The 144,179-nt window shown below is 38.1% G+C and overlaps 1 protein-coding gene and 1 non-coding gene across 3 annotated transcripts; both read left to right on the plus strand.

The window, feature by feature from the left end:
• Positions 1-14,201: 14,201 nt before the first annotated feature.
• On the plus strand, positions 14,202-99,826 carry DPY19L3 (dpy-19 like C-mannosyltransferase 3). 2 transcript variants are annotated; one of them, XM_043988076.1, is made up of 19 exons: positions 14,202-14,617; positions 25,654-25,794; positions 27,547-27,680; positions 39,144-39,234; positions 43,873-43,994; positions 44,647-44,792; positions 47,977-48,100; positions 48,851-48,985; positions 61,193-61,324; positions 65,224-65,325; positions 66,092-66,165; positions 66,329-66,487; positions 69,826-69,948; positions 70,320-70,431; positions 70,863-70,919; positions 74,146-74,228; positions 92,411-92,543; positions 95,602-95,760; positions 96,817-99,826. In XM_043988076.1, the coding sequence occupies exons 2-19, from the start codon at positions 25,692-25,694 to the stop codon at positions 96,976-96,978; spliced, it is 2,151 nt and encodes a 716-aa protein (XP_043844011.1). In that variant the 5' UTR covers positions 14,202-14,617; positions 25,654-25,691; the 3' UTR covers positions 96,979-99,826. The 2 variants fall into 2 exon arrangements, with proteins under 2 accessions (XP_043844011.1, XP_043844012.1); XM_043988077.1 differs by lacking the exon at positions 65,224-65,325.
• On the plus strand, positions 72,665-72,766 carry LOC122745020. Its single transcript, XR_006355327.1, has one exon. It is a non-coding gene; the product is annotated as a U6 spliceosomal RNA (small nuclear RNA).
• Positions 99,827-144,179: the final 44,353 nt, after the last annotated feature.

Genomic DNA, 144,179 nt, shown 5'->3' on the forward strand with positions numbered 1-144,179 from the left:
CACTACTAAAAGAGCTGTTCTAAATATTTTGTACATATAGGTCCTTTTCCTTTAAAAAAATTTTCTTTGTGATTCAGAGGTAGTAGTGGTATTACTGGGTCAAAGCATATGCATAGTTTTATAGGCTTTAGGACATAGTTCTAAATTGCTGTCCAGAATGGTTGGATCAGTTCATAACTCCACCAACATTGCTTGAGTGTTGAATTTTCCCACATATCCTCCAACATTTGTCATTTTCTTTTTTGGTCTACATCTATTTTATTTTATTTTTTGGTGGGGCAATGAAGATTAAGTGACTTGCCCAGGGTCATATGGCTAGTAAATGTCAAATGTCTGAGGTCATATTTGAACTCAGGTCCTCCTGAATCCAGGGCCAGTGCTTTGTTCACTGTGCCACCTAGCTTCCCCCCTTTTCTGCATCTATTGAGATAATCATATGATTTTTGTTGTTTTTATTATTGACATAGTCAATAATGCTAATAGTTTTCCTAATATTGAACCAGCCCTGCATTCCTGGTATAAATCTCCACCTGATCATAGTGTACGATCTTTGTCATATACTGCTGTCATCTCTTTGCTAGTATTTTTATTTTAAGTTTTGCATCAATATTCATTAGGGAATTGGTTTTTAGTTTTCTTTTTTGTTTTTGCTCTTCCTGGTTTAGGTATCAGCACCATATTGTTATAAAAGGAATTTGGTAAGACTCCTTCTCTGACTATTCTTACATTTCTTAATCAGAACTTAGTCTGATGCTTTTTCTAGATATTTGTGTAGGAACTGTATTGGGGTAGCTGGGCTCTGGCTTCTTCCTGCTGTTCCTCCATCTTGATTCCACTCCCTCTTTTCCATCAAATAGAAATGGAGACTAAACCTCGTAAGCCTCAATTTCTTCCTTTGTGGATAATTAGGATGAACTAGATGACCTCTAAGGTCCTTCCTATCTATAAATATGATTTTATGTTCCTATGACTAGTCTCTTTTCTGATTCTATGATCATTTCTTCCACCCTAGACTATTTGTAAACTCTACATTTGTAAATAGAAAAATTGATACATGTCAAAGGAAAGAGTTTTGATACCTAATTACTGTGACCCTTACATTTAATTTTCCATGTGTGTATACCCCAGAGCACTAAATATGATCATAGAATCACATAATTTCAGAGTCAGGAGGGATATTAGGTCACACACAAGAATCTCTTCTCCAAAACATCTGACAAATGGCCAGCCATTTGAATTCAGTAAGTAGGGATCCACTATTTCTTAAAGCAACTCTTTCCACTTAGGGTTATCTCTAATTGTTTTCTTTACATTAATCCTCTTTACAATTCTTCCCTCTGGAACCAAGTAGAACAAGTATAATCTCTCTTCTTCCTGACAGCCATTCAAATATTTGTAAACAGTTATTTTCCCCCAAAGTCTTTTCTTCTTGAGGCAAAACATCTGCAATTCCTTCAACTGATCTTCATATGGCTTGATTTCTAGGCCCTTCATCATTCTAGTTTCCTCCTCCAAATACTCTCCAGCTTATCAATTTCCTTTTTTAAAAAGGGGTCTTCAGAAACAAATACAATACTCTAGATTTGATCTGACCAGGGCAGAGTACAGCAGAACTTTCACTTTCTGTTCCTAGATATTACATCTGTCTGAATATTAATTTTAATTGCATTAAACTTTTTCAATCACACTTTTTATTCAAATTAAGTTTGTAGTTCACTAAAACTCCCAGATCTTTTTCAGATGAATCACTGCTTAGACATACCTCTCCTATTTTATACTTGTGAAGGTGATTGTTTTAACCCACTCATACACTGATATATTGTTATTGTTTAGTAATTTTTTAGTCTTATCTGCCTCTTTGTGACTTGTTGCGACCCTTTTTTTGTGTTTTCCTGACATTTCCTTCCCCAGCTCATTTTACAGATGAGGAACTGAGGCAAACAGGGTTAAGTGACTTGCTCAAGGTCACAAAACTAGCATCTGAGGTCAACTTTGAACTCAGATCTTCCTCACTCCAGGCCCAGAACTCCATCCACTTTGCCATTTGCCAATTATTAACACTTTCTTTTAAAGGTTTTTTGCTAGTTGCTGCAGGGGATGATGCACATATGGTAATCAGTGTACATAAGATCATGGATATAGAGCTGGAAGGAAATTGAGAAATCATCAATTCCCAATCTCCTCATTTAACACGTGAGGAAAGTGAGGCACAAGAGAGGTAAAGTGACTTGTCTAGTAATTTTTTTGGAGAGACATGATAAATATAAATAAAAAGATCATCAATACTAAGCAGGATATGACAGACAGCTGAATAACAGACATTTTTAATTGCCATCAGTCACTTAGCTCTGCTCCTTCTGCTCCTGAGTCTCTGGATTTTTCCATCTTACCTCTCTGTGTGTATCCTTACTTTCCTCCAGCTCCTTCTTATGTGTTGCTTTCCCTCCTTAAAATATAAAATATAAGCTCTGGGGGCAGCTAGGTGGTGCTGTGGATAAAGCACCAGCCCTGGATTCAGGAGGACCTGAGTTCAAATCCAGCCTCAGACATCTGACACTTACTAGCTGTGTGACCCTGGGCAAGTCACTTAACCCTCATTGCTCCACAAAAACAAAATCAAACAAAAACCAAACAAAAAAATAAAAATAAAATAAAATATAAGCTCCTTGAGGGGCAGGGGTCATTTTTTCTTCTTGTATTTGCATTCTTAGTGCTCAGCACAGTGCCTGACACAAAAGTAAGTGCTTAATAAATGTTCTATTATTTATTTATCTATACTCCTATACCCCACATTCTAGTCAGATTGACCTATTTGTTCTCCTGTAAACACTGCATACTCTTCACCTCATTAAAACTTTTCTCAACTGCAAAATTAAGGTACCGAACTATATGAACTCTAAAGTCCCTTCCACTCTGTCCACACTAGTATTTTCTCCTGCTTCTATCCCATTTCAGTGCTGTCCACCATACCTGGAATTCTCTCCTTACTTTCCCCATCTAGGACCCCCTATCTCCTCTCTTCAAGATCAGTTTAAGTGCCCCCTCTTACCCAAGGCTGGTCCATTTAGTTCAATACCCTCATTTTACAGATGAAGAAATGGAGGCCTAAGAGAAGTGATTGTTTGGGTTTTGATGACTCAGAACAAGTGTGAATAACAATCGTTTCTATTCTGGCCAGAAACCCTGAGGGTCTTCCCCTGCCAAATTGGTTTTTTTTTGTTTTTTTTTAATAAGAAAACTAGACCATCTTTTGCCTCATTTCTTACCTAACATTAAATCAGTGAATGGGTGTTACCTCAGACAAACTGAGACCTGGGAAAGACCTTAACTTAAAAAGGCCAAGGTTTCTCATTGCATTTGAGGTCATCTTCAGTCATTCTGACCTATGTCTTGCCACTGAACTCAAATGACCCGGGAGGAGAGATGACATTGCACAGCCCTGCTTCACTTAAATCCAATTTACTTGCAAGTCAAGAGATCACCTTCCTGATGTCATTGATCCTCTTCAGGAAGGAAGGATGAACATCAATCCCAAGAGCCCTGGGGAAGATTACCTTTGGTTTACATCCTTTCTAAAAGTTTCCTCAAAAGCAGAGAACAAATGCACTCAAAATACATTGTAAATCAGGTATTTATTTCCTCCACACATAAAAGAAATTCTAAGCACAAAAGACTTATACTACACATTGAAAGAAAAACATATAAGAAGCAGCAACATAACTATTATACTCTGCTGGAAGGCAAGGACTTAAATATCAGTCCATAGGACTGAATTAGCATTTCACATTTCACCTTGGCTCTAGGTGGCAAGGTAGATAGAGCACTGGCCCTGGAGCCAGGAGAACCTAAATTAAAATTTCACTTCAGACACTTACTAGCTGAGTGACCCTGGGCAAGTCACCTAACTCCAATTGCCTTAAAAAAAACAAACATCCAGGACCATCTCTGGTTCTACTGATATATATCTTGCCACTAGACCCAGATGGCTCTAGAGGAGAGAGTGAAGTTGGTGACCTTGCACAGCCCTTCCTAATTTTTTTTTTGTGGGGCAATGGGGGTTAAGTGGCTTGCCCAGGGTCACACAGCTAGTAAGTGTCAAGTGTCTGAGGCCAGATTTGAACTCAGGATCTCCTGAATCCAGGGCTGGTACTTTATCCACTGTGCCACCTAGCCCTTCCTCATTTAAACCCAATTCAGTGCAAGTCATGACATCACCCTGATGTCATGGTCCTCTACAGGATGAAGTACAAACAACAACGTTGGCTCTACCCAGTCCAAACAATTCCCTCTATGCTCATGTTCTTCCTTCAATCAAATTCTCCAAGAAGCACTGGCTTTGTAGAACATTCCTAATGTTGCCCATCAGCTCCAGTTGGGGGATCTAGGATATCTGGCACACAAGTTACCTTCACAGACAGAAATGTCCTTCTTAGGGTCACTGTTCAGTTCCCTATACTCAAGAAAGAAAAAACAAAACAGAAAAGGCAGCCTCAAATCAACTTAAACTTGCCTACACTATACATGTGTTTTAGATTTTTTTTAAAAAGTGCCCCTAGTTCCAGTGCCATTCGCCATCTGATTAGGACACCAGAACCAGTAAACAATTGGCGATATGTGTTCTATTGTCTCTTGAAGGCTCTTCCATTACACAAGTTCATGACTATCCTAGAAATAGACTAATAGCCTCTTCCACAGAGGGGAGAAAAGCACAGAGGCATTCTGCATGTGGTAGTTTGTGTAATAGTTTGTTGAATGAAGATGCCAGCCATTGTTTCAACCCTTACGTAAATGAGTAAGTTCCCCCCACCCCAATAAGTAGAAAAAGGTATATCCACCTATATTCCTGATCTCTTTTGTGAATTCAGAAAGGTCACCAAGGAATACTGATAACCTCTGAAAGTTGGATTGCTTATCCCTTCTCCTGTGCCAGGATTACTAATTCAATTTACAGAAGTCACCCAACAGCTATCTAGGTAGTTCCAGTGATAATAGCTTTCAGACGTGAACCTTATTCAAAACCATGAAACCATTGTAAAGAGCTCCCTGTGTCATAATTAATCCTTTTTGCTATCTCATCACTACTTATTAGTAGAAACAGGAATATTTTAGCAAAATCATTTTATAAGTATTAATAAATGCTAATACTGTTCAGCACTAGATTAGTAATAATAGCCACAATAAATGTCTGGATTCAATGTAGTTAGTAATGCTGACATTTCTGGCTGAAATTCCTACATCTCTTCCCACAGATAAATCTAAAAATCCTGAGCCAGGCAATACCCATTAACATCTGTTAACTGGGCAAATCTGCTCCTTCCAGATTTGCCTAACACCTGTTGCATATGGATCAATTCTGCAGGGAATAAAAACAAATTAGTTAAGAAGAACCAGATTAAGAGGGCTAACCAGAGGCAGTTAGGTGGTAGAGTGGATAGAGCACTGGCCCTGGATTCAGGAGGACCTGAGTTCAAATCTGGCCTCAGATACTTGACACTAGCTGTGTGACCCTGGGCAAGTCACTTAACCCCAATTTCCCTCTCCAAAAAAAAAAAAAAAAAGAGGCTAACCAGAGACTTGCTAGACAAATGGCTAGCAGACATAGGGTCTTGGACTATGTGAAGGTTCCAAGATTCATGAATCAGCACAGTTGGCTCTTGATATCATGTTATGATAAGACCCATTTTGATTCACTGTCTTATCAGTCATTCAAACATACATTCAAAAATATATTGAAGAGATCTTATTGGAAATAGAACAGAAAGGTACAGGTAAAAAGAGGCAAAGAGATGAGAATGGCTAATAAGTGAAGGGGTGGGAAAGAATTAGAAACAAAGATGACATTTAAATATTTTACTGTTGAATTTGGAAGGAGAATAAGAAACAACTGGAAAACTGAAGAAATCTGTCAAATTTTCTATAACTATTTTCTCCATCCAAGAAAGTGGAGCCACCATATTTAGACTGTACTATCACACAGTTCTTGATGTACTGAATAAAACAGGGTATTTGCCAATGTTATAGAGGGTGGCCAACACAGAGTTCGAAGGAAAAAAAGGATTCTCTATAGATGGCCAGGTCTTCCAGGTATTTCTGTTGCAAATAATATTGTGCTGATGCTACCAAGCCCAGGAACATTGTAAAGTCTATAAATGAAACCTACAATTAGTCAAAAGAGCTCAGTCTAACTGTATAAATGGTTTAAAAAGGCAAGTGGATAAAGACTATTGTTTAGTCTATGGTATGCAGTTGATTGGATAATAAACTAGGTGAAGAATTTAGTAAGAGGAGATCAAGCATTTGGTATATTGTGCCATGCTTTTATTGATACCCAAACTTCTCTCTGAAACAAGGGCCCATCCTCTTGACATCAGTATTTTTCTGGTGTTGCTTTATGGTCATAAGTCATGAAATAATACATTATATATACAATATACATTACATGAAATAATACATTATATATACAATATTCTGAAGAATTAACGTTACCTTCACCAAACAGGCAATGGAGAAGTGTTATGGTGCATGAGAATAGGTTGCAACATATTGCTTAAAAAAAGAATTCTGGAAAAATGTATAAAGGATATCATCAGAGAGATATATGATTAGAAAAGGAGGTATAGTAAATAAAGAAGACCAGTGAACAACCCCTTATGAGCCAAACAACATTATGAGATCTAGAGAAATTTAGAGATCTACTCAGTTTGCTGGGTAAACCCTCTATGGAAGACTTATGGGAAAGGCCAAATCAGTCAATGAATATTTATTAAGCCCTTAATAACTTACCCCTAGTTGACATATTTGCTGCTAGACTACTGGCAGTATTGGCATAGCCTTCCTCTTGCCCTTCACCATGGGTAGATCCTAGATCTAATAGCAATCCATGTTATACTTATGCCAATTGTATTTATATTAGCCACATTCCAACATGTAGCATAATGACTAGCACATAGTAAGGGTTTAATAAATGTTTGTTGTCTGAGTTGGGATATGATTCTAAGGGGTTCCAAATAAAAGTCACTTTCGCTAATCACTCAAGAGTTAGGTGACACTTAATACTAGCTCCTTCCCACCAAATGCTAGTTACACAAAAGAGCTAGTAAATTTCTTTATCAAAGCACAGTAATCATTAAACAGAAATCAGGGAAGTTATTCAGATTAGAAAAGATAAATGAGCTCTTTGACAGGATTAAGATAAAAAAATCTCAGTTTTTCTAAGAAGAGATAAAAGAATCTCAGCTAGAGAAGCCCATTTTTAAAAATGTTCAAATGTTTTATTAGACATTAATCAGTTTTTAATATTCTTTTTATTTTCAGAAATTTAATATTTTCCTCTATTACATGAAAAACAATTTTAATATTCTATTTTTAAAAATTGAGTTTCAAATTCTCTCCCTCTTTCCCTTTTCCACCTTATCAAGAAGGCAAGCAATTTGACATGGTTATATATATGTACTCATGAAAAATACACTTCCATGTAAGTCATTTTGTGGAAAAAAAAAACCCTAAAAATAAAGAAAGTAAAGAAAAAATATCTTCGATCTGCATTCAGGATCCACCAATTCTTTCTCCAGAAATAAACAGTACCTTTCATTGTCATTGTCCTGGATCATTGTATGGCTGAGAATAGCTAAGTTATTCACAATACATCATCATACAATATTGCTGTTAATGTGTACAATTTTCTCTTGGTTCCTCTCATTTTACTTTACATCAGTTTATGGCTTTCCAGGTTTTCCTGAATGATCCTGTTCATCACTTCTTATAGCACAATAGTATTTCATCACAATCATATACAACTTGTTAGCCATTCCCCAATTGATGGACATTCCCTCAATTTCCCATTCTTTGCCACTAAAAGAGCTGCTATAAGTATTTTTGGCCATAAAAGGTCCTTTTCCTTTTTGTTTTCTGTCTCTTTGAGATTCTGACCTAGTAGGGGTATTGCTTGGTCAAAGGATGTGTATGGTTTTATAGTCCTTTGGGCATAGTTCCAAGTTATTTTCCAGAATGCTTGGATCAGTTCACAACTCCATCAACAATGCTTCAGTGTCTCAATTTTCCCATATCCTTGCCAATATTTGTCATTTTCCTTTTTTGTCAGATTGGCCAATCTGACAGGTGTGTCAAGGTGTAGCTCTGAGTTGTTTTAATTTGCATTTCTCTAATCAATAGTGATTTATAGCATTTTTTTCATGACTATGAAAAGCATATTCTTAGTAGGCTCAGGGGTTGCAGGTACAAAAAATCAGGTACATAGTAGGGACTGGATTCCCCAGGTCTTTGGCTCTAGGGAGATTTCTAGTCTGCCATTCAAATGTTCATGTTTGCTTCTCTTTACCCACCTTTCTCTCAAATTCCTCCTTTGGTGTCCAACCCTCATAGAAGCACACAATATCTTCAATACCAAGCACTCTCAGGGAAGCAGAAGTCACATCTCCTTCTGAATATTCAGCACACAGATTCACAGGACTGTTAGAAAAATCTCCCCAAGCCTAGGTAGAAGTGGAGTGTCTCACACACACACACACACACACACACACACACACACACACACACACACATACACACACACACACAAAGTATGGTCCCTGTCCTAAAGGAGTTTACATTCTAACAGGTGAGACAATACACAGACAACTATGTATAATCAAGATATAGGTGATGGAAATGGAAGATAATCTCAGACTAAAAGCTCTAGGGTTGGAGAAGCCTTGAGAAGAAATTTGAGTTAAAGAAGTCAGGGAAGCCAAGAGACAAAAATGAAGAGGCAGAGTATTCTAGGTATGGGAGATAATCACTGAACTCATCGAGGAATCAAGAAAAATGTCCTGGGGGCTAATAGATAACAAGCACCAAGATTTGGATTTGGTGATAAAATTTAATAGATGGACCTCAGAGGAGGAGAGATTGATGAGTGATGGTGGTAGAGGGAGAATCTAGAAGTGGCGATAGGGAGCAAAGTGTACTCCATTTCCCCCATCATAAAGTGAGTTGGGGGGTATGAGTGAAAGTGCAACTGGTAGGGAAAAGGTGGCAGGGATGCAATGTTATTAGGATGGAGCCAGGTCTCATTAAGTGCCAGAAGATTGAAGAAAAAATGTTCAAGAGTATTAATAATAGCAATAATGATAATAATATTTTATGGATGTTATCTCATTATATCCTCATAAGAACCCTTGGTCGTAAGTGCCATTATTATCCTCACCTCCATTTTACAGATGAGGAAACTGAGGCAGACAAAGATTAGATGCCTTGTCCAGAGTCACATAGCTAATAAATGCCTGACACCAGATTATAATTCTGGTCTTCCGAATTCCAGGTTTCATTCTCTATCCATGGGGTCATATTTGAAAACCAGTTTGTTAATTATGGAGCAGGCATCCAAAGAGTTCAGTGCAAGGGGCAGGCAGATCAGTAGTAGAACTTCTTTGAGGTGGGTTCAGGGAGATGGGCAAATAGGCAACCAGGATTTCAGAATCACTGGGATGGGGAAGAGTTTGAGGTGACGGGAATATGGAAACTGTGGAGGAATGTGGGCCAGACAGATTATCAGTGGCTGTAGAAAGGTTTGATTTGACTAACAGTTTCTCTCTTGAGACCAACCTCATGGCAGGAGGTGATATTGTATCCTTTGATGCATTGAGAGACCTGACTCACAGCAGGCAGGAGTAGTTATGGTCTGGAAGTGTCTGGTCAGGAAGAAGGAGGTGGCACTGAGAGGTTGGTCTGGTAGGGGATGGCTCCCAGAGCATTGGAGGGGGCCCTGGGTCAAATATAGAGGCTGAAGAGGGTGGGTGGGTGGATCCCTGGCTGATGCAGGGGAAAAGACAGAGACAGAAGGGCATGGCTAAATCCGGGACTGATTCTGGACTCATAAGATATGGGTTTGTGTCGCAGGATAAGAGGCAGGGTTGGGTTGAAATCTCTATTACTGGAGGCAGTACCTACATCAACAAGATAATATTAACTGCTGCTCATGTAGTGATTTAAAACTTGTAAAGCACTTTAAACACTTTACTTTGAGCTTCATTAACAACCCTGGGGAATAGGGACTATAAATATCACCCCTATTTTATAGATTAGGAAACTGAAACTCAAGAGAAGTTAAGGAATTTAGCCATGGTCTCACAGCTATAAAGTATCAGAGGTAGGATTTGTATCCAGATCTTACTGACTCTAAATCCTCCATTCTTATTTTTTGTGTGTGTGAGGCAGTTGGGGTTAAGTGACTTGCCCAGGGTCACACAGCTAGCAAGTGTCAAGTGTCTGAGGCCAGATTTGAACTCAGGTCCTCTTGAACCAGGGCTGGTGCTCTGTCCACTGTGCCACCTAGCTGCCCCCCAAATACTGCATTCTATTCATTGTAGCATGCTAGGGGCAAAGGAAGATAACAGTGGATAAAAGATGGCATCATATTTGCTGGTAAAAATATAGATGAGACAGAAATCAGATTGCATAGCATTGAGAACATGTTGGGGGATGAAAAACTAGAGGCACTGGGTATCAGCAGCCTTTTCTTGAAGTTTGGTAATGAAGGGGAGAAGAAAGATGGGATGGCAGCTGGATGGGTCAAAGGTCTGAGATCAGTCATCCTAGTAAACAAAGTATTTAGTCATACTGGGGTAATTGTGCTCCTATACTAAAATACCACAAAATTTTCATATCACAATTGGATTATGAAAATGAAATGCACCAATGAGGTTCATTAAAGTGTTGGGGAAAGGATGGAATAAGAATTAGACTAAACACTAGTAATGCCTTTCTTTAAGATCCTCACCTCTTCTCTTAGCCATACTTTCCCAACTTTTCAATCTAATGTCATATGATTCACCTCTGTTCATTCCTTCATTCCACAAATAGTTATTGTCACTGTGTGTCCTGGAGAAACTGATAAAAATAAAAGTCCCTGCCCTCAATAAATTTATATTCCACTAGGATAAAAAACATATATCGATAGAATGTTAAGTACAAAATGTATACAAAGTGGGGAATGGGAGCTAAAATTGAGGAGTGGTGAAGATAGGCTCCCACTAGAAAGTTGTGTTTTGGTTGACCTTTAAAGGAAATCATGGCTTCTAAAAGGTGCTCTTTGGGCAGGGGGACCCTTGGAGAAAAGGCAGGAAGATGGAATATGTCCTTGAAGCAGCAAGTAGCCTAGTTTGGTTGAGACATAGAATTTATTTAAGAGAATAATGTGCAATAAGTCTGGAAAGATAAAATGGAGCCTAATTGTAAAGTCAGTCAACACGTAGTCACTCAACCAGCATTTATTAAATGGTTATACTGAACTAAGCTATTTTAGATGAAAATATCTTTCCTTTTTTTTGTGGGGCAGTGAGGGCTAAGTGACTTGCCCAAGGTCACACAGCTAGTGTCAAGTGTCAGAGGTCGAATTTGAACTCAGGTCCTCCTGAATCCAGGATCTCTGCTTTATCCACTGTGCCACCTAGCTGCCCCCATGAAAATATTTCTGATATATTATGCACTTCCTTTCCTCTTTACTCTGATTTTAACCTTTTCCTGAAAACTTGTCATAATGAACATCATTATTTAAAGTACTAGAAAAAATGCTGTCTTCAGTGGTTTATTCTGGATTCTTTGTACTCAGAACGTACTTAAAATTGCTGTATTTTTTGGAGTTATGCCTGATTTTTAGTTTTTCTACCTTTACCTTTGCTATCAGAAAGATGGAAACTATCCCTACTCCACAAATGACATGTGAATTGAGATTTATTGAATGAGAAATCTGAGATTTAAGTAGCGGATTATTTATGAACTTTAAATATTCACAGCAATCTAAATATACTCCATTCAGTTTTCTCAAGGCATGAAGGTCCTTCAGAAATTTACTTGTATTTTTTTCATATTTAGCATTGTTTCTACCTTTAGTTTGAGACACTTTGATCCTTTATTAAGTATTTATTTTTTCTTAATATATCCCTTAAAAAATTTTGGGGGGGGGGCAAGGCAATGGGGTTTAAGTGACTTGCCCAGGGTCACACAGCTAGTGTCAAGTGTCTGAGGTCGGATTTGAACTCAGGTCCTCCTGAATCCAGGGCTGGTGCTTTATCCACTGTGCCACCTAGCTGCCCCCCAATTTTTTTTATTTAAATAAGCATTTAAAATTCATATTACTGAAAATAATGAAAATTATATCAGTTTGTATGGTTTCAATTTGAGAAATAAAAAGTTAAGAAACAAGTACTCATGAGTTTCCAGTTATGATTTATTGCACTTTATTTTTTCCAATTCACATCAGAGGCCTATTTTTATTTCACATTTGCTGGAACAAATTATAAGTATGCTCTGACTTCCACAGAATGCTCATTCATTCATACAAAAAACATTTATTGAGCCCCTATTATGTAAAAGGCATTGTGCTTGGGGGAGAGGAGCTACAGAGATAAATTAGACAATTTCGATTTACAGAGACAATGCCAACAAATCCATGGGATTCAATAGGTGCTATGCTAGGCATAAGATGGAAAGAGTGCTCAATAGTTTGTACACTTAAAGACAGAAAATTTTATCTTCACATAAATGATATAGGAGAAGGCATTTGAACTAGGCCTCAAATATGAGGATTTCCCAGGATCATAGGATTTTAGAGCTGGAAAGGGCCTTGTATCATTTTAGAAGCAATTCCTTTATTTTACAGCCTAGGAAACTGAAGCCTTAGAAAGAGAAATGACCTTTCCCAAGGTCACATAGGTAACAAGTGACAGAGAAAGAATTTTAACTCATCCTCTAATCCTGAATCTAGTGTTTCTCATACTCTACCACCTAGGTGATATGAAATTGTGTATTCCAGTTATAGGAGAGATCCTGAGCCAAGACAGGTGAAGAGAACCATTAATAGGATTATATGTCTAGAACTGAAAGGAACCTCAGTGGCCATCTAGTTCAACCTCTTCTTTTTACAGATGAGGAAACTGAGGCCTAAGGTGTGAGCCTAAGATCATGACTTGTATAAGGTCACAGGAGTAGACCTTATACAGGTAGAGATTGGATATGGACCCAGATCCTGAATCCACGTTGAGGAATAGTACTGAGTAGAGTATGACTGGAAGGCCTGTAAGTGAAAAGAATAATCTGAAATAAGGCTAGAAAGGTAGTTTGGGATCAAGTCATGGAGCCTGGAATACCAGACTAATGAATTTGTATTTTATCTGGTAGGCCATAGTGAACAGGACCTGCCTGTTTTTGAGTAGGAGAGTGACACTGTCAGAACTGTTCGTGTTAGATACTTTGGCAATTGTGTTTTAAGGATGGACTAGAGGAGGTAGAGGCCCTGGTACCCCTACTTTCCCTTACCTTCCCATGGACATTAGAGAATACGAGATATAAAAGCCCACAGGAAAACTGGACAAAGAAAGCCTTCACTTGAAATCCAGTGCATGTCCTCGGGTCTGTTAGAGTTTGATAAATGTTGATTGAATGAAATTTTAGATTTTCTGACCCAAGACATGCCACTCAGCACAACTTCACAGACCGGCTTTCATTAAGCAAAACAAAGAAGCAGACACCCCCCCCCCCCCCCCCAGCAAGGAATTCACATACAATTTGTAGTGTACAGGTAACCAGGTAGGTCTACCCAAAGTAAATACAAAGTACTTTGGGGGTGGGGGTGAAGTGCCGCCCCAGGCAGGGATCAGGAAAGGCCAGGGATAAGAGGTGGCTCCAGAGGATAGCCTGGAAGCACCTAGGAAAACTTGGGCCGATTTTCTTCCGCCCCAGAAAGGAGTAGAGGGTGGGGGTGGGTGTGGAGGGGCTCCCGCTCCCGGGGGGCCGCCACCCGGTCAAGTCCGCAGTGGCGTCAAACCCGCTTCCCACCCGCGGCCTCTCGTGACACCGCCGCTCCCGCTCCAGGGCCCTGGCTTGCAGGAGGAGGCAGCGGCGACTGCCGAGACCCCAGGAAAGCAGAAGGACAGTCCAGGACTGGGGAGGAAAAGGGACAGCAGCTTCCTCCCAGGCCCCAGCGCCGCGGCTCGCGACTGGGGCTGCGCGAGTAGGAGGCGGAGTCCGGGTGACGAGTGACAGCTCTGCAGCCCTATCACCGCTGCCAGAGCTGCTACAGAAGCACCGCCCCCTCCTGCTTTCCCGGTAATTGGTCGCTTCTCCAGTCGTTGCCGCCCTCCTTTTCTCTCGCTCTCCTCGCGCCCTCCCTCCCATGCTTACCTCCCCCCCCCAGCCCCCTGTTCTCCACCGTGTTGCACATAGCTTCGCCGCTGCCTTATTCTCTCCCCTTCCCCCTCCCCTTCCTCCTCCGGTTCCTCCTCCCGGCTCCTCCGCCCCTTCCCTTCTTGGTGACTCTGAGCCATCTGCCGTGGCGGAGGGAATCGGAGGCGTAGTGGGGTGCGGGGTGTGAGGGGCGTGAGGAGGGTGTGCGAGGGTGAGTGTGGAAGTGTGAGTAGCCGCCTCTCTCCCCCGGCGCCGCTTCTTTGCAGGCGTCTTGCCGGGTCTGTGCAGTCTTGTGTGTGTGTTTCCCTCGCCTGCCCCTTCGCTCCCCGCCCCCTGGCACCGCCAAGCCCGGAGAGAGGACCCGCCAAGTCCGAGAAGACCTGTCGCCAACTCCCGCCGCTGCCCAGGATTGTCGCTTCCCACCGACGGCCGAAAGGTGACATGCGTGTCCGGGATGGGTGTGTTGTGTTGTGGTGTGTGCTGTCGGGGGGGGGGGGAAGGGCGGAGAGGGTCAGGAAGCCACGCACATCTCGTGTCTGTGTGTTTTGTTTGTTCCTGCAGCCCGGCCGCGCGCCGTTGACCCTCCTCCCCTCCATTGGCCCGAGGGGCTCCCCTCCTTGTGCAAACAGCCCGGGGTGGTGGGAGTGGGCCTTGGGATGACCATTTGACTGCTAATGATACAAAACTAGCTTTTAGTGGTAGCGTTTTGCTGGAGATGGGGTGGGAGGGGTGTTGTTGTCAGGGTTTGGGCTTGAGCTTGTGCCCCAGAGTATAGTAAGCATCTTATAGTATGTGTGTGTGTGTGTGTGTGTGTGTGTGTTAAGATTTGGCCTTGGGATTGTTGCCCCAGAGTAGCAGGTGTCATATAGTGTGTTGGAATGGTAGTGGTTGTGCTGGGGGCGGGGTAGTGTTGTCAGGATTTGGGTTTGGGATCCGTTGCCCCAGAGTATAGCTGGCATCTTATTTTGTGTGTGTGTGTGTGTGTGTGTGTGTGTGTGTGTGTTGGGGGCGGGGTGTTGTCAGGATTTGGGCTTCAGCTTGTTGCCTCAGAGTAGCAGGTGTCTTATATAGTGTATATGTATATATATGTGGGGCGGGCCGGGGGGGGGGCGGAGAATTTGGGCTTGAGATTGTTGCCTCAGAGTAGCGAGTGTCTTCGGACACAACTCTCACATGCCAGCATCGTAGATATTTATGATATAGAGGAAATAAACATGTAAAGTATATAAAGTATTGTTTTTGTATAGTGATATTTAGTGGTACCCAGTTTAAAAAAAAAAAGCTAGTACCCTAGAGCACTCATTTATTTTGCAGAAGAAAAATTATTATTCTACAACCAGGGCTGGTTGGAAGGAAGCGCGGAGGGGGAGCCTTAGGATAGCATGGATTTGATGTTTGTGATTTTAAATGCTATGCTATTGAAGAATTTGTACACACTTGTGTATAATCTGAAGTCTAAGGGAATTGTACAAATATAAATAATACATGGGTTCCAAAAGTCTTAGCGCAGTCGTGTTCAGCAGTTATTAAAGCTAAGAACTGCACCAAGACTTTTGGGACACCCCACATGTAGGTGCACTGGGTGCTTAATCAAATAAAGTAAATAGAGGGAATAAAACCAAACTTGCTAATATGATGTTACATTCAAATGGATAGCTTTTTTAAATCCTCAAGAATGACTGCTGTTATTTTGCCTCCCCTTAATTTTATTCCTTTTTATTTGACAGAGTTCTGTCTTATATGGAGTTTATCTGATGATTGTATTATTCTGTTCTTTAATATTTTATGTATTGTTAATGTTTGTTTATTTAAAGTTCAATTCTTTTCCTAGAATAAATATTTTATTGGATGGTAATTTTCATGTAAGACTAGTTACTTACTTGCAAAATTAACATGTGTAATATTTGACCCTAGTCATAAGTACATTTATACAAAGTACTTAACTTTGTAGGATGTTCACTAATGTTGTGGGCTAAGTTCACCTTTTCACCCTATTACTAGGATATTCTTATTAAATTATGGATAAAAATTCAACTCATTATTCCATTATTTTAAAGTGTTTGTCGTTTTTTTTTGTTGTTGTTTTATTGAGGGGCAATGAGGGTTAAGTGACTTGCCCAGGGTCACACAGTTAGTGTCAAGTGTCTGAGGTAGGATTTGAACTCAGGTCCTCCCAAATCCAGGGCCACTGCACCCCCTAGCTGTTTCCTATTCTAAAGTATTAAGTAGCTATTTAGTGCAGTGGAACAGGGTATTTCAAGGTAACTGTCATAGAGAATTTAGGATCTATTCTGCTTTTCCAATCAGTACACCTGATGACTTGAACTCACAAGCAGGGAGCAGGACTTCTATGATAGTGCTACCTTTGACCATCACTCTTTAATTCAAATGAATGTATTTTACATATGTACATGCTAATAATAGTAATTTTTGTTATTATTAAGTGCCTCCCATGAACAGTACTAGGCACTGCTTGTACAAAATTGAAACATGGCATCTAGCCCCTGATCCCAGGGAGAGCATAATCTAACAGTGCACGTAACTCGAATACAAGTCCTGTGAGACATAGCTATCTAGGAGAATGAGAACTGAAGAAATGGCCTTTGGATTTAGCAATAGGAGATCATTAGTGACTTTTAAAAAGAGCAGTTTCTACATAGTTGTGTAGATAGAACTTAGATGGTAAAGAGGTGTTGTTTTTTCATCTTAAAAGTATTGTAGGATTTTGCAGTTACATGTAAAGAAAGTTTTCAGTATTTGTTCTTTTTTTGTTTGTTTTGTGGGGCAGTGAGAATTAAGTGACTTGCCCAGGGTCACACAGCTAGTAAGTGTCAAGTGTCTGAGGCTGGATTTGAACTCAGGTCTTCCTGAATCCAGGGCCAGTGCTTCTTCCACTATGCCACATAGCTGCCCCCTCAACATTTGTTCTTTTTTTTCCCCATATAAATATTTTATTATTTTCCAGTTATATTTAGAGATACTTTTCAACATTTGTTTTTATAAGATTTCTAGTTTCAAGTTTTTCTCCATCCCTCCCTTCCTTCCCCCCTCCCCAAGACAGCAAGTAATCTGGTATAGGTTATATATATACAATCACAGTAAACATATTTCTGCATTAGTCATGTAATGAGAGAAGAATCAGAGCAAAAAAGGAAAAACCTCAGAAAAGAAAAACAACAACAAAAACAAAAGAAGTAGTATGGTTCGATCTGCATCCAGATTCAACAGTTCTTTTTTTTTTTTTTTCTGGATTTGGAGAGCATTTTCCATCATGAGTCCTTTGGAACTATCTTGGACCATTGTATTGCTGAGAAGAATCAAGTCTATCACAGTTGATCAACACACAATGTTGTTGATACTGTGTACAATGTTCTCCTAGTTTCTGCTCATCTCACTCATCATCAGTTCATGCAAGTCCTCCCAGGTTTCTCTGAAATCCACCTGCTCATCGTTTCTTACAGCACAATAATATTCCATTACATTCATATACCACAACTTGTTCAACCATTCCCCAGTTGATGGGCAGCCCCTCAATTTCCAATTCCTTGCCACCACAAAAAGAGCAACTATAAATATTTTTGTACATGTGGGTCCTTTTCCCTTTTTTTATGATCTCTTTGGGAAAAAGGCCTAATAATGGTATTGCTGGGACAAAGGGTATGCAAAGTTTTGTTGCCCTTTGGGCATAGTTCCAAACTGCTCTCCAGAATGGTTGGATCAGTTCACAGATCCACCAACAATGCATTAGTGTTCCAATTTTCCACAGCTTCTCCAACATTTATTATTTCCCTTTTTTGTCATATTACCCAATCTGATAGGTGTCAGGTGGTACCTCAGAGTTGTTTTAATTTGCATTTCTCTAATCAATAGTGATTTAGAGCATTTTTTCATATGACAATAGATAGTTTTCATTTCTTCATCAGAAAACTGCCTGTTCTTATCCTTTGACCATTTCTCAATTGGGGGATGACTTGGATTCTTATCAATTTGATTTAGTTCCCAATATATTTTAGAAATGAGGCCTTTATCAGAAGTACTGGCTATAAAAATTGTTTCCCAGTTTTCTGTCTCCCTTCTAACTTTGGATGCATTGCTTCTGTTTGTACAAAACCTTTTAAATTTAATGTAATCAAAATCATCCATTTTGCATTTTATAATATACTCTATCTCTTGTTTGGTCATAAACTATTCTCCTTTCCAAAGATCTTAGAGGTAAACTATTCCTTCCTCTCCTAATTTACCTACGGTATCACCTTTTATGTCTAAATCATGTACCCATTTTGACCTTACTTTAGTATAAGGTGTAAAATGTTGGTCTATGACTAGTTTCTGCCATACTGTCTTCCAGTTTTCCCAGCAGTTTTTGTCAAATACTGAATTCCTATCCCAGAAGCCGGAGTCTTTGGGTTTATCAAACGGTACATTACTAAAGTCATTTACTACCGTGTCTCCTGTGCCTAACCTATTCCACTGATCCTCACTCTATTTCTTAGCCAGTACCAGATAGTTTTGATGACTGTTGCTTTATAGTAAAACTTCGGATTTGGTACAGCTAGCCCACCTTCCTGTGCATTTTTTTCATTATTTCCCTTGATATTTTTGACCTTTTGTTTTTCCAGATGAATTTTGTTATTATTTTTTCTAGCTCTATAAAATAATTTTTAGGTAGTCTGATTGGTATGGCACTGAATAGGTAAATTAATTTAGGTAGAATTGTCATTTTTATTATATTAGCTCAGCCTATCCATGAGCAATTGACATTTTTCCAATTATTTAGATCTGATTTGATTTGTGTAAAAAGAGTTTTGTAATTGTGTTCATAGAGTTCTGGGTTTGTCTTGGCAAGTAGACTCCCAAGTATTTTATATTGTCTACTGTTACTTTAAATGGAATTTCTCTTTCTATCTCTTGCTGCTGGACTTTTCAACATTTGTTCTTAAAAGATTTCCAGTTCCAAATTTTTCTCCCTCCTTCCCTTCCCTCACCCCTCTCCAAGACAGAAAGCAATCTGATATAGGTCATATATGTACAATCACATTAAACATATTTCTGCATTAGTGATGTTGTGAAAGAAGAATCAGAAAAAAAAGGGAAAAACCCCCAAAAGAAAAAAAAAGTAGAAACAGTATGGTTCAATCTGCATTCAAATTCCACAGTTCTCTTTTTCTGGATGTGGAGAGCATTTTCCATCTCATGAGTCCTTTGGAATTGTCTTCTATCATTGTATTGCTGAGAAGAGCTAAGTCTCTCACAGTTGATCATCACACAATGTTGCTGTTACTGTGTACAATGTTTTCCTGATTCTGCTCACTTCACTCAGCATCAGTCCACTTAAGTCTTTCCAGGTTTTTCTGAAATCTGCCTGCTCATCATTTCTTATAGCACAATAGTATTCCATCACATTCATATACCACAACCTGTTCAGCCATTCCCCAGTTAATGGGCATGCCCTCGATTTCCAATTCTTTGCCACCATGAAGAGGGCTGCTATAAATATTTTGTACATGTGGGTCCTTTCCCCTTTTTTATGATCTTTGGGATACAGACCTAGTAGTGGTATTGCTGGGTCCTAGGGTATGCACAGTTTTATAGACTTTTGGGAATAGTTCCAAATTGCTCTCCAAAACGGTTAGATCAGTTCACAACTCCACCAACAATGCATTAGTGTTCCGACTTTTTCCACAGCTTCTTCAACATCTATTATTTTAGTAAAGGTTTGAAGAGTAGATGTATATGATGCCTTTCAAGGCCTGTAATCTTTTAGTACAGTTTTCTAATAGAATGCAATTATATTTAATGGTTAAATTTAGTAGAGATAAATGTAGTCTTGTTCTTGGATTCTAAACATATTCATAAGTACAGGATAAGAAAGGCATGGCAAGAAAACAATGTGGAAAAGATCTTAGATTTTTTGTGGATTGAAAATTCATTGTGAGTCAACAGTATGATATGACACCTAAGAAAGCATAGGTTGCATTTTGAGAAGCTGAGTGCCCAGAATTAAGGAAGTGATAGTACTGCTGTACTGTATTATTATGACTTAGTCTGACCACATAGAGAATAGTGTGTTCCATTCTGGATGTCACATTTTAGGATGACCGTTGATAAGCCTGAGAGTATCTAGAAGAAGGCAACCAGGTTGGTGGTGAAGGACCAGGTCATATGACCATTAGGTGAAAAAGTTTAGAATATTTAACTTGGAGAAGAGAATACTTACTGGGGACCCGCAATAGCTGTTTTCAAATCTTTGAAGGCCTCTCACATGGAAGAGGGAAGATTGTTGTATTTGGCCCAGAAGGCAGATCTAGGTGTATTGGGTGAAAGTTGCAGAGGCAAATTTAGGCTTAATGAAGTTAAAAAAAAAAAAACTTCTAATAAAGTTATTCAAAAGTAGAATGGGCCATATTGTGAGGTGTAATAGATATCTTCAGGAAAAGAAAGGCTGGATGATAATTCCCTAAGTATGTTGTAGAAAGAATTTATTTAACCTCAGATGACCTTTGAAGTCCCTTCCAAATCTGAAGTTCTGTTAAATACCAATATCAGATAAAATGTTATAGTTCTTCAATATTATTCAAAATATATTTTGTCAAATGTTTTCTTTGTGCTCAACGTTATGCTTGGTGCTACAGGAAACACAAATATAATAAAAACAATTTGTCCTCAATAAATGTATAGTCTAGTTGAGAAGACATTTTTTAAGCAGTTCTTATCTGTCTTAGATATGTGTCATTCTGGGGATACTGATATTCAAATTACTATGGATTTAACTTTTAGAAAAACTAGCACTTTAGAAGGCTCACTTAAAGCCATTTTCTTGCAAATTGCTACATTTAGTAAAGGGTCAAAGAAAGTAGTGGCAAAAGTACGATTGCATATTAAGATATGCTGATGTGAGAAAATTAAGAAATAGAATGGGGAGAAACATGGTGGACAACATTTGGATGGAATCAGAAAAAGAAATAATGTTATTAGAGTGCTCCACAGACAAACTAAGCAGAAAGAGAAAATATATTCTGAGCTTAGGAGATAGACTGAAGTCTTACATAGTAATGATGGGGGGTTTCAATGATCTGGATTTCTGCTGAAACTCTCTGCCAAAAGAGAGTAATTAATTTTTTCTTTATTTGCCTTAATGGTAATTTCATCCCCCCAAAAGTGAAAGAGATAATAAGGGGTAATTGTGTTCTGAAAGTTAGCAGTAATGAAGAACTGTTTGCTAGTGTGAGAATGATGGGAACTTTGAGAGGAAGTGACCATTCATTCCATTGTGGGATTTGTGAAATAGTAGAAGATGAAAGATGTGAATAGTCTGACAAGTATCTTATATTTTGCAAGAAGAAATTTCAAAGGGTTCAAAGGAAGGATAGGTAGGATCCCATGTACTAAAATTCTACAAGAGAAGTCAGCCCTGGAGGCATGAGAAACTTTCAAGAATGAAATTCCGAAGGCACAAAGAAAAACAATTCCATTGAAGAGGAAAAGAGAAGTTGTTCAAAGAAAAAAATGTAAATGAACAGGGAATTCATCTACTAGCTTAGAATTTTAAAATAAATCTATAGAAAATGAAAGCAAGGGCAAGCAATAAAAACTAAATACAAAACTGGAGCACAATCCTATAAGATTATTGTTAGGAGTCCTAAATCTCAGAATGAACTGAGAGGAATGAGTAGAGCTAAGGCTTAAAAAAGGTGTTTTGGACTTTTTGTAAGCTATCTTGGGGAAAAGAGAAGAATAAAAGCTAGTTCTGCTCCCCAGGGTAGGTAGGATGTTGAGAACTAACAATGAAGAATAAAAATAGGAGTTAAACTCTTACTTTACTTCTGTTTTCTCTGCCAAGAAGAATAATTTCTTCACCAAAAAGGTCCAGAACAAATATGACCAATAGGGAATTGATGGTCAAGATAAGTAGGGAAATAGTAAAGAAGCACCTAGCTTTTAATGAATTCAGGTCACTAGTTTCAGATGAACTGCATCCTCAGGTTATTGAAAGAACTAAAAAATGTGATTGATGAGTCACTGCTTTTGATTTTTTGAAAAATCATGTAGAATAAGAGAAAAACTACAGAATTGGAGAAGGGATATTGTTTTTCAAAGAAGACTAGAGAATACATTTAGAAAACTATGAGTCAATAAGCTTGACTGACTCTTGGAAAAATTCCAACATATTATTAAAGGAGTAAAAAGGATAGTTAGTGAACACTTAGAAAGAGAAGCACAAGCTCTCAAGAACTTGCTTGACTTCAAGAACAGATCCTGTTAGACTATTTTTTTTTTTTTGACGTGGTTACTAGACTGGTAGACTGGGGGGCATATGCTATAGATGTGGTTTACCTAAGAGTTTAGTAAAGCATTTGACAATGTTTCATGTTTTTCTGGACAAGATAGAAAATAGGCAGGGCAGATAGCTGAATGGAGTACTGGACTTGGAGTCAGGAAGACTCATCTTCGTGAGTTCAAATCTGGCATCAGACACTAGCTGTCTGACCCTTAACGCTGTTTCCCTCAGTTTGCTCATCTGTAAAATGAGCTGGAGAAGGAAATGGCAAACTGCTTCAGTATCTTTGCCAAGAAAACCCCAAATGGGTTCAGGAAGAATAGGACTCAACTGAAAAACTATCTAAGTATACTCAGGTGAAACGAGCTGGTCAAGTGACTAGACTCAAAAAGTCACTAATGGGTTTAAGTTGTCTTAAAAGAGGGCATCCAGTGGAGTGCTTGGCCCAGTGAAGGTAACTTTAAAAAAAAAATTAATGACTTGGATAAAGGCATAGATATAATGCCTATTAAATGTTTAGCATACACAGAGCTGGGAGGGATAGCTAAATCATCGAATGACATAGGATTCAGAAAGATCATGAAAGGTTAGAATAGTGGATTGAATCTAGGGAGAAGTGTAGCACCTTAAATTGGGTCTATAAATCAACTTTACAAGTTTAAAATGAGCAAGGTGTGGCTAGATAGCGATTCTCACAAAGATCTGGGCAGTTTAGTGAACTATAAAACTCAATTTGAGTCAGCAGTATAAAATAACAGTCAATAAAGCTAATGCATAATGAGAGGCTTTGTGACTGGTCTAGGGAAATGAAAGTCAACCGGCATTTATTAAGTGCTTACCTGACAAGGTTCTGCTAAGTACTGGGAATACAAAGAAAAGCCCTTCTGCCTGTAAGGACCTTACATTCTAATGAGGCAGACAGCTTGTAAATAACTAGGTCCGTGGAAGATATATACAGTATAAATGTAAGCTAAGCTGAGAAAGGAAGGCATCAGGGCAAATCTTTTTTTTTTTTTTTTTGTGGGGCAATGGGGGTTAAGTGACTTGCCCGGGGTCACACAGCTAGTATCAAGTGTCTGAGGCCGGATTTGAACTCAGGTACTCCTGAATCCAGGGCCGGTGCTTTATCCACTGTGCTATCTAGCCGCCCCCCAGGGCAAATCTTGAGTTTGTGTTCAGTTCTGGTTTCCATATTTTAGGAAGGAAACTGCTGACCTAAAATGTTCAGAAGAAGGCAACTAGGACTTTGAGAGGTCATACAATTTGAGAATGAATTGAAGGAACTAGAAATGTTTAGTTGGGGAAAGGGGAGAACATTTGGAGAAAGGCTATCACTGGGTAGAAGTTGCTAACACAAATTTTAGCTTGCAGTAATGGAAAACTTCCTAACTATGAGAGCTGTCCCAAAGTGGAAAGGGGTACCTCCAAGCAATGGGTTCTCCTTCATCTGTGGTATTGGGCAAGGGCTAAATGACAGTTTGCCTGGTATGTTTAGAAGGAGTTGGTTTTTTAAAAATAATAAACATTTTTATTTATAGTTTTGGGTTTCGATTTTTATCCCTCCTTTCCCTGCCCTCCCCCCTCCCCGAGTCAGCAAACAATCATATATGGGTTACATGTGTATGATTATGTAAAACATGACCATATTTGTCATTTTGTATAAGAAAACTCGATTAAAAGAAAAAAATGAAAGAAAGTGAAAAATAGCATGCTTCAGTCTGTTCTATCAATATCATTTCTTTCTTTGGAGGTGGATAGATAGTATGTTTCATCAATAGTCCTTTGGGATTGTCTTGGATCATTGTATTGTTGAGAATAGTTAAGCCATTCAAAGTTCTTCATCAAACAATGTTAGTGTCTCTGTGTAACAATGTTCTCTTGATTCTGCTCCAAGCCTTTCTGAAGTCATCCTGCTTGTCATTTCTTATAGCACTATAATATTCTATCATCATCATATACCACAGTTTGTTTAGCCATTCCCTAATTGATGGACATTCCTTTGATTTCCAATTCTTAGCCACCACAAAATGAGCTGCTATAAATATTTTTGTACAAATGGGTCTTTTTCTCTTTTTGGAGCTGTCTTTAGGATATAAACCTAGCAGTGGTATTGCTGGATCAAAGGGTATGCACAGTTCTATAGCCTTTTGGGCATAGTTCCAGTAGCTTTCTCACATCCCCTCCAACATCCAATATTTTCCATTTTTGTTATATTTGCCACTCGGATAGGTGTGAGGTGCTACCTCAGAGTTGTTTTAATTTGCATTTCTCTGATCAATAATGATCCAGAGCATTTTTTATATGAGTATAGATAGCTTTGATTTCTGTGTCTGAAAACTGCCTGTTCATATCCTCAAATTTATCAATTGAATTGGGGAATGACTTGTATTTTTATAAATTTGACTCAGTTCTCTATACATTTGAGAAATGAAGCCTTTATCAGAGATATTTGTTTCAAAAATTCTTTCCCAGTTTTTAGAAGGAATTCTTACCAAAATATGGATTGGACTAGATGACTTGTGGGGTCCTTCTCAGTTCTTGACATTTTGTGAGTTTTGCCTAGGATTGGTGTTGGGAAAAATTGTGAAGGAAGTAAATTTCTTCTCTAGTGCACTGCCAACTTCTTTCCTTCCCATCTCCTCCCCTCACAACTTTAGTGGTAGACATTTGAGGACAATTGGAAGGAAAATGTCATTATGATATAGGCTGTTGAAAGAGATAGCTTTGACATGCTGTAATTCAAGGCACACTCAACTTACATCAGTGTTAAGTGGCTACCTACTTTGACTTAATTTAGGGCCAAATTTGTTTCTGAAACATTTTTATATTTTTTCATTTAACAAGCATTTTTTTTCTCCCTTCTGCCCATCTCTCCACTTGAAAATAAAGCAAAACAAAACCTTTATACAAACAAACATCGTGAAACAAAATACATTCCTACATTGGCCACGTCCAAAAATATATGTATTTTTCTGAATCTTGAGTCCATTGCCTCTCTGACAGTATATGAACAGCATATATCATCATTGGTCCCCTGGAATTACAATTGGTAATTGCATTGATCAGAGTTCTTAAGTCTTTCAAAGTTGTTTATCAGATACAGTTTTTAAAATTATTTAAGGTTATAGGTATATTGTTCAACAGTGACTTTGCTTATGTGGATTGGATCATTTGTTACTGTATTATTTGTGTAGGGATTGGTTTGAAGAAAAATGCATGAAAGTCTTACATCATGACAACTATCAGGCAAAGGAAAGAAATAAAAGTTGCAGAAGTTTATGAGGATAATCCTTCACAGGAGGAAGAGGATGAACTGGAAAGACAATTGTTAACTGGTAGGTAATTTCAACAAATGCAGCATTTGGTGTTACTGAATATTAAAATGTAAGTCTTTAATTGTACCCTGAGCATACAATTGTTAAGAGTATTGTCTGGAGTCTTTCTTAAAAAAGACTCAAAAGACAGAAACATTCATCAGTAGACAACTTATACAATGTGATATTCCACTTATCCATGCACATGGTTGGGTAAACAAACCACTTCATTCATTGAATTGTGACATTAAAATCTAAATGAGATTTAAATTGTGTTTGAAGACATGTTTTGTTCATTTAAAACCCTTTAAGATAATGCTTTTATTGACTTCTCTAATGTTTTGTAGTTAAAAATCTTTGTGTTGAACATTAAATCTAACATACTCAGAAGGTCAGTAATATTTACAGTTCCTATAACTGAGGTAACAGAAGTACAAAGAAGTTCCTCAAAATCAGGCATTAAATGTGCAGTGAATAGAACTTCAGGGTTCTTGATTCCTTTAACCTTAACCACTGTGTCCCATACTGAACAAATAAAGTCATTCTCTTTTATTTTTTGTCAATCATTTTTAACCCGTGACTCCTGCTATCTCCATCACAAGGGAGTAATCTACAGTTTGAAACATGAAATCATTATCTGTGTGGATTTGATCAGTGTTCACTCTCAGTGTAGAAATTTACCCAAACTTAGTGAATTGTCATTTTGTTTGGAGGAAAAGATATAGTTGGGTATTTAAAAGATAAAGACTTTGTGATCTAAAATTCAGTCACCTAGGTGGATAGTGTGCGAGGCCTAGAGTCAGGAAGACTCATCTGAGTTCTAATCTGGCCTCACACACTTAATAGCTGTTTGCCATTTACCCATGTTTTCCTCAGTTTTCTTATCTGTAAAATGAGGTGAAGGAAATGGCCAACTACTCTATTATCTTTGCCAAGAAGAACACAGATGGGGTCATGGAGAGTTGGACTTGACTGAAAAACAGCAAAAAATCTAAAATTCATTCTGTATTCAGTATAATAAATATTATGAAAAAAAATTTAAAGCAGTACTTTAAAATTAGATTTTAATTTAGCTCTCATGTTTTTACCAAGATTGGCAGGCAATCTAACACCCCCATGATTGTGTTGGTTACATATCTGCCAGTCTTATATTCTGAAGAAAGAGACTGTATACAACATTTTTGCCAAATAATGCAATTGCCTTTTCTTTCATCACTTACCAGAATGAAATCTGCCCAATTTTTTTAATGGACATTGTGGAGGAGGTGTCTTGTTGAACTAGGAATAATGGATACAAGTTGCAAATTCGCTTAAGTAGGCTTGCTCTTGGGGAAAACTTCCTTATCAATTAGAGTTTCCAAAAGTGGAATGGAGTGTCTCCCAAAGTGGTGGGGTCCCATTCCTTGAAAATCTCCATACAGAAGCTGAACAACCACTTGTTGGACATATAGTGGGGATTACTTTCATGTATAGATTGCGCTGGATGCCTAGCTACTAATCTCTTCCAACTCTAAAGTTCTGTGATTTGGATTCTAATGCATTCACATAAATAATGAATATATACCTCTTTTTTAATGTAACCCTAATGTTCTTCATTGGGTAATAAGATTGATTATTCTGTGTAGCCATAACATTATTTATAAGTTTTTAAAATGTAATATAAACCTCAATCACGTTGTTATGAAAAGACTTCAAAAGCCTGACATATACCACTGTGCTCAGTAGTAAAATCACTGAATTTTTAACTGATTTTTTTTTTCTTTGTAAAAAAAGTGTACAGTGGGAGAGGATTATGGAAAATTCTGTCATTAACCGTTGGTGGAACTATTGGCCTTTGCATTGGATTTCTTACTTCTGTCTACCTTGCTACTTTACATGAAAATGATTTATGGTTTTCTAACATTAAGGTAAGAGGTTCCAATTAATTATCGAACAATTGTTTTCTCAAAAAAGGATAAGAAAAATTGAAAAATTCTGAATGTCTACAGCATGGTTCTTGTAAGGCATTTATTCTTAATAAATCCATGAAACTGAGACGTCACCAAGAGATTAGTTTCTGCTTCTGATTTGTCTTTTCGGTGCTAGAGTTTGAATTTGCCAGAACAGCCTTCAGCTCCATAGATTATACATATAGTTTGGCTCTATAGGGTTCCTGATTGATGTGTTACCTATCAAGTGTGGCTTAGTTGGTTTCTTTAGGTGGGTACCTGAAAATCTTGGTATTCGTCTTGTATGCCTTTCATTAAAATTACCCGTCTACCATGATTCCAGCTAGGAAGTAAAGCCATTAGATCATTTGGGTTCTGGTAAAGGTGGTGGATAAGGAAGGCACTGAGATCTAGGTGCTTGCTTCCCTCCATTAAGGAGGTACAAATGAAGGAAACAATTAAAGGAAGTTAGAATCTGTTTAGCAGGTTTTTGTTCCACCCTGCCTGTAATTTAGCAGCCTGTAGAGCATACAAAACCTGAGGCTCTGCTCTTCTCTCAATCAAGAAGCCATAGGACACCTAGGAGAAAGACCTTGTATATACTATATCTTGTTTAGTAGCTCTTTGTCCCACCCACATTCTGGAGGTCTAGAGTATAGAGAATTGAAGTCTTATTTACTCCATTGAGGTGTTACAGCAAACCTGGAAGGCAACCACATTATCCCCTAAGGACGCATGCTCCAAAAATATAAAAGTTGTAAATTTTGTTTCTAAGTCTGGGGAAGAATTTACTGCAAATCCCCTGTTAGTATAGTACTTATGCGTCATTGTTTTTAGATTTGGAGCAAAAAGGGACTTCAGAGACCATCTAGTCCAATCCTATCATATTATAGATGAGAAAACTGAGACTAAGAGAGCTTAAGTGAATTGCCCAAGGCAGCTAGATAGCACAGTGGATAGAGTGCCAGATCTGGAGTCAGGAACACTTATCTCCCTGAATTCAAATTTGGCCTTGGATATTAGCTGTGTGACCCTGGGCAAGTCACTTAGCCTTGTTTACCTCAGTTCCTCATCTATAAAATGAGCTTGGGAAGGAAATGGTAAACCACTCTACTATTTTTGCCAAGAAAACCCCCCAAATGGGGTGACAAAATGTTGGACACAACTGAAAATGACTATATAACAGTTTGTAAGTGACAGCTGGAATTTAAACCCACTTCTTCTGATTTTGCTACAACAAATTATCTCTTATTGTACTGGCTTTCAGATTCAAGTCTCACCACTTTAAGTGCAAATAGCATGCCCATACTATCTTATCCAAAACCCTCATCTTTATTCTAATCACCCTTATTCCACTCAAATCCAGTTCACCCCTTGCCTTGCCATTCCACCATGTCCTTCAGAACATCAGAGTTTATGTTAATAAATTCCCCATAATACTTGATCAATCAACTCTGTTTTCATTTTTACCAGAAACATTGTTTTCCCCATAGGAGATATCATATCCATTGAGACCTTTTCCAGCACTCCTACTTCCTGTTCATATTATATTCCTCAATGGCTTTTACTTTTTTGAGGTCTTTGATCATACCACCCTCTCCCCATCATGGTTGGTGCACCTTTATATCATTGTCTTAATTTTTTCAATGACTTCAGTTTTTGGCATTATAGTCTTCTGTACTACCTTATTCCCTGTCATTGTTCTTGAGGAACTGACCACAAAATTCCTATACTACCTCACTTCCAACATTCACTTTTTCTGCCTCACTTCTACTGTACTTCAGCATGACCCCACCATACCCCTCATAACTCTCTTAAAATTTTACTACAACCTCCAAGGTAAAATCCATTGAAATTTCACTTTCCTTCTACAATCTCCTGTCGTCCGCTCCCTCTCTCCCTTGACCCATCCCTATTTTAATCTGTCTCCTCAACTCCAACTTTGCTTTCCTCCATAGTTTACAACTTTAATGATTTCACTAGCTACAACCCTAAAATCCCTTGCCCCCTACTTCTTGCCATTTCTTTTTTGAAATACATTTTATTGATATCCTTTGTTTTTACATTGCTTAAATTTCCTTCTATATTTCTTCCTTTATCCTTTCAGAGGTCCATCTTACATAATAGTTTTTTTTTAAATCAGCAAAGCCAGTCAATGCATTGAAAAAAACTGACAATATATAATATTTTATACTTGGTGACCCTCTTTTGCAAAGGAGTCAGAGGAGTCATTTTCTTACATTTTTTTTCTTTGAAAGCCATGCTTGTTTTTTGTAATTTTGCAGCTTTCATTTTTTATTGTTGTGCAGTGGTTCTTTACAATTACATTGTTGTAATCAGTGTGTATGTTGTTTTCTGAGCTCTGCTTACTTCATTTTGCATCAATTCATTAAATCTTTTGATTCTTTTTTGTATTTATCATATTTGTCATTCAGTTACATTCATATACCACAGTTTGTTTAACCATTCCCCAGTTGACCGTCATCTGCTTTGTTTCTAGTTCTTTACTACCACAGAAAAGTGCTGCTTTGCACATTTTGAGATGTACAAGGCCTTTCTCTTTATCAGTTACCTCCTTGAGGTATATTCCTAGCTGTGGAATCACTGAGTCAGAGGTGGATATTTTAGTTACTTTAGTTGCATAATTCCAAATTGTTTTCCAGGATAGTTTGTCCAATTCCCAGTTCTACCATGAGTGCATTAGTTTGTACCTTCCTTTCTACAACAGCTCCAACATTGACTGTTCTTGTCTTTTTTCTCGTTTGCCAATTTGCTGGGGACATAAAATATCAAGGTTGTTTTGATATGCATTATTCTTATTATTGATGTGAAGCATTCTTTCATATGATTGTGAATAGTTTGCAATTCTTTTGAGAACTGATTTTTCATTTTGTTTTGACTTCCTGCCATTTCTGACCTTTAAATGCTCACCATTGGGTAACTTCAACAATCCAATTTCTTTTTCTCTTCTAGGCTTGCTTAGTGTTAATTATAGAGGTCATGAAATCAAAGTGATTTACATATAAGTTATGACCATTTTTGCTTTATATCCATTTTTATTAATTTATTATCTTCTACATAGTGACCACTCAAAACTTTTCTACTTTCCCCTCCCCATACTTACAATGTATGACCTAGTCTCCTATGGTCTTGACAATATTGAAGTTATATGAAGCTCCTCTCTTTCTTTCCTGAAGGCCTTTCAGCATCAATGCCCTTTCTGTCCTCTTCCTCATCAATTAATGAAGATATATCCTCTCTACTTACTTAAGCCAGCCCTTCATATTGTAGCTTTGATCCTTAATCTTATATTCAACCTCTCCTTTACCAGTGACTCTTTCTTATCTACCTATAAATATACTTGGACATCTTCAGTCCTAAAACACCCTTCGCTTTGACACCTTTAGCCCTTCCAGCTACTGTCTAATTTTTTCCTCTTCTTCCATTGCTAAAGTTGAAAAAAAAATCTATACCTGATTCCTATACCTTTACACTTTCTACTGTCTTCTTAGCTGCTATTATTTTTGCTTCTATCTCCTCGATAATTCTTCTTCTTTTTTTGGAGCGGGGGCAGTGAGGGTTAAGTGACTTGCCCAGGGTCACACAGCTAGTAAGTGTCAAGTGTCTGAGGCTGGATTTGAACTCAGGTCCTCCTGAATCCCGGGCTGGTGCTTTATCCACTGCGCCACCTAGCTGCCCTCTATAATTCTTCTTAATGTAATGTCCCACTTGCTTAGATGCATGGGTTTTTTTGACCATTTGCATAGATGTAGCCTTGACACACTTCTCAGATATTAAGACGTTACCTATTGCCTACTGAATGAACTTCAAACTCGTTTTGACGTCCAAGACCCTCTACTTTCTGTTCCTTTCCCACCTTTCCAGGCTTATCTCAGTTTCTTCCCTCTATATATATTTCATAGTCCTTTCAAATTGGATAGCTCTCTGTCCACTGAACATGCTCAGGAATTCCATTCTCCATGCATTTGTTTAGGCTTTTACCTGTGCGCCGAAAAGTTAAATTCCTACCTATTCATCAAAACTAACTTAAATGCTATCTGTGTACTCCATTGAACACTTCTCTCACTCCCTCAATTGTAATGACATACCCCCTTGGATCTTAAATAGCACTTAGTTTTGTAACTCTGATGCTTTTTTGGGGGGGGGGAGGGAGCAGGGCAATGAGGGTTAACTGACTTGCCCAGGGTCACACAGCTAGTAAGTGTTAAGTGTCTGAGGTCAGATTTAAACTCAGGTCCTCCTGAATTCAGGGCCGGTGCTTTATCCACTGCACCACCTAGCTGCCCCCTCTGATGCATTTTTAAATTCAGTGTTGTATATTGAAATTATTTGTGCTTGGTTGTCTTATCTACCAGTGGTTTATAAGCTTTTTTAGTTGAGAGGAACCATAACTTAAACTTTCTATCTGTTTATATCTTATATAACTTTTGTAATATCTTTAGCAATTAGCACAGAATTGTATACACATTAGGTACTTAAATATTTGTTGTATTATATTTATTGTGTTACAATATTTAAACCCAATATTTAAGCAGAGCAGTTTTCCAGCTCTTTCAAAATTGTCCAAAGACAATCATAAAGGGGGGAAATGCTTGCTTTCAAACAGCAATTACTATATTTGAGTAGATGTCCTTTTTTCAACTTTGGGTTATTCAGTTTTTAGGTATATTGGCCTTGTAACTCATTTATCTGCTTCTTGATTTATATCAAAAGAAAAACTACTTTCATGGACAAAGGCATTCTGTTTTGCCATTTAGATCCCAGTGCTTTATGCAAGAATACTATGAATCAATGAAACTGGGATGTTAATAATCATGCCAGAGTTGATGCATCCCAAATGACTGTTCCTTGCAAAGTAGACACTTTGGGGGTACTACATTGTTAGCAAAAGATATGGGTCACATAACTCAGTCTGATTATCTTAAAGAAAGGCACATCTAATTTTAAACTCTAGAATGGTGTTAATCAACTTCATTGTCTTTCTTCTGTACTAGACTTGCCTCGGAATGACTTTTGGCTGTTTCCAAAATTCAAATACACCTTCAAAGAACAAAAATATATTATTATTAAAGATATTTTAAAAAGAATAATCTAGACTAAAAAGGAATTCATGTTCAGTAATTCCTCAAAATGCAAAATCACTGGAATAATTGCATAGCCCTCTTTAGGTAATTCCTGATCTTCCTTAATTTTAGTTGCTTCTCTTGGAGATTATCAATTAATCAATCAACATTTATTTAAGTGATTATTATATGCCAGACATTGTGCTAAGCACAGAGGATACAAAAAAGGGCAAAAAAAAGTTCCTGCCCTCTAGCAACTGAGAATCTCATGGAGGAAACAATATGCAAAAAATAATTTATTTTTACAAACAAGTTATATATAGGATAAGTGGGAAATAATTAACAGAGGGAAAGCACTAGAATTAAGAGAGGGTTTTGTTCACTTGAACCTGTTGTATTCTTTTTGGTTTTGGTACCAGAATATGTAGATTACCATGGCTTAGATTCAACAAGATCAACCATATGCAGGCTTTCTGTCTCCTATCTCTTTACTTATCTTAGACATCAAATCCTCATTAGTTGATCATTCATGTTCTTTCCTTTGTAGTCCAAAGGTCCTTCTTGACCAAGAAAACAGAAACAAAATAAGAAATGAACAACTCTACCTTGATCTCTGTTACTTGATTATTATTGTCTCCTTCAGTGGCCTCTCCATCCCTTTCATCTTTTTGCTCCCCACAAAAAAAGCTCTAGACAATATGTTTTTTGGGGCAGGGCAATGAGGGTTAAGTGACTTGCCCAGGGTCACACAGCTAGTAAGTGTCAAGTGTCTGAGGCTGGATTTGAACTCAGGTTCTCCTGAATCCAGGGCCAGTGCTCTATCCACTGTGCCACCTAGCTACCCCTAGACAATACTTTTACTTTTAAATGAGAAAAATCTTTGCCTCTTGTGTAATGTGAGGAGAAATGTAGAGTTTCAGGACATTTCTCATGGATTTTTCCCCCCACTTATGGATGTGAGTATTTGTCATTTAAAAAACAAAAAAAAAATTTGTCAACTTTATGTTGGCCTCTAACAGTATATTCTCTGCCTTTAACAAGGCTCCATTGACAATTCCTTAAAAATTGCTTATTTCTTTCCTGTGCAAAAAACTGTAACATCCTAAAATGCTTTTGGTCTTCTTTGTTGGGTTTCAGAAAAGCTGGTTTCCTCAATCTGGAACAGCCTCAAGTAATTCTCTTCTTGAAGCAAAGCTTACTTACCTTCTGTGAACCTTCTTTTGGAAGCAGCTTCTCCCTATTTGAGTTTCCCTGATGAAAGGGGCTCTTCTCCAGTTTTCTGCTTGTTGCTGGTCTTCCAGTGGGGTTCTTTTATTGTTGTGAAAGTTGAATTCATTTCTTTTAAAATTATATTGCTGGGGCAGCTAGGTGGCGCAGTGAATAGAGCACCGGCCCTGGATTCAGGAGGACCTGAGTTCAAAATAGGCCTCAGACATTTGACACTTACTAGCTGTGTGACCCTGGGCAAGTCACTTAACCCCAGTTGCCTCACCCCCCCCCCCCCAAATTGTTGCTATCTTTTGTTTTCATTTCACCTATATTTCCCAAAATATCTATTCTCCCTCTCCCCAAAAGCCATCTCTAATAACAGATAATAAAAAAGAAGGGCAAAAACAATTCAGCAAAACTAAACAACACATCAACCAAGTCTGATATATATATTTAGTTCTATGCCCAACATTCTCTGACCCTGCAAAGAGGGATGGACTATGTTAATCGCATTATTTTTAAATTTTCTTTTTAAAATATAAACTTAAACATAGACAAACACAAACATTTCCATAATACAATGAACAGAAAAAAGAGAATTTTATATGAAATTAGGAATTTCTACTATGAATGGCTTGTTTTTTAAGTAGGTATTAAATTTAACTTGGTACTACTGATACTGCCCTGCTTGTCTGTGTCCTTTCTGAACTTGTCTTCTCTCTTCTGTGTATTTTTAAATGTTTTACTGATATGCTTTTCTTTGTTTTCTTATTTTTTGTATCACTATCACAACTTACCCACGACCCCCAAAATTGCTTCTTTCCTTCTGTCTGCCAAATTAATGCCTTCTCTTGTAATAGATAGATATCATCCAAACAGAGGCACTCATTGCCTGTGTTATCCTGCTGCTTTTTCATTCATGACCTCTCTGCTGAGAGGGAAGAGTATGCTTCCATCATTAAGGCTTCTGGTGTTGTTGATTAGTCATTTCATCGATAGACTTAAGTTTTTCAGAGTTTTCTTTTACATTACTATTATCCTAGTATAAATTGTGCTTCTTGTACTGAACACTTTATTCTAAATCAGTTTATGTAAAACATCTTAGGCTTCTTGTAGCACAAATTTTCCATACATTCATATACCACATTTTGTTTAGCCATTCTCCAGTTAATAGCTCCACTTTTTTGTTACTATAAAAGTGCTGTTATCAAAATTTTGTCTTTTTTTAAGTGAGAACTACATTAGAAATAGAACACAATTAATATAATAACCATAAATACGTAAATTACCCAGACTTTTTTACTCATTTGTATATTTCTCAGAATTTTTGCAGTATTATAAGAAGTGCAAATTCTGTGCTTTTCTTTTTTACAATTTTTGATTCTGATAGGTAGTTTATTTTTCCCAAAATTACTTGAATCAGTTTCTCGCCTGAAATATTTTTTGTTCATTTTGGTTAAGCTGTAATTATCCAGATGGTGAAAAATTTGTGCATAAAACAGACAGCAAGCTAGTAGGTTGTTCAGTGTATCTGGAATATTTAAAAATGTTCATTTCTAGGTACTGGTAGTTGAAAAATTGTGATTGAAGCAGAGGAACATGAAAGAAGGAGAAAATGTTGATTTTAAATTGTCAAGGAAAAACTGTCATGTATAGCTGGATTATCACATTAATAAAGTACATTTTGGAGGTAGAGAAATTATCTAATTAAAATGTGATACTATATAATATATATGCATATATTTTAAGCTTCTAAAAATATCAGAAAGAAACATAAAAGGAAACAATTGTTGGTATATGTTATGTAGACAGTTTAAGTAATGTAGTTATGTCATTTATAACTCTGAGAGCCAATATTTCTCTCCAACTGAAAAAATGTAGGAAGAGTGAAAAAAATACAGAGTAGTTGAGTTACATACCATATTTCGCTGATCTATTTAAGCTATTTCTTAGAAGGGATGCATAGTCCTTTTAGTTCTAATTTATCAACTAGGAAATTGAGAGAGAACTAAATTTTCTAGGGTGATTTATTGTTTCCCATTTCAATATATATCATGATCATTTACATAACAAAGCTATTTGGCTATCAAGTTATAACCATACATTGTGACTAAGTTCAATCTTTTCCACGTTTTTCTGGCAATTATCACTTTTCCCATGCTACCTTGTAAACATTCTTCCTTCACAATTAGATTGGCTAGACCCCAAGGAAGGGACTGTTTCATGACCCTTTGTAAAATCAATACCTAATACAATGCCTTGTACATAGTAGGTGCTCAAGAAATATATGAGGTTGATGATTTAGAGTAAATGCATTCTCAGCTAGATACAGGCTCTTATGGGTAGTGATATAGCTATGTATCAGGCTTAGTTAAAATATCATTTATTTCCTATGTGTAGCTCTTCCATGCTACCATTTTTATCTCTGATTCCCTTATCTATTCAGACTTACAGATTATGCATTTTTTCCCCATTGAGCAAGCCTGAAAATGAAAAAGCAAACAGATAGTTTGTTAATAAATGTGATTTGAATAAGAATAATTTATGACAGAAACTACAGGAATAGGACTGCTGGTTACTTCAGTCCTTCCTGTTGAAAAAGAATTATTCAAAAGTATTGTCACATTTCTTATAAAATTTCATTAGTTTATGTTCTATGCCAAAGGTCTAGTCAACTTTAGAATGGAAATTATTCCATTCTAACAGATGGCCATTCATTTAACCAGCCAAGAAACAACGGATGTGCATTGAATGTTTGCTGGTGACATTCCCTTCTAGGAGCTTTTCTCAACAGTTGTGTGAATGAAATTGCTACATGTATGACTGGGGTTATTTGCTAATCTAATTCTAAAGTGGATTTTAAGAAATGGAGGAAAAAGAAGAAAGGAGAGGAGCAAAGAGAGAATTGGAAAAGGGATCATAATGCTAGTGCTGGAAGAGACCTCAGAATCCATCAAGTCCAGCTATCCCATTTTACAGATGAAGAAAGTAAGGCCCATCCGGGGCTGTTAATGACTTGCCATTGACACATGGAGTGTCAGAAGTGAGATCCAAATACAGGTCCACTGACTCCTGAGCCATTGCTCTTTGTACCTTCCTTAGGCTTTCAGGGAACAAATTTCTTCCATGAAATTCTCTGTTGAAGCAGAAAGCTCTGATATGAAGTTTGTAATTTTAAGAACAACAAACAGAAGTAGCCATTCTAAAAAGGCTTGCATTTCTGCTAATTGACTTCTCTGATGTCAGTAGGGAAAATAGATCATTAATAGTAAAGTCTTATTTAATCCTATTTTCCCTTTTAGTTTTGTTGTTGCATTGCTGTACAAACCTTGTTAAATTGTCTTTTTTCTCTCTAATTTCTTCCTTCTACTTTTTGATTTTCCCATTCCTTTCTGCTATTGTCTTCAGAAGAAGAATTTTCATTTTTTCAAAAACATTACATTCCCTGTGGAAAAATGCAAATTAAAATGTGTAGTAACTGTTCACTTTGTAGTCTTTCGATGGTAACCTCTACTGGTACAGGTTTTTGTTGGCGTGGTGTACCAGGCAAAGTATAAATTGCTGTAAAACTGGAAAGGCATTTGAATGAATAAAGCAGATGTTCTCTTAGCATGAAGCAGATGTAAAACTTGCAAGTGTCTGTCTAATAAAGTATAGCATTTGGTTCTATACAGCTGGTGCCAAGATTACAAATTAATCATGTTTGAATGCATTTTTGCTAATTAGGTCCCCCTCTGTTTTTATGCTTTGAGGGGGTATTAAAAAGGGTCGTGTCACAATGAGTCACATCTTTTCTTTCTTTCTTTTCTTTCCCTGCCTTGAGAGGTGGTATGGTGTGATGGAGAGTTCTAGACTCTGATTTAAGTCCTTGTGTCATTCTATTCCATTTGTTTAACCATGAGCAAGTTATCTAAGCTTCTAAACCTTACCATCCTCATCTGTAAATTAAGAATATTAATACATAAGCTGTTTACCTCACCAGTTTGTGGTGGGGAAAGCATTTTTTTAAAGCTTTACATTATATAGATATGTACATTATAATTATCATGAAGTGGGTTTTTCAATTGTTTATGGATTGTGTTTTGTTTTTGTTTTACAAAATATGTTTGAAATTAAGTTCAAATGAAAGATTCAGTATTGATATGAATCATAATCTATTTTTAATTATCTGTCTATATATCTATATCTCCCAGAAAATTTATAAAATCAAAGATTTTCTGAGTTACAAAGGATGCTTCATTTAATCTAAACCAATCCCCTTCTTCACCCAGTGAGGAAATTGAGACCCAGAGAGAATGTGATTTTCCCAAGGTCACAAAGTTTGGCCCAGCTGAGATTTAAACTTGGGTTCTTTGATTCCAAATCCAATATTCTTTTGGGTATACCACTCTTTTGCAAACCATCACCAGCCCTGACATTTTTATATTGTTTTTATCAGTTAAATTCAGTATTGTACAGTGTTACATAACCAAATGTGACTATAACGAGATTATTTAAAATTTTCAATTCTTCTGGGATAGAATATATTATTTAAGTGTAGTTTAACATTCTTTTTATTCATTTTCTTCTATTAATATTTTCCACTAAGGTGACACTTGTCAAAGTAAGATTCATATGTAGGGGCAGCTAGGTGGCGCAGTGGATAGAGCACCAGCCCTGGAGTCAGGAGGACCTGAGTTCAAATCTGGATTCAGACATTTGACACTTACTAGCTGTGTGACCCTGGGCAAGTCACTTAACCCCAATTGCCTCACCCCCCCCCCAAAAAAAAAAGAAAAAAAAAGATTCATATGTAAAAGTGCTTCCTTCACTAACAATACCTTATGTTTCTAGTGGAAAGAAAATTGCTCATTTGTGTTGTTAGCATGAAATATTACTTTTAAAAAGTTTCTTTTTAGGCTATCTGTTGTTTTCATGATTCTAATATCATGTGAGAATAGGTAAGTTTTTTAAAATTTAAATTTGATTTCTATTTCTGTAATTAGGTCAAACTTTTTTTTTTAATCCTTTGGAAACTCAAATGTAAAGTAGTTGACTGATATTCTGGGATTCAGTTTTCACCAGTTTCCCCCGCTTCATTGCTCCTTTGACAGTAGTCACTGAAAAGTAATAAAGTCACAGAAAATAACAGATCTAACCTTTTTTTCAGGAAGTTGAACGAGAAATATCATTCAGAACAGAATGTGGATTATATTACTCTTATTATAAACAAATGCTACAGGCTCCAACCATCTCAAAAGGTAATTAAATTAGTAGAAATTGTTACCTATTGGTCTGTGGGGTTACTTTAAGTACAACTCATTTGAAGATAATATTTAATCAAAATTGTACTCTTAAAAATGTAATTATGGTTATTATTTGAGATGGAAGTCATTTTAAAGACTGTCCCAGATTCACAGACAGAATGATGTAGGGGTTGGAGAGCCAGGTATGGGTCAGGACCACAGAAGGAGTGTCTTCAAGTCCATCCTCTGAGATGTACTGGTTGTGTGATGTTGAAAAGGTCCATTAATTTTCAGTGACCTGGTCAATTATCTAAGACAATAAATTGCAAAGCAGTGGCTGATCAGTAATAATAGAAGAAATTTTCTCATTTGACATTTTCCTACACTGATGAAATCACAGGTCTAGATACCCCCCCACCCCCAAAACCCTCAGAAACAAAACAAAACACTATTTATATAGCTTTTCCATGCTCATCTTTCAATAACTCAGTAGAGTAATTGTACATGTATACCCTCTATGTCATTGCTTACTGCCTATATCTCATTGCCTTATTGCCATTCAGTACGAATGCCTTGGCCATGGAAGAAGTTTTTATGTTACCATTTAAACACTGCTTTTAAAATTTCATTGTATTAGGCATTTGGCTGGCCTCACCCACACACATACATGCACAACTATTCTATTTGAATTTTCTGGACTTTGAATGAATGGTTGAATTAAAAAGCATTAAATGCCTTTTATGTACATAGCAATAAATATATAAATTGAAAAGTAGAGACAGCACCTACTGTTAAGGAACATACATTTTAATGGGGGAGATGACACTTATAGGAGGTTTAAGTCCAATGGAAAAATGTCCCATGGTCCTTAGGGAACATCTTTTTAAACGTTGCTTCCATTGATAAAATCATGCTTCTGATTTTGAACCATTTAACAGTACTAAGGTCTTTATTGTTAATAACTTTCTTTTCTTGGTCTTCAGTAGCTGTGATTGCTGGAGGGGATGGGGGGGATAGTGGAAATGCAAGGCCAAGGATAGGACTTTAATACCTGCAGAAGCAATGCCAGGTTTCATCTTTGTCAGGCTTTCTTCTTGGGATGATAGGTTGGGAGTGGGGGAAGGGAGTGTATTCTCATTCCTAGGTGTCTTGGATTTATCTGCTTATCAGTGACTAGTGTTGGTAGTGAGAAAAATGGGCCCCTTCTCTACAGAGATTGCCAAGTTAAAAGTAGGGCTGATTGGCTGGGGAAAACACTGCTATTCTCAGCAGTTTGGGTTTCAGGAGCCTTTGCTATATTCATTGGAGTCTGAGGGATATTGATAGTTGGGCAGATATCAGCAGCTTGTCTTGCCTGGCACATACCACCTCTTGTCTCTCTTTAAGAGATGGCCCCTTTCACCTTTATGTAGGCTAGCTTGCCTGTCCTGCTACTTAGTTCTACTACAAGTCTGCTTAAAGAGCATTATGGTCAAGGGAAATGAAGAAATATTCAGTTTAAAAGCAAGTAGTATTGGAAAAGTAGAGAAAAAATAGAAGTCACAATATAAAATAGAAGTTATAATAGTATATTTCATTATTTTGCTGTACTTAGAAAATACTAAGATAAATACTGAAAGTCTCTATGGACCATAGAATAGTTGGTCATATGTAGTCAGTTTAGTAAACTTATCTGTGCCTAGAAATGTATATTCTTTAATTATATATCTTCCTTCCTTCCTCCCTCCCTCCCTCTCTCCTTCCCTTCCTTCCTTCCGTCCATCCTCCTGCCTGCCTGCCTTCCTCTTACCTCCTTTAATCACCCTTCTACTATCTCCTTTATTCCCTCTGTTGCCCATGCACAAATCATACTTTTATATCTATCAGAAGTCAACCAAAAGGTTTTCCCCCACTGTGTACTTACATATTTGTTCAGAGTAATATAGATGCTCTATGAGGCTTTAGGTATGAATATAGCAGTAGATAGCACTTGCTGTCCAAGTACCAGAAATTCATAGAAGCTCCTAGTTAAGAAGAGAGAAGCTAGCCTACATAAAGGTGAAAGGGGCCATCTCTTAAAGAGAGACAAGAGGTGGTATGTGCCAGGCAAGACAAGCTGCTGATATCTGCCCAACTATCAATATCCCTCAGACTCCAATGAATATAGCAAAGGCTCCTGAAACCCAAACTGCTGAGAATAGCAGTGTTTTCCCCAGCCAATCAGCCCTACTTTTAGCTTGGCAATCTCTGTAGAGAAGGGGCCCATTTTCCTCACTACCAACACTAGTCACTGATAAGCAGATAAATCCAAGACACCTAGGAATGAGAATACACTCCCTTCCCCCATTAGTTTTAAAGTCATGGACATGGCAAGCGATGAAACATCATTTTTTAAACTAGCCCTTGGGTGGGGTCTGTGTGTGTGTGTGTGTGGGGGGGGGTCATCTTTTGCAGTGACAGCAGAAAAAGGGGCAGAGGGTACTAAGACTTTTTTTTCTTAGCTCATATATAAACTTAATTGTTGACATGATTAAATATGAGATCTTTTTCTTGCCACCAACAGTTTAAAAATATCTAATAAATGTTTATTGAATTTGAATTTGACTTAAATTATATATACTACCAGAGTCCTGAACTATATTACTATTTCCTCGACATAAATGAGAATGTAAGCTCCTTAGGAGTAAAGAGTGTTACATTTTTTGTCTATGTTAAGGAGGGAGGGAGGGACGGAAGAAGGAAAGAAGAAAGAAAAGAAATTAACTCTCTTAAGTAGATAAGAAGCAACAAGTTACTGATATAAGAGAGATTGCAGAATAAGTTTGTCTTATTGGAAAATTTAGAAATTTGGTTAAATCAACAAATTAGAGCAAAGAATAAAAATAATTACTCACATTTATCTAATGCTTCAAGGTCTGCAGAAGCACTTTGCTCACCACAGTCTTGGGAGCTAGACAGTGGAAATGCTTTCTTATTTTATAGATTAGGAAAATAAGGCCCTGGGATATTAAGTAGTTTTTTTTATGAGAATAAGTCTACTATGTCTGAGAACTGTGACTTCTTGAATCCACATCTGCCATTCTAGTTATTACTGACTCTGGTAAATGGGAAATATATAAAGACATTGATCCTGATTACTCGGCTTTCTTAGAGAAATTTAATAGAGGGGCAGTGAGGTGGCACAGTGGATAGAGCACCATCCCTGGATTCAGGAGGTCCTGAGTTTAAATCCAGCCTCAGACACTTGACACTTAGTAGCTGTGTGACCCTGGGCAAGTCACTTAACCCCAATTGCCTCACCAAACCCCCCCAAAACACACACACACACACACACGCACGCACGCACGCACGCACACAGAAATTTAATGGAAATCTAAGAGCTGCTATTAGGAAGAGACCAGAGAAAAGAGCCCAGAAACTCTCAGCCAGCAAGCACTTGCCAAATAGAAAGACATGGTGGTTAAAGATGAAATCCCTCTAACTAGTTGGTGCCACATCACAGAGTGTGTGATGGCATGGTCTGTGAGCAATGCCATTTCACAAAACAGTGAAAAACAATGTAGGGTAAAATGTGCTTATGGAGCTGTAGATATGGAGCTCAAAGAGACCAGGTCCTATCAAGCAGTCAGCAGGCTCTTGTTAAGTGCTTCCTGTGTACCTGGCATTGTGCTGGATGCAGGGGGTACAGTGATAAAAAGGAAATAGTTGCTCCTGTTAAGGAACTTAAATTCTACCAGAGCGGGTAATGTTATGGGTGTATGTATGTCTATGGGAATTTGGGAGGGCACTAACCTGACGTGGAGAAGGGGCTATGATCAGGAAAACCCTCATTCATGAAACCAAGGATTCTAAGAGCCAAGAGATCAGGAAGGAGTTTTATAAACAAAGAGGGCCTTTTGGGGAGAAATTGTGTGGATAAGAATTACAAAAGATGAGGTGGCAGGGGTGGATTGGCATCTGCATGGACGGAAGTACTGCACCCATATTAATGAGATTCTAGCTCCATTGAAGCATAAGCCACTGTGTATGGCAAAGGAAAGCCTTGTAGTCATTCCTATCTACCTATTCTTTTTCACATTAATTATACTATACTTGTGTGGAAAAGAAACAATCTTCATTGTGTAACCTCCTGGCCCTATTTACCACACCGTTGTATAAATCTCCCCAAATATAGTTGCATGAACTTGTTCTATTTTTTCAGAGGCTTCAGTGACAAATATCATACTAATAAGTACTTTTTATTTGCATAGAACTTGACAATTTTAAAACACTTTCACAGAGATCATCTCATTTAATCTTTGTAGCAACCTTATGAGGTAGACTGGCCTTGTATGATTTTTTTAAATAGATGAGAAAACTAAAGACTTAGAAAAATTAAGTAACATTAATCTACATTGCCAGCTCACACATCCAGTAAACAGAAGAACGGTTACTAGAACCCAGATCTTATTCGTAATCCAGTGTTCTTTCTATTATACCACTCTGTTTCTACTTTGTAATTTTGAGAAGTGTGTTTTGTGTTGGAGAAAGTAAATAAATGACTTAATAACAGAGAGTTTTGAAGTCTTGATAGAATTCTGGAAAATCATGTCATTTAAATCTATCGTATTTTTAAGAATGATTACAATTGAAAATTTTATTTATTTTTTTCCAATTTTTAAATATTAACTGTAGGTTTCCATGGATTGATATATGATAATAAAACTGAGTCAATGAGGACAATTAACATCCTTGAACGAATGAATATTTACCAGGAGGTTTTTCTCAGCATTTTATATAGAGTTCTACCTATACAGGTACACTTTGGGTTGCTTTTGTGTCATTTAATTAATATCACATAAAGTGACAATTTATGGTTTTGAATTGCAGCTCCTATTTTAGTTCTTCAAATCTGCATCAGAGATCTACAAGTTAGCTTTTAAAACACAATTTTTTTTCACTTGCATCATGGTCTTTGTTTTTTATTAATATGTTAATGCATTTTCACATTCACACAAATATATAAAACATGTAATAATATAAATGTGTAGTATAAAGGATATTAACTTTAAAAGTTAGCATAATCTCTTATTTACTTCTAAGGGAAGACAACTCCCATTTTTGTCAGTGTCAGGACTCAGGAGCCTCAACTCATAAAGAGTAGGGACAATGTTTTTTTTTAAACAATAGTGACCTGCTATTCTCAGGAAAATGAGGAAAAATTGGGCTAAGTTACATTACAGAATAATGCAGAGGGCTTTGTTGGTCTGTTCTTTGTCCCGTGCCAGTAGGAGGAAGCATTGCTAGTACTTTTTTGGATGCAAAGGAGACAAGTAGGCTCAGTACTCTTTGGAGTTAGTGTTGGGCTCCTGACCTAAAAATCTCCTATTTACTATTTTTTAAATAAATTTATGACAAGAGTAATTGAGAGTTTCCAAAAACTTATTATGCTATTCTTCCGTCTTACAGACATATTTAGAGCCTGTTTATTTTTATATCTACACTTTATTTGGACTTCAAGCAATGTATGTCACAGCGCTTTATGTAACCAGCTGGCTTCTTAGTGGAACATGGTTGTCAGGGCTGTTAGCAGCTTTCTGGTATGTTATAAATAGGTGAGTTGGATTGATATTTCTATATATACATATATGTGGATATATATAGATATTTCCTTTCTTGACTGGAAGGAATAAAGATACTGAACAGAACAATATGGTGGACAAAATGTTAGACTTGAAGTAATGAAGACTTGGATTCAAATCCTATCTCTAATATTTACTAACTCTGTGATCCTATAGGCAAGTTTTGAATCTCAATTTCTTGATTTCTAAAATGAAGATACTAATACCTGTAGTTTCTACCTGAGAATTGTGAGTTTTAAACTTGAAAACCATTTTATAAATCTTAAGTCCTATATAATTGTCATCTGTTATTTATAGAGAAAAGTTTGTTATTTTGTGTCCAACAAATAATGGCTTATTCTATATTTTTCTGATGAGAGTTTTATTCTCCCTTCAGAATATTTATTTTCTGATTTACTAAAAGAAAAATAAATCCAATTTGAATACAAGTTGGCTGCCACCTTATTTTATGTCTTCATCACTTCCTGCCTGGATTACTATAGTAGCTTCCTAATTGGTCTCCCTGCTTTGTCTCTCTCTTCTGTAAGTCCTCCATACAGCTAGAAAAGTGATTCTAGTAAATCTGCTATTTTGTTAAATCTAGTAAATGATTCTAGGAAATCTCCTAGCTAGGAAAGCCTGACCATCTCACTTCCATACTCAGTAAACTTCAGTAGTTCCCTGTTTCTAGGATCAAATAGAAAACTGTTTGGCCTGTCACAGCCTTACCCCCAACAACCTCTTTCTGTTCTGATTATACATTATTCCCCCTCCCATATTCTGTGGCCTAGCCAGAATGTCATTCAAGCAAGAATTATTCCTCACCTACAGTGTCCTTCTCCCATATCTGTGATTTTGATCAGGCTGTGCTCCATTCCTGAAATTCAATCCCTTCTCACCCCTGCCTCTTAGAATCCTTTCTTTTCTTCAAAACTCAGCTCAAATACTACCTTCAGCACGAAGCCTGAGGCACCAGCTGCAAGTACCCTCTCCCCAAATTACATTTATTTTGTATATGCTTATATGTACTTGTTTCTCCCAGTAGTTGTAAACTCCTTGAGGGTGGGAGTTATTTAATTTTTATCTTTACATCCCCAGCAGGATGTATGGCACATAGGAAGTACTCAAAAATGATTGTCGATTGATTAGGATTGAGAAGAGGCAAATTTTAATCTCAGATTTGCCATTAACTTCCCATGTGATCTTAGGCTTCTCTGTGCTTTAGTTTGTTCATCTGTGAAGTGAGTGTAATAGTACCAGCCTTTCCTACCTTATGGGGTTCTTTTGAGGCTTAAATGAGATAGCATACAGTATACACTTAATAAGCATTTTTGTTCAATTGAATTGAAATAATTTTTAAAGTATAATTCACCATGTAGAGGCAACATAATTATAGGGAGATTAAACTTTGAAAACTAGTCTTACAAAATAGTATCTGTTTGCAAATTTCTATATATTTAACTGTTTTTCAAGTGAATTGAAATATATTGCTAGATGTAAAACAACATAATTTAATATGAATGGAGTAGTGCTCTTATAATAGCTCGAGCTATAGAAGGAATAATGTTTTTTAACTGAACAAAATTATTTAATGGCTGATATAGTTTCTATGAAGAGTAGCTATTTAAATTTTACTCATGATAACTTATGGGAGATTTCTTGATAGATGCAACTACAGAGACAACCTGTTCAGGGATCTTCTGATTTTCATTGTCAAACAGGGGATAAAAGAGAATGATGAATGCTTACCAAAGGGAAGCACTGTTGTAGAGGAGTCCAAATGGAACAGGGATTCCATATAGATGATTAGATGCTCCAGATGCTCCTGATTGCTATTGACATTGTGTTGATAATTGTCTCAGAATGCTACATGGTCTCCTAAGTCAGACGACTCAAAAGAGATTGGCCTGGGGGCGGCTAGGTGGTGCAGTGGATAAGGCACTGGCCCTGGATTCAGGAGTACCTGAGTTCAAATCCGGCCTCAGACACTTGACACTTACTAGCTGTGTGACTCTGGGCAAGTCACTTAACCCTCATTGCCCCGCAAAAAACCCAAAAACCAAAAACCAAAAAAATTACAAAAAAAAAAACCCAAAAAAGAGATTGGCCTAAGAATGTGCACAGGGAAAGCTAAGTGGGGAAAGAATTCTTATTGTATGGATTGAAGTATGAGTTTGATGGACAGTCTATGGAGTAAAACTCTCCATATACATATCTTACATAAGCACTAAAGATAAACAATGAGCTAAATTTACAAATAATTATCTATTTATGAGGAATTATGTGGTCCTTTCAGTAATCCCAAATTGCTATATGATGCACAAGCCCATCTTTTCAATAATAGTTTTATTCTGGTGATGCTATGTGGCTAAAAGTTAGGGAGTACCATGATTTCCAAAGAATGAAAATGGTGAATGACCCAAAATAGAGAAATGCATACATGGTGAGCACAAATAGACTGGAGTATATTATCATTGATGACTTATGTGTAAGAGATGTTATAAAAGATACTAACTATATGGGAAACCTGATCAGAAAAAAAAAAAAACAGTTGCATAATGAATGCAAGGAATAACAGATAAGTAAGTCACATGCCTCACTTCTCCCCACAAAATGTTAAAAGACCTTGAGAAGGGATTTTTAATCTATTACGTGTTCTGGACCTTTAATTAGTCTGGTAAGCCTGCAGACCCCTTCTTAGAATAATGTTTTTACAAAATACATAGGATTACATAGAAAACCGAGGGTTAGTGAAAATAAAGAAGTAAATTTTTTTTTACCATCTAAGTTCACTGGTCACCTGAAATCTATCCAGGGATTGTGGACCCCAAATTAAGAACCCCTCGACTAGAGAAGGCCTCCAAATCATTGGTAGACCCTTATTGGGGGATTTATTGGACCAAAGTCAGTCAAGATGAGGGACATGACTGGGTTACAATCTACATCAGTGGAAAACATATCCAAAGCAATTAAGTCATAATCCATTTAAGTAGAAGTACTTTAATGTTTGGTACATTAAAGAAAGACAAAATGAAATAAATGTAGAGGCAACTCTGGCTAATCTATTTGTAGCCATTTGAATCAGAGGGTACCTGCTGGTAATTTCTTAACTTTAGCAAAAGCTTTAAGAAAATGCGCCTTTTTTACTGATGTTTTTTGAAATTTCTGTTTGGTGCAGAATAGATACCACAAGAGTAGAGTTCACCATTCCTTTGAGAGAGAACTGGGCGCTGCCATTCTTCGCAGTTCAGATAGCAGCGATTACATATTTGCTTAGACCACATTTACAGCCTCTTTGTGAAGTAAGTTCTTTGTATCCTTTTTGTTAAAGGTTATCCAGTTCTGTTTAAGCAATATTATCAGAATAGCTGACAAATGAACAGAGGCCCCTAATGCAAACAAATTATTCTCATTCCAGTCTTTCTGTTTAATTTGAATTAGTTTAGGTCTTCCTCATTCGAGCTCTTTTTATTCCCTCTAGTGGGAATAAAATGATTTTATATTCAATTTTTAGAACCATAGTGTGCATAATCTATTCTTGAGCAGTGATGATAAACCCACAAATTTTGTGTAAAAACCTCAAAAGAGGGGCAGCTAGGTGGGGCAGTGGATAGAGCACCGGCCCTGGAGTCAGGAGTAACTGAGTTCAAATCTGGCCTCAGACACTTAACACTTACTAGCTGTGTGACCCTAGGCAAGTCACTTAATCCCAATTGCCTCACTAAAAACCAAAACAAAACAAAACAAAATCTCAAAAGGTCAATCCATTCATTGTTCTTCGGATTTTGCTCAGTAGACATACTGTGTGAAAGTTTTTCAATGTGGAGTGCCATATTAGGAAATTGAGTGGAAGTTTTCATAGTAATAGTTTATAGCTAATAAATTTTGAATGATATTCAAATTTCTTCATTTATATATTTATAATAAAATTTGAATAAATTTCTTTGAATTAGCTTAGAGAGACATTGACTGTTTCCTTAAGAAACCTATATAAAAAAAAAGCTTTTGTCACAGGAGACATGTAAATAATATTAAAAATTTTCTTTTTCTAGAGGCTGACTCTTCTTGCAGTGTTCATATCTACTTTTCTCTTTAGTCTAACATGGCAATTTAATCAATTTATGATGCTGATGCAAGCATTAGTTTTATTCATACTGGACTGTCTGAACATGCTTCCTACAACAAAGGTAAACCTTGCATTTTTCTTACTAAATGTTCATTGAAGGTTTTATTTATTTATTCAATATTCAGTATCTAAGAATGAGACTAGCTACTTCAGTGTTTACTGATTACAATTTAAATCAGTCAAAACCTTTAACTATTCATAGGATGCAAATAATATTTCACAGAATCTATTTTGACCCTCGTTTTATCTTCATTCTGAATATTTTGAGTTAGGAAGTGTAATTATTCTTGTTGTAAATATATTTAGGTCAATTTTTAGTCCTTTTTGAAGACAATATCAAATTTTAAAGTAGGAGGGAACCATCTTAACAATACTTTGTACTTTGTTTTGGGGATCTTAGTGTGTTTAAAAAAAATACAGTTGCCCAAGATGAGACATTGAAGGTCCTAAAAGCCTTTAATCTGTCTTTGAGCCAATATTGTTACCATAGGATCTCACTTCTAGACTTTGAGATGATAGAGTGAAAAGAATACTTGAGTCCCAGCTCTACCACTTACTATGTGACCTTGGGCAAGTTACAAACTTTCCACATTTATTTCCTTATCTATTAAAAGATGATAATATTTCATGCTATCTACCCCACAAAGTTATGGGGAAAGCTCTTTGTAAACCTCAAAGTGCTTTATAAATGTGAGTTATAATACAGTGAATAATTACCCAGGATATAAGCTTATTAATTTTTTTTTTTTTTTAGTGAGGCAATTGGGGTTAAGTGACTTGCCCAGGGTCACACAGCAAGTAAGTGTTAAGTGTCTAAGGCCGGATTTGAACTCAGGTACTTCTGACTCCAGGGCTGGTGCTCTATCCATTGCACCATCTAGCTGCCCCCTAAGCTCATTAATTTTAACTTCAATTTAGCTAGTGTTTACTGAAGTCTCACTTTGTATAGTACTCTGCTAGGTACTTGTTAAGGATACAAAGATGAATAAAAGTCTTGTTATAGCTGGAATTCTAAGAAGGGAAATCAATGAATAAAAATAATTTTTAATTCATAGTTTTACCATAGAAGAAATTTTTTATTTAAGCATTACTTTTGGCATCAACAGGTGAATAAATGTTTAAAAAATTTAAGTTTAGGAGCAGCTAGGTGGTGCAGTGGATAGAGCATCGGCCCTGGAGTCAGGAGTACCTGGGTTCAAATCTGGCCTCAAACACTTAACACTTACTAGCTGTGTGACCCTGGGCAAGTCACTTAACCCCAATTGCCTCACTAAAAAAAAAAAATTTAAGTTTAATAAACAGGCATTCAACACATTTATTGATTAAAAGTTAAACGTGGCCATCAAATTAGAGTACTATTTCAGAAAAAATAAGATTACCAAAATATGTTTAAGACATACCATGTACAAAGCACTGTGTCCTTAGTGTGAGATATAGAGTAGTATAAATGTTTGTTTGTTAGTTTGTTTATTTTTGTGGGGCAATGGGGGTTAAGTGACTTGCCCAGGGTCACACAGCTAGTAAGTGTCAAGTGTCTGAGGCGAGATTTGAACTCAGATCCTCCTGAATCCAGGGCCAATGTTTTATCCATTGCACCACCTAGCTGCCCTGAGTAGTATAAATATAAGATGTAATATCTGCCTTCAAGGCCCTTGAGCAGTGTTTGAGGGGACAAAATGAATATATTAAAAGATGATTAACAACCAAGGCAAAATACACTAGGTACTGTCAAGTATTCAGAAGAAAGGTTTCATGGGAGATAGAGTCAAGATGGCAGAGTAGAGGCAGGGACTCACTTGAATTCTCTCCAATTCCTCTCCAAACAACTTTAAAATTATGCCTCAAATAGAATTCTGAAGGTCAACATGAAATACTTTTTCAGCCCAGGACAACTTAGAAGGTTGGCTAGAAAGGTCTGTTTTAGTAGGGTTGTAGCATTTGGAGTCCGGCACATACTGCATGCACTAGGGCACCAGCAACAGTACTCAAAGGCAATTCAGCAGGAGCAGCAGTTTTGGGAGCTTTCAACTCATAGATAGTAAGGGGGTGAGACAGCTGGTCAGAAGAAGATTACAGGGAACTCTTTGTTGGCACTGAGTGCATAACCGTTGTATTGCTGACTCACAGGTCAGGGTTGCAGTTCCAGAGCTAAGAAGAATACTAGCTACTAGTGCTGGTGGCTGCAGGGGTTCTGATCAAAGTTTCAGGGCAGGGAAGAGTGATTTTGGTCACTCACAGACCAGGAGAGCAGTGGCCACACCCTCTCCTTAGATCATACCTTGGAAGAACCAAAAACCTACAGAAGGCAACCTCCAAAGCTAGCTCTGAAAATAGCCTGAAGCTTGACACAGTGTCTCCTCCACCCTAGGAGCAGTGCCCAACTTTAACATAAAATTGTAAGTAAAAAAATAGGCTGGAAAAAATGAACAAACAACAAAAGAAGAACCTGATCATAGAAAGTTATGCTCACAGGAAGATCAGGATAAAAACCCAGAAGACAGTAGAGTAAAACAGCTATTTGCAAAGTTTCAAAGAAAAATGTGAATTTGTCAAAGGCCCCAAAAGAATTCCTGTAATGGCTCAAAGGGATTTGAAACATCAAATAAGAGAAGTAGAGGAAAAACTGGGAAAAGAAATGAAAGTGATGCAAGAAAATCATGAAAAGAGAGTCAACAGCTTGGTAAAGGACACACAAAAAATACTGAAGAAAAATAACAGTTTAAAAAACAAAATTGGCCTAATGGAAAATGAGGTACAAAAGCTCACTGAAGAAAATAATTCATTAAAAATTAGAATTGGGCAAGTGGAAGCTAATGACTCCATGAGACATCACAAAACAATAAAACAAATTTAAAAGAATGAAAAAAAATAGAGGAAAATGTGAAATATCACATTGGAAAAATTAGATTGAGGATCTAATGTGAAATATCTCATTTAAAAATTATCTTGAGGGGCAGCTAGGTGGCATAGTGGATTGAGCACCAGCCCTGGATTCAGGAGGACCTGAGTTCAAATCCGGCCTCAGACACTTAACACTTACTAGCTGTGTGACCCTGGGCAAGTCACTTAACCCCAATTGCCTCACAAAAAATTAATTAATTAATTAATTGAAATTATCTTGAAATTAGAATGAGGAGAGAGTTTAAGAATTATTGGACTACCTATAAACCATGATAAAAACAAAAGAGCAAGCCCAGATACCATATTTCAAGAAATTTTCCTGATAGCCTAGAACCAAAGGACAAAATAGAAACTCAGACAATTCACCAATCATGTCCTTAAAGAAATCCCAAAATGAAAACTCCCAGAAATTTTATAGCCAAATTTGAGAGCTCCCAGGTTAAAGAGAAAATATTCTAAACATCCAGAAAGAAACAATTCAAATATCATGGATTCATAGTCAGGATAACACAAGATTTAGTAGCTTCTGCTTTACAGGATCAGAAGGCTTGGAATATGATATTTTAGAGAGCAAAGGAGCTAGGATTACAATCAAGAATCACCTACCTAGCAAACTGTGTATAATCCTTTAGGGGGAAATGGACATTCAATGAAATAGAGGACTTTCAAGCATTCTTGACAAGAGCCAAATAAAAAATTTAACTTTCAGATATAAGACTCAAGAGAAGGATAAAAAGGTAAACAGGAAAGATAAATCATAAGGGAATCAATAAACTTAAAATGTTTATATTACTACATGGGAAGATGATACTAGTAACATATAAGAACTTTATCATTATTAGGGCAAATAGGAATCTATAAATATAACAATCTCAGTAAAGTGGATAAATATTTATAAAAATATAAATTGCCCAGATTAAAAGAAGAGATAAGAGAATATTTAACCCATTATGAGAAAAAAAATTGGACAATCCATAAATGAGCTCCATAAGAAAAAAAAATCTCTAGGACCAAATGGATTCAGAACTGAATTAAAACAAAACGTTTTTTTAAGGAAGAAATTGGGGTTAAGTGACTTGTCTAGGGTCACGCAGCTAGTATGTGAGGCTAGATTTGAACTCAGGTACTCCTGAATCCAGGACTGGTGCTTTATCCATTGTGCCACCTTACTGCCTCTCAATGAACATTTAAAGATCCACTAATGAGGGCGGCTAGGTGGCACAGTGGATGGAGCACTGGCCCTGGATTCAGGAGTACCTGAGTTCAAATCTGGCCTCAGACACTTGACACTTACTAGCTGTGTGACCCTGGGCAAGTCACTTAACCCCCATTGCCCCACAAAAAAACCAAAACAAAACCAAAAAAAACCCAAGATCCACTAATTCCCATATTATATAAACTGTTTAGAAAAATGGGCAAAGAAGAAATCTTACCAAATTCCTTTTATGACACAAATACGGTACTGATACAGGAAGAGCCAAAACAGAGAAAGAAAACTATTGACCAATTTCCCTAATGAATATTAGTGTAAATAATTTTAAATAAGATATTAGCAAGGATTATAGCAATATATCACAAAGATCTTACACTATGACAAGGTGGGATTTATACCAGGAATACAGGGCTGGTTCAATATTAGGAAAACTATCAGCATAATTGATCATATCAATACCAAAATGCAAGAAAAATCACACAATTATCTCAGTAGATGTAGAAAAATTGCTTTTTACAAAATACAACATTCATTTCATTGCTGTTGAAAAACTGGAAAGCATAGGAACAAATGGAGTTTTCCTTAAAATGATAATTAGTACCTATCCAAAGTCATCAGCAAGCATTATCCATAATGGGGATATGCCAGAAACCTTCCCAAAAGATCAGGAGTAAAAGCAAAGATGTCCATTATTACCACTATACAAATGCTAGCTACAGCAGGTAGAGAAGAAAAAGAAATTAAAGGAATTAGAACAGGCAATGAAGGAACAAAACTGTCATTCTTTACAGATGATTGACTTAGAGAATCAACTAAAAAACTAGTTGAAATAATTAACAACTTCAGCAGAGTTGCAGGTTATAAAATAAACCCACATAAATAATCAGCATTTCCATATATGACCAACAAAATCCACCAGGAAGAAATAGAGAAATTTAATTTAATACAACTGTATACAATATAAAACACTTAGGAGTATATTTGCCAAGGCAAGCCCTGGAACTATATTAACACAATTACAAATCATTTCTCACAAATAAACCAGATTTGGAGAAATAATTCCTCATGAGTAGGCTGAGCCAATACATACGTACATACATATACACATATATACACATCTATATATATGAAAGTTCTACCTACATTAATCTACTTATTCAGTACCAAACCAAACTACCAAAAATGTATTTTATAAAGCTAGCAAAAATAGTAACAATTCATCAGCACAAACAAAAGGTCAAGAATAGTAAGGGAAATCAATGAAACAAATGTGAAATAAGGTTGTCTAACAGTATCGGATCTCAAACTGTATTAAAAAGTGGTAATCAGACTTTTAAGACTGTAGGACAGGGACTTCCGGGGCGGAGCCAAGATGGTGGAGGAAAGTCAGTGAGCTCCTGAACTCATGACACAATCCCTCCAAAAAACATCCAAATAACACCATAGGAAAATGCCCGGAGCAGCAAAACTCACAGAAAAATGTGCTGAAATCATCTTCTAACCAAGAATGGCTTGGAAGGTCAGAAGGAGGGAGCTGCTGTGCTAATACAGGAGTCGGAGCCCAACCCCACAGTCACCCTGACACAAATCCAGTCTCAGGAAGGCCTCACCAGAGAAGGAGACCCCCAGAGCCTCTGAATCAGCTGAAGCATCAGTGTTGTCTGGAACTAAGCTCACAGTCTGGTGAGTGGGCTGAGCCCTGGGCAGGGGGGAGACTACAGGGGTCTGTGCTGGTGCTAAGGCAGAACTTGGATTTTACACCCCTGCTGAGAACCAGGAGGTAGGCTCGAGTAGCAGTGGCCCAGGTAGGGGAGGGGCACAGGCTCGTTGGAGCTAACAACCACAACACACAAAGCTGGTTGATTAGCAAGTTGATCTGGGGTCATCTAAGGACCAGGGAACAGGCTGGGCTAGTGAAGAACCTGATTCTCCTTAAATCATACCACCTGGAACTTCTTAAGCTTGGGAAACTGCAGCCTGGAAACAGTGCCCCACTTTAAGGAGCTAAAAGTCAAGTAAAAGAAAGGCAAGATAAGCAGACAGAGAAAGGTGAGGATCATAGAAAGTTTCTTCAGTAACAAGGAAGGACCAAGGGGCACCCTCAGAGGAAGATGTCAACATCAGGGCCCCTATATCTAAAGCTTCCAAGAAAAATATGAATTGGTCTCAGGCCATAGAGGTGCTCAAAAAGGACTTTGAAGATAAAGTTAGAGAGGTAGAGGAAAAAATGGAAAGAGAAATGAGGGTGATGCAGGAAAGACATAAGAAAAAAGTCAATAGCTTGAAAAGTCAAATTGGCCAAATGGAAAAGGAGGTACAAAAGCTCTCTGATGAAAATAATTGCCTAAGAATTAGGATTGAACAAATGGAAGCCAATGACTTTATGAGAAACCAAGACACAATAAAACAAATCTAAATGAATTAAAAAATAGAGGGCAATGTGAAATATCTTCTGGGAAAAACTGCCAACCTGGAAAATAGGTCCAGGAGAGATAATTTGAAAATTATTGGTCTAACTGTAAACCATGATCAAGGAAAGAGCTTAGACACCATCTTCCAAGATATTCTATGGGGAAATTGCCCTGAAATTCTAAAAGAAGAAGCTAAAATAGAAATTGAAAGAATCCACGGATCACCTCCTGAAAGAGATCCCAAAAGGAAAACTCCTAGGAATATTATAGCCAAATTCCAGAGCTCTCAGGTCAAGGAGAAAATATTGCAAGCTGCCAAAAAGAAAGAATTCAAGTACTGTAGAACCCCAGTCAGGATAGCATAAGATCCAGCAGCTTCTACATTAAAGGACTGGAGGGCATGGAATATGATATTCCAAAGGGCAAAGGAAATGGGATTACAACCAAGAATCACCTACCCAGCCAAACTCAGCATTATCTTTCAGTGGAAAAAATGGGACTTTAATGAAAAAGAAGACTTTCAGATATTTGTGATGAAAAGACCTGAACTGAATGGCAAATTTGACTTTCAAATACAAGACCCTAGAGAACCATAAAAAAAATTGGAGCTGGGGGACATACCTGGGGTCATCCAGTGGGCAACTATCTTGTGTCTGAGGCCGGGTTTTGGCTGGGATTCCCCTGGGTCCAGGGGTGATGCTTTGTCCACTGTGTCTAGGGTTAAATTAAGGGGTGAAGGGAATTCACTGGGGGAGGGGAAGGGCAGAGGTGAAATCCTACATGAAAGAAACAGGAAAAGGCTTATGGAGTATGGGAAGAGATGGGAGAGGAACAGGGCAGTAAATGAATTTTACACTCATCAGAAAAGGCTCAAAGACCTTAAACTCATCAGAGCTGCCTCAAGGAGGGACTAACAGACACACCAACTGGGTGGAGTAATCTATTTAATCTGGGCAGTAAATGAGCCTAACATTCCTCAGAATTGGCTCAATTAGAGATAATATACACACTCAATTGGGTGGAGTAATCTCTCTAACCCTGCAGGAAAACAGGAGGGGAAGGGGATAAAGAGAGAGGGGCAAAAGAAGGAAGGGCAGAGTGGGGGAGGGGACAGACAGAAGCAAATCCCTTTTGAAGAATGATAGGATGAAAGAAGATGGATAATAGAATAAATATCATGGGGAAGGGAATAGGATGGAAGGGAAACAGTTAACAATAGTAATCATGAAAAAGAGAAAAGGGGTAAAAATTGTACAAAAGATATTTATAGCAACTCTTGGTAGAGGCTAAGAATTGAGAATCAAGGGAATGTCCATCAATTGAGGAATGATGGAAAAAGCTGTGCTATATGATTTTAGTGGAATGGTCTTGTGCTACAGGAAATGACAAACAGGATGATCCCCAAAAAGCCTTGAAAGACTAATGAACATCGATGTATAGAGTGAAGTGAGCAGAGCTGAGAGGACATTGTGCGTAGTGACAGCAGTATTGTTCAATGAGCAATTGTGAATGACTTAACTACTCTCAGCAGTTCAATGATCCAAGACAATCCCAAGGAACTAATGAGGAAGCTTACTGTGCACCCCTATAGAAAGAACTGATAAAAAGAACACTTGTAGATTGTACATATATAACCTGGTTGTGATCTTGTGGAGGGGGGAGGAGAGGGAGGGAGGGAGAAAAATTTGGAACTCTAAATCTTATGAAAATGAATGTTGAAACTACCCTTACATGTAACTGGAAAATAAAATGAATGTTTGTTGCCAAAAAAAAAAGTGGTAATCATCAAAACAATCTACTACAGGTTAAGAAATAGAGTGGTGGATCAGTGGAATAGGGTAGATATGTAATACACAGTAGTAAGTGACCATAATAATTTAGAGTTTGACAAACCCAAAAATCCAAGCTTTTGGAATAAGAACTCACTATTTAACAAAAATTTCTGGGAAAACTAGAAAACACTTTAGCGGAAACAAGGTATAGATCAACATCTTGACTGTAAGGGGCTAAAATTTTAGCTAAACTATCTAAAATCTGAGTGGTCGCCAATAAATTATAAACTTTAGCAAGAGTATTTAAGTGTTTAAGTATTTATTAAAGAGCATTAGGATCAAAGAGAAAGGTAAAAATCTAACTATTTCTAAGAGACCCTATCATCCGACCCACCATGGCGAGGTCAGGAACTAAAAAGAGGCAGAACCCCTCCACCAGTGTCCACTTCTTACTTCGTGTCCTCCTCCCAGAAAATGGGAGGCTCCTCAAGTTGATTGGCTGGTAGCCTTGATAGACAGTACCCACGAGCAAACATCACTTCCTGACGCTAAGGACCTTGACCACATGGCTTGCCCTCAGAGGCCTTCACCTCATGGCGCCGCTTTGCTATAGTAAGTCTTCAGCAGGTGGCATCATTCCAATCATTACATGACCATATACCAAGATGAGGTCAAAATGGATATATGATTTAGACATAAGGATTATATCATAAGCAAATTAGGGGAGTATGGAATATTTTACCTGTCAGATCTATGGATGAGGGAAAAATTTATGACAAAATGACAGAGAGCATTACAGGACATAAAATGGATAATTTTGATTACATTAAATTAAAAGGTTTTTTCATAAGCAAATGCAATGCAGTGAAGATTAGAAGGAAAACAGAAAATTTGAAAAAAAATTTTATAGCAAGTTTCTCTGCTAAAGACCTCATTTCTCAAATATGTGGAGAATGGAGGCAAATCCATAAGAGTACAAGTCATTCCCCAATTGACAGAAGGTCAAAGAATATGAACAGTTTTCTGAAGAAGAAATCAATGCTATCTATGGTCATATGAAAAAATACTCTAAATAATTGTTGATTAGAGAAATGCAAATTAAAACAACTCTGAGGCATACACATCTATCAGATTGGCTAATATGACAGAAAATGCAAATGACAAATGTTGGAGGTGATATGGTAAAATTGGGGTATTAATGCAGTATTGGAGTTGTGAACTGATGCAACCATTCTGGAGAGCAATTTGGAAATATGCCAAAGAGTTTATAAAACTGTGCAAACCTTTGACCCAGCAATGCCAATACTAGGTTTGTATTCCACTTGTTTAGTGGTGGCAAAGAATTAGAAATTGAAGGGATGTCCATCAAATGGAGTATGACAACAAGTTTTGGTAGATAATTTTGGTGGAATACTATTGTGCTATAAGAAATGACAAGACAGTTTCAGAAAAATCTGTAAAGACTTGTATGAACTTATCCAAAGTGAAGTGAGCAGTAGAACATTGTATACAGTAATAGCAATATTGTTTGATAATGAATTGTGAATGACTTAGCTAGTCTCAGAAATACAATGATCCTAGACGATTCTGGAGGACTTATGATGAAAAATGCCATCCCCCTCCAGAGAAAGAATTGATGGAGTCTGAATGCAAATAGAAGCATACTTTTTTTAAAATTTTATTTTTCTTGTATTTTTTGTCTGTGTTTTCTTTTGCAACATGGCTAATGTGAAATATGTTTTGCATGGCTACACATGTAGACATGCTTGCTTGTCTCAGAGAAGAATGGCGGTGTGGAGGAAGGGAGAAGATTTGGCACTCAAACTTTTTAAAAATGTATGCTACAGGGGCAGCTAGGTGGCGAAGTGGATAGAGCAGCGCCCTTGGAGTCAGGAGTACCTGAGTTCAAATCCAGCCTCAGAACATTGACACTTACTGGCTGTGTGACCCTGGGCAAGTCACTTAACCCTCATTGCCCCCAAAAAAACAAACAAACAAAACAAAACTATATGTGGTTGCCTTATTTTTGTCCCAAATTTGGGGAAAATTAGCTGGGGTTTCTAATATATTGCTATTTATAAATTAGAAGCTTTAGCACCAGTTTGGGGGCATTAAGCATTTATTAAAGCATATTAGGTTTTAGTAAAGATAGAGCACATTTCTGTGAAAGTTAGGAAAGCCTCACTAGGATCTGGGGAAGAAGAGAGGAAAAAGCCTTCACCTATGAGTCTTAGGCCACAAAAAAAAGAAGTCTCTCTCCCTGTGTGACCAGAAGCTTCCTACAGGTCCCAACAAGAGGTGGTCCTTACACACTGCTTCAAGCTAATTGGCTGGCATCACCCAAATACATTGGTTCACTGGATTTGACGGTGGTCCATGAGCAAAATGTGCCTAAGGTCAGAGTTCAGAGAACACACCCCCTGAGGGCCAGGCTCTCAGGTAGGTGTGGTTTCAATCAAGTCAGCTTTAAGTGAGTTAATCAGCAAAGTCAGTTCAATCAATCTCAATACTGTCACCTCCAGCAGGACCCTCTGTGTGTCCCCAAACCCATTATTTTCTCACACTCTTCTCCCTTTCTGCTCCTGAAGCCAGTAAGCAATTTGATATAGGTTATACATTAGAATCATGTTAAACATTTCCACATTAATCAGAACAAAAGAAAAGAAAAAATGCAAGAAAGAACAAGAACAATAACAAAAAAGCAACAATGAAAGTGAAAATAGTATGCTTTGGTTTGCATTCACACTCCACAGTTCTTCTGAATGTGGAGAGCATTTTCCACCATAAGTCCTCTGGCACTGTCTTAGATCATTGCATTGCTGGAAAGAGCCAAAAAGACCAGAGTTGATCATCACAAAATGTTGATACTGTGTACAATGTTCTCTTGGTTCTGCTCATTTCACTCAACATCAATTCGTGTAAGTCTTTCCAGGTTTTTCTGAAATCCATCTACTTATCATTTCCTATATCACAATAGTATTCCATTACATTCATATACCACAACTTGTTCAGCAATTTCCCAATTTATGGGCATTCCCTCAATTTCCAGTTCTTTGCTACCAATGGTCTATTTTGGCAGGTAACACTCATTTGTATTAATAAGGATTGGTATGCATTTAAAAAAAAAATCCTAGTCTCATAGTTAAAAGTAATATTCAGTCCTTTGCAATCCTTTAAAAGAAAAGGCAGTACTGTGTTGAGAATGTGTACAATTCATTATTATAAAGACAAATCGTATTCACCTGAATTGGGTTTGGGATAAAATTCAATGCTATGTACCTTTCAGTACTATTGCAAACCTCACTAAAATTTCTTATGTAGGCATGTTTCCATTCTGATGAAATGCAGGTGAATATGGTGTTTTAGATCAAGTCAGACATAGCCCATAATAGATGGAACTTAAGCAAATAGCTATTTTAAATGATATTAAAGTCTCCTGGCCCAGATGAAGTGAAAGAAATGGGAATATTTATCTTGGAAAATAGAAGACTTAGGGAGTAAATATCATATAACTTCATACATCTGAAGAGCATTCATGAGTAAGAGGTATTAGATTTGTAATTCCAGAGGGTAGAAAAAGAACTAATTAGGTAGAAGTTATATAAAAGCATATTTCAGGTTAAATGTAAGGAAGAATTTCCAGTCAAATATAACCATACAAAAATGGAATGGTTTATCTTAAGAGCTAGTGAATTCCTCATTAGCAAAAGTCTTTAATCAAAGAAAGACTTAATTGACCAAGGATTTTATACTGGGGATTTCTCATTCAAATAAAGCATTGGGATAGATAACTTTTGAGATTACTTTTAACCCTTGAGATTCTGTAATAGGTTGTTTGTTGTTAAAAAATTAAATGCCTATCTTTTGTTTAGATTATTTTTAAATGCCTTCTACATGATTTTATAATCCCTTCACAAGGTGAGCTCTTATCTAGCTGATTATTACCTTTTTTTTTTTTTTTGACTTGGCAGGTTACATGGCTTTATCTTATACAGTTGACAAGTTTACTCTTGGTCTGTGTCCTTCAGTTCTTTAATTCCATGATCCTTGGATCTTTGCTTATAAGTTTTAATCTCTCTGTGTTAATAGCAAGAAAATTCCAGGTATGCATCTTTTTGTTTTTATTGTAAATATATCTTTTGAATTAATTAAAAAAACATTTATTAAGTGCTTACTGTGTGCAAAGCATTGTACCAAATACCGGGAATATAGATAGAAAAAAGTAAGTCCCTGCTCTCAAGGAGTTCTCATTCTAATGGGGAATAAAACCCTTGGGGAAAGTTTCAGCTGCAAGTCAGACAGACAGATGCATAGTGGCTGAGCAGATGTTAATGCCTCTTTGTTAATGTCATGTTCATTGATAAAAATCATATCCTAATTTTCTGTTTCTGATGTTGCCAAGGATCTTCATCCAGGACATAACCATTAATTATGGGTGTCCCACAGGGCTTTTTCCTGAGCATGCCTCTCCTCTCTCTATAGACTGTTTCATCAGATGATTTCATCAGCATCTATTCAGTTATCTCTGTGCTGCTCATTCTCAGCTATACTTATTCAATTCTAACCCCATGTGACCTCCAGTCTTGTTTCTCCAACCACCTATTGGATATTTCAAACTGTCTATCCTATAGACATCTTAAACCCAGCATATTAAAAAATGAACTCAACTTTCCCCCCTCCCTTGCCAAACGTTCCTGTTACTGTTAAGGCTACTGCACAATACTCCAGGTCACTCAGGCTCACAACCTAGGTGCCTTTTTCAACGCCTCACTTTCTCTTACTTCTTGTATCTAATAAGTTGTCAGGACATGCCGGTTTTTACCTTCCTCACATCTGTTACATGCATGCTTTTCCTTCTCTCCTCTGGCACTGCAAACACTCTGGTCCCCATCATGTCAAATCTGGATCATGATAATAACCCAGTGGTGAGTGTGCCTGCGTCAAGTCTCCTCTCACTCCTGCCTATCCTCCACTCAGCTGCCAAACTGACCTTCCTAAAGTGTGCATTTGAACATCTTACTCCTCTCAATTCCAGTGACTCCCTACAGCCTCCACAATCAAATATAAAGTCTTCATTTTGCTTGTCAAGCCCTCCATGACTAGCCCCTTCTTACATTTCCTGTGCTCGTATTCCTTACACTCGCCCACATATTCTGTGATCCAGTGGCATTGGCCTTCTTACTGTTCCTTGTGCTAGATACTCCATCTCCCTTCTCCAAGCATTTTTTTCTGGCTTTCCCCCATGCTTAGAACTCTCTGCCTCCTGACTTCCCTGATTTCCTTCAAGTCTCAGTTAAAATTCCACTTTGTTCAGGAAAACCTTCTTAACCCCCTTAATCCTAGTGCCTTCCCTTTGTTGATTATCTCCAATTTATCTTGTGTATCTCTGGTTTATATGTGGTTGGTGGCATGTTATCTTTCCCATTAGACTGTTAGCTTCTTTAGAGCAGACTGTCTTTTTACATGTCTTTTTATCCATAGTGCCTGGCACATAGGAATTATTTAATAAATGTGTGACTGACTGACTGGTGAGGGAGTTTCATCCCTTCTCCACAATCATTTCTTCCTCAGGATGACTTCAAGAGATGGGTAGGAAAAAGGTCTGGTGGTTTAGGGGTGTCAACAGGCAATCACCCTGCTATTCCCTAGGCTCTTGTGTTTAGGGTCCTCAGCTGTCTATTCATCAGGATCTGAGGGGATATGGTGGTAAAGAGGGTGAAGGGTGGAAGTGGTCTTACTTCCCTGGCACTTGCTGCCTCCTGTCTTTCTCTCAGGTGAAATCAAACTACCTAAAAATTATTTTATAGAGCTAGAAAAAATAATAACAAAATTCATCTGGAAAAACAAACGGTCAAGAATATCCAGGGAAATAATGAAAAAAAATATACAGGAAGATGGGTTAGCTGTACCAAATCTGAAGCTCTACTATAAAGTAGCAGTCATCAAAACTATTTGGTACTGGCTAAGAAATAGAGTGGAGGATCGGTGGAATAGGCTAGGCACAGGAGACACAGTAGTAAATGACTTTAGTAATGTACTGTTTGATAAACCCAAAGACTCCAGCTTCTGGGATAGGAACTCAGTATTTGACAAAAACTGCTGGGAAAACTGGAAGATAGTATGGCAGAAATTAGGCAGACCAACATCTTATACCTTATACTAAAATAAGGTCAAAATAGGTACATGATTTAGACATAAAAGGTGATACCATAGGTAAATTAGGAGAGGAAGGAATAGTTTACCTCTCAGATCTTTGGAAAGGAGAATAGTTTATGACCAAACAAGAGATAGAGAATATTATGAAATGCAAAATGGATGATTTTGATTACATTAAATTTAAAAGGTTTTGTACAACAGAAGCAATGCATCCAAAGTTAGAAGGGAGACAGAAAACTGGGAAACAATTTTTATAGCCAGTACTTCTGATAAAAGGCCTCATTTCTATCACCTACCTCTCAGATCTCCTTTGGAAAGGAGAATAGTTTATGACCAAATAAGAGATAGAGAATATTATGAAATGCAAAATGGATGATTTTGATTATGTTACATTAGAGAGTTTTTGTAAAAAGTATTGATTTAAAGGTGAGGAAATTAAAAAAATATATTTACATTGTCTCCACAATATAAATATATTATTGATTGACTTTTAGGGCAACTCTATTCTTTTATGAAAAATAGGAATTTAGAGCCTTTTTGGAATTGTATAACCCTATCATTTGATGTTATGATACTCATCTTTCTCCATTACTCTACCTCCAAAATGGAGCTGTATGGGACATATGCTTATTCTTTAAAGTAATTTTTGTTTTACATATTTTTTAGTGAATTTAAATTAATTTGGGCAGTTGGAGATTTTTTTTTAAGTGAGGCAATTTGGGTTAAGTGACTTGCCCAGGGTGACACAGATAAGTTGGAGATTTTTTAAAAAGAATTTCAGACTTCTCAAGATGAGCAAATAATCCTTTTGTCTCAAAAATTAATAGGAATTATTGACTAATTATGTTAAGTTTTGACTTAATTGGATAGATCCTTGTTTTTCTGTATGCTAAAGTAAAGTCTTTTGCCTTTGTTACACACTACCTAAATAAAGATTAATTTTGTATTTTGGGAAGGAAAAAAAATTCTGTTTTTTTTTAACCATGCTTTCTGGGTTATGGCATCTACTACAGATAAAATATTCAGATTCCCAGAAAATGACCTTATGTTACATTGGCTAATTATTAAAAAACAATAATCAGCTTTAATCATATTTGCTATTCCTTATACTTTATCAATTGTGACATGTATGATAATGTGTAGTATTAATCACTTTATAATCTTATTTGAGGATACAAAAGCAGCTCTCCTCAGTACTAAAGGGCATTATTTCCACAGCATATTATAGGTAGATTTTTATACTCAATGTTATAGCACTTGGCCAGTGCTGTTGAAGATTAAAAACTGGAGAAAAGGTGTAAAAATGAGGCATTTTCTAAGTAGACAGTTAAAGACATTCTAATAGCGTAGCTTGATTGAAATTTTTTTTTGGTTCATTTTACCTCTGCATCAAATAATCCAATCCAGTAAACATTTATTAAGGCCATACGACTTGACTAAGCACTGGAGGTACAAGAAATAGAAGGAAAGGCAGTCACTGCTTTCAAAGAGCTTATGATATAAAGGGGAGATAATACACAAAACAAGGCAGAAAAACAGTGAGGATGGGGATGGGGAATCAGGAAGGGATATAAGGGTTCCTGGTACAGGGGCATCTTGTTCCATGAAGATGAAACCAGGCAGGGCAGTAGATGCAAAGTGAAGTGAGCTGAGAGTCCAGCTTCTGCTCCATAAAGAAAAGCTCTGAGAGGAGTTTGGTGGGTACCAAACTCTAATCACCCTCTAATCAGAGGGGAGAGGAGGTAAGGGAGGTCAAGTGAATCCACCAACAAATCTTTCTGGAAGTCAAGTAATATCATTTTAAGTATCTATAAAATAATTAAAGTTCAATCCTTTTAATTTCTAGAAAAATCTGAAAACTGGAAGCTTCCTTAATAGGCTCTGGAAACTTTTGTTCCACTTAGCCCTGGTGCTATGTTTGACCATTTTTCTCAATAGCTTTATTAAGGTAGGTTGGCACAATCACTTTTACTTTCACAAGTACTTGAAGAAAGATTCTTTTAAAAATACCTCAAAAGTAACATAAAGTGATTTGTTAAATAAGATCAACATTAGATATTGTTGGTATACTTTAAACACAAGTCTATAATATTGCAGTTCCATTTCTAGAATTCCTAAAGTTAATCACGCCTTCTATCCTGCTGTATTTCATTCCTTTTCTTTGATCTCACATTGTCAACTTCTGAGTGATTAAGCTTTCTAGACACAGGTTGAAGACTCCCAATAAGTAGTTAAGTACAATCAAATTTAAAATTTGGGCTTATAGAAGTCTTTTTCATCTACAAAGACAGAGTCCCCTGTCTTTCAGATGGAGTTGTTCCCAATTCCAGGTACAGTTTGTTCATGCCATTCTGTAATGATGTACGAATTACTCATTTCCTTAGAATTTAGATGGCATGGCTTGAATTATCTTTCCTTGTATGACTTGACAGTTATAGCTACTAACAAGTGAGTCCTAGACCAAGAATTTGTATGATATTGATAGTGTTTATTGAAAGTTTTCAAATTTTCAGATCACATTATTGACTTTTGGACATTTTTGTATGTAAAAACTCATCAACATTCAGATGCCTCATTCAACTAAAGCATAAAGTCTCAGATTATTTTTAAATTCTAATTAATATGTTAAGAATCTTTATTATTCATGCTTCTTATAGGTAAATATCAAGAAATGATGCCCAAAGTACTAATAGCAATTTTTGTTTTTCCAATAGCAATTTCTTAATCTAAAGTCAGATGAACACATATTTAAATTTCTGAAGGCAAAATTTGGGTTTGGAGCAACAAGGTAGGATTAAAATTATATTCTCTCTTTTAAAAATTATATCAGCAAAGTTTAAAATTTGGTGAAAATAAATGCCTGTTATTATTGGATGCCACCTCATGGCCTGAAGAATAAAAATATTTATCTTGCATTGAATTTAATAGTCTACTTTCCATTTGTTCTTTAGGGATTTTGATGCAAATCTGTACCTATGTGAAGAAGCTTTTGGTCTCCTACCCTTTAATACACTTGAAAGACTGTCACATACTTTACTCTTTTATGCATACATGTTTGTTCTTTCCATTATGGTGATAGTGGCTGTTGTTGTTGCTCTTCGGAACCTCAGGTACTATCTGGTTTAGAAATATCACATTTTTCTTCTTACATTATGTTTGCATCTTTATTTTTGAGACTTAGCTGACATGAAAACAAACAAAAATCAGATGTAGAATGTATATGTAGACTTAGTGTTTATTTAGCTCCTGGGGCGCGGGGTGAATTTTCTGTCTTAGCTATAAATTATTGTAAATTTGGGATTTCTTATTTTGCGTATTATCAGTGTCCATTGCCTTGCCACCTTCTTCTTAAAATTAACTGCAACTTTTCCATAGAAAATCAAGAGTTGGTTGTCATTCATTTTTTTTAGTGCCTTATTTTGGGACTCGAACCTGAAAAAGACAACAATTTTTAATAATCTAGCAAAAGATTAAGTAGTAATTGCCAGACTTTTTTTCTTAGAATGTTCATCAAGCTATCAAAGGGAAAAAGTAGAGTTCTAAGTTTTTTTGACATATTCCTCCCCAAATTTCTCATAACATTTTACCTGGACCTCTCATTTGCATTTACCACATTCACCCTCATTCTGTAATTGTTTTGATTATGCCTTTCTTCCCTTTTAGATTTTAAGCTTCATTGATAGCAGTCTTGTATTTATTTTTGTATCCTCTGTGCCTAGCACAATTTCTGGTACTTAGTAAGTACTTAATAAGTACTTATCGATTTGAATAGGATGGAATGGATCATTTAATAAAATTTGTTTTGCTTTTATAGTCCATCATGAGATGAAAGAGAATTAATTGTTAGAAAATGGAACTATTATAATTGGTGAAAACATAATTATGTTCCAAAGGAAATACCTTTTTATATATAGTTACTGTGTCAATTAAGTACTAGTGAACTGTGATTCATAGTCACCAGAGTGCTGTATTGAGTAAAAGGCATTAAAATAACCAAAGACTAGTTGTTTTATAGTAGCAGTTTATGATTATTAAGAATGAAATAAGATTGAACTGACAAAGTATTTCTCTAACCATGCACAATTTTAGTATCTCTCAGCAGTGTTCTTTTTTGTTCTTAATGTAAGGTTTGATTTAGCTTCTTGAAAGTAGACAAAATTGTTCTGTGCTTTGTGATTCAGTATTATTTGGTATACCTCAGACACTATCAACATGTTAATCACTGCTTAATTGAATTTGGAAATTCAGCAAACATTTATTTAGCTTCCACTATATGCAAGGCACTAAGAATTATATTCTATAATTATACATAAATTATATTTATAAGAAAAAAGCACCATAATCCTTGATCTCAAGGAGTTTTCACTCTATGAGAATACAACCTGTAGACTTTCACATAAATACAGCATAATTTGGTAAATGAGAATACACTAATAATTAGGGGTGTAAAGGAAAAATTACAATAGGCATTCATGGCACCTGAGCTTGAAGAAAATTAAGAATTCAAAGAGGTGGAAGTGAAAAAAGAGTCCAAGCACTGACACCAGAAATGCTGACTTTGGGGAACTCTATTCATAGGCCATCTTAGTCAGAATAGAGAGTATCTGAGAGGGAGAAGTAGTTTGGAAGGATTGCTTGGAGCTATTTTGTGGAGGGCCTTTAAATACAAGGTTGAAAAATTGGCATTTTTTTTAGTTACTTAAGGTAGTAGAGAGCAGGCTCAGAGTTATTAAATAAAAGTACCCATCATGCTCCACATACTGTGGGAATTCTTCCAGTTTGGAAACTGACTGTGAACATCAATGTCATTTTAAAATATCTATAATCTACCAAGTAAGAACTTTGTCAAATGAAATGTGCTATATTAATCTGATTTTTAAAAAACTATGTGTTAACTAAGTTATCTCAAAGTGCTACCTGCCAAGAGCTTACAAATTGTATCATTAACTTTTGGTGCTACCTATAAATTTCACTTTGTCACATATACACAATGTTTGTAGTTACAGAGACAAATAGAAAACATCATGCTTTATTCTTTCAAGTTTTTATTTATATTTTCTGGTTTTTATATCACCCTAGTTATCCTAAGTATTTCTCTTCCTCCCTGTACCAGAAAACTAAAAACACCAGCACAACTGATCAATACATTGGAAAAGTCTGAAAACATGTGCAGTAACACCTTTGGGGCTTCCATATCCATGAAGGGATAGGTTGGGGGTGTATTCTCGTATTTCTTTATTCTAGTCCTGCTTGATCTTTATAATTTTGTTAAATCTACTTTTGATTTTTTGTTGTAAATTTCTTTCCATTTACATTGTTGTAGACTGTGTGTGTATATTGTTTTCTTGGTTCTGCTTACTTCATTCTGCATCAGTTCTTATAGCCTTTCCACACTTCTCAGTATTCTTCACACATGTCACAGTCTTATTCCATAACATTCGTGTACCACAATTTGGTTAGCTATTCCTCAATCATGCTTTATTCTTATGGTACTATAAAAACTATTATCTGAAGACTTGTAGAGTATATGAAGACTTAAGGGAGTAGGGTTACAGGATTGTAGATTTAGGACTGGAAGGGACCTTAACAGCCATCTAGTTCAACCTCCTCATTTGACAGATGAGAAAACAGAGGCTAACAGAGGTTAAGGGACTTCCCCTTAGGGAGTCTAGGATTTGAACCCAATTCCTCTTACTCAGGTTAAGCCAGGGTTCTTCCCACTGTACCAGTGCTACCTCCAGGGTTGTATTTACAAAAATTTTTACTGCATTTGAAAAAATTGTGACTTCAAAGTATACCCATTTACATCTTAAAGTAATGTCTCATAATTTAAAAAAAATCTTCCTCCCTCAGTATTATTCTATTTATTTATTTTTATTTTTAAAAAATTTTTCCTGTGGGGCAATGAGGGTTAAGTGACTTGCCCAGGGTCACACATCTATTAAGTGTCAAGTGTCTGAGACCAGATTTGAACTCGGGTCCTCCTGAATCCAGGGCTGGTGCTTTATCCACTGCATCACCTAGCTGCCCCTATTTATTCCTTAAAGGACATGAATTACTCTCCAAATTTAAAGATGTTTCTTTTTTTCTAAGTGAAAATTCCCAAAATATTTGACATAATCTCACTTTTGCTCTCTTCTCTTGCATCAGAATTTCCTAGAGATTCTGTACGTTTGCAAAATGATATATACATTTTGAAATTAACATCTAAAATGGAAATCAAGTGTGTATTTGCCACAACACTAGTTGTTAGTTTATTTATAGTATAAGTAGTCTTTTTATCAAATTAAACAGAAACTCAGGTTTATTAGACCTGCCTGGTGAATTTGGTTCCAGGGAATTTAATACATTTCTAAATATGTATGGATACAAGTCTTACAAAAATATTTTACTAAACTAAAATCAGTTCTCTAGTTCTGATTGTGTCTATCTGTGTTATTTTATTCAGTGATTCTACTAATGTTCAGTCCATGTATAAAATGGGGAAATGCACAATTGCACTGAAGCCTGGAACAGCCTACAACTTGATGCATTCTGTTTTGTTTGGATGTTTGGCTTTTAGCACTATGAGGTATTTGCATGCCTTTATTTTTTCCCACTTTTCCAGTTTTTGTTGTAATTTTAGCTATGTATTTAGAAACTGATCCTTACCCCAATAATAACAATACTCATGATTTCCCCCACTCTTCCTCTCCCAGTAGAAGATATAGATAGCTCTATAACAATTTTGTCTTGAAAGAAATCACTCATTTATGACTTTTATAGTAATTCATGAAGCTTAGGACAGAAAAGTATCTCATTGTTTCTATAGTTTACCTTTTGACAATTATTTGAGAGCATAAGAAAGCTGTCAGGTTCATATTTTCTATAAGTGCCTAATTTTCAGAAATTATTTAAATTCAGCTAGTCATTCAGATAAAGTGTATGTTTCTAACCTTACAGGATGAAGTATCTTTGGACATCACATATGTGTGTGTTTGCATCATTTGGCTTATGCAGCAGTGACATATGGGAGTTACTTTTAAAATTGGTCCATCTCTACACACCAAAGAGGGTCAGTGTTATGCTTTTATTCATTGTTACATATCTTACCTATTTCCTTCATACCATATTTTAAAATTCCACTTTTTCAAAGGTTATCAAATATCAAACTATTTAAATATGAAAATAAAAGAGCAGGCAGTTTAGAATTTTATAGTAAGGAATGCTTTAAATAAAGGTTTGGGTGTTATATGTCTGCAAATAGAGCTTTCATTTGTTCTTTCCTATAAATTCACTAGGTGGCAATATGATAGAAGCTACAAATACCTTGACTAACGCATACTTTAAATTGGACACTTAGATGTCATTAGTTCTCCTGATTGTCAATAATGGATTGTGTTAAGTTGTTTTTCCATTTTATGGAAGATAAATGTCTACAAGTTACCACCTGAAAGAAAAAGTGCTAAAAATGCTTGTAAACTAATTAATGCTTTTTCCATGTAGATGAAAATGATGAGGTATTCAGTACCAGTATTAATACTCATCTATCTTTGCTATAAGGTAAGTCTGGTTTTCTTTGTTTGCTGACATTAGCCCATTTAGGTGTAGCCTATAATTTGTGATTTTGACTTAACCCTATTTTTGCTTTATTTTTCATAAAGTTAGACTAGTCAGTCGTCAAAGAAATGTTTGACTCTTGACTGTAATTTGCAGAAAACATGAAAACTGGTGTTTTAGTTCCAAAATCATTTTGGTAGATCAAAATAGAGCAGAAATTACATGGGAAAAATAAAATTAAAAAAAAAGAAATTACATGGAATTGGATATTTATAGTTGGATTTAAAAATATTCAATGTTGAATTTACCTGAAGCAACATCTTAGGATATAAAGTTGTGTTCATATTTTTTGTTCGTTTGAATTTAGCAAAAAATAATTATTTTCTTCAAAAGCCCCAAAAGAGAGTGAGTTATTTTTTAATCATCTACCTTTTACTTTACTAATAGTCCAAAATCCTCAAACTCTAGTGAATTAATTCCTAGAACAACATTAATTCTACTTCAGTTTCTTAAATATCAGAAAAAATAAGTCTTTTGTCTGGCCAGCTACGTCACCATAATAGTGACATTTAAATTATTGAATGACCTGATCCAAGAGATTTCTAAACTGCACAAATTGTCCCCTGCAGTGGCTAACAATTTTGCAAGAAACTTGAAAAGTAGTAAGTAAGGTACTATACTTGCCTTTCACTTAGTTTAGTTTAGATTGTAATTGCTTCATGTCCTTTCAAACTGCTTTTCTTTTTTCATTAGTTTTTGGACTTTAAAGTGGTTTCATCTGGATGGAGTGTTCCATGATTTGATTAATTTCTTCTATAATGCCCTTCAGTTTTCTTAACAAAGAGGAGGTGCTCAGGAAGAAGTCACTTTACTCAACAAAGCTTGAAATGGCTAAAGTAATTATACTGCATTGGTCTTAATGTAGGCTACACATCTTTCCCCAAGTCTGGTTCATATGAAACTTGAATGTGGCTCATAATCCTGCTGTTACTATCATAGGCACAGCTTAAATTTTCCTGGCTTCTGCAATAACAACAGTTTCCCTGCCAGCCATCCCTACTGCTAGTGCTACAAGATAAAGAAAGCAGAGCCCTCCCACTTACATGCTGCTAGTGACTTCTTGCATCCCTGCCTTTAGAGATAGGGATTTCACTGTGAAACTCTTAAGCTCTCTTTCCCTCTCCTCTCCCCAGGGCAACAGAGGATTCTTTGGAATTGAAGGTGGAGGTATGGGGGTAGCTAGGCATCACTGAAAACTGACTTCTCAAAGGGTTTGTACACTGTCCCACTGCTTATCCAAGGTGCTCTTCCCATTCGTAGATAGATGCTACTCACAGCTACAAAGACATTAGAAAAGTAGAACTGTCGCAGAGCAGAAAAGTTAGTGGGGGAAGGAAGGAGGAGTAGGTGTGGTGGATCCCAGGAGTAGGTGGAGTTTCCAAGTTTGAAACTCAGGGGAGGAGAAAGAGAGGGAAAGAAAAAGGTAGTAGAGTGACCTCCCCCCACCCTTTACCTCAAAAAACCTAGCACCTTATTTGTTTACCACTCTAAATGTCTTCACTTTCTTAGGTTCCTTTTAATTTGCTATAATGCCTTGCTATTATGTCTTTTTAAAAGATCCTGTGTGAAGAGAGTAGCCTATATTCAAACCAATATGGTAATATCAGGTTCTTACACATATTAAATCCTTGGATCTCAGTGGCAGGTGGCAAAGAGTTTTTAAGATGTAGAAAAATGCAATATGGTTCTTGCTTCCAGCAGCACATATACCAAAATTGGAGTGATAGAGAGAACAGCATGGCCCCTGTGCAAGAATGATATACCCAATCATAGCACATTCTATTGTTTTTGGTTTTGTTTGTTTTTTTTTTTTTACAAATAAGTCCAAACTTTATTTAAAACTACATTTTAATTTTAAAGTTACTAAACCAACCACAATGAAAAAATTAAAAGAAAAGTGCTGCAAACCTCGGGTCCAGAGGAAGTGAGCATTACTTCTTCTAAAAGGCAGTGGTTCAAGAAATTAGTTACATTTTTATACAGATGGAAACAAGTTTATTTAGTGTCCATGGAAGATGTGAATTGGTGGAGGGGTAGGGGGAGGCAAGCAGCTGGAGATCTTTCACATGCTTCAAGTTATAATAGTCTAAGGTTTTTAATTGACATTCTATGTTTTTAACATTATCTTTCTCGTCTCAGAGAGGTGGGAGACTATGGGTAGAAAATGTGAAATACACGGTCTAAAGTGGACTCTATGTCAGTTGGTTTTGCTTAACTTTTTCTCTGTCACAAAAGAGGCTTCAGTGGCAGGGGGACATATCAGGAAGTGACTAAAAACAAAAGGCATCACTGAGAACTTTTGAAAAATAAAATGAAGACAGTGAACTGGTCAGAAAAATTGTTTTAATTGTGTCACCTACCAAGAAAGAAAAATTGCCATGGAAATTGGGACTATAAATAATTGAAATTATAAATTATACAAAAGCTTCATTGTAGGCAGAAGTTTTAACTTGCTTTCTCAAGAAATGAATAATCAGAAATGCTAACAACTGACCTGAATTTCATCCCCTTTGGCTTCCCCTTTTTCCTCACTTGATGAGGGATGAATGAGTAGTAATAATAAGCCGAGAAATGTTTTTGTGGCAAACAAGACAAAGAATATGGCTAATCAGTTAATTGACTATTTCAGACCTTGAATAATCTAGAATTGATTAAAGAATTGAAATCTAATATCTCAAGTTAGAGCTTTAGGACTGATTGTCTAATAGTATTTGTTTATTCTTTTTTCCCAATTTTTTTAGAATCTTGTACAGTCAGTATCAGTGGTGATACAATAATAATAGTTGTCATTGTTTTCTAAAGATGTTAAAGTATATTAGTAGTATTTAAATTATTGTACATAATGCATAATAGCAAAAAATTATACATATAGTGAGAGTTTTGATGTTTTCTACACTTAATTAGGTATACTCTATCCTTCCTCCGTCCCCAAATTCTGGAAACTTTTTTAAATCTGCTCCTCAGAAGAACTTTCTTTTAATCTGCTCCAAGATAAGTTTGACTTCACACATTTTAATATACATGTACGCATGTATTATGTGTGTGTACATATGTGTTATACATACACATATTCACTTTGCTGATAAGAATTGAGCTTCCTGAAAAGCATAGTTTTGTGCATTTAATATTCATAATAGTTGTGGGAGGTAAATTTTATTTTTCATTTTAGTTTTGGCCAGGAATGATGGCGGAGCTATCAGAGTTGAGAGAATTCTATGACCCAGACACAGTGGAGCTGATGAACTGGATTAAGTAAGAGTTATTTTAAGTTTTTAATTTTTGTACAATGCTTTTCATAGTCACCTGAATTTCTTTGTTTTCACTTGTGAGGAATGCTAAGATGTATTGTTTTGTTGAGATGTTTATATTTAAAAATTAATTCTTTCATTATTCCCTCCAAGAATAACCCCAAATGGGAAGACGTTCATTTCATAGAGAAACAAAGAGTATAAATGCTATACAAGTGACAGAACCAAAACTATGTGATTGATGCTAATCCATTTCTCTTCCCATTTGCTATTAGACCTGCTGCATCATGCAGCTGCCTTGCATTTTTAAAATCTCTATCAGATATGCCATGACCATTATTTTCTTCAGTTCTTACTACCATTCTAGTTTTCTGACAATGTAGATGCATGAATATGTTCTTGGCTTATGAATGATAAAATTTTGATCTTGTGCACAGAATTCAATAGTCAACCATTCTGAGCCAGATTTCATATGATTTGGTCATATCATTCACTCTTAACCTTCCTTGTTTTTAAAAAAAGAATAAAGGACCTTTGTCTCGAAAGTTGGAGTGTTGTACTATAGCATTATATTGTTTTTATTTTTTGCTCCAGTTTATTACTGGATTTGATATTCCACATCTAAATGAAGTTCATGTGTTTCGAAGCTATGTTGATGAAACATGCCTCCTTCCAGCAAAAATAAACTTTCTACCCAGAGCAGCATTCTTATACCCTATAATACTACATTTCCCTACTTTATAACCTAAAAGCAGCAGTGTAATTATTCACAAGTAAATAGATGTTGCAAATCTTATGTGACATATTCTGAAAGCATTGGCCATGTTGTCTCCATCACTTAGGATTTTAGTAGCCATATTGACACTTTCTCATGACTAATGTTTACTAACCAGTACCATTTAGCACCACTTGTGTATTAAGAGATGGTAAATGTTTGATAGCTTAGGTCTCTTGAGTGCAATAGATGGAGTTTTATATAGATTTATATATAAAATATACATGTGGCTTTGGTCCCAATGTTGGACTGGATTTGACTGGATGCAATGAGAATAATTTTTCACATGTTCCTAGTGCTGAGAATGCTAAACTGTTCTTTGTCTTTATTTATTTATTTATTTCATTTTAAATCATGGCAGACAATTACAGAGTAAATTTTTCCTGCAGTATTTATTGTGTATGGGGAAAGAGTATTATTCATATAAAGAAAAGCTAATTACTTTTGCATTAACTATAGGCAACTGGAAATTTATGACACATGCATCTGAAGGTGGGATGGGTATTTTCTGTTCTTAAAATTATGCTGCTAAAGATTAATGCTATACAACCACCACCACCTGGTAGGTCTGAAGACTTAAAGGCTGTCAGGATTTGCATTAAAAACTCCCATTTTCAGGAATTAATTATTTAGTCATTAAAAATTTATCCTGGCAGGGCCCCAGATTGTCTCAGGCAACCTCAGCTCAGAAGTACTTGCTTGCAGCAGCCTTTGTTTTCATACTTTCCCCCCTAGAAGAGATTCAGAAATTTTCAAAATATAATCCGTCTGTGAAAAGGGCAAGATCACTCAGGTTTGTACTTCATCAGTGTTGATTTTTGTGACTGGGGTTCCTCTTCTCTTAAAGTTCCCATTATTAGACAGTGCTCTGGGCGGCTTTAGAGTGTTTTTGGATAAGTGTGGCAGAATACAAGTATGACTTCACTTGCAACTACCCCATTGTGATCCGGTCCCTTTGACAATGTTCTTTTAAGATTCCCCAAATCTAAATTACACTCCGGAAGAAAAATAGCTGCCAGGCATGTTTGTAAAAGAAGCTTAAGTGATGACGAATGTGACCAAAACAGGGTCTACTTAAACATACAGTGTTTGCTTGAATCAATCAGCACTGGTCCAGAATCTGGATCAAACTGGATTTGAGCTTTACTTTTCTTTTTAAAATCTGCCCATAGCAAGACTTCTTTTGCTTTCAAAACTGAAAAAAAAAAAAAAAATGGCCTGCGGCACTGCTAGTTTGTATACTTTGTTTCCTTAGCAACAGTATTTCTGTGTTGTCAAGTATGAAAAGTTTTAGAAAACATGTAATGGGTCTAAAGATTTCTTGAACCCCTGAACTTTTCTTCCATGACCCTTAATAGCACTTTGTACCTCTCTAATAGTTTTTATTCGGTTTTGCATTATACTTTTTGTGTATCTGCATGCTTGTACTAGAGTTGATTGATTGACTGTAAACTCTGAGATTGGGGACCATGTATTTGCATCTGCCACAGCATCTATCACAGTACCTCGCATACAAGAGACTTTTAATACATTTTTGCTGACTTGAGTTGTCTATAATTATTGTTTAAATTCTGTTTCAGTAATCAGTTATTAAGATATTGTGCTAGGAACCGGGGGACACAGATATAAATGAGTCTCTTCCTCCCCCTGAATCTTACAGTATATTAGGGAGATCAGCACACACACAAATAAGTATTATGTAATTAGTGGCACATAGTAGGCACTCAGTAAATGTTTTTTGATTGACTACCTTTCTCTTTCCTCTCTTAAAAGTTTTCAGAACAGGAAATCACTCCTCACTCCCCTAGGACCTCTGTTTTTCTTATTTAGCTCCCTCAAAAGCCTTTGGAGACCTTATGGTTCTGAAGGGGCATTTGCTTTTTCTGCCCTTAATAGATTGTTAGCCATTCTAGGTTTCTCTGGATCTTTATGTTTGCATTTCAGAGTTCTTACTCAGCTCTAGTCTTTTACTCAAAAATACTTGAAAATAACTCAGTTAGTCAATAAGCATATATTAAGCACTTACTAAGTATTCAGAATACATACAGAAGTGGAAAGAAATATAGTCCTTGTCTTCAAGGAGCTGATTTTATAATGGGGGAAGACAATATATAAAAGAAAGATTAAAAGTAGAAGGCATGGGAGAGAAATTCAGAGTACAGCCTGGGAAGAAATGGGATATAAGCCTGCATGCCCTCCTTAAATTGGGGAGGGGGGAGTGAGACAGAATGGGGAAGGAGGAGAATTTGGGAGGAGCCATCCAGTCAGAAGGAGGAACCACGAGGGCAGAGGGTACCTCAGTGTGTAAATTCTAGTGCTGGAGTGAGGCTCCAGGATGAATAGCTGGGCCTTGGAGATCTGCAGTGTACTCTGGAGGGGAATGAGGTTCTCTTTTCTTTTCCCCATATAGGACAATGCGCAGTTTTATAGGCTAAGTTATTCCAGGTTGTAAGCTTATCCATTTTGCCTTTTAGAATATCAAATATTTTATATTGAATATTGCCTTTTAGAATATTCTAATATTTCCTCTTATTTAGAGTAGCTGCTTCTAGGTCTTCTGTAATATTTACTGGTTCCTTGAACTGCTTCTTTCTAGACAACTGCAGTATTTTTCCTTAATGTCTGAACACAGAATTTGGCAATGTCATTCCTGAGACTTCTTTTCAAGGTTCCTTTTAGGAGGTGATCAGTGAATTTTTTTTCTGCCTTTCCTTTACTTTCTAGTTCTAATAGTAAGGGCAGTTTTTATTATGATTTCTTGAAACATAGTGTCAAGATTTGTTTTTTTAGATTTTTTTTTTCAGGGAGTCCCATGATTCTTAAATTTTCTCTCCTTAACCATGTTTCCTCTCTGATGGAACATTTCTTAGCTCTTAGGATCAGGGACAAACTGACATTTGCAAACTATTAAGTCACATGTGTCAGCCTTATTCTTGGCATTAAGCTCATCATTAAGGTGGTAAAAACGAAGCTGATCTCTTTCTTAGGTCAGAAATTTGGGTCACAGTTGGGGGGGGCAGAGGTGGAGTTCCTATGGACTAATAATAGTGAGCTTTTTAAGAGCCAATACTTTGTAATTGACTCCTATTTCCATTAAAGAGACCTTACCAAGTAAATTGAATGTTTGAAACATTCTGAAAGCTTTATGTGCAAAATTCTTCCCTGTCTGAAGTTTTCCTTAGTGATTATGCATGAGGAACTTATTGAATGAATAAATGCATTAATCAACAAATATGAAGCGCATACTATATGCTGGACCCTGTACACAAGTACAAAGAGTGAAACAATCCCTGCCATCAAAGAGTCTGGGGGCAGCTATGTGGTGCAGTGGATAAAGCACAGGCCCTGCATTCAGGAGGATCTGAGTTCAAATCTGGCCTCAAACACTTGACACTTACTAGCTGTGTGACCCTGGGCAAGTCACTTAACCCTCACTGCCCTGCCCCCCCCCCAAAAAAGCATATAGTCTAACCAGGGAAATGACAAATGCATATATGAGTATATAAAGAATAACTGCAGTGAGAACAGTAGTTTGGTTAAATAGTAGTTTGAGAGGGAAGATACTAGTAGTGGAGGGGATCATGAAAAGTTTCCTGTGGACTATGGTGCTTGATCTCCATCTGGAAGGAATAGATTCTGTGAGGGAGAGGGGACAGGAGAGAGTATCCCAGGTATGGGAGACAGCCATTGCAAAGACACAAAGGTAAGAGATGGAATGCCATGTATGAGGAACAGAGGGAAGGCCAGTTGAACTGGATAACAGCATGCAGGAAGGAGAGGAGTATCCATTGAGGCTAAAAAGATACATCAGGACTAGGTTGTGTAGGGCATTGAAAGTTAGACAGCGAAGTTTATATTTGATCCTTGAGGCAATAAGGAACCCTAAAGTGACATAGTCATATCTGATTTTTTTTTTTTGGTGGAGCAATGATGGTTAAGTGACTTTCCCAGGGTCACACACCTAGTAAGTGTCAAGTGTCTGAAGCTGGATTTGAACTCAAGTCCTCCTGAATCCAGGGCCGGTGCTTTATCTACTGCACCACCTAGCTGCCTCAGTCATATCTGAATTTAAGGAAAATAACTTGGGCAGCTGTGTGGAGGATGAACTGAAAAGGAGAGATGTCAGGAAGTGAGACTAAGAGGGAAAGATAATGAGTTTGTTTTGGAAATATTGAGTTTGAAATGTCCCTAGGACATCCAGTTTGAAATGGACGGTAGGAATTGGTGATGGTGGGATTGAACCTCAGGAAAGAGACTATCTATCCATCCATCCATCCATCCATCCATCCATCCATCCATCCATCCATCCATCCATCCATCCATCCATCCATCCATCCATCCATCCATCCATCCATCTATCTATCTATCTATCTATCTATCTATCTATCTATCTATCTATCTATCTATCTATCTATCTATCTATCTATCTATCTATCTATCTATCTATCTATCATCTATAGATCTAGGAGTCAGCATAGAGATGATTGTTAAACTCACTGGAGTTGATGAGGTCATCAAGAAAGAGAGGATTGTAGAGGCCCTTGAGGGGAGAGACTAGTTTTCCTTTTGTGTTTCTAACTACATTGCTTAGCACAGTATTTGAGACATAGTGAAGTCTTTTTTTTTTTTTTTTGCAGGGCAATGAGGGTTAAGTGACTTGCCCAGGGTCACACAGCTAGTTAAGTGTCAAGTGTCTGAGGCCGGATTTGAACTCAGGTTCTCCTGAATTCAGGGCCGGTGCTTTATCCACTGCACCACCTAGCTGCCCCCATAGTAAAGTCTTAATACGTGGTTTTTTTCATTCATTCATAAGACCTTCTCTATGCCAAGACTAAACTAACCAGAACCTGTGATTTCCTTCTGGATATCAATTTCAACAAAAGTACAAGGTGTACTTATTTGTTTTTTTTAAAGAGTTTTCCTTTTATGTGTAAATAAAAGTAAGTTTCCTTTTATTAAGGACATCTGCCATAAAACTCAATAGTCTCTAACCCCTTGTCAACATCACATCATTTCTTTTCCTGGTTTATGGATCCATTTTCTCTTCTGAAAATTTCTTCTGATACTCTGTAGTTAACAAAAAGGGACCTTGAGAGTTGGATCTTGTAACACGGAGGCTGTGGTGAAATTTGTTTACCAGTACTTCCTTTTCTTTAATGAAACTTAACAAATGCAACAATTTTTCATTGAGTTTAAAAACAAATTCACTAAGTTTTCTTAAGTGGTTTAACGAGCAGAATGAATTACTACATGTTTTAAATATGAAGCAGGTTAAGTTTAGACCTTAAATGACTTTAAACCTCTTTTATTTTTAATGAATCATTCTGTATTTGCATAATTCTATAAATTCTTGAAGTGTAGATAAAGCAAATGTTCATACGTTATATTATAATGCTCAGTTTACCCATTAGTTCAACAGTAATTAACTTGTTGAGGCTTAGAGCTTCAAAAATAAATGAGATTATTTGTTCAAAATGCCATCAGGTCTTTTTGGAATGACATTTAAATTATATAATGTAAATCAGTTTGACCTGTGAGTCCTTGTCATTATTTAGTGACATTTCTTACAGAATAAATTGTTTGCAGGTTGGGCAGCCTGCTATGGAGCTTGGCAGAAAGCTATAAAAACAAATTATCCTTTCATTTTATACATCATTTGTTCAGACATTTGTAAAAATTGCTTCGTTTTTCTATAATAGAGAAGTGTCATTCAGTGGTTTCAAGCACATTAGCTGTTTTAGATACAGACCACAACCGTTAAGAGACTGTATCAGGTGGAAATATTCATGAAAGAGAAATGCCCAGACAGAGCTCCACCTGTCATACAACTAATTTAAAGTTAAGTTCTAAGAACCATTTGTTCCTTTGATAATTGTATCTCAGAACATCCTATGGCTGTGGGTTTGTTTTCATTAAGAATAGACTGAAATGCTTAAAGAAAATCAGTCAGTCAATAAACCTTTATTAAGGGTCTACTCTGTACCAGGCGCTGTGCCAAGCACTGGGGATGAAGGTGAAAATTTGTGCTCTCAAGGAGTTCACCATCTAATGGGAGAGACAGTCGACGTGTCACTTTGTAAAAAACAAGCTATATACAGGATCAAGTAAAAATAAACAACAAAGAAGGCACTAGCATTAAGAGGGATTAGAAAAGGCTTTCTATATGTAGAAGATGGGATTTTAGGTGGGACTTGTTTATGGAGGACTAATATTTTTATATTATATTTGAACCTGGAGTTGGGGGGCTAATGGGGGAGTGACATGTTAAAATTTGTACTTTAGGAAGATCACTTAGCTGAAGGGACGATTGACTGGAGAGGAAAGACTTGTGACAGGCCAACCATCAGGGACCGGATTGAGGCGGGGAGGGTAAGGGGGCAGGGTAGTCCAGGGAAGGGCAGAGTTCTGAGATTTCAAATACAATTGTTAATAAAACAAGAAAAACAATGTCAGACACACACAACCTCTGTAGTCATCAGAGTTTAGTGGTTTATAAAGTAGCAATATTAATAATTAACCTTGAGGAAGTTAGAGCTCTTGAATTTTACCAGATTTTTGTTGTCAGGATACTTAATAAAAATGAATATGGTGTAATAACTCAAATTTATATATAGCTGTGGTTACAAAGTACAATGTTTGTAGCAGTGATGCGCCAGAAACAAGTTATCTATGATGCTGCCTTTCCAGTTATGGCTATTGTTCACAACATATACAAAATAAGCAGTATGACATGTGAAAAGAGCTCTAAATTTGGGTTCAGGAGGTCTGATTTCAAATCTCACATTTACTTTGTGAACTCTAAAATAAACATAAACTATGCTTCTTGTATAAGATATTAGAGCATCTGCCTGAACAGGTAGAAAATAGTAGAAAGGGAAGACAGCATAAAGTTAGATATTGTATTCTTAAGGATGTGAATTATTAACCTGGTAAGCTTTAATAAGTCCTGGTTCTAAGAATCAGAAGACCGGTGTTCAAATCCCACCTCTGACACTTACTGTGTGTGTGACCTTGGCCATGCCATCTCCCTGGACTCTAGTTTGTTCATCTTTAAAATGAGGGGGTGGGGGTGGGGGGGCAGCTAGGTGGTGCAGTGGACTGGAGTCCAGAGTACCTGAGTTCAAATCTGGCTTCAGACACTGAACACTTATTAGTTGTGTGACCCTGGGCAAGTCACTTAACCCCAATTGCCTCACTAAAAAATAAATAAATAAATAAATGGTGGGGCTGGGCTAGTTGGGAGACCTTCCACCTCCAGATCTGTGATCCTAATGGACTGTCCTCCTTTCCCCCACAGTGCAGTACCAATCACTAAAACCCTTGCTGGGTTTTTGTTCCATCTTTATTGGACTAAATAATCTCTAAAGCAGGGTTTCTTAACATTTTTGTGTCCCTTTGGCAGTCTGCTGAAGCCTATGGACCCCTTCTCAGAACAATGCTTTGTTACCTGCTTTTATGATGGAAGGAAACACTAAACTTCAGTTACTAGTTAGGGCAAATGTGGTGGTGTGTTTTTTTCCCCATCTAGGTTCACTGACTCCAATTTTAAGACCGTTGTTCATAGGCCTCTTCCAGTTCTAAATTCTAGGAACCTCTGCAATAATGGCTGTTTTCATCTACACTTCTTTAATCTGTACTACATAGCTGTCAATTCATCGTATGATTTTATCTTGCTTTTAATTATTTAACTTTATTTAAAATTTTCTCATCTCTCAGTTAAATTGTAAATTGAGGATACATAAGATGACTTACATTTCTTTGTGTCCCTTTCAACTTAGTGTAGTGCTTTGTACACAGTAAACATTCAACAAATATTTATTGATTTTGCTTGCACTACTTTTTTTGGGGGGGGGGGGCTGGGCAATGGAGGTTAAGTGACTTGCCCAGGGTCACACAGCTAGTAAGTCAAGTGTCTGAGGCCGGATTTGAACTCAGGTACTCCTGAATCCAGGGCTGGTGCTTTATCCACTGTGCCACCTAGCCACCCCTGCACTACTTTTAATGCCATTTTTTTGTTTACGTAAAGGTATTCCGACTCAGTACAGCATTTAGATACAGGAGCTTTGCTGAGTCAGGCTTTCTGGTTTGGAATATATAACTTGAAATTCAAACATGCTTATGAACTATATGTAATTCAGGAGTGTATCTCAAAATATGTGAATTATAAATGCACTTATTGATGGTTATTACAAAGGAAGAAGCCATCTCAAAATAAGCCTTCTTAAGTAAATGAAATCCATATGTAGATTCTGTGGCTTTATCTCATCTCACCTTTGCACTGGTAAGTCAGGTCCCCAGAAGGCATATGGCTACATCTCCTGCTCAGAGTTCTTAGGGCAGTGAGATTTTCTCTAATATCAGTTTGAGCTCCCATTCCACTGTGCTCCTCAGTATATTTTGATTATATTCAGTATCTTTTATATCATTGACCCAGGCATTAGTGCTGCAATAATCTATTTGACCATTGGCTTTCACCTATCATATTGCTGATAACCAATTAGCATAAATTAGCTTTTACAGAGAAATATTTACTAAAAAGATACAGCAAGAAGTATGAAGATATTCCTTTGAACTTGGGGCACACTTGCCTGTCTGCCACCTTTTGGGGGAAGAGTGGTCTCAAACCTAAAGCATTTGTATCTAGCTACAAAGCATTGGCTCCAAGTTCTTTTCCAAGTGTGGCATAGCCACAGGATGTTATTCCCTTACTGCAGATCATAGTGTCTGGGTTGATTCATTGATAGATTTGGTCAGGTAGGTCATTCCTCTTGTCTGGGCTATTCCCTGATATAGATTCCCATCACTGGACCTCTGTTCCCCAACCTTTTGAAATCTCATAAGACCCTGTTAGAAGTTGCAAACAGGACATGGTCCCATTCCAGACCATTGCCTAGAAGTTCATGCACTCACAAGCCACCTGGTGTGAGGGAAAGACAAACCGCTGCTCATCTTCTTCCCCAGAGCTCAGAGAGGCAACTTCTCCAGAGATACCTGGAACACACACGGAAAATTCATCAGGAGGCCCAAACTCTCTAGGTGTCCCCTTTCTACATAAGGCACACCAAATTCTCCAACTTATCTAAGTTGCTTCTAGAACAATCCAAATGGAATTCCAGATTGGCCCAACAAAAAGACAAGCAGGCTCAGTTTGAGAAAAATGAGATCAAGTAAGCCTTGAACAAGTAAGTGGGAGGCTCTCCAAAGAAATTACTCTGTGGGTTGATTTCTCTGGGTTTCTGTAGATTTCATAATTGGGCTAGCTGTCCAGTACTGTTTAAAAGCCAAAGAAAAAATATAAATATTTTTCAGCAAGACATGAACATTTTAGGTTTGGAAAATCCATGTCTCAAATTATCCTTGTTATCATTATTCATAAAAGATCCAAGAATACAGCAGATATTGGTACTTAATATTTAACTGCAAGTCATCTTAAAAGGAACTGGTCTGACTTTTAAAGGAAATACACCAGAATAAATTGACTACAATTATAGGCTAAAACAACAAAGAAAAAATGGTTAATTTATCTCTAACGGATTCTCCAAATTAGGGATCCAAAAAATAAAGTCCCAGGTGATGAATCTCTCTAGTGGGTCCTCACAACTAGAAAGGGTTCTGTCGTTTTTATGCCATGTGAGGCCTCACTTAGAGTAAAACTTTGGACTTTGTCTCCCATCCCTCACTTGCAGTAGCAGTTCAGGTGTTTTCATCTCTCAGGCCTCTATGGGCACCTGTGAGGAGCAATAGGGTTTTATTTAATGCTGTCAGCTTGAACTCTCAGACTAATGTGTGCTCCCCAAGCCAATTAGTTAGTTTTTAAGATTGTTTTAATTCCAGTTCCTTTTAAGGTGACTTTTGCAGTTATATGTTTCAGTACGGATACCTGCTGTATTATTGAATCTTTTACTGATATTTCTTCTTTTTTTTGACTCAGTAATTAACACTCTGATTTCAATTTTGACATTTGCTTTATCCTCGAAGTACTTCATGACCACTTAACATAGTTCACTTTTACAGAGATATTTACTAAGAAGATATAGCAAAAATAGAAGTACACCCCTTTCTCCAAACTGGGGTCACACTCCACCCCATACGACCTCAAACTCTGAGGAAAGGAGGCATAGGCTTAAAGCAGTTCTTACAGAGCATTCACCCTACCAAGTTCACTTCTTTTTTATCATAAAAGTATTTTATTATTTTCTAGTTACATGAAGAGAGAGTTTTCAACATATGTTTTTATAAAATTTCTAGTTCCAAATTTTTCTCCTTTCCTCCCTTCCCTTCCCCCTCCCCAAGCCAGCAAGCAATCTGATATGTTACATATGTACAATCACATTAAACATATTTCTACATCAGTCATGTTGTGAAAGAAGAATCAAAACAAAAGGGAAAAACCTCAAAAAAGAAAAACAAAAAGGTAGAAATAGTATGATTCAATCTACATCTAGATTCCACAGTTCTTTTTTCTGGATATGGAGAGCATTTTCCATCATGAGTCCTTTGGAATTATCTTGGATCATTGTATTGTTGAGAAGAATTAAGTCCAAGTTCACTTCTGAATGTGGTAAAGCCTCTTGACAAGTCAGTCCCATACTGCAAGATAGTGTGTTGGCTATTTGGTGATCTGCTAGTGGGTTGGACCAAGCAAATCACTCCAGACGTCTGTGAAGCCTGGCTAAGAGTAAACACCTGCATAGACTGTGAATGGACCTCTGCTTCTCTGATGTGCTGAAGTTTCACAAGGTCCTGTACCAAGAGAAAGGAGACACAAGCAAGATTGTTGTATCTCACACCCAGGCTTGCCTAGGAAGAAATGTGCTCACTGCCTCGCCTGACGGAGGGTGGGAAAAGGGCACCACTCAATTGGCTACTCAGAGTTCAGGTGCCTTCCTTATTCCTCTTGACCAGCAGGAAGGAAAAGGAGTGAATTTCTCCATTTTGTGGCCTTTTGTTTGCACTCCCAGTTCTGGCTCAGCAACTGACCAAAGGGGCTTTTCTTCTTTTTTAACAGGACACAATAAAAACTGCAGATATCAGGTCAGACCAGGAAAAAGGAGAGAGATAATGAGCTCACTTTACAAAAGCTATGACCTGTAGGAAAATTCTTTTAAAAACGAAAGAAAGAAGTCATAAAGAAAAATAAAATAGATAATTTAAATTACATGGAAATTGAAACTTTTATGCAAATAATATCAATGCATAGAAAATAAGATGGGAAACCATTGAAATAAGGGGAGAGCTTTTGATAAAATAACTTGTCAAGATCTGATGTTTAATATATATGGAGAATTAACATAAATATATAAGACCAAGATCCATTCCCCAGCAGGTAACTTCAAAGGAAATTAAGAAATGATTCTTTTTTTTCTTATTTTTTTTTGCACTCTCTTTTTTTCACCCTTCCTTCCTTATCCTCTTCCCCTCCTACTTTCCTGCAGCGTTAAATAGATTACTCCTCTCAATTGGGTAGGAAAGCTATTCCCTCCATGAGCCCACCCCAATGAAATCAAGGTCCCTGAGCTAATTCAGTGTTCTAAATTTTTCTTCCTCCCTCCCTTCTCAACCCTCCCTATGTGATCAAGCAATTCAGTATGTCATACTTGTGCAGTAATGCAGAACATCTTCATCTTCCTTGATTCCAGAACTCCCAGGTCAAAGGGCTTTTCTTCTGCCAGAAAACAGACATAGAATACTGGTGAATACTCTTGAGGTGGAAAGTCAGGCCCCTCATTCTACATTATTGGACACTTCCAGGAGCAAGCTCCCCAATCCTTATCTGAGCAGGCCAAGTCCCAGTGCTCATGCCCGTGACTGGGCCTTCATTACCCACCTTGTTCCTAACCTCCCTCCTCCCTAAACAATTAGCACACTAAGTAAGGGAAACCAATAGCAGCATACTTCATGGATTTGTTTTTTCTAGTCTGCGATGAGCTTTGGCTCAGGTTTTGTCTTTATGGACGACAAAGTTTTAATGCTTTTGTTTCTCCCCACTTCCCAGTGCAGAAGAGGAGAGGAAGCTAGATGTCTATAGTTAAATATCCCTTTGAAAGGATTGCATGAGGGCAGGGATCATAAGAGCTTCCTTCACATCTAGAGTACTGTGCTTGATTAAGCGTGGCTGCCTGCTTCTTTATGGTGCTGGGAGCCTGATTTAACTGAAGTGGTTAATGCAAATTCTATTTTAACTGCAGAGCAATAGTTTCACTGCAGTTTTGTAAGGTGATCAAGTAGTTTGATATTTCTGCAGAGCTCCCCAGATCTGTCACTTCTAGGGAAAGAAAAATTTGTTGCCACCAATGAAATCATCCAGACTCAACAGGATTCACCCTGGTTAGCTCTTACCTTCACTCTCCCGCCTCACTTCTGTCCCCTAGCTTCCCTGGATTTAAGATTCAACTCAAATCTACCTATAATGCATGTTTTGAAAACTCAAATTTATTCTAATGTAGCTGATACCAGAAAACAATTTGTCCGTAACTTGAATTTAGTATTTGCTATTCCTTTTAATATATAATAGTTAACATGTAACCCTTTTTTCCCCTTTTTTCCTTGCCTACCCCCACTCTGCCCTAGAGATGGCTACCATTAGGGGGGGTGTGTGTGTGTGTGAGTGTGAGTGTGTGTGTGTGTGTGTGTGTGAGTGTGTGAGTGTGTGTGTGTGTGTGTGTAAAATTATTCTATAAATACTCCTATTTTCCTATTTATCAATTCTTTTTCTGGATACAGAAAGTGTCTTCCTTCTTATGTCCTTTGTAGTTAATTTGAGTATTTCTTCTTTGGAGGGCAGTGAGGGTTAAGTGACTTGCCCAGGGACACACAGCTAGTAAGTGTCAAGTGTCTGAGGTCAGATTTGACCTCAGGTCCTCCTGAGTCCAGGGTTGGTGCTTTATCCACTACACCACCTAGCTGCCCCCCAAAGTTGTTCTTAAAACAATATTGCAGGGCAGCTAGGTGGCACAGTGGATAGAGCACCAGCCCTGAATTCAGGAGGACCTGAGTTCAAATCTGACCTCAGACCCTTGACACTTAACTAGCTGTGTGACCCTGGGCAAGTCACTTAACCCCAATTGCCTCACACACACACAAAAAACCCCAATATTGCACTTACTATATATCACATTCTCTTGGTTCTGCTAATTTCACTCTTCATTATTTCATGCAAGTCTATCCATGTTTTTCTTCTTTTTTTTTTGGTGGGGGGGACATCCATATTTTTCTAAAATTAATGAGCTCATAATTTCTTACAGCACAGTAGTATTCCGTCACAATTATATATCACAACTTGTTCATACATTCCCCAACTGATGGGCATCTCCATAATTTCTAGTTCTTTGCCACCACAAAGAGAGCTGCTATAAATATTTTAGCGCATATAGGTTCTTTTCCTGTTTCCCATATCATCTTTGGAAATAGACCTGTTAGTGGTATTGCTGCATCAAAGGGTATAGGCAATTTGATAACTCTTTGGGCATAATTTCAGATTGCTATCCAAAATTGTTATATCAGTTCACAGTTCCACCAACCATGAATAAAAGTCCCAGTTTTTCCGCATTCCCTCTTCACTTTCCTCTTCAATCATTTTAGCCAATCTGATAGGTGTAAAATGATATCTCAGGGTTGTTTTAATTTGCATTTCATTAATCAATAAAGATTTAGAGTATTTTTATATGACTATAAATTGTTTTGATTTCTTTATCAGAAAACTGCCTTTTCCCATCTTTTGACCATTTATCAATTTGGGAATGACTCATATTCTTAATAGATTTGACAAAGTTCTTTATGTATTTGAGATGTAACGATTGGAATGACGCCACCTGCTGGAGACTTACTGTAGAAGAGTTCCGCCCATGAAGTGAAGGTCTTTGAGGGTAAGACCAGGAGTCTTTTCTTTGGCGTCAGGAAGTGATGCGGGCTAGTGGGAGGAGGAAGGAAGAGACTGGCACTCAGGCTCACGCTCTTTCCTGAGGACGCTGGTGGAGAGGGGAGCTAGAAATGAGCTCTCCCTTTAATAGATAGGAATCTAGGCCTTTTCTTCTCTCTTTACCAAACTCTTATTCTCCTTAATAAATGCTTAAAAGTCTAACTCTTGCTAAAGCTTATAATTTATTGGCGACCACTCATTAGATATTTTAGACAGTTTAGCTAGAATTTTAGCCCTTAACAGAGATATGAGACCTTTATCTGAGAAGCTGTATAAATCCCCCCACCCCCATTTTCTGTTTTGCTTCTGATCTTGGCTACATTTGTTTTATTTATACAAAAAGTCGTAATTTAATGTAATTTAAATTATCCATTTTTCACCTCATTCTGTCCTCTGTCTCTTGTTTATTCATAAATTGGTCAACTATTCATAAATCTGATAACTAATATGTTCCATGTTCTTTAGATTTTCTTGTAATATCTCTATTTATATCTAAATCATGTATCCATTTTGACCTTATCTTGGTAAATGGTGTAAAATATTGATCTATGCCCAATTTCTGCCAGACTGCTTTCTAGTTTTTATTAAATAATGAATTCTTATCCCTGAAACTTGTCTTTACACTTGTCAAATACAAAGTTACTATATTAATTTGCCACTGTAAATTGAATGTATACTATGTACCATTGATCTACCTTTCTATTTCTTAACCAGTATCAAATAATTTTGATAATTATTATCTTATAATATAGTTTAAGATCTGGTACTACTAAATCTCCTCCCTTTACATTTTTCTTTAGTTACTTTGATATTCTTGATTTTTTGTTCTTCCAAATGCATTTTGTTATTATTTTTCCTAATTCTGTAAAATAATTTTTGGTCATTTAATTGGAATGTCATTGAACATATAAATTAGGTAAAATTGTCATTTTGAGTACATTGATCCTGTCTACCCATGAACAATTAATATTTCTCCAATTATTTAAATCTGATTTTATTTTTATAAAAAGTTTTTTATAACTTTGTTTATATAGTTCCTGGGTTTGTTTTGGCAAGTGTATGCCCAGGTATTTTATACTGTCTCGTGATTTTAAATGGGGTAACTTACTATCTCTTCTTGCAGGCTTTTACTTGTGGATATATAGGAATGCTGATGATTTATGTGGATTTACTTTATATCCTGTTACTTTGCTAAAATTATTATTTCAACTAACTTTTTTTTTTTTTTTGGCTGGGCAATGGGGGTTAAGTGACTTTCCCAGGGTCATACAGCTAGTAAGTCAAGTGTCTGAGGCCGGATTTGAACTCAGGTACTCCTGAATCCAGGGCCGGTGCTTTATCCACTGCGCCACCTAGCCACCCCCCTCAACTAACTTTTTAGTTGAGTCTTTAGGATTTTCCAAGTATATCATCATATTGTCTGCAAAAAAAGATAGTTTTATAACCTCATTCCCTATTCTGATTCTTTCTATTTATTTTTCTTCTTTTACTATTATTGTTTGGATTTCCAAAACAATATTGAATAATATTGCTCACTGTGGACATCCTTGTTTCACACCTAATCTTAGTGGGAAGGGTTCTAGCTTATCCCTATTATAAATAATGCTTGCTGATGATTTTTGGTAAATGCTTTTTATCAATTTAAGGAAAAATACCTATACTTAAAAGTGGTTTGGTTTTGGCGGGGGCAGGGCAATGAAGGTTAAGTGACATGCCCAAGGTCACACAGCTAGTAAGTGTCAAGTGTCTGAGGTCAGATTTGAACTCAGGTCCTCCTGAATCCAGGGCCGGTGCTTTATCCACTGTGCCACCTACCTGCCTCCACAAATGTTTTTAATAGAAATGAGTGTTGTGCGTTATCAAACTCTTTTGCTGCATCTATCGGTATAATTATATGATTTAAAAAAACTTTTATTATTGATATAATCAGTTATGTTAATAGTGTTCCTTATGTTAAACCATCCCTGCATTCCTGGTATAAATCCCACCTGGTCATAATGTATGATCTTAATAATACATTGTTGTAATCTTTTAGCTAGTATTTTATTTAGGGTTTTTTCATCCATATTCATTAGTGAAACTGGTCTATAATTTTCTTTCTCTGTTTTTACTCTTCCTGGTTTAGGTATCAGTATCTTATTTGTTTCATAAAAGAAGTTTGCTAGACTTATTATTCCAGATAATTTATTTAATATTGGAATTAGTTGATCTTTAAATGTTTGATAGAATTCACTTATAAATCTGTCTAGTCCTGGTGCTTTTTTCTTAGGAAGCTGTTCAATTTCTTTTTCTAAAATAGATCTACTTAGATATTCTATTTCCTCTTCTGTTAACTTAGGCAATTTGTATTTTTGTAAATTTTCTTGTTTCACTTAAATTGTTAAATTTGTTGGCCTATAAATGGGCAGAATAACTCCTTAAAATTGCTTTTATTTCATCTTCATATTCACCCTTCTCATTTTTAATACTATTGATTTGGTTTTCTTTTCTCTTTTTTTAAATCAAATAAACCAATTTTTTTTTCATAAAAATAATTTACATCAGATGTATAGACATTTACCTCTTCCTGTCCACCATTAGAATCTAAGCTCTTTGAGGTCAGGGACTGTACTTTTTAAAAAAATTGTTGTATCTCTAGCACGCTAATAGCATAACAACCTTCCATAGATAGATAGAAAGAGAAAGTAAGACAAATAAGAGATGTCCTTTTTTAGAGAGTTGATAATGGTAGTACCATCTCTGCTGCTGGGTTGGTTATTTTTTTCCATGATTTTTATAGATTCTGTCATTAAAGACTCACTCAAGCAAACTCTTTGTGACCATTCTGTCCTTTTAATGGAGTGAAAGCCCTGGAAATCTGTTCTTGATGTCAAGCTGTTGTTATAGGGCTCAGACTTGCCCTTAACGACAGATCATATTCTGTGCTACTCTAGGTGGCCTTTCACTTAAGCCCAATTCAAAGGAACAGTAAATCTCTCCTGAATTCCCTTTGACTGGTCCTGACAGCAAAGAAAAGTTTGTACTTTAAAGGTGATGTGCCAGACCCAGAAGCTGTCTGTGTTATAAAAGCCATTTGTTATGCTACATAACTTGGTAAAACCTGGAATGACCTCTGAATTTGGAGCCAGAAGTCCTAGGTTTGGAAGTCATCTCTGCTGTTATCGATATGGTCAGGCCATTTAGCCTTTGGCCTCAGTTTCTTCATCTGTAAAATGAGAGGATGGGACTAGAAGATTTCTTGCAGCTCAGAACATGTTCCTATAAGTTTGTTATAACTGGTACTTCTTGGTAGTTTATTCTGGTGATCTATTGAACTTCAAACCAGAAACCAATGTAGTGTGAATATATCTTGTCTTATTTGTTTTTCCTGATTCCTAATGTGTTAACATGGTTGAATGAGTTCAAAAGAATGGTGAAAGAATTTTTTTATTTGTCTTTTCTTGTATTAATAAAAAACCCTTAAGATTTTCTCAAAATTTGGAAACCTTGTTAGGTCAAACACTCCTCGGAAGGCTGTATTTGCTGGAAGCATGCAGTTGTTAGCCGGAGTCAAACTGTGCACAGGGAGGACCTTAACCAATCACCCACACTACGAAGATAAGGGACTGAGAGAGAGAACAAAAGAGGTCAGTGCCCTCTCGGACCCTATGTTGGCTTTTCTAGTTTCTTTTATGTTTGGTGATAAATGTATTTTTATGCAAGTTGTCTATAATTTGGAGTTCAGAGGAGTTGAGAATTAGAACAGCTGCAATCCAGATAATTCACCCTTTAAATTTTTTGTATTTAATTTATTTTGGCAAACATTGATCAGTCACCATTTATTTACAAAGTGCTATCCTACGGATACAAAAAGATAAACAAAAAAGTCTGCCCCCAAAGAATTTACATTCTATTGGAAGGATACAACATTTATGCAAATGTAGCATAAATATGAAACAAGGAATATTGAAAAGGGGGAAGGAGGGAAATCAAGTAAGACTTCACTGAGAAGGTGGTGGCTTCAAAGGAATATAAGGATTCTAAGAGGTGAAAATGAAGACAGATAATTCAGTACTGAGTCCATGTGCCAATGTACCTAGGCAAGAGATGGAATATCGGTTCCAGAACAAGAAGTTAGATCAGTTTGAGTGGAACAAAGAATTGATGATTGGAAATAGTATTAAATAAAGTGAGGAAAAATGGGTAGGACCAGACTGTGGAGGAGGGCCTTAGATACTAGACTTAAGAGTTTATATTTTGGAGGCAGCTGGGTGGCACAGTGGATAAAGCACCAGCCCTGGGTTCAGGAGGACCTGGGTTCAAATCCAGCCTCAGACACTTGACACTTAGTAGCTGTGTGAACCTGGGCAAGTCACTTAACCCTCATTGCCCTGCGCGTGTCGTCCCCCCCGTCCCCCCCCCCCCCGCCCGAAGAAAGTTTATATTTAATTTTATAGTCAATTAGGAGTCACTGAAAGTGTTTGAGAGCATAATATGTGATGTGGTCAAGCCTGTACTTTAAGATTATTTTGGCAGCTAGGAAGTGACTGGAGAAAGGCAGAGCAACTAGAATGTTTTTATTGTAGTTCAGGTGAGGTGGCAAGGGCCTTAATTAGGGTGGTGGTTCTGTGAGTAGAGAGAAGAGGATAGATATGAAAGGTGTGGAGGTAGAATTGAAATGACTTGGTAACTAATTACAAATGGAGTATGAGAAAGAGGGAGGAGTCCCCACTCTGGGTGTACAAAACTGAGTGGATGGTGGTATGCTAGTAGAATGAGAGGGGACAGCTAGGTGGCGCAGTGGATAGAGCACTGGCCCTGGATTCAGAAGGACCTGAGTTCAAATCCAGTCTCAGACACTTGACACTTACTAGCTGTGTGACCCTGGGCAAGTCACTTAACCCTCATTGCCCTGCAAAAAAAAAAAAAAAGAATTAGGAAAGTGTGGAAAAGAGGTAGTTTAGGGGAGAAGATAATTCTATTTTGGACTTGTGTTTGAGATGTCCATGGCACATCTGGAAGGAAATATCCAGCTTGCAGATGGGACTGTGGAACTAGAATTCAGGAGAGAGCTTAAGACTTGATCTATAGAGATTCAGGAGTTGTCATGTAAATAATACTTAAAGCTATAGGAACTGATGAGATTTCTGAGATACTGTATGAACAGAGAAGAAAGGGCCTAGGACAGAGCCCTCGGAACACCGATGCTGAGGGCACAGGAGATGAATAATGATCCATCAAAAGAGACTGAGGATGAGTGAGTGATCATCCAAGACAGGGAAGAACTGAGAGAGAGCAGGGTCACTGAAAGCCGGGGGAGGAAAGAGTATCCAAGAGGCAGAGGTGTTTAGCAGTATCAGAGGCTGCAGAGGTCAGGGAGAATAAGGCTGAGAAAAGGCCAAGTTGAGTCTATTGTTAACCTTAGAGAGAATAATTTCAACCAGGTGGTAGAGAAGTCAGCTGTAGAGAGAGAGAGCAAGTGGAGACAGTGAAAGGGAGCTACAGGATGATACAAGAGCCTGAGAAGACAGAAGGGTAAAGGGAGGGTCTTATGAGGATGGAGTAGATATGTATGGGTTTTAGTTAATGGGGAAAAACACTAAATGTGTAAAGTTTGAAGATGCATAAGAGAAGAGTTACTGGTTTACCAGCCTGCTCAGGTATGCAGAAGGACTAAGTCAAGGATACAGGCCTCATCAGAGAGAAAGAGGGAAAGAGGGAGAGAGGGAGAGAGGCCACCGCTTCCTCAGGAATAGGAGTGAAGGAGGAGAGGTGGGGTGAGCTGCTCAACTTTGACTGTCAAACGGATGTGCAGACTACCTGGCTCGCTTGACTAGATTCAGCTCTTTGCAAACCTTTAAGCACCATGTAAATATTGGCTGTTAACAAGGAAAATGGAGGCCTTAAAAGTTTATATGGCAGCAATATTATGGTCACATGAACCCAAGGGATTGGAGTTAGGGTGGTTTGGTCACTTTGAAGATTTCATTGTAAAAATGATGATTTGAGGATGAGCTGGTTCCAAAGCTATTGTTCTGTACTCAGGCTTCCAGCATCCATGTTCATGCCTTTGTACAGTTTGCACAGTGACCTCCATTCTTGGACTATCCTCCCTCTTTACCTCTGCTTCTGGAGCCCCTTGTTCCGTTTAAAAAGGTTCAGCTTCTGTGCCACCTCCTCTAAGAAACCTTTCTTGATTCTCCCGGTTGTCAGTGCTTCCTGGTCCCTGAAATCACTTTGCATTTATTCGTGTATGTGTGGTTTCCTTCCTACTAGAATGTAAGTTCTTTGAAGGCAGGAACTGATTTGTTTTTGTGGCTCATTCATCTGTCAGTGCCTGGCACATTGTGTTTAATAGATGTTGGATTGCATTTAATTGAAACTTTTGAGTGTATATTTTCAAGTAGTTGTATGTTACAGTATATCACCAGGGATTCCCTCTTTCTTTTTCTTCAGCATGATTCTATTAAAACAAGCATGAAGGGCATCTAGGTGTCGCAGTGGATAGAGCACCGGCCCTGGATTCAGGAGGACCTGAGTTCAAATCTGGCCTCAGACACTTGACATTTACTAGCTGTGTGACCCTGGGCAAGTCACTTAACCCTCTTTGCCCTGCAAAACAAAAACAAAACAAAAAAGCATAGCTTTTCCCCTATCAATTTGGTGATTGTATGTTCTTATATAATTTTCTTTGCATTTTGAAAGGTTTATCAAATATATGCAAAGAGATCTCCCGAGGAAGTTTATTCCCTCCTGAGGTCCTTTGGCACAGACTACGTCATCTTGGAAGACAGCATTTGCTATGAAAGAAGGCACAGCAGAGGTTGCCGTCTGCGAGACTTGCTTGACATAGCTAATGGACACGTAAGCACAGTAGTCGTTCTTTTTGCAGAGTATCAGCTGAGAGGGCAAACAGTCACAACTAAGCAGGGTTTCATGGCTAGTTTTTAATTATTACATTAAAGCAGCATATTAATAAAACATGAATTGTGCCTGCATATGAGGAAGGCACTAGGAATCACTGGTTACTAGGACATGCATACTGACTTGTTTTCCAAGGAATAGCAATTGAAGCCCTCTATTAAGGTGTGTGCAGTTCTTGTGAGCAGTGCCCCACATCTGGAAAAATGACTTTCTGGTCTATAGCTGTGAAGCAGCCAAGTGACAGTCCCTGGCCATCTCTGAAGAAAGGGTGCCTGGTGCTCTGCTAGGCCCTGGAAAGATCGGGAGAAAGACTTTACCTGTTAGAAATTTGAGTTGCATAAGAGATGAGAACAATTGCCCAGCTCACTTTCTTTGTAGTATGTTCTTCTGTTTGAGAGGGGCAGTAGATCATGGGAGTTACTTACAAAAGACACAGTCTTATGACTCGTGCACAAAAAGCACTAAATAAATATTCGCTGAATGACATGATTGAGGCTCGAAGGAAGAAATAGGTTTGATTCATACTTTTACTCAGAGGCAACATCTCTTAGTGAGCCATGACCCAAAAACCCAGATCACACTACTGTATCAATATTCACTTTTTTTAAATGGAAGCTTTTCTTTCTGAATAGCATATGTCACGGCCATCTTTATGTATTTGTTGGGGCTAATGGGAAGAATCTTCTTTATTTTCTTTGAAAAGACAATGTGGTATAAGTGAAAGAACCGGACGAAGAGGTAGCTGATTAGAGCTGTTACATTCCTCTAACACAGATGGTGTGACCTTGGCAAGTCCTTTTGGCAGGTGTAGGCCTCAATTTCCCAACATGTAAAATGAGGAAGGAGTAGATGATCTCTAATGGCTTTCCAGCTCTAAAATTAGTATTACAAAATTTTCAATTTAGTTGTACCTCATACATAATTCCTAACCACACCTGAATCCACTCGTGACTATGCGTACTTTCCATGTTTATATGAGTTTCATCTTGGTCTTAGGTAATGGATGGCCCAGGAGAGAATGATCCTGATTTAAAGCCTGCCAAGCACCCTCGCTTCTGTGAAGAAATCAAAAGAAACTTGCCTTCATACTCTGCACACTTCACCAGAGTATTTCAGAACAAAACATTCCATGTTTACAAGCTGTCTAGGAACAAGTAACACAACTTTTGCTAATTCTTTATTCCAATCCAGGTGAAATTTCATTCTGTTGGAGCCCAACGTGATGAAATTCCTGTGTCGTGAGTCAGTTTTGAGCCTCAGCAGACTCAGGCTGCTTTCCACACCATTTTGAGTTGCCCCATTCTGCAGCAACAAGCAAGGGTTCATGGTCAATGAATTTCACCTGTAGTTTAACGCTGTGAGGTTAATAAGTACTCTAGAAGTTTACATGAGTGTTGATATTTTTGAAGGTATTTACATGAATTGTCTTTTTCTTTTTGTCTAACTTTTCCCACTGGTGTTCATTGTGTTGCGTGTAAACGAGTTTCTGACAGTGACCTGGAACTTTGTTGTTTGAGCTGTTTCCAATAAGGTAGGAATACTGAGTCTGCTTAGGATTGGAAACATTTTTAAGCTTACTTTAAATTTTATCCAACTGAATCAAGTGACTTTGTAACAGAATTAATGGATAATATCCTTTCAATTTAATTATTACATGCTATTGAAGTATTACATACACTAATAATGGTGTGGCAGTTAAAAACAAAGTTTACTATTGTCCTGTTTTTTCCGTAAACTTTACAGACATTTCATGCGGTTAGCATTCAAAAATTATGATGGCTCTGTGTATTTATTTGATACTTTTTCATTGACATGTGTTTGAGCAAGCACTTCAGTAAAACATAATACCTTTTATTAAAAACAAAATTTTAAAGTGGTAGGCACAGAAGAATATTACAATTAAGTATCTTGGGTTCTTAGAATGGCAGAAAAGTGTGTGTAGGAAGATCATTTTGTTTCATAATAGGATATTCAACTAGAATTTGTTTTGTTACTATTTGGTGTTTTTGTTTTAAAGCACATTTATAGTATTTTAATTTTTTTCCTTCCATTAATATTTTTTGTTTCATTTTGTACTTGTTTTAAAATTGCCAGGTTGACTAACTTTGGTAACCTGTGTTCTGGTTTTAGCTTTTGTATTTTTACAGCTTAGTATCTATCTACTTTTTAAATGTTGTCTTAACTATGTCAGTATTATGGTATTTTTAGGCAAACTGCATTTTCATACCAAGTGTGACTTATGTCAGCTCCAACCTTAATGAGGTACCTTCTATCTTTATTTTTTTTCCTTTCTGAAAGGTAATTAAGTGCCTCTAAGTCTACCCCAATGTGGAACTACTTATAAGCAGCCCTAGTACTATGTATACCTGCTCAAGAAATTTCTTTTTCTTTTTTTTTCTTTTTTTAGTGAGGCAATTGGGGTTAAGTGACTTGCCCAGGGTCACACAGCTAATAAGTGTTAAGTGTCTGAGGCTGGATTTGAACTCAGGTACTCCTGACTCCAGGGCCAGTGCTCTATCCACTGCGCCACCTAGCTGCCCCTGCTCAAGAAATTTCTGATGATTACTGTTATAGTTAATTTCTAACAAAAAATATAAAAAACGATGCTGCTAAAAACATATTGTACATTTAATTAAATCAAGATGGCTAATGAGATGAACTTTCACCACTGCTCTATGCACCAATGCCAAATGATTTAAATGCCTTCCCCTTGTAGTTGTTCTAAGGTACATTACCAAAGGGATTGAGATGGAGATGTCACATGTTCAAATAATTTTATATTCAGCAAATACTCATTAAGCAGCATTCAGAATCTTTCTGCACTTTCATGTTGAACACAGAAGGATAGTGAGCTTTTATCAAAACTTATTTAAATCAACACTTGACAGTAGCTGGGCTATTAAATTGTGCATCCAAAGCTCCTGAATCATTTCTTTCCTCTGTCCCTTAATGAGGTTGGAGTCCACTGCAGTTTAACATAATACAATAATAAAACATTTTAATCAGTATTAAAACTTTAATTAAGCCAGTAATGATGCATGCCTGTTGTAGCTGACAGCATGGGTCAGTAAGTTCTTCATTGAGTGCCTTACAATAATTGAAAATCAAGCACATGTAAGGTACTATGTTAGACTGTGAGGTTCAATTTTTAAATCATCAGCTCTCTTTTCAAATATTTCAACAAAACCTAGAGTCCCACAAGTATTTGTCTGTTCCTTTTGAGAATCTGGTTGTAGATTTACCACCCTGAGGAATCATCCGGACATTTTGCTGCTATTCATTGTCACATAGATGGCACGAGATGCTTTTTTATGAAGTTTATATAACAGTAACAGTGTTGCCAAATCATTCCATGTTGATCAAATATTTTCATGGAAAATATAAAGTGCCAGAAGAAAAAAAAAATGTGCCAGACAGAGCCCACACATTCTTATTTCCAAGACACTGTGACCGTGTACAGTAGAATTTTTTAATTTCCTAAAAGACAGATCTCCCAGATATCACCTGGACGTTTTCAGAGCTAGAGTCAAAGCCCTTTTTATAATCTCTCCATGGCATGTACAGGAAAGGAGCTCAGGCTAGAGGGAAGAACAAGGAAACTCATGACTTGAGGTTTGTATTGCTAGCTTGGCCACCACCCTGGAGCCAGCTGTTGTAGATCCATGAGTCTGGCCTTCCTAACCTTCACCTTAAACAGGCATCATGTAAGAAGCAATGAGTACTTAGAGAGAGCCTCAAAACCTTTGAGTGAACAGGTCTTGGTGCATCAGAAAATGGCTCTTACTACTCCAAAGTTAGTAGCCAAAAAAGCCTAAGTAATTCATACTCACCATAATTTTTCATTGCCCTTTTCTGTAAAGTACTGGAGCATATTTAAGGTCTTTTGACCAGGAGTAGAATGGTAATCATATAAAATTAGATATGATCAGGATGATGTGCTTATTCATATTATTGGTCTAAACAATTCAAAAGCCATCAAATTTGGGCTTTATTTTAATTTTCCTTTTTTCTAAAGGAAACAAAATTGTACCAAGTCTCTTAGGGACTTAATGTCAGACACAAAAAACTACAGTTAAATTCCATTTTTGGGTTAGTCACAACCTTATAATTAATAGAATGAAGTTTTGATATGCCCACATCATCAGTTCTGACAAACACACCCCACGATATTAATTTTCAGTAGAGCCTTTAGGCCTGGGTGGTTAGTACTTATCAGGTCATAGAGAGAGGCTTTTTGGGGAGAGGGGAGCCTGTCAAACTTTCCTGTGATAATTGGCTTTCTGATTTAACATCCTATGGGTGAGATCTTACAGAAAACTGTTTTATAATTTGTTATACTGAACCATGTGAAGATTGTATATTAAAATAAAGGTCTTTTAAATCATGCAAGAGAAATGATTCTTATTTCCCTCAAGGCCAAGGCCTAAAGAATCTTAACTATGCTAGAGAGGGCTGATCACTAAGGACAGAAAAGGGAGGATCTTTAGTTCATTGGTCAGTTTTTTGATTTTTGTTCCTATTCTAGCCAATCAATACCTTGGCTAGACAGCTGCCTACTAGCTGGGGTTGAATCTTAGGTTTGTAGCTATTTGGTTTTATGACATTACCCAGCTAAAAATGACAATACCTGCCATTAAGGAGTTCACGTCTATGAGGAGGAATCCAGTTTTTGCAACTTAACAATAGCATAATCAATTCTGTGCCAACTAATAAGCCCATATAATCCTAGCCTACATTATTTGAACTATATTGTCCAGAACAAGGTTTCTCTGCCCTAGTCAGACTACATATGGAGTATTTTGTCCAGTTTGGGTGCCTCAGCTCAGGTAGAACATTAACTAGCCTATCTAAAGAGGGCAAGCTAACTAGTTACAGGACTCAAGACTATGTTGAAGAAAAGAGATCATAGGGTTTAAAACTGGCATCAGCCCCTGGATTTCAGCCATCTGTCTCCATGACTCTACTTCCCACTCCCCATACACCTGCCCTTTATCAGCACAGATGACAACTTTCTATGAGATTGGACCTCATGAAAGACCTTAAAGAATCTGAATCAGAGGTGTCAAACACACAGTCCTCTGACTGGTGGTGGGAACGCCCTGGAATACAGCTCAAGCCAGATGAAAATGGAGCTGGAAATCATTAACAAAAATATAGAGTGTGGCCCACAGGGAACCTTATTTGCAGTTTAGTGGCCCCAATTTCTATTTGACTCCATTGGTCTAAATCACTTGCCTCCTTTCAAAGGATGTCTCAGTATCTTCCTAATTCTTCATACTCTACCATCCCAGTGATTCTGAAATCTCAGCTGCCAACATAGAATCCCAAGTTCCCCATTCCCAACTACCTACTCATTTGCTCTCATCCGTAGCCCAATAATGTTCCACTGCTGACCTGTGCCCCCCTTCCCCCTGTGCTCTTTGGAACACCTTATCAGTAATTAACAAACTTGTTTAAACTTTTTCTTACTCTTGCCATCTTCTGGAAATCATTGAAACTTTGCTCACTTCTGACAACACCACATCCCTGGTTACCCTTTCCAGTAGGGGTTGCATTTTAACACAGATTATTCCATTCCATCTCTGACTAGTTATGGTGGGAGAGACTGAATACTCTTTTCTCCGCATTACCACATCCAAACTCTACATCATTCAGTAACCTCCCCTGCTATGAAATTCACTCTATCCACACATCACCAATCCAGATGCTAATGGCTGTTACCTCTCTATCTCCAGGATATTCTTCCTTCTCCAGTGAATTCAGTACCTGATTCAGAGACTTTCTAACCCCCAAACCCAGCTTCTCATACCTAGGGGACATCAATATACAAATTGATTAACTCTCTCAAATACCCTAAATTTTCAGTTTTTCAGTGGATTTAATTCTTATGACCCACTCTTCCACTCTACTTCAGCCACACAAAAAGATCATACTTTTGATCTTGTTATCACTCACAAGTGTTCCAGTTCTGTGTTCATCAACTCAAATTCTTCAATCAGAAGCCTTTGTTTCTTTGTCTTATTTCAGAACATACCTTGCCAAATCTCAACCTTGGATTATTCCTGCAAACTACCCCCTTCAGTCCTAATCATGAACATGATTCCTGAATGGAACTGGAGAAAATGACAAAACCATGTTGATTGAATCCCCTATAAATTTATCTTGCATGATCTCAACCAAGACCTCGCAGTTTGATGCTTCCTCAAGTTTCCCATGTTGCTCCATTCCCCTTCAGCTGAGACTGTGACCTTATTACACACACACACACACACACACACACACACACACACACAATTGAAGAGAGCCAGAGCTCCTCTTCTGACCTCATCACTCAGTCATCTTCCCACACTATCTTCTCCTTCACTCTTGTCTCACATGTAGAGGTTGCCCGGGTTGCCAAGGCAGACGTCTACCTGCAGTATTCCACTATCATATGCTGTATCACTAATCTTCACTCTCTCCCTATTTACTGATTCCTTCCCTCCTGCCTACAAACATACCCATGTTTTTTCAGTTTTTAAAAAAAAAACCACTTTATCTGACCATCTTTGCTGGCTATAGTTTATATTACTCCTCAAAGTAATCAAAACTCCTTGATAAAGCAATCTATAGTGGTGCCTCCACTTCTGTCTCTCATCCAAACCTCCAATCTGGCTTCCAGTCTCATCATTCAACTGAAATCGTTCTCTCCAAAGTTAGCAATGATCTCTGAATTACCAAATCTTTTTTTTTTTTTTTTGGTGGGGCAGTGAGGGTTAAGTGACTTGCCCACGGTCACACAGCTAGTAAGTGTCAGGTGTCTGAGGTCTGATTTGAACTCAGGTCCTCCTGAATCCAGGGCCGGTGCTTTATCCATTGCACCACCTAGCTGCCCCCTGAATTACCAAATCTAATGGTCTTTTCTCTCTTGTTCTTCTTGCCGTTTGCAGCCTTTAACATGTCAGTCACCCTCTTCCTGATACTCTCTCCTCTCTAGGGTTTTGTGACACTGCTCTTGGTTCTTTTCTGTCCCTTTGAAAATTATACCTTCTCAGTCTCTACTAGATTTTCATCCAGGTAATGCTCAGTACCATGAACCTTTCAAGATTCTGTCCTAGGTCTGCTTCTCTTTTCTCTTTAAACTATATTGCTTATTGATATTGATATGATCAGCTCTCATGGGTTCAATAATCATTTGTGTGCAGATGATTCCTAGATCTACAGTAGGCAGCCCTAATCTCTCCTAAATTCTAGTACCATATCACCGTCTTTTTAACATCTCAAAGCAGTTGTCCTATAAACAGCTCAAACTCAATATGTTCAAAGTGGAACTCATCTTTTCCCCCCAAACCTTTCCCCCTTCTTCCCAATTTTCTTTTCACAGTTGAGGGTACTCCCAGCCTTTCAGTCACCCAGGCTTACAACATTGGTAGTCATCCTCTATTTCTTATTCACAACCCACATAGTTAATCGGTTGTCATATCTCATTTTTACCTTCATATGTCTCATATACACCCCCTTCTTACCATTCTCCCTAGTGGGGCCCTCATCACCTCCCTCCTGAACTATTGTAATAGCCTTCTAATTGGTCTCCTGCCTTAAGTGTCTTCCCACTTCATCTATGCAGCCACCAAAATGGTCTTCCCAAAATGTCACCTCACTATTCACTAAGCTCTAATGGCTCCCTGTGACCTCCAGGATCAATTGTAGAGTGCTCTGTTTGACCTTTAGAGCTTTTCACACCATGACTGTGCTTCCAGTCCTCTTATACTTGACCCCTCCATGCACATAGGCTATAGCTCCATTGGTCTATTTCCTGTTCCTCATATGGTTGGGGTTGGGGGAGAAAAACAAACTGTGCTAATGAAAATGTTATCTCATTTGATTCTCCCAACAACACTGCAAGTTAAGTGCTGTTATCCTTAGTTTACAGTGGAGGAAACTGAGGCAGAGTGTCCATAATTTGCCCAGGGTTGCCCAGGCTTAGTGTCTGAGGTTGTATTTGAGCTCTAGCTTCCTGACTCCAGACCCTCTGCTCTATTCACCACACAACCTGGCTGCTGCATCTGTTCACTCCAGGCATCAGCACTGACTGTCCCCCATGGCTGGAATGTTCTCCCTCCTCCCCCCTGCCTCTCTTCTAGCTTCTTTGGCTTCCTTTAGGTCTCAGTTCAAATCTGCTCCCCACCCATGTGCCCCCAGCTGCTAGTGCCTTTCCTCTGAGATCAGTTTCCATTTATACTATGTGTGTATGTGTGCATGTGCATACACAATGTCACAATGGCAGAGTGCAGCGTGAAGACGAAGTTCTGTTGTGAAACCTTGTAATTCAAGGGATTCACAGATTAACTAATTTGGAAAGCCAATCCATATAGTTATTGAAAGACTAGACAACTTGTCTGTTTACAAAATAGCCCCAGAGAATGAGTACAGATTCAACCCACAGAGCAAGGACACATTGTTAGCCAACTTGGCATGGCTGCCAGCCTATGTATCAACATGTCAGTCTATAGTGACCCTGGTGGCCTGCCCATATCCACTACTAACTGGCATAGAAGCTGAGAGATCAGACAGTGACAACATTAGACAAGTCCCTAGATTAAATTATGTTATAGGTAAATTTGAAGAAACAGTGACATTAGATACTACCCATGTAAAAAGATCTTGCTTGTAATTCCATGTTTATTGCTGTACATGTGAATTATTACATGTTCAAGTGTATGTTTTTTGTTTTGCTGCTATGATTATTTGGCTCTTTTATGTTTATGCTATAGCAGTGTCTGTTAATTGTTTTGTGTTTACACTGCTGCCTATGGTTAAGTTGTATTTTTTATATAGGCCTACTGATAGTATGATTATTATAGATAGCTTTGCCTTGTTAAATAGCCATACTGATTGCTTTTGATTGATTACTGTATGCTGTGGATATGTATGAACATCAAAATGTGTGTGTGTTATGTCCTGTATGTAGTTAGGCAAGCTTATCATGTGGTATCCTCTCAGATGATGCTCTGTAGAGTACCGTGTCTGTTGCATATACTCTAGATTTGCAGGCGCTGTGCATTTGATTTATTTTACTTTCAGTAATGCTGAAGGATGATTACCTGGGATGCCAGGGAAATCACCCTTGTTATCTTAAAGTGTTGATGCTTGTAATTATACTGCATAGTTGCAGGTTTGGGACTTGCCCCAGCTGACCTTTGCAAGGGACTGCAATGAATTTTTGTCTAGGGGAGGATTATAACCTAAGGCCCAAATCCCTTTGGTATGGGACTCTCTCCTCATTGGTGGAGATCAATTCCCTACCCTTCATAAGGGGTGGGTTGGAGTTGGTTGGAATGGGAAGAACTCTGCACTCTTTGGCCCTTCAGACTTTCTTCAGTTTCTCTGTGTTCTACAGTTGCATTGGGTTCTTCTGGCTTCTTGCTCAGAGAGAGAAAATGGATAATGCCAAACTCCCACTTCAGGTTGCTAAGGGGAAGAATAAGGCTCTAGGGAAAATGCATCCAAAGCTTCCAAGAAAAATATGAATTGGTCTCAGGCCATGGAAGCACTCAAAAGGGACTTTGAAGAGAAAGTAAGAGAGATAGAGGGAAGGTTTAGAGAGGTAGAGGAAAAAATGGAAAAAGAAATGGGAGCAATGCAGGAAAGTCATGAGAAAAAAGTCAACAGCTTAAAAAGCTAAATGGAAAAGGAGATACAAAAGCTCTCTGAAGAAAAGAATTGCCTAAGAATTAGGACTGAGGGCAGCTAATTGGTGCAGTGGATAGAACACTGGCCCTGGAGTCAGGAGGACCTGAGTTCAAATCCAGCCTCAGACACTTAACACTTACTAGCTGTGTGACCCTGGGCAAGTCACTTAACCCCAATTGCATCACCAAAAAAAAAAGAATTAGGACTGAACAAGTAGAAGCTGGGGACTTTATGAGAAACCAGGACACAATGAAGCAAATCCAAATGAATAAAAAAATATATAGGGCAATATGTAATATCCCCTTGGAAAAATAGCTGACCTGGAAAATAGATCCAGGAGAGATAATTTGAAAATCATCAGACTACCTGAAAAACATGATCAAGATATGAGTTTAGACATCATCTTCCAAGAAATTGCCAGGGAAAAATTGCCCTGATATTCTAGAAGCAGAAGGTAAAATAGAAATTGAAAGAATCCACCAATCACCTCCTGAAATAAATCCCAAAAGGAAAACTCCCAGGAATATTATAGACAAATTCCAGAGCTCCCATGTCAAGGAGAAAATATTGCAAGCAGCCAGAAAGAAACAATTCAAGTACTGTGTAGCCACAGTTGGGATAACACAAGATCTAGCAGCATCTACATTAAAGGACCAGAGGGAAAAGGAACTGGGACGACAGCCAAGAATCACCTACCCAGCAAAACTGAGTATAATCTTTCAGGAGGTAAAATGGGAATTCAATGAAAAAGAGAACTTTCAGGCATTTGTGATGAAAAGACCTGAACTGAATAGAAAATTTGACTTTCAAATACAAGACCCTAGAGAAGCATAAAAAGTTAAACGGGAAAAAGAAATCATGAAGGATATTAAAGATTGAACTGTTTACATTCTTACATGGGAAGATAATACTTCTAACTCATAAGCACTTTCTCAGTTTTAGGGCAGCTGAAAGGAATATACTTAGAGGGTACAGGTGTGAATTGAATATGAAAGGATGATATTTGTAAAGCATTTAGTTTTTGTTTATCCTTGCTTTTTGTGAGGCAGTCAGGGTGGGGTGGCTTATGTCTGGGGCTGGATTTGGGCTCAGGGCCTCCTGAGTCCAGGGCTGGTATTTTGTCTACTGTGTCACCTAGCTGACCCATGATGACATCTTTAAAATAAAGTTATGGGGCAATAGGAAAGCACTGGAAGAAAGGGAAAAGCACCTCTTTCTAAAGTTATTTTGTCTATTTTCTTTCACAACTTGACTAATGTGAAGATGTTTTGCATAACTGCAGTTTAACATAATACAATAATAAAACATGTTAATATCATCTCCATCATCACCATAGTGAAGAGCAATCAAAAGTTCAGCTTGAATCAAAAAACAAATCCCCTAGACAAATAATATATAAGGGGATTTAGTACAGCAAGACAGATTTTGGCTCAACATGAAGGAAAATGTTCTAAGAGACATCATGGTATATATTCAGGAGCACTCAGTTTGGAATTAGAAGACCTGCGTTGCTCTGCAACTCATTAGTTTTGTGAGCATGAGCTATCACTTAGCCTTCATGAACCTCACTTTCCTCATGTGTAAAATAGTCTTGTGTGACTTAGCATGGTGTAGTACTGGATTTGGACTTAGGAAGACCTGGGTTCATATCCCACCTCAGACACTTACTAGTTGTATAACCCTGAGTCTTTGCCTTGTCATCTCTAAATGGTGATGATGGAGATGATATTAACACCAACAACATTTTGAGGATAAAATGAGATGGTGTATGTAAAGCATTTTGTGAAACAAAGCAATATGCAAATGTTAGCCTTTTTTGTTTTGGTTATTTACCTCATGGGAATCGTGAGGGAAATAGCTTTTAAACCTTAACATACTATATATATATATATATATATATTTGAATCGATAGTGACATTCAGAGCTGTCTAATTGATAGAATAGGTTGTCATTTGAAGTAATAAGCTTTCTGTCTCAAGAAGTGTTTAAGCAGAGGGTGCATAGCCATCAGAAGTGGAGGAAGAGGAGGAGGAGGAGATTCATACATTGAACATAAGCTTGACTAAGGTTCTTTTTTTTTTTTTTTTTAGTGAGGCAATTGGGGTTAAGTGACTTGCCTAGGGTCACACAGCTAGTAAGTGTTAAGTGTCTGAGGCCGGATTTGAACTCAGGTACTCCTGACTCCAGGGCCAGTGCTCTATCCACTGTGCCAACTAGCTGCCCCCGACTAAGGTTCTTTTTAATTCTCAGATTCCATGGGTTACCAAGTTCAGGAACTTTCATACATAGGGTTTTGTAAGATGTATTTGTGGCAGCTAGGTAGTGTGGTAGATAGATTACTAGACCAGAAGTCAGAAAGATTTGAGTTCAAATCCAACCTTAGACACTACCGTCATCACCCTAGGCAAGTCACTTAATCTCAGACTCAGTTTTCTCATTTGTATAATGGGGATAATAATAGCATCTAACATCTCTCTCCTACCCCCAGAGTTGTGAGGATCAAATGAGATAATAATTGTAAAACAGCATAGCACATAGTAGGTGCTATCTATCTATCTATCTATCTATCTATCTATCTATATATATTAGCTATTATTATATAATGGTTTTTACCAACCATATAAATCTGGATTAACAGAATCACCACAAATTATAAGCAAGGCCTTTTCCTTGGCCTCCTCTAATATGTATTTGTACTGGGGGAGAAAGCATATCATATGTGATTGCAGTGTTTCAGGAGATGGTACCAGGCCTCACCATCCTGGGCAAGGACTGAACCCTGCTGAGATGCACCTATAGATTCAGAAAGAAATGAGAGACAGCTGAGTACATGTGTGTCTGCCTGAGACAGGGGAAAAAGTAAAGAATCATGATTTCTGGGCTAGCACAGTAATTAGAACAGCAGTGTGCTAATTAAGGCACATAAATTAAATGGCATTATTAGCATTTTCTATCAGAAGAAAAGGTGGATGTGTTTTTTTTTTTTCCCAGGGAAATGACACCTGCAAACAATTATCTCTGCCTTATTATTGCTATTAAGATTATTTACATAAGTTATGTTCAGTTAGCATTCATTGCTCTTAATCATTTTTCACAACACCTGACCTCACATCACAGTCACTATTTATGAATAAGAAAGTATTCTGGGATCATTGAGGATAAATAGTGTAATATAAATAGAGAAAATTGTGATCAGGAGCCCTAATATCCTATGGTTTTATACTGTTTGGGGGACAGCTTTTATTCATTTAGTACAAAGGATTCTTTTATGATCTAACAGCATGTGCATTTAGGTGGACAAGGAACATGAAGGGGTTTTTTTAGCATCATGAAGTATTCCTTGGTGTTTATCATAAACTGTGGAAGTGATTCTGTAATTCATCTGTTTTCCCTATGCTCCATGTTTAGTCATCACATCATTTCACCCCATTTTGCAAGGTATATGACACTGGGTGATCAATAATTTTGCTGACAAAGATGAAGAGTTGATCTTCAATACCCTTAAATTTGCCTTCACTCAAAGTATGGTCTGGGGATCTCTGGTAGTCCTCTCTCAGCAGGCCCATGAGGCCAACACTATCATAATTGTTGTCGTCATCATCATCACCTGTTTTCATTTCTAACCCCATCTTCTACAGGAAGCCTTGCCCAACCCCTATTAATTCTAGGGCCTTCCCTCTCTCAATGATTTCCCATTTATCCCATACATAGCTTGCATTGTATTTATTTGTTTGCATGTTGTCTCCCCCATTAGACTGTAAGCCCCTTGTTAGCACAGTGCCTGGCACTTAAAGATTTTTATGAACATAGTAAATATCAATAGATATAACCCAAACAAGCAAAATATTTTGGAGTCCTCAATAATAACTAAGAGTGTAAAGGGTTTCTGACACCAAAAACTTTGAGAACTGCTTCCCTGCATCAATGTTCTATCTATACCCTCAATTAAGACCTTAGCAAGTGAGAGACCTTGGAAGTTGAGCTCAGGTTGAGACAGGAATGAAAGGTGTCTAAAAAGACTAGATATTAACGATGGAATGTGGCCCCTTTTCTATTGCTCATGCCATAATGGATTGTTTTGACCTACACTGGCTGCAGATGATTAGTAAATACCCCAGTCTCTACTAAAAAAAAGTCTATTCAGGCTCTCTAAGAAAAGGTATTCCAGTACTCAAGGCAGGACATCCATAATCCACTGAGTTTATTTCAGGCCTTTGTTTCCCTCATGTTGTGTGGATGTCCCTCATTCCAAATCCCTGCCTTCACATTCATGGAATCCTGCCAGATATCCCTCTGGAGTGGGCTTATACCCAGTGGGACTAGGGCTAGGACTCATGACTGTATTGGCTTTCCTTGAAGGAGGGCCAGTTTCCCAGGACAATCTGATTATTGAGAATAAAGTGAAAGCCACCACTTTGTTTTGTCAACTGTGGTGGGAGTTGTTCAGTTTAAATAGCGGTAATAAAGTCTGTTCTCTTATCATTAATACTTCGAGCCTCTGTCATTTTGTCGGTATGAAGTACTCTTCACACCAACTCCAGTCTTCGTCGCTCTGTGCTTCGGCAGGTTTGGTTGTCTTTGAGACAGCCTGCTCTTGGAGACTTCCCATACTTGGGAAATGACTCATCCTACTGCCAGTCTTCAAATATAGTTAGACAGGAATGACAGGTACAGAATCAAGCTACGAGTAACCTGTGCACAAAGTCTTTTCAGCTTGATAAGAGTTACCAGGGCTTGAATTCTGCTGCCATAATCTTTAAGAATCCAGGGTCTTGGGGGCGGCTAGGTGGCGCAGTGGATAGAGCGCCAGCCCTGGATTCAGGAGGACCTGAATTCAAATCCGGCCTCAGATACTTGACACTAGCTGTGTGACCCTGGGCAAATCACTTAACCCCCATTGCCCTGCCAAAAAAAAAACAAAAACAAAAACAAAAAAAGAATCCAGGGTCTTAGAATGCTAACTTTAGAACACTGACACTAGTCATATGACTGGGCAAGTCGTTTACCTTTTCTGGTCCCATTGAGTCCAATTTTTTCATTTCTACAGGTTAGAAAATAGCCCCAGAAAAGTTAAGTGACTTACTAAGAGTCATATAACCAGAAAGTGTCTGAGGTAGGATTTAAATCAAGGTCTTCCTGACTCCAGATTCAGCACTCTATCTGCTACAGTTCAGTGGCATCAAACTCAAATAGAAAAAACATTCCTGCAGCTGTGGCTGGACTTAGAAAACTACAAATTATAATAATCTATGCTATATAGTATTTTTTTTTATTTTGTTAAACTAACCTGGTTGAGGCCATTCTCAAGAGTTTTGCCTATTGAATATGGCCCTCGGGCCAATTTTGATGCTGCTACCTACACAATGCCGCCTTTCCAAACTCATCAAGCCTTCATGCCACAAGGGGGCATTGGAAAAGATGTTTAGTGAAGGTTTTGTGTTGTTGTTGTTGTTGTTGTTGTTGTTTTGGTCTGTATCATCAGACTTTGTCCTCCACCCCCTACCTCCACTCCCAGTAATTTATAATCTAGTGCTTAAGAAGCACTAGTGGCTTTCCCCATTGTTGCATAGCTAATACATACAAGGTGAGCCGAAAGTCATGGAGGGGTCTGATGTTTTGATAACTTTTTGAAAAGTATTTTTCTCTATTTTTTTGCCATGTTCAAGATTCGATTTTTTCACATGTAATATAAATTAATTTCCTACATATGCTGTATATGATGCTATGGTATTATAAATTAAAAACAAAAAAATAAAGGAGTTATTAAATATTCGTGACTTTTGGCTCATCCTGTAGCAGAGATAGGATTCCCAGGTTGCAAGAACATATCTGAATTCAGCTTAATTTCATCTTTTAGATTCTAAATATAACACATTGCACTGCCTGGCTGTAATACATCCACTGAATTTCTTTCCTTGGAGGCTTCTCTCGCCTTCTAATAGGATGTAAGTCAAGAAACAAGTACTTGCAGTGTAGCTCCCTAATTAAAGGGTAGAGAAAAAAATGGGGTGAAGAGTTGGGCAATGAGTTAATATATGATGCAGACAATATAGAATGATGGGAACACAGAAGAAGAGGGCACTTCTTGAATTGAGTTTCTCCCAGAATCATTTTTCTAAAGCAGTAATGAGCAACTGAGGAAAAAGGGAAACCATTGCCCCAAATAGGACCAAATGTTGCCACCATAGCACCTGGGAGGATCAAGGCACAAGTAAGGACCATATGCAGATTGTATAGTCAACATCCCAGTAAATAACAGCAAGGGTGACCTTGAAATTCCAGCATGAGTTAAAATCCTTGCTCTGCTGTTTAGTACCAATGTGATCTTGGACAAATCACTTCACCTTTGAAGGCCTCAGTTTCCTCATCTATAAGAAATTAAAGGATTGTCCTTCTAGCTCTTAGTTTTTGATCCTGTGAACTCTTGGACCCCCTTGCTGCTTCTCAGGATCTGTATGCTACTTGGGTTATCAACCGTCCAGAACCTCAACTTGAGCCCTCATTAGTAATCTCTATGTCAAGTCATACAGGAGACATACGAATCTTTAAAAAGTATCTTATTGGGGCAGCTAGGTGGTGCAGTGGATAGAACACCAGCCCTGGAGTCAGGAGGACCTGAGTTCAAATCTGGCCTCAGACACTTGACACTTACTAGCTGTGTGACCCTGGGCAAGTCACTTAACCCCAATTGCCTCACCAAAAAAAAAATTAAGCCAGAACAGGAAAGTAAATAGCAAACAACTGGATCAGGTAATGTACATCCTTTGCAATTCTGCATAAACTTTTTGCCATCTCCAACACCTCTGGGGGACTGGGGCTCAAATTTTTCTTTAATCTTTCCCCTTTTCTATCCCTAAAGGGAGCCACAGAAGGCTCCAGTCCATTCATACTTCGAAGTAGTAATAGTAAAGCTTAGGAGGATCTGACTCTATCTGCATCACGAGGTTCTTTTCCCTGTACTTTTAGCAGGGAAGGGCAGAGAGCACTGGCTCCTCAGAGCCAAATGCCAGTCACTGAAGCCTCTCCTGTGGAATTATCTGCAATAATCTGGATAATCTGGAATTACCATACATTGGCCTGACTCATAGGCATCTGCCTGGGGTTTTTTGTTTTCTTTTGTTCTGGGCTTTTCCCATCTGTTGTACCTCTGTTGCTGGCTCCTCACATCTACTCCTTCATTCATGACCCCTGGACTGCTTTGCTCCAGTTCCTTCCATACCATGTGGCTACTATCTCCTTCTGAGTCCACACCCCTGCTCATGCACCTCTGCTCCTGCAAGCTACTCTTTCCTTCTTCCAAGTCAGCTTTACCTGATGTCTCTCCCCAGGTGACTGTTGTCCCTTTTTCCAGTTCACCCCATCCAAACGCTCTTCCTTCACAGACAGCTGCTATCTACTGCCTTCCTCACTAATGTCTGACTGCCCCATATTGGAATGGTGGACAAACTGGTAGTCTGAGAGAAAGCTTGTGAAGGATAGAGGCAAGTTCCTCTCACATTGCAGAAATAAAAGTCAACTCTGCCATGAGAAGGAACTGCCTAAATAATAATTTGTACTGAAATAATGCCAGATTCCAATAACTTCAGAAAACTTGAATTTTATTCCTAGCTCCTGTTCACCTCTGTAAAATAAAACAATTCCCTACAATAAGGTCTCTGAAATATCAGGGTGGCAGGGATACACTGAAGAGGTAAGAACAACAAGACAACTCATAAAAGAAAGCTGGAGGGGCAGCTAGGTGGCAAAGTGGATAGTGCACCAGCCCTGGATTCAGGAGGACCTGAGTTCAAATCCGGCCTCAGACACTTAACACTTACTAGCTGTGTGACCCTGGGCAAGTCAGTTAACCCCAATTGCCTCACACACACAAAAAAAAGCTGGAAAGCTGGGGTCACGGAAGGAAGGAAGGAAGGGTACTAGTGGGAGGGAAAGGCTGTTGGAGAGGTCAAGAAATCTGAGTAGAGAGAAAGGGAGCTAAAAGTGAAGTGAATGTGACCTGGGAACTGAATGAAATGGTGGCCCATGATGTTTTTCAACTTTGTCAATTTGCTGGGATTTGAGGTGCACCCTAAGAGTTATTTTAAATTGTATTTCTCAAATTATGTTATTTATTTGGACACATCTTCCAAATGACTTTTTACAATTCCTGTTACTACTTGTTCACATTCTTTGAGGCCGAAAATAGCTTGGTGGTGTAGGAGATAGATAGACTTCTGGGCCTGGAGTCAGGAAGACTCATCTTCATGAGTTCAAATCTGGCCTCAGACACTTACTAGCATGTGACCTGGGCAAGTCATTTAACCCTATTTGCCTCAGTTTCCTCTCCCCAATGGTGAGAGGTACATTCTCTTATTTTCCTATATTTTTTTTTTTATCCTAGAGTTCTTTGCCAGCCTAGGTGTCCAAAGTCATCAGGTAGGGTTTTCATAGTTATTGTGGTAATATCAATAAAACTAACAGCTGGGGCAGCTAGGTGGCGCAGTGGATAAAGCACCGACCCTGGATTCAAGAGGACCTGAGTTCAAATTTGACCTCAGACACTTGACACTTACTAGCTGTGTGACCCTGGGCAAGTCACTACCCCCATTGATCCACAAAAAACAAACAAACCTAACAGCTAAAATGCATTTCATGATGTTGGGGTTTTATAGTTCTGTACCCCTATTCATAATATATGTCTGTTATTTAGGATTTTTAAAACTATGAATGCTATCCTCATTAATGAGTTGGCATTGCTTGCTAGAGAGGTATTAAAGGAAAGCTATGATTCCTGAAAGCAAAACTATTGTCCTATCACCAAAAGAATGTCTCTGACTGAGAGAGTGTACCAAGGCTATTCTCCTGAGCAATGGAAAAGCTAGTTTAGAGAGAAAACTCCTTAGAATCCTTTGCTGTTTACCTATGCAATTCATTGCAATTACAACATTTTCCCTTACGTTGCTAAACTATAAGGAAGATCTCTCCCTGTTTCCAAAATTGTGATAATGCTCAGCTTAGCTCAAGTGAAGGTTTTTTTCTTTTTCTGGAGCACCCTAGTTCCTATACAGAACAGATTTTATGCATCCTAAGTAGAGATAAGAAGGATGAGCCTTTCTGATCCTATGCTTAGCACCCTATTCAGCCAATCACTGCCTGCCAGAGATGGCTTTTTTTTTATAAATAAAAAGGAAAAGCTTGTAAGCCAGCTTTGATGCTGGAGTGTGTTGAGGTGAGCTGCTTCTCTATCCCCACCTCTGCACCTCCCTCACATCCTCCACTCATTAGCATATCTGACACCCAAAGGTGCTAATGCCTAAGAATAACAATGGTGCTGGTACTTTTTTCCCTGACATGTAGTAGATGATCTAAGATCACTGGCATCTGTGCTACCCAAATAGCTAGTAGAAAGTAATCGCTGCTTCTGCAACACTCCTGAAATCCTAGACTCTTCAACCAGTACCCCTTTTGCAAGATGCCACTTTCCTTCCCTTCTTTCTCTCCTCCTCTCCCCAAGCTGATTTGGAATCTCTGGCTGATTCCTTAGCTGGTGGAGACCTAACTGGAGGCATAGACCTATGGAGTGCCCTATCCCATTTCCAGCCACCAGAAATCTCTACTGTCTACAAAGGATAACCTTTAAGATTCATAAGTGATGACTTATGGTGGTGACGTGTTTCTTTCTTCCCTAAGGGTGACAGTCACTTAATCAGAGGGCAATTGCCCCTGGATGTAGTAATATGAGTGGGAGAATCTGATTGATTTTCACTTTTCAAATACTTTCTGTGAACCGTCCCCCCCCACCAAGTATCTGCATTGGTCATCACTAATTATTTCTGGATGCCTTCTATGAGATCAGTTACAGGCTGGTAGAGTGCTCCACTCCATGGAATTTGGATCCTGGAGAATTAAACCCTCACATTTGTGAGTGTTTGCAGTGCTGACCAACTGCTTTAAAATAACAACTTTATCCTTGTTTGTCAAGATGGCATTAAAGTATTTTTCTGTATTGTAATGGTAATGAAGCAGTGGGTTAAACAGAAAACAAAAAAAAAGCCCAATGTTAAATTTCTCAAACACTGGGGTGTAACAAAGCACGCTAGAACAGAAGACTGCTGACTAAAGTCATGTCTCATGACCCTAACAAAAATACAAAAAGAATACTAAGGACAAAAATACTAAACGGAGCCATGTCTATTATTCAATAAACTCCAGTGGATCCCTTTTTACCTCCAAAATCAAACATAAAATACAGTTTAAGAATTTAAAGCCCTTCACAGCCTGTCCGTTTCCAATCTGTCCAATTTTATTACATTTTACTCCATTCCATGTACTCTGCGTTTAGCTATGAAGGCCTCCTTGCTGTTCCTGACACAGGACACTGTATCTGCCCACTCCATGCCTGTAATGCTCTCCCTCTATTTTCTTCTTCCCTCCCTCCTTCCTTCCTTCCACTCTCTCTCTCTCTCTCTCTCTCTCTCTCTCTCTCTCTCTCTCTCTCTCTCTCTCTCTCTCTCTCTCTCTCTCTTTCTCAAATCAAATTCCACATTTGGTCGGGACCTGTGACTTTTTTGTTGGTACAGGCGACCCGTGGTGAAGAAATTCCCTCTACCAAGACATGTTGGCAACTACTTTTCTACTTGTATTCCTAGAGAGTGACCTGGGGACATTGAGAGGCTGACTGAGAAAATAATTATTAATATTGGATTTCAAGGAGAAACCCCGACATTAGTTTTAGCTGCTCTCTCCCTCTCACATCAGAAACCAGCCTGGGATGAGTCTTCAGCTTTACAGAAAAGAATGCAGATTGATTCTTCTGATTAGCTGGGGGAAGTAGCACACCTAGATGGCTAGAATTTGATCTCTAGACCACCCCCCAAGTCATGTCATTAGTGGAGCTGAATGATGCTAACCAGTTAGCTTAGATCAATGTATGGTGAGCCACCTCTACCAAAAAGAGGATAAGAAGACTGGGCCAGGAGGGGCTTGCTCTCTTTTCTTCCCTGGATTCTCTTTTACTCTACATGTGCTCCTTGCTCAATATGCTGGGTATGTAATTGTTTAGGTCTGTAAGCCTGTGAATAGTGGGGAAGTCAGGGAGACATGTGGTCAACACTTTAATAATATGTGATATTAATTAATAATAAATGCTTACTGTCCAAACTGGTACAATAGCCATTAATATATAATTTAGTAATGTTTTAGAAAACCCAGCCTAGTCTCCCAGTAATTGAAATAACACATGACTAGGGGCAGCTAGGTGGTACAATGGATAAAGCACCAGCCCTGGATTCGGAAGGACCTGAGTTCAAATCTGATCTCAGACACTTGACACTTACTAGCTGTGTGACCCTGGGCAAGTCACTTAACCCTCATTGCCCCACAAAAAAAAAGAAAGAAAGAAAAAAGAAATGCCACATGACTTTCCCATAATTACACAGTCAGTTATGTGTCAAAGGAAAATATAACTTGAACCTTGGTCTTCCTGACTGAATTTAGTTCTCTATCTCCTGCACCATTTGTCATCATTACCATCACCATCATCATCAATAGACATTTGAACAAGGCAATGTAGTATGGTGGTGGATTGAATGCTGGGCTTGGAGTCAAGAAGACTTGGGTTCACTTCCTGCTTCTGACATACACTGGTTGTACAAGCCTGGGCAAACTGCTAAGTGCTATGTGCCTAGAGCAACCCCTAGGACTTATTCTCACCTTTGGAGTCAAATGATCTCACTTCAAATCTCTTGTTATTATTACCCGCATTACCTTGAGCAAGGCACTGACATTCCCTGAGCCTCAGTTTACTCAATTGTAAAATGCAGAGGTTGGGTTAGATTGCCTCTGAGGTCCTTTCCAGCTTCAGCTTTATAATCGATTTCATGGCTGTGATCCTATGGTCCCTACCAAGTCACAGTTTTTCTATTTATTATATAGTATAACTAGAGTTGTTCACATGTAAACTTTTAACAAAATAGCAGCCATAAAATTTATTCTGCATTCCCTTCTTAATCCATGAAATTATAAGATGTTTCCTTTGTTGGGGGAGTCATCATATAAGATTATAGTCAGGGAGCATCAAGCTATTTCAAGAAACATCTGACATATTAAGAACAATACAAATGAATACTTGAGAAGCCCATCAGAACATTTACTCACTCTGCTGTCAAAAACTGTCAGGTTTCTATTCAGAGGAGATCAGGAATACTGAGTCATCTCTGGAAAGTTTCTATTACTTTTTTCTAAGAATTTATTCCTGGTCTCAAAGGAACTGTTGTTCATACCATTTGACCCAGCTGTACATTGAAAGTTGCCTCAAAGTGAGAACTGGGAAAGACCTTAGTTTAAAAAGGTCAAGGTCACCCACTTCATCCTGGGCCATCACCAGTCTTGACTTTTGTCTTGCCATTGGACTCAGATGATTCTGGAGGAGAGAGTGAGGATAACAACTGTGAAGCTCTACTTGACTTAAATCTAATTCACTTGCAAAGTCAGGGCAACACCCTAATGATGTCATTGGTCTTCTTCAAGAAGAAAGGGCAAACAACAACTATTGCTACCACTAATATTTGGCATATACCCCAAGGAGGTTAAGTATAGAGGAGAAAGATTGCTCATAATGATACAACTCATTCTTTCAAAAAACAACTCTTGAATGCCTCCTATACATATGGTTGGGTGCTCTAGTAGATAAGGACAAAGCATAACAGAGTGTCTGCCCTCAGGAGGCTTAACTTCCTCATAGGAGTGAGTCATTTGTGAATCTTTTTCTTTCATGTTCTATATTTGGTGAGTCACCACATTGTGTTGCTCTTCCCTTGAAAAAATCCCTTTTACCTAATTCTTCCTCTCTAATACCACAGCTACCAAAATACTTACCCCACACCAAGACTATAGAACTAGTCCTGGGTGGGCTTCCTGCTTTCCACCCAACCTACATATTTCTGCCAGCCTAGTCCTAGAACATTTCTCCTGCCCCTGAACTACCTTACTTAATAACCTACATTGGTTCCTTTTTGCCCAACAAGTCAAGTCCAAGGTCCTCCATTCCTATCTAAACTTATTTACCCTGTCAACCTTCTATTCTAATGTGCACAGGGACCTCACTGTCTCCTGCTACTCTGCCTCTATCTCCCAGCACACACAGTATATTCCCTTCTCACACCATTCCAAGCCATCCCACACTACTAAAGATCATAACTTATAGAAGTAGAGACAGAAAGGACCCCAGAAACTATCTTCTCTGGCACCCACATTATACAGATAAGGAAATTCAGGTTGTAGGAACTTGTGTGATTTGCCCAAAATCAGATAGGCATTATTAAGCATCAGAAACAGAATTTGAACCTAAATCATCTGACTCCAGCAACTGTGCTTTTTCCATGATGTTCTTTCCTCAATGGAAAAGGCCAAATTTGTCCCTAGATTCACCTTATGACGTGTAAACCCCCAAAACACACCTCCACTGAAAAAGGTCCCTGCCTCGGGGGTTGGCTTAGGATAACCAGGAACTCCAAATTAGGATAAGCCCTCCCTTGTATCTCCCCAAGGTGGAGATTATTATAATGAGATTGATAATCAATTTATCTATACTATAAATATAACTGTCTTTTCTTTCACTATTCGAGAGATACCTTTCCAATATTCTGGTTCTCTCCCTTTGGTAACCCACAGTATTGCAATAAAACTCAGGAAACTGAGTCAGAGTCTTGTAATTCTTTTGGGACAACTCACAATCAATTTGACCCCAAATTCTAGCCCACATCAAGAACTTTCTTTATATTTACTTGGGGAGAAAAAAAAAGAAATTTACATGATACCTTTATTATATTTAAAGGGAATAGCAAATTGTACATAATAGATTCACAGTTTCATGTGCAATCATCTTTTTTATTATACTGTTATGGAAATGCTTGTTTTAGTCTATAAATTAAAAATAAAATAAATGTTTCAGAAGAGCAAAAGAAAAGAAAAGAAAGAGCTCCACTCTAATTTTGGGGTTGGGCTAGGGGATATAAAAATCACAAAAATATCTAGGCATCTCAGGTGTTATAATTTTTCAAATTGTATGTCCTAATCCTTAACATGTATTCAATCCTGTATTAATAGATGCATTTGACATTGTGTTATTTTTCCAGCCTTCCCAACTTCTTTATCATCTTTCATAATAAATCAGGCAAATATTTGTGGGGGGCAGGTGGTACTAATGAAACCAGTATAAAAAGCAGTCTCACGACACACCTGAATATATTACCTGAAAACATATCCAGCTTGATTCCCCTTAAGTTGAAAGTTTCAACATAAAGCCCTCTGGGGCCAGAGATGCAAAAAGAACTTTCTACCTTCTGAATTATTGACTGATCAACTGAGTACAAGACTTTTTGAGAAAATAATTAAAATTACGTAGCCTTGAGGAAAAAAAAGAGACTTAGTGGCCCATTCCGTACTCAATAAATGGAGGAAACCACTTGCAGATTCTCTGGTGTATGCAGGCTCCTTATGTAAAACTTCAGGCAATAGCAGATGGCATGAATGCCCATCAAATGAGTGGTAACAAAAAGTCAAAGAGGCAGAATGAAGGAATAGAGAACTGGCCTTAAAGCTAGAAATATGTGGGTTTAAATGTCACTTCTGGCACATATTATATGTTGTATGATCATGGGCAAATCACTTAAACATTTAGTGCTCTAGGAAATTCCTGAAAATTATAACTTGCAGAGAAGGCGTAAACCTGCATTAGTTGCATAAGTAATTTCCTTACCAGAGAGTTCTCTTTACCAGGGAAATCCCAGATCCCTCTTTATCTCTATGCAAATATAGGAAGGAAGGAAACATTTACTAAGTAATCACTTGCCATGTGCCAGGTACTGTACTAAGCACTCTACAAATATTATCTCATTTGATCCTCATAACAATCTTCATGTTATAGATGAGGAAACTGAGGCTGACAGATATTAACTGAATTAGACTGGGTCAAGTAGTTAGTAACTGTTTGAGGCCAGATTTGAACTGAGGTCTCTCTGATTCCAAGTCCAACATTCTATCCATTGTGCCACCTAGAAAAATCAAAGGCCCTATAACGCAAAGTCTTACAAAAATTAATGTTAAAAACTGTCTTTATATGTAATTGGAAAAAATAAAATACTGTTAATTTTATATTCTGCTCTATTCTTTTTAATCAGGTTGAATAAGGATTTATCAATTTTCTTAGTCTTTTTGAGGAACTAGCTTTTAGTTTTGTCTATAATTTCTTTTTCTCTTTTACTTTAGACTTTTATTTTCCAAATTACATGTAAAAGCAAATTTTGACATCAATTTTTAAAAAAACTTTGTGTTCCAATTTCTCTTCCTTCTTCCCCTCCCACTCCCACCCCAAGAACTCAAACAATTCAACATAAATTATACATGAGTAGTCATGGAAGACAATTCTACATTATCTAGGTTGTGAGAGAAAACAGATAAAAACAAAACTTCAGATTAAGGAATTGTCCAAAAAAAAAATTTGTTTCAGTCTATTTTCAGGTTCTTTCTCTGTAGATGGACTGCAATTTTCATAAGTTCTTCAGAGTAATATTGGATCATTACCTTGCTGAAGATAACCACGTGCTTCCCAGAAGATCATCTTACACTAATGCTGTTATTCATTTGCCATGAAATCTGCTCTCTATGTCCATGTGCTCTTACCCTTCTGTATATCAATTACCCTCAGTAGCTCTGATTCTCTTTCTGAGGCAAGATGCTGTCCATAACACTCCCTCAAAGGTAGTGATCTTTCTAAGTATTAAATCCTTGCAGAATAAGCCCTTTGTAAAGTCACAGAGTCAGACACAATTGAACAACAACATCAATGAAGCCCCTATCTTCCATTACAAAATATCTTCCTTCCCCCATAGGAGTGTTCTTCAGTGGGACTACCTCACACCACTATATGGAAACTTTCCTTTGTTTTAACCTTTTTTTTTTTTTCAATTCCTCATTTTGCTGATTCACCCATTTTTCTGCAGACCCTCTTCATTCAGAAAGACTTCTGTAGTTCCCTTCATTATTAACATTGACTAGATTATTGTGCATCATTTATTCCCTTCTGTATTTGTTTTCTCCCCTTTTATGCACCTTCCGATCCTGCAATTTAGCCCCACAAAAATCGCTGATTCATCTGTTGGTGGTGTTTTTTGAATTTTAGTCTATTGTGTTTCAGGCTGTGCTGCTACCATCACTTCTATTGGTTCTTTTATTTGTATCTCTGTGTACTTTTAGAAAGAAATTTCTTAATGATCCCTCTGTTATTATTTTGTTGTTGTTAATATGGTTCTCTTTCTGTTTCTATTTTTTCCTTTCTGGGGTAACTTTGTTTATTATTCATGCTTTCCTTAATTGTTGTTTTTGTTTGCCCTTCTTGCACTTCTGTTGTCTGGGTGTTCACAGAAACAGTCAAATGTGGTTTCGGAGTTTGGGTTTTGTTTTGTTTTTGGTAGCAATGCTTCAAATGCCTCTTATTGAACATCTGTCCTTTTTTCCATTAATGAGTAAGAATAGGTTTGCAGTGTATATATCACTTTGAGGTGCATCTCAATCTTCTTTTCTCTTCAGAACACATTATTTCACTCCCCCCATGAAGTTTCTTGTGGGTAGAGGTTAGTCTTATGCTATTCAAAATTAATTTCCCTTATATTTGAAGGTTTTTCTCCTTGTTGCTTGCTGAATTTGTTTTTTTGTCAGTTTGCAGCAAAAAGAGTCCCCACTTTTTTCCAAAGAAAAACTGTATTCTTTTGATTAGCACCTTCTTTTATGTATTCAGAAGTCCTGAAAGGTTTTCTTACACTATTTCTTAAATTATCATATTCAGTTTTACATTCTTTTGGGAGACCTATCAGCCTTTGGGTAGCTCTACACCTGTCTTTAAAATAAACATGTTTTGCTTATATAGAGATCTTGCATTCTTATAACATTGTCGCTTTTTAATTCTCTTTTTCCATGTTGTTCTTTTCTGAGAATGTATTTGCATTCTCAGTCTCTCTTATTTCTTTGGACTTGCCATCATAGATTCAAGTTTTTCTATTCTGCCAATTATTTCTACTGGGCAGGACATAAATTCTACTTTCATGATTTTATTTTGCTCTTGAGCCATTCAGGAACATCTTGCTGCAGTTGCATGCTCTCTTGGGAATATGCAGGCTCCTTTGCCTCAGCAGGTGTTGATTCATTATCCTTTGTCTTTCAATGTTTATTCAGAGATGTTTGGATTCATTTAAATGTTCTGGAGGTTATCTTCCCCTCTGTTACTAATATCTTCCCTATTGATTTAGCTATTATTTATTGATTATGCCCAGAGCTTAGCACAGTGCCTGGAACAGAAAGTGATTCATAAATGTTTATTGATTGATTACCTGCTTCTGTTCTATGTTTTTAACTGAGTTTTCTTCCTCCTGAGATCTTTGGTAATTTCAGTCTTTATCACTCACTTTCTGACTCCTTCCCTTTTGATGGCAAATCCCTTAGGGCTGGACCTGCAAGTTGTCTCAGCCTCCTTCCATGATGAGGAATTCACTTTTTACTGCCCCATTTTGCCCCAGGTTACTTCTGAGGGATCAGAACTGGCTCCAGCTGGGTACCAGTCACTTTTCCTTTAGGCCTGATGGATCCTCCCTGCACCACCATTCCCCTCCCCATGTCGAACTCCTCACACTAGCATTCTGCCCTAGTTCCTCTTATTCTTAATTCTCTGGATGAACACTGCTGCAGCAAAGATGCTGCTGCCCCAGGCAGAGCATACTTCCACTTTCCTATACTTCTATTTCCTCACCATAGGAAGAAAGAAGGAATAGAGCTCTGCTGCTTGTTTCCACAGAATGGTTGGGCAGGGCCAGGTTTTGCTGACAGAAGCTACAGGAGCAACAAGGAAATTGCTGAGTGTATCTCAGAGCACAAGTCGGGGTTGTACAGGTATGCCAGAGCATGGGGGATGGTGGGAGAGGGAATGCTGAGTAAATATATTGGGGATTAGGGATTAGCCTTCTCTGCTGTTAATGCATCAGGCTATTAACCCTGTTAGAGTTCTTGGGTATCTTAACTTATGGAGACAGCTGGGATTTGTTCACTTCTTTTGCATACTTCTTATATTAGGGAATTTTGAAAGTTTAGGAGGATTGGAAAAAATGTCCAGACCTCTATTTTGTTGGTCACATCTCAACAAACATTCATTAAGTATTCCTATGCACCAGGTGCTGTATCAAATCAAATCGAATACTTCAATTTGTAGATTTTAAGCCTCTCCCCTACCTCAAAAGAAAGGTTCATAAACTACATGTGGTTTGGAGTTTTTTCTTTAGTTTTGGTTTGGTTTGTAAGAATCTATTTAGCAAAATCTACTTGGAAACATTCTGCTAAATAATGATTGGCTTAATAACTGCCCTACACCTAATCTCTTTAGACTGCAGGTCCAGCATTCTGTCTACTACTACTAAGTACCAATTAGTGCAATAAAAAAATCTCCTGGAGTGGTTGCATTATTCAAATTCACATTGTATATTTCCTTTGAGTTGGGATCAGTTGCTATATTTTATATAATTATAACTTCAAATAGTATAGATATGAATGCATGCAACCACATCAGGGAATTCATCTCCATAGCTCAATAACAATTGTTGATTGATTGATTTCCAAAGAGGAATTCACATTTCAGAATCTTTTTACTAGATAGCTCCAAATGAAGACTTGTTCCTGGTGGGGGGAATGCCACCTGTTTTATTCCTTATGTTGGGGGTGGGGAGGGGAGTTGAGAATAGTTTCTCCTATGCTACAGTTTACCTGTGTTCATGCTTTACCCAGAAGTCTCCACAAATACACTGTGAGTGACAGGGGTTTGTTGCTGTAGGTTTTTTGAAGAGCTGCCTGCTCTCTTTTGTCAGATACTTAGCACTGACACAGGTGCCCTATCACCAGAGGCTCCAGAGGCACCATAGTTATTAAGCCTGACACATTTCATACAACCTGAGGCAAAGTCTGTGAGGGCTTTGGTTCTGAAAGCTCTTTCTGCCAAAGTGACTTGAAACAGCTGTCATTCCTGAAGACCCACACACACACACATGATGGGGGCAAGCACTGCATGCCAACTACAGGAGACACTTTGGTCAATAGTTACAGGAGTCCTCATATGGCATGTGTCTAGGGGGGAACGACAGCTGCTCACAGCACCAGAGTTATTCTCACCGGAATTGTTACCTGTGATTGTTTCCTGCTTCCTTGGCTGCCAATTGGCAGAATTTTTAACAGACTGTAAGGTAATACTGCAGCCATGCAAATTAGCACAGGCCTAGGGTCAGTAGCAGTTGAAAATGGAAGCATCAAGGCTCTAATAAACAACTTCTCTCTTGCTCTGTCACCTTTTGGTGTGAACTGGATACAGGCAAGGACTTCTCCAGAACAGAGGGTCCTTTGTTTTTAAAGCAGCTACTAACCCAGGTCAGCCACTATAAGTAAGTAAAAAACAAATGCAGATATTTTTCATTTTATTATCTTTATGCCTGAGAGGTCAGGGTTAGAAAGGGATAAGAAGCAGTGTCCTGTTAGTGAAAGCACTGGTCTTGGACTTGTGAAGACCTGGGTTCAAATCCTATTTCAGACACTTAATAGCTTTGTGATCTTGAGTTACTTAATTCCTCAGGTTCCTCTAAAATGGGATGATAATAGCACCTATCTTACAGGGTTGTTGTGATGATTAAATGGAATAATGAATCGGGGAAATGCTTGTAAACCATAAATGTTATGCTATTATTTGTAAAGCTGAGTAGCAGACAGAACAAAGAAGAGCATGAAAAAAAAAGCCATGACTCTTATGGGACTGGGTGGTACAGTAGATAAAGCTCTGGGCCTGGGATCAAGAAGACCTGAGTTTAAACCTGGCCTCATATACTTAGTAGCTGTGTCACATTGAGGAGGCACTTAACCTCTGTCTACCTCAGTTTCCTTATCTGTAAAATGGAGATAACAATAGTTTCTACATCCCAAGGTTGTTTGTGAGGATTAACTGAAAACATCTGTCAAGTTCTTAGCAAGAGTAGGCATTTAATAAATGGTTATTGGGGACAGCTAGGTGGCACAGTGGATAAAGCACTGGCCCTGGATTCAGGAGGACCTGAATTCAAATCCAGCCTCAAACACTTGATACTTACTAGCTCAATGACTCTGGGCAAGTCATTTGACCCTCATTGTCCCACCAAAATAAATCAATAAATGAACAAATGGATGGACATGGACGGACAGATGGTTATTTCCTTCCTTATGCATGCTAGTGAACATATTTGGTGGACAAGAGAAAAACCAGGATGGTGAAGGAACTAGAGACTATACCGTGTTTAAGGAGTGGTTGAAGGAACCAGAATACTTACAGAAGATTTAGGAAAAGCACAATAAGGACCATCAAGTATTTGAAGGGCTGCTACAGAGAAGAGGGATTGTACTTTTTTCTGCTCTGTTCCAAAAAACAAAACATACAATAACTGATGGAAGGTCTAGAGAGGCAGATTTAACCTTGAGGCAAGGGAAAACTTCCTAACACTTAGAGCTGGTCCACAGAGGAAAAGGCTGGATCAGGGAAGAGTGGCTTACCTATCACTGCTGAGTTCTGCTTAGAGAGGGGCTGCATTTGATATCTGAGGTCCTTTCCTGCCCCAGGAGTTGGTGCTGGATCCTCTGGTTTTTTTGCAACCTAAGCTGTAATCATCACAGGATTTGGAATAAAAAGAAAACTTAGTTCATTTCTATCAACCCCTTCCTTTTATAAATGGAGGAACTAAAGATCAAAACAGGTTAAGCAATTTGTTCAGGGTCACACAAGTGGAACTGAGATTTGAATCTAAGTCCCATTGTACCATACTGTACTCTGGCTTGGGGAGGTGTCTGTCTCTTTAAACAGTGCTTCCCTTTGTCAGGAGTCTCTGATTTTGGCTAGGTGGTGAAGCAGATAGAGCACCAGACCTAGAGTCAAGGAAGATTCATCTCTGTGAGTTCAAATACAGCCTCAGACTCTTACTAGCTGTGTGACCCTGGGCAAGTCACTTAACCTTCTTTGTTTCAGTTTCCTTCATCTGTCAAATGAACTGGAGAAGGAAATGGCAAACCACACCAGTATCTTTGTAAAGAAAACCCCAAATGGGGTCACAGAGAGTCAGACACAGCTGAACAACAACTTCTGATACAAAAAAGCCCAGGTAAACTTTAGGTAAGAGATGTCAAACATGTGGCCCGGAACAATACCAAGCACAGCCTGAACCAAATTAAAATGTAATTGGAAAATATTTAATAAAATACAATGAAATATAGATAACAGTTTTCTGTCAATCAATGACCCATAAGGAACCCTATGTATACTTTAGTGGTCCCATTTCTATTTGAGTCTGGCACTACTGCTTTAGGGAACCCTCACTTCTCTGGTTCTTTTCTAGACCCTCATTCTTTCTTCCATTATCCCTCCATTCTTTATCTTCTCTCAGAGCATCTGGGCTGTATTATTCAGTTACCCAGAAGATGCCAGGGAGGAGGCGGGAGAGTAGCACCTATTCAGATGACAGGAAGAAGAAGCTATTTGTAGTCCTTGCGATAGTCATATTTTACTGAATGCCAGTTACCCTACATCACATAAAATGCAATCTATTTAGTTACTTGTCATAAATATTAATATTTAGCTAAAACTTTTAGTATCATCCTAATTGCTACTTCCTAGGTTGAGAACAGCCATTAACAATAAAGAATGGCACGAGGTGTGAATTTATAGTCTTTTTCCACAGTAAGATTTGGTAGTAACAAATTCATTGCTCCAGTTCCATGAACAAGGACAGAAATACAACAAAGTGTCATGTGTTGTGAAATAAAGCAACACATATGTGTCATTAGTTCAATTCATACTCTTTTCAGTACAAAGTACATTTGTTGAGTATTTATCATGTATAAAGCATGACCTCTCAAAGACCAATCTCTTTTCTTAGGCTCATAAGTTCTAGAACTGAAAATTCCCTTAAAGGTAGGTCATCTACTCTAACCCTCCACATTTTAGAGATGAGGAAACTAGGGTCCAAAGAAGGACTTGCCCAAGGTCAAGTCCAGTAGATAATTGCCAATCTACCAGAGCTTGGTAGAAATGGAAACTAATGGTTCAAATGAAGAAAGTAAATAAATATTAAGAAGCAGACTCCTGAGGGGCGGCTAGGTGGCACAGTGGATAAAGCACCGGCCCTGGATTCAGGAGTACCTGAGTTCAAATCCAGCCTCAGACACTTGACACTTACTAGCTGTGTGACCCTGGGCAAGTCACTTAACCCCCATTGCCCTGCAAAACAAACAAACAAACAAACAAGAAGCAGACTCCTTGGATCAATGATCATTTCTTTGTATCTGTGAGGGAAAAATCCATCCTCTTCTCAATAATTCTCAGGAACTCAGCAGTGAAGTGACAAAGGCTTTATTTTCTTCTCATGAGGAGGCACCCTAGTGTGCAGCTAGTGGGTGCCCAGAAAGGGGGCTCACAGGCCCTGTTTTATACCCTAGTCCCTAATGCAAATGGACCCTCCCCTTTTCATCACTGGTGGGGTTACAATCTAAGTGCAAAAGCTAGCTAATCAGAATGCAGTATTCCCACCCCTCTTCCTTGTATGAGCAAAACTCAGGAGTGTATGAGCAAAACTCAGTATACTTCCTTATATGGACACAACTCTGGAACGGACCTTATTGAGACCAGGGCTCCTTGAACCATGTGACCTTGCTAACCTGAGGGGGAGGAGGGGATCTGAGACCTTTGTCCTACAAACAGGTCAGGGGGAGTATGATTGACTGTTATATCCACATTGAGAGGAGACAACTACCCATTTCTTACAGTATTCCTCAAAAGTTGCCTAGAGTTCTCCTACCATTTCCACTATGGAGACAAAGGAGGTGTTCAATCTGCAATCTCTTCATAACCTTGGATTGCAATTCTTCATTGTCTCTTGTGATAAAATAATAGGACTTGGCAGACATCCAGGAGCCCCCACCTGAAGTTTGATTTGGAATTGATTGAATTGGTTGAGACTGAGAGACTAAGTACCTATTTGTGATGATTAAATCTACCTGGTCGTCCCTGAGCAGGGTGTTGATCTCAGAAGTTGAACCTAGTTAAGGTTAATTAAATTGAGATCACATGTGGGCAACCCTGAGGAGACTGTGTTCTCAGAGGCTATGGACTGAGACATCAACAGGAGACTTCTCTCAGCCAATCAACTTGAAGAACCTCCCATTTTGGGGGAGGAGGACAGGAAGTAGGAAGTGGGAGGCTGGCAGACTAGAGCTTGGTCTTTTGGTTCAAGACTATGGCTTGGTGGCAAGACTTCACGTGGGCTGTTAGGAAAGCTAGGATTTCTATGCTATAAGGAATCTGTTCTCAATCTTTCTCTTCACTACCTTATATTTTTTAATAAACCTTTAAAAGCCTAAACTCTTGGTGAATTTATCAGTGATTTTAGCCAGTTTCCCCCCAAAACTGAGGGGGACAGATTAGAACTATTATGGGCCCATAGCACCCCAGAAGTTCTCTGGGGCACATCAAAGAACCTTCTCCTTGAGAAACTAAACCAGAGGACAGATACCCCTAGAGAGATAAGTGGAACCAGATCGGACTGAGCTAGCTTTGAGACCTCCACCCTTCATTCTGTACAGCTACCTCCCAGGCCTGCTTTGAGAACAGAATGGGAGGTAGGAGCTCGGGCCTTCTTGGATGAAGCAACTTAGCTGTTCCTGCTGATGGCCCCCTGGCCATCTGACTGTGGAAAGTTCCTATAGTGAGGGAGGACCATCCCCTACTGGTGGTGGTTGGAGGAATTGGGTGAGCGGTGGCTGCAGATCTCAAGCCATCTCCTCAGGATACAAAGGAAGCAGCCACACCTAAATTTATCTCCCCAAGGTTGAGGGAGACTAGAATGAAGGGTGGAGGTCCTGAAGTTATCTCAGTCTGAACTGGTTCCACTTATCATTCTAGGTGTGTCTGTCCTCTGGTTTAGTTTCTCAAGGAGAAGGTTCTTTGATGTGCCCCAGAGAACTTCTGGGGTGCTATGGGCCCATAACATAACCCACATTTAGATTTTTAAACAACACACTGCTATTGAAGAAGAGTTCTCCAACACAGACTAACAGTGTCTAATTAGGCATCACTCAGCTGAGGCCACAGTGGCTGATGACCTGAACTAATCTCTTTCCTTTATTTGCCATCACAATTTGCTTGACTTTTTAGAGGAAGCCCAACTTCTCAGTAGATTAGAAACACTTTCATTGGTTTTTCACTTGCATCCCAAATTGCTACTTATAGAGTTATGTAAAGGGGTAAATGGGGTATGGGGTTTGTTAGGGGTTAGGGTTCTTAGGAATTCCTCTTAAAAGAATTACACCCTCTTGCACACAAAAGTAGTTAGAATAAGGTGGTAGTTTATTTAGGGGCAAGGGAAGGGAAGTGGGGGGGAGGGAAACCATGAAAGAAATCCTTGGACTTCTCATAGGCACAAAGCACGTGGCTCAGAGGTACCAATCTCCTCAAGCAGGAGACTGGAAGGTACTTTTATAGAGGCCTGATGGGGGTGGACCATCTGCCTGTGGAAAGTTCCTTTAGTGAGGGAGGACATCCCCCACTGGCAGTGACTGGAGGAATTGGGTGAGGGGTGGCTATGGATCACTCTTCATGACACAAAGGCCGCAGCCACACCCAAATTTATCTCCCCAGGGGTAAAGGGAGACCAGAATGAAGGGTGGAGGTTGAAGCTAGCTTAGTCCGATTTGGTTCAGCTTATCTCTCTAGGCGTTATCTGTCCTCTGGTTTAGTCTCTCAAGGATAAGATTCCTTGGTGTGCCCCAGAGAAATTCTGGGGTGCTCTGCACCCCAAGACATTTCCCCATTTCTCTATGTATAAGGAAAGGGGACGAAGATTCTTCTGAAACTGCTTCATGCTGACCAGGGGTCGAAGAAATCACGGTGCAAGGGAGGGGGAGGAAAAAGAAGTGGAGAAGGCCTGGAATGCACGGAGCTGTGAGGGGCCCAGAGAGTCCAGAGGCAACATGTAGGCACAGTGTCATGAATCCTTGAGCCTAGATAACAGACTTAAACAAAAAAATTAAAACTGACCAGAGCAAAAAACGAAAAGGGACTTTATCAGATCAGGATTAAAGTGTGACTGTTTTGGGTTTTTTTCCAGTGGAAGCTGGAAAGGCTGAATGCAGGACTGGGTGTGGCCTGCTTTACTGGAGTTAAGTAATTTGTGAGGGGCAGTGTCTGTCTGCATTAAGGGTCCTTTTATCCCATCCCCACTTTGTACCTTGATGGCAGGCTAGGACCTGAACCAGAGAGTAAGACAGAGGTCGCCCCAAAACCATTCCTAGGCTTGCCTCCTATGTCCAGCTTGACCATGGGCCTGACAAGGTACTGACCAGGAGAGAAAGCTGCTGAGTGCTGGATTTTTGCCAAACCGATCTCTTGGGTGCTGCCCTGGGGACAAAAGGGTAGGAGAGCTGGCCTCACCTTCATGCAGCGTCCCCCACTTCTGTGTCCCAGTTTACTGCAGCTGCCAGAATCTCAGCCACCCAGAGTTCTGCTGGTAGTAGATATGGTGATGGCTGCTGCTATTATAGAAGCTTGGTCTATGGAGTGGGCACAAGCCATCTTTTCTCTCTCTTTGGCTACTGCAAGGTCCTTGTTATTAAAAATCTTAAAAGAAATATCAAGGAGTTGTGAGGATGGGATCTAGGGACCCCAGTCTAACTTCTGGAGTTCTCTCCTAATGTCAGGAGCAGACTGACTGATAAAATGAATAAAATGAATATTGAGGACAGTTATTCCTACATCTTTTTGGGGGTCTAGGTTGGTATATTTCTTCAGAGAGTCCACTAAGCATCTCATGAATACAGCAGGATTTTCGTCAGACTCCTGCGTTATCTCCCTCACCTTTCCATAATTGACTTGTTTCTTGACCCCCCTTCTCATTCCCTCAACCAGGCAGGTGACCATGTGATTTCTATGAGCCCTGTCTTCCCTGTTATCATAGTTCCATCTTGGTTCTACAACTGGGACAGCTGTAAATCCAGGGACCCCAACCCAATTTCCAACCTGCAAGTGTTCATCCCCAACTTGTACCACCAGGTCCCAAATCTGTTTTTTCTCATCAGGGGTACAACAGCTGGCAAGAATAATTTGCAGATCAGTCTAGGAAAGGTCAAACTCCAGTGTCACAGGCTTAAAACCATCTATGAACTTTTGGGGGTTCTCTGAGTAACTCCCCAATTTCTCTTTAATCTGAGATAACCTGCTTATGGAAAAAGGAACATGCCTTAATGTTGTACCCTTCCCAATGGGAAATTCCCTTAATGGAAGCAGGGAAGCAGTGGGAGACACTGGTAAAGACCTGGGTGAAGCCAATTGGGGAGATAACTCAGGTGGAGGCTGAGACAGAGGATTGGGCGGAGGGCCCAGTGGGGGAGGGGTGACAGCCTTTAGCTGTGGAGTAGGTCGGGGAGGGGAAAAGGAGCCGGCCATAGGCAACTGCAGATTAGGTAAAGCAGATGGGGTCGGCTGCTGAATGGAAAAAACAGGAGAAATGGGAACGTATTGGAGTTTCCCAAGATTGTAAATGGGGTAGAGCAGGATAGAAGGATACTGACATCCACTCCCTGTGTGGCACAGGGAATTGGTTCTGAGATCAGCCAGTGGGCAAAGGGAGGTCTCAGTCATAGAGTGATATGACAGTGGTTGACCCATAGGTACGGAAGCAGGCGGGGAAGAAGGAGTGAAACAAGAAACAGGTAGGGAATGAGTTTGAGGAGCAGGAGGGGCTGAGGTCTCAGAGAAGGTGCCCGAAGGGTTAGCTAATTGCTTGGACTTGCGGTGATTCTCAACCGGCAAGGGGACTTCACCCTTCCCTTTGACTTCCGGCTTAAAGTCATAAAAGCTGATATGTATGGAATCTCTGTCCATCTCCCTTCACGCTTGCAAAACTTGTCCAATTGCAAAATGGTATTATAATTAAGGGTGTCATGTACAGGCCAGTTTCCTTCACTTCCTGGTGGATAATGTGGCCATAAACTGTTCTTTTTTTTTTTTTTTTTTTTTAGTGAGGCGATTGGGGTTAAGTGACTTGCCCAGGGTCACACAGCTAGTAAGTGTTAAGTGTCTGAGGCCGGATTTGAACTCGGGTCCTCCTGACTCCAGGGCCGGTGCTCCATCCACTGCGCCACCTAGCTGCCCCTGGCCATAAACTGTTGCAAAAATGTATCATGCATCTCTTTCTCAGATTTTTAAGTTCTAGTTTAATCCAATCTCTTAGGATGCACCCCAGAGGTGAATTTTTTGGAACGCTCTCTTTCTGTCCCATATCTACTGTCTAAGGAGAATGGTCTGAACCAAGAGCAGAGCACCAAGGGGTAGACACATAAGCATAAGAGTTCTTACCCAGAAGCATGTAGTCTGAGGATCCAAGCGTGGTTTGGACATCTGTTGTGCAGACGCTGACCATCTCTACCTCTCTGTGACTCAAATGGGAGTTTGAGTCCGGTGGGAGAGGGAGAAGAGAAACCCAGAAGGTAGGGCCCTACCTCCAGGTTTTGTGTGCCAAGCCTGGTCCAGACATCTGTTTGAGCTTTTGGTGAGGGAGGGAGACTCAGGCTGCCCTCCACGGTCACCTGCGAAAGCTGATCCTCTCTCTATCTCTCTGTGACTTGAATGGGAGGTTGAGTCAGGCGGGAGAGGGAGAAAGGAAACCCAGAAGGAAGGTTCCCACCCCCCAGTTTTGTGTGCTAAGAGGAAAGAGGAAATTCCAGTGTTCCTTTAGATGTTCAGGTGCCAAAATGTAAACGGGGAAATGGGGTACGGGGTTTGTTAGGGGTTAGGGTTCTTAGGAATTCCTCTTCAAAGAATTACTCCCTCTTGCACACAAAAGTAGTTAGAATAAGGTGGTAGTTTATTTAGGGGCAAGGGAAGGGAAGGGGGGAGGGAAGGAAAACCATGAAAGAAATCCTTGGACTTCTCATGGGGAGATAGGCACAAAGCATGTGGCTCAGAGGTACTAATCTCCTAGAGCAGGAGACTGGAAGGTACTTTTATAGAGGACTGATGGGGGTGGACCATCTGCCTGTGGAAAGTTCCTTTAGTGAGGGAGGACCATCCCCCACTGGCAGTGACTGGAGGAATTGGGTGAGGGGTGGCTATGGATCACTCTTCATGACACAAAGGCCGAAGCCACACCCAAACTTATCTCCCCAAGGGTAAAGGGAGACCAGAATGAAGGGTGGAGGTCGAAGCTAGCTCAGTCCGATTTGGTTCCACTTATCTCTCTAGGCATATCTGTCCTCTGGTTTAGTCTCTCAAGGACAAGATTCCTCGGTGTGCCCCAGAGAAATTCCGGGGTGCTCTGCACCCCATGACAGTTACTACTTATAGAACTGGGTTCAAAGTCTAAGTGTTCTCTCCAGCAAGGGATGAAGTTACCAAAAGATACCCATTGTACAAACTTGACAAACAAGATGACTTCAAAAAAGCCTGTTAAGACATGTTTGAAATGATGTATTGGGAAGTGAGCAGAACCAAGAGAACACTGTACACAGAGAGAACAATATTGTTAGATGAAGAACTGTGAATGATGACTATTCTCAACAATACATTAATTCAAAAGAATACCAAAAGAATATCGATGAAATATACTATCCACCTCCAAAGAAAGAACTGATATTGATGGAACAGATTGAAGCATGCTATTTTTCACATTCTTTCATTAAGTGACAAATATGTTGATGTGCATGATCATATATGTATAACCTATATCGAATTATTTGCTGCCTCGGGGAGGGAGGAGAGGAGGGAGGGAGGGAAGGAGGGATAGTTATTAGAATAAAAAAATACAAATAAAAATGTTTAATCTGAAAAAAATTTAAGGGTCGGGAGGGATGTGCTGGGAAGGGTTCAGGAAGTATATATGTATTTATACACACACAAATATGTTAGGCATATATGAGTTATTTAGGTCTTATTCATATAGTAATTATGTTTAAACAAATCTGTCATGTATATTTATATAAATTGATATGTATATGTTATTTGTAAAACAGTTATTTAAAGATTTAAAATACTGTTATATGTATTAGCATATATCTAGGTATATCAAATGTAACAATGTAGAAAATTTACATTATATATGTCATATATGTGTGCATGTATAGATTATATTTATGTTTGATATATGTAAAAAAATTATACACACATACACACACACAAACATGACTCAGGTCTAGAATAGGTTGTTTATTCCCACACAGAAAAGGGAAACTAAATAATAAAGGTTGATAAAATGATCCGGATAGAATCCAGTAGTTTATCAATTCTAGTACAATCAGTTGAGAGGCTAATACTTAAGCCTTATTGGAACACAGTTTTTTCAAAGCTGTTAATTAGTTCATATTTCATAGCTCAGTCCAATCAAAAAACATGCAGGAACCTCTTTCTCAGAACACCCTCTACTGGCTACTCTTTTGATTACAGAAGTCTGTCCACTTCTGCTGATGTAGCCACCTCAATTGCTTGAATAGTCACTACCCTAGCATTAACCCACTCCAGCTAATTGGGTGCCAAGGAAGGGGAAAGGCCAGCTGCTTTTCAGGATTTCACAACCAGTGCTGCCTGGGAGCTGTGCTGCTTCTCAGTGCCCGTGAAAGGGAATTGATTTAAAGCTCCACTTTACTCCTAGCTGAAGCATGAGATAGTTGTTACTGGCTTCACCCTCCTTCTTGCTTAATTTGGAAGAGCAGAGACCAAGGGAGTGATAGGGATCCATTCTTCCTGGCTATTTTCCAAAATCAGCCAATACATCCATATATATTTTACTTTCTGACTAGACCACCCTGCTTTGAATTTCTATATCTGTCCATATGTTGCTAAATCAAAAATTTAGTGACCACCTAAATCTTTCTGTGATTGCTTGCCATCTGTGGTCAGACATGTGGGAACATGCCTTTGATCCCCTTAAAGGGAGAGAGATTTTTCCCTTTGCAGTACTAGCCGAAGGCTATCAGGGAAGGGATCAATAGGAAGGACATTTGGATTCTTATAAACAGGAGAGAGTTTTTACATATCCATGTAGCACTCTTTCTGAGTTCTCTTTCCCAACTTTCTACTTGCATTGGCAGGTTGAATTCCCCACAGGGTAAATCATTACTTCTCCCTTTAGAGGTCTAGGGGTGATCTTGATGCATTGCAAATATTATCATTCATGAGTACTAATCCAGTGTGCTCTCCCAATGTCAATTAGCCTATTAATATCAATTAGCTTTTACAATTTACAGGGTGGTTGCTGAGAATTTGTAGCAAAGATAGAAGTTAAAAAATATTCCCTCAAAACTAAGGACATATTCTCCCCTTTGTACATCATGAGTCCCTGGGAATGGGCTCAAGTTTACAAGGGGTACCTTCTGGTCCTGGGAGGCCTTTTCTCTCTTTTCAGACCTTACCAAGTTTACTTCGATGTGTGGTGTAACCAATGGACAAGTCACTCCTTTACCCGGCTTTTAAGTCCTTTCAGGTTACGGTGTCTTGGCATGCAGGTAAATCCACTACTATGCTGGGTCAATCAGGCCACTCCTTTGGGATGATATCGCTCTGACTCAGCTACTGCTGTTTCTGACTCTTGTTGCTAAGGGGACCTCTGAAAGTTCTTCTCATTTTTCGAAGACTACCAGGAAAGTAACCTGGTCATCTTATCTTAATATATTCATTCATCTAGGATCAGGAAAAAATAATCACAACAGAAATAGGCACCATGTGTTCAGGAACACGTGGCAGAGGACAGGAAGATTAGGCAATCAAGGCTACATTTCCACTGCCTCTTCCTCTCCCCAGGAGTTCATAGCTCTTCTTCCTTTAAAAATCACCTGAGAAGAAAGAAGTGCCTAAGAGTAATTTTCAACATGCCAGATAAACTTAGTGAACTGAAACCTTTTTGATCCTGAGTCATCTTTCTTCTCCCTGTTACATGGAGTTAATAGTCATGTGTCCCAGACTGAAATACTCAGAGAATCCTCTCATTTTATTGATGAAGTAACAGGTCCAAAGAGGGCAGGTAATTTGCCCAAAGTAAAACAAATAAAAAGCAGAACCAACATTCTAATTCAAGGTCTCTGGGTACAGATACAGGGTCCTTTCCATTACAACATGCCCCTCCTATGTCTTGCACTGATGGTGAGATCTTAGCAGTATAGTCACTAAAGTCTTAGCCAAAAGCTACACTGGGACTGAAGAGACATGGCTACTTTTTGCACATTTGCCTCAGTGACAGCCAAATGAACTTCATTTTCTAGGAAATCTTCCATGAGTCCCCACAGAGTGATGGGCTCAAACTTTCACAGCTACAGTCAGTCAGAGAACAGCCAGGGGAGGTGTCGACAGGCTCCTTTGGCACTGCAAAATGATAGACCTTGAAGACAAAAAGCCAGAAAGTACTCATCTTTCTAAACATAATATGAATATTCAGAATTGCATCCATTTCCCCCCAGCACCACCATGGTGCCTGAGACCCTCACTTTGTCTGAAGCCTTATTACCTAACCTATAGATAAAAAAGCAAGTATTACAAAAGAGAAAAAAGCTTCCTTCCTCCCAGCCATTCCACTAATGTTGAATTGTATGAGGTTCAGATTCATAATTTTCCTTTAACTTAAATCAGAATTGGAAGAAATTTTCAGGTATATCTCTCATATTCATTCCTTTTTTTCATTCAACCAGCATTTAGTAAGTACCTATTGTCTATAAGGGAGTGCTGAGGATAAACAATAAAATAAAATCTTGCTTTTAAGGAGTTTATATTCTCATCATAAAATAACCAAAAACCTTTAACAAAAATGTTCTATCTTTCCTATATTTTGTAAAGCATTCATAGGAAGGCTTACTGAACAGGATGATTTTAGATTAAGAAATAAGGTTTGTTTTTTAAGAAATATATAAGTAGGGGGAAGCTAGGTGCCGCAGTGGATAGATAAAGCACCAGCCCTGGATTCAGGAGGACCCGAGTTCAAATTTGGCCTCAAACACTTGACACTTACTAGCTGTGTGACCCTGGGCAAGTCACTTAACCCTCATTGCCCCACCAGAAAGAAAGAAAGAAAGAAAGAAAGAAAGAAAGAAAGAAAGAAAGAAAGAAAGAAAGAAAGAAAGAAAGATATAAGTACATCTTCCTCCTATCCCACCCCCATCAGAGCCACACTTTCCCCTAATAACAGATAAGGTCCTCAGAGTGACCGCTATCTGAATTTTAAGGGTAATCTTGTATCACTACACCTAATACTGTAGCTCGTGAGCCCCCATTGGTGTGCTTCTCATTAATAATTAGCAAGTAGCTTAGATCAATTTGATCTTGGAAAAGACATTTACTCAAATGGCATAGCAAGGACAAGAGGAAGGTGTGGTTATCAAAAAAATCCTGGGGTGCACTCTCGCACAAATATACATAGATTCAATAAAGGCATGAACTTAAAATACATTGGTAGTGAGGCAAGTGTGTAGGGAACAAATGCAGCCAAGGCAACTCACAACTCTGGAACCTTAGGGCTTCAATATCCTTTCTCCCTCTGGATAGTCTTCATGAAGTTTACAGAAGAATATGACATCAGTGATAGTGATGGGCAGGATGCTTGGTTGCCAGACTGATTCCTCCAAGGGTACAGTTTCTGGTTGATGGATGAATCTACTGGACTCCATGGACTAACTTTTTCTTCTACTATACCATGCTTTCTTCTTTTGCTTTTTAAATGGGAATTTAAACAAAACAAGCCTAACCAAAATTTTAGCAATATTTTTCTTCCCCAGTCAATCTGCTTCCAAAGACATATAGTTCCATTAAAAGTCAGTCATGGGGGCAGCTAGGTGGAGCAGTGGATAAAGCACCAGCCCTGGATTCAGGAGGACCTGAGTTCAAATCCAGCCTCAGACACTTGACACTTACTAGCTGTGTGACCCTGGGCAAGTCACTTAACCCCCATTGCCCTGCCAAAAGAAAAAAAGGGAATTAAAAGTCAGTCATGTCAAAATTTATTAGAATTTTTTTTCTGGATTATTCAGATAATGTGTCTCAGTTTCCCTATCTTTAAAATGGGAGAGGTGGAGTAGATGATTTTGAAGATCCCTTTCATCTCTAACATTTCTATGAAACTATTATTCCCAAATACAGTCTAATCAATTGACTGTTTTATTTACAAAATGATGAATGATTTAGCCTCAAATTAACTCTTTTTAAAAAACGAGCAATGGCTATTTTGGTATGAAATTTACAATTACTCTTACTTCAAAATGTTTCACATAAACCAAAATCAGGAATTAGAGAACAGGACAGATTGAGTGGTCAAGAATTTTTTTAACAAAATAAGTTTAGTTCACTATTCTGAAGGCATGTGAAAATCCTGAATTTCTGAGCTTCTAAAATGATGTAACTTTTCTTCATCAAATGTCTGCACATCTGTGTGCCTGATGCCACAATGAGATTTGAGAGGTTCGCCTCTTTCCTCCTAAGAATATTAAATTAATTATGTATCACTTTTAATTGATCCTATTTATAGTTAATTGATTTTGTCCTATACCTGCCTAAGTCATGGCTCTTTGTCTCTGAACTTAGTTAAAAAATTCAGCTGATCTCTAATGTTAAATTTAGAAATCTAGTTCTCCTGCTAATCACTGTTTTATTCTTGCCTAAAGAAAATCTGCTATCCTTTGGGCATGTGGGTGGATACCAAGGAATCTGGTCTAGTATCTTTAAGGATCCTTCAAGGATGTCTGGTTTACTTGCCAAAGAAGTCTGGTCCACTATCTCTAATCTTGCAGATGGACTCAAACAACAAATTTTTCTTATTCACAGGAGGGAGGGAAGGGGTTATTTTTAGTCCCTCATTCCCAACTTCCAACCAATCATATTGTTCCCCCATACTTTAGATAATGTAGCCAGTCATGATGTCTTAATCTCCATGATGTTGCCAATTCTGTAACTAGTATAATTTCCCTACCTACCCTGTTCTGTTCTTTGTCCTATGCTTATGGAAAAGGGCTGCATCTTGATCTTGGAGTCTTTGGCTTAAATTGAGGCAGCTATTGGGGGCAGCTAGGTGGTTCAGTGGATAAAACACAGGCCCTGGATTCAGGAGGACCTGAATTCAAATCTGGCCTCAGACACTTGACACTTACTAGCTGTGTGACCCTGAGCAAGTCACTTAACCCTCATTGCCCTGGAAAAAAAAAAGCTATTTGGGGGCAAGTAGGTGGTGTAGTAGATAGAGCACTGTCCTTGGATTCAGGAGGACCTGAGTTCAAATTCAGCCTCAGACACTTGATACTTACTAGCTGTGTGACCCTGGGCAAGTCACTTAACCCTCATTGCCCCGCAAAACAAAACAAATCAAAACAAAAAAAACTGAGGCAACCATTGACCCATTCTATTGCCAGGTCCATGCCTTTTAACAAAATGTTATATTGCTCTGAGAAAATGTAACTCAGTCTACCTTTGTTGAATTTTATTTGTGACACTCTCGGAGAAGAGTTGTAATTAAGACAGCATTACTGGGAAAAATCCCAGACGACAAAAATTTATAGGATGTTCATGTTAACTGCATTCCACCAAGGGCATAGAAAAAAACTCCACTAAGCTTTATCCTTAGGAAGCGAGAATAATAAGCAAAAATAGAAAGCTATCAAATAGAAAGCTTTTCCCCCAAAAAAGCTGATTCTTGGCCCAGTTCTGCAACCTCCCTTCCCCCAAGTTAGCCTCTAGTTTTGCAGACTCTGCCTAGAGAGCTAGAATATAGGTCTTTTTCTCCCTAAATTGAATTTGTCTTAAAAAAAACGACACCAGGGCATGCTTCATGCTGCTTGTCAGAATTTCTTGTTGTTACAGCTCTGTTTCTGAGTGAATGTGATGAAATTGAACAGGTAGTGCCAAAAATATCTGTATTGTAACTGGGATGGCAGAAGAAATGGAAGAGATACATGTCTTTTTGCAGTTTCTGAGTTAATGCTGGATTGAGTCAACCACTATATCATGTAAAAAATTATTAATATATTAAAACAATTACTTATTGGGATGTGTGATGAATAGAGGTAGAAACCTGTGCTGCCACATAATTAGAAAGAATGGACTTTCTTTACTTACCTTGTCAAAGTATCAAAGTTTTTAACTTCCCAATTGATTTTCAAAGCCTGAAACCATATGCAGAAAAACTAGGCCATTCATCTGTTAAAAACATGAACTTGCTTAAACTCTCCCAGGTATAGCCCCTGTTTTTGCCTTTTTCTGTATCGCCAACACTTTGCATAGTACCTATCGGCTAACTGACTATAGTTAACAAAAATAGAAATCTGCCTGTTATAAAATCATTCCTGGAAAACTCCCTTTGTTATTTCATCCTCTCAAAATATGATATTAAGGTTTCCAAAATCAGGAATGCATTTTTTTCCCCTTAGACCTGTGATTTCCTTTGTATGGGAAACTTCATACATAGACTGGCAGTTTTAGCCTTAGAGAGGTGCCTGGGGGCACCAAGAGATTAAGTAACTTGCCCATGATAACAGCACTGATAATATGTTTGAGATGCAGGCCTCAACCCAGGTTCTTTAGACTCCAAGTCCAGCCTTTTTATCTACTATCCATGCTGCCACTCTCAAAAAAATTAAACATTTAAAATTGTTTATCTTGGTTTTAGATTTTCTGTCACTAAAGTCTTATTATTTTTAAAAGATCAAGAAGGAGGAGTCATGAATAAAATGGCCCTCAAAATCATGGTCAGACATTGTTCCCAATTCTGCTTTTCAATAAAAATAATGTATAGTTAGTTATTAAAGCAAAAAGAAAAGTTAAACAATGGGAGTTATAATTAAGTGGTAAATAATCCAACTAAAATGACAGTGTAATAACCACCTCAGGCTGATGTCCTTGGTGATTAGTTTTGGTTTTTCCCCCCTCAGATTGGATTGTTCATTTATGAATTACAGCTCTCATTGATTATTTCTTAAATAACTCATACTAGTGCCTCATTAGTGGAGAGTAACATTTCTATAATAGAGTGCATGATTATACATTTGGCTTGTCCTCATGCACGCACAGATCTAGAGAGAGATACAAAAAAACAACTTTGCACATCTAGATCAGATTTTTTTTTTTTTTTTACAGATAGAGTCTTCCTATCTCACCCAGGCTAGAAGTGTAGGGAGTACTCAAGAGCCCCACTCAGCTTGGCATGGGAGCTTTGACCATTTCTAGTTACCATCCTGGCACAGTTTATCCCTCCCATAGGTAGCCTGGTGGCCCCCTCTTTCCCTGGGGGCTTGCCATATTAAAGCTGAACATAGACTAGACACCTGATTGGCTCAACCCACTATAGCTCAGAACTCTTGAGTTCAAGAGATCATCAGCTTCAGCCTTTCCAGTTGGTGTTTGCCACCTTGCCTGACTTGTATCAGACAATTCTGAGAATACATTGATTGCCTTATCAGAAACTCCATATTATGACTCTTAACACATTTTTTTCAGTCAGCATGACTTAGTGCCCAACATCTTAAACTGTGGTTGCCACCCCACATGGGATCACATAACTGAATATGGGGGCCACAAAATATTTGGCAACAGTAAAAGCTTAAGAAGCTTTGTTATAGGAGCAGCTAGGTGGCACAGTGGATAGAGTACTAGCTCTGGAGTCAGGAGGACCTGAGTTCAAATCCAGCCTCAGACACTTGACACTTAATAGCTGTGTGACTCTGGGCAAGTCACTTAACCCAGATTGCCTCACCCAAAAACAAAAAACAAAAACCAACCACAATGACAACAACAACAACAAAAGAAGCTTTGTTATATGCCTAGATACGTGGGGCTGTGAAAAAATTTCTCAGGTGAAGAGGGGTCATGAGTGTAAAAAGTTTAAGAACCCTTGGCTTAGTAGATAGAGAAATAGCCTGAGAATCAGGACAACCTGGGTTCAAGTGTCACCTCCTGACTGTGCAACCCTGGGCAAGTCTCTTAACCTCTCAATGCATTAGATATCTCTTTAAGACTATAAATTGCAGAGTAGTTACTGATCAGTTTAGGTAGAAGGGATTTCTTCTTTGTGAGTTCTTTACATCAATGAAATCACTCAACACAAATAATTATAACAATTAGTTTGATCACAGTCTATTAAAAATGAAGTAAACAAGGCATTCATCCAAAGTAAGGAAAAATTTCTACTCACCCCCAAAATTCTTATGGAGTTAATCCTGCTATCTCAAAGTAGAAGTAATCATCTATGGACAATAATTTGCCATTTGAGCATTTTTCTGTCCAACTCTACCTCAATCTTAGAAATAAATACAATGCTAGAGTGGCCCAAAGGAAAAAGGACATCCCACAGAGAAATGGCACCATCAGATTTTTTTATTTTATTTTATTTTTATTTTTATTTTATTTATTTAATTTTTTTTTGCGGGCAATGGGGGTTAAGTGACTTGCCCAGGGTTACACAGCTAGTAAGTGTCAAGTGTCTGAGGCCAGGTTTGAACTCAGGAACTCCTGAATTCAGGGCCGGTGCTTTATCCACTGTGCCACCTAGCTGCCCAGATTTTTTTTTTTTTTAACATAAGTGAGGGTCAATTGAACATATTCAGAAAACTCTAAAGTAACTCGAGACTGATAATCTAAGACCATCACATCTCCATTCTCCTGGCTATTTTATTGTTCATTAGTATCTCCATTGGAATTCATGTAGGGACAGACAAAGAATGTGGATAACAAATATTTTCTGATCGTTTGTTGGCCAAAAATAAGTCCCAAATGCATCTGTTATTAGGCAGTCTGGCAAAAAGGTTTGTTGAAGGAACAAAGGTTCCAGTTCTTTGCTATGACAAAAAGAACTGCTATAAATATTTTTGTACATCTAGGTCCTTTCCCCCTTTCTTTGGTTGAAGAAATTATGACATATGACTGCAGTAGAATACTATTGTGTTATAAGAATTGACAAAAAGAAAAGTTTCAGTGAAACCTGGGAAGATTTGCATGAACTGATGCAACATGAAGGAAGTAGAACCAGGAGAACAATAGTTTCAACAGTGTAAAGGCAAATAACTATGAAAGCCTTAATAACCCCAACTAATGCTATCACCAAACAGGATTCCAGGGAACCATGGTAACCACCTCCTGAAAGAGAGGTCAGAGAAGCGAAATGCAGAAAGAGACATATTTTTGGACATGTAACACAATTTTGAGAATGCTGGGTTTGGTGTGGTTTTTTTTCTTCATTTTTCCTTCCAATGATGAATTGGGAGGAGATGGGAGGGAAAAGAAATCTGCTCGTTAATTGCAACATGACTAATATGGAAAATGTTTTGCATGATTTCACATGTATAATTCATATCATATTGCTTGCTTTCTCAGTGGGTGGGGGAGTAATGGAAGGGAGGGAGAGAATTCAAAACTGTAAAAGAGGAATGAATAAAAAATGAATGTTTATTTTTAAAAAGAGAAAAAGAAATAAAAACAACAGTAAAATAGATAAACCATTGGTTAATTTGATTTGAAAAAAGAAGACATCAAATTACCAGTATCAAAATGAAATGGGTGAATGTGCTAACAATGAAGATGAAATTAAATAACTATCAGGAGTTATTTTTACCAAATTACATGCCAGTAAAACTGACAATCTGAGTGAAGTGGATGAATA

This window comes from Dromiciops gliroides, chromosome 2 (assembly GCF_019393635.1).
Source record: "Dromiciops gliroides isolate mDroGli1 chromosome 2, mDroGli1.pri, whole genome shotgun sequence".
In the NCBI taxonomy this organism is placed as follows: Eukaryota; Metazoa; Chordata; class Mammalia; order Microbiotheria; family Microbiotheriidae; genus Dromiciops; species Dromiciops gliroides.

What these genes read in the sequence shown, in the direction of transcription:
- DPY19L3 (XM_043988076.1), top strand. Translation starts at nt 25,692, where the DNA reads ATGACAACTATCAGGCAAAGGAAAGAAATAAAAGTTGCAGAAGTTTAT. An exon ending in GGAAAGACAATTGTTAACTG is followed by an intron (nt 25,795 to 27,546) that starts GTAGGTAATTTC and finishes TTGTAAAAAAAG; the next exon opens with TGTACAGTGGGAGAGGATTA. An exon ending in TATGGTTTTCTAACATTAAG is followed by an intron (nt 27,681 to 39,143) that starts GTAAGAGGTTCC and finishes CCTTTTTTTCAG; the next exon opens with GAAGTTGAACGAGAAATATC.